The sequence below is a fragment of the Psittacula echo genome (assembly GCF_963264785.1).
Source record: "Psittacula echo genome assembly, chromosome: 4".
Taxonomy (NCBI): domain Eukaryota; kingdom Metazoa; phylum Chordata; class Aves; order Psittaciformes; family Psittacidae; genus Psittacula; species Psittacula echo.
The window spans coordinates 55306188-55450366 of NC_137738.1; the positions used below are offsets into that span (position 1 = coordinate 55306188).

General features: G+C 38.9%; 3 protein-coding genes across 5 annotated transcripts; 2 read left to right on the top strand and 1 right to left on the bottom strand.

Moving 5' to 3' along the window:
* Window positions 1-18653: 18653 nt before the first annotated feature.
* Window positions 18654-60868, top strand: FAM184A (family with sequence similarity 184 member A; the record flags this gene model as incomplete). 3 transcript variants are annotated; one of them, XM_080616240.1, is made up of 17 exons in its annotated part: window positions 18654-19322; window positions 21806-21941; window positions 24167-24348; window positions 24963-25160; window positions 28369-28491; window positions 32356-32517; window positions 34377-34502; window positions 34700-34846; window positions 45930-46142; window positions 47110-47263; window positions 47728-47855; window positions 50074-50258; window positions 50750-50896; window positions 53837-53954; window positions 54646-54750; window positions 58281-58483; window positions 60223-60868. In XM_080616240.1, 17 exons carry the CDS (start codon window positions 18669-18671, stop codon window positions 60302-60304), a joined length of 3063 nt encoding a protein of 1020 aa, XP_080472366.1. In that variant the 3' UTR covers window positions 60305-60868. The 3 variants fall into 3 exon arrangements, with proteins under 3 accessions (XP_080472366.1, XP_080472367.1, XP_080472368.1); XM_080616241.1 differs by lacking the exon at window positions 50750-50896 and having other exon boundaries at window positions 18669-19322; XM_080616242.1 differs by lacking the exons at window positions 50750-50896; window positions 54646-54750 and having other exon boundaries at window positions 18669-19322.
* A 6182-nt stretch (window positions 60869-67050) lies between these two features.
* Window positions 67051-114908, top strand: MCM9 (minichromosome maintenance 9 homologous recombination repair factor; the record flags this gene model as incomplete). Its single annotated transcript, XM_080616109.1, is given in 12 exon segments — window positions 67051-67363; window positions 71462-71778; window positions 73855-73936; window positions 74863-75065; window positions 77589-77709; window positions 78976-79095; window positions 99378-99552; window positions 101756-101958; window positions 102966-103169; window positions 104346-104428; window positions 111450-111595; window positions 113339-114908. Coding segments are annotated over 12 exon segments (3537 nt in total).
* On the bottom strand, window positions 87031-97473 carry ASF1A (anti-silencing function 1A histone chaperone). Its single transcript, XM_080616676.1, has 4 exons — window positions 96669-97473; window positions 92975-93090; window positions 88478-88654; window positions 87031-87413 (listed from the first exon to the last, which is right to left on the bottom strand). The coding sequence occupies exons 1-4, from the start codon at window positions 96775-96777 to the stop codon at window positions 87201-87203; spliced, it is 615 nt and encodes a 204-aa protein (XP_080472802.1). The 5' UTR covers window positions 96778-97473; the 3' UTR covers window positions 87031-87200.
* Window positions 114909-144179: the final 29271 nt, after the last annotated feature.

Here is a 144179-nt window from a genome sequence, read left to right on the forward strand (position 1 = left end):
ATGTCTTTAATACCATCTGATATAGTTCAGAAAAAGTAAATAGAGCTTTCAGGCGCTCAAATCATCTTCAGACCTTAAAGACAATAACTGCTGATTTTATTAATCTGAATACTTGGTAGTTGAAGCACTTAAAATTACTTTAAAGCAGCTGTGGCTTCTAATTTGAACCTGAAGAGGTCTTTCTGATCTTCCATGTTTCATAGGACAAGAATTATGGAATTTTGTGTTATAGTTAATATGCTTTTTGTCTCTGAAAGAAGATGCCAAGGACCTTATAAATAGAAAAAAAAAGTCAACAGTCCTGTTATGAAGCCTGAGAACTCTTGTTTATCACAACTAGTTGAGAAAAGTTAATTGTTTTGATACTTGAAGACCTTAGGACTGTGTATCCCTCAAATGGTTCTTTGATTCATTATCATTGCACATCTGTAATGTGAGACTGCAGGGGTGCTATATGGACCTGATACCGGTATCTTTTAGAGATCAGTGTTGTGATATGTGTGAATTAGGTCAATAACTTTACAGTCTGTTGTCACAAGACATCGAGAAGAAAGAAGTAGGATAAGAATGAAATATTTTTAATATTAAAAAAATTATTCAGATTCCTTTGCTCTCCACCTGCATAGTCTTAATGGTTGACTACAAACTTGGAGTTCTTCTGAGACCACTGACAGCTTAATGTTCTAAAGATATTTTCTGGATATGTGTGTAATTGAAAGTGGGATGTTGTTGAAAAACTATCTGATCACACATTCACATAAACTACTAGTCTAAAATGCCTCTTTAATATGCTTGTGCATATAACGGCTTCTCTGAGACTGCTGGGTGGGTTTTTTTGTGTTTTGCTTGTTATTGGGTTGTTTTTTTTTTTGGTGGAGTGGAGGAAGGTTGTGAGGCACTGGAAGAGGTTCCACAGAGAAGTTGTAGGTGCCCCATTCCTGGCAGTGTTCAAGGCCAGGTTGGACAGGGCTTGGTCTAGTGGAAGATGTCCCTGCCTGTGCAGGGTGGTTGGAACTAGATGATTTTTAAGATGAACCCAAACCATTTTATGATTCTATGAATAATCAAAATGAAGAGACAAATTAGGATAGAGGAGAAATAATACAATGTGGCACTTAGAGACATAGGTTAGTGGTGGACTTGGCAGTGTTAGGTTTATAGTTTGATGGTCATAAGCGTCTTTTCCAACCTAAACAATTCTATGATTCTATATGTATCCTCTTGTTCTATGCTTATAGTTATTTATTGCTATGGTTGAGTAACACATAGTTACAAAGAGCAGGAAAACTGTTGGTATCGCCCCGATATGTACTTCAGCAGTTAAATCTGATATATCAGTGCATTAACGATGTTTAAAGAAAACCTGAAAGACAAGGATTTTAGTACAAAGTTCAATGTTACTGACATGTCAGAATTTAAAAACTAAAGAAGAAAGAACATGCAGGCCATAAGTGAATCCTGGTGTTGTAACATCCATTAAGTTTGAAATCTGTGACTCTAGCTGCTCTTTACATACAGTGATATAGAACCTATGGAAAAAAAATAGAAATAGTTGAAAATTGGTTTGATTTTGTTTGTTTTACTGTTGTTACAGTTTTCAGATAAGTACTGCATTATTAAAGGAAGCTTTTGCTATTATCTTGACTCAGATAAGATCAAGAAAGTGCCAGTTCAGAGGTAAGAATATAATACTGAAATGCTTTCCTCCAGATGTGAAAGTTGTAAACAGGAGAGTCTTCATGTATATTTGAAAGAAAAAGATCAATGGTTGAACTCTATGTGTTTGTACAACGTATTTATAGGTTCATTTTTTTGTGCATTTGTGAATTACTTAAACCACGACACGTGGACAGAGCACTTTGAAGACCTCAGTTCTGCAAGGAATTTTGATTTGTGAAGTCCTATAAAAATGTATCAGCAGAAGACAGTTGGGTTTTTTTGGTATTGAATCCCATGAATGCATGAAGAAATTGTTTTAAAATGATGAGTCTCATCGCTTCTTTAGAAAAAGTTAGATTGCAATTTAATTTTAGTTGTAGTGGTTCCGTACTCTCTTCAAACACTGTAAAGCTGTATTTAGTAACAGTGTTGTGTTTGGATGTTTCTGTATTGTCATGCAACGTATTGGTCACACATACTTTTTTTTTTTTTTTTAATACGTATCTGGAAGTACAGCTAGATGTATACTGCATCCAGTACATGTGTAGAATACATGTTATTTGTCATAAGTCATTGTGTTGGTGCAGTAACTTCCAGCCTTAAATAGCTTCTAATCCCTGAAATTCTTTCAATATCTCATTCTCTAAACTCAGGCTTTGACTTTAATAAAAGCAGTCACTTTGTCAGTGAGCCCAAGGTTTCCCCACCCTTCCTAGTCTCCACTGAAAACTTTGCTCTCCTGTTAACTGTGTGGAGGAGGGGGCCATACCTTGAGTAATTGCTACCTTTTTCTTACTGTTTGAAGGCCAATTGCTAAATAGATCCATCAAATCTCAGCATAACATTATAAAATCAGATGTGCATGTTTTTTGGCTGATACAAATTTGGCAGTAGTAAGCCAGGTTTTTATGTGTTCTTCTAACGACTGATGTCATACCAATAGCCAAAGGCATTGCATTCCGCAGATAACCAGAAGAAACAAAACCAGTCTAAAGCTATTCACCATCTTGTCCTACTTAACGTGTATTACCTGGTTCTGTTTTCTCAGTTGGGCTTTTTTAACTGAATCTAGAAGGCTGCGAGGAAGAGCAACCTTTTGCTGAGGTTGTTAGTTGGCTGGACTCAAAATGACAGCCTTTAAAAGTAGCTACTATTAAAAAGCTCATGAAGTCCTTCCTGTTTACGATGCTCCTGTTAAATGAATGACAACCTTTTAGCTGAAAGAAGTAGTGTGACGTAATCATACAAAATACTTGCTTTCTCTTTTCATTTTTATGACACTACTTTAATCTTTCCAAACAGTTTCCTAAAATTTCATTTCTAGAAACATGACTTGTAATGTGTTTAGAAAACAAGTGTATTATAATCCAGAGATTTTTTACTTTGACAGTGTTTTTGTTCACAATACAACTGAAAGCTATAACTTTTAGTAAAGAGTGTCTGACACTGCCTTCTCAGATCTGGTATTTTGCAGTCTGGGTGCTGATGTGTTTGGATAGGTTGTACTAAAATGTCTTTCAGTAATCTCCTATGACTTTGTCCTTTTAAAATTTGACAAATGAATATAAGGGTGAATTATTTCTGTAATAAAGATTAGGGAAAACGACTTGATTTTTATTTTTTTTTTAATTTATCAGCTTTGTGTAAATACATGTTTCACACTTTATAAAACACAGTGTATTTGTAGCTGCTAGTAATAAATAATCAAGGATGTATTTAAAGATTAAAAGATTTTTTGAAACACCTTGAAAATCTATGTACGTTATTCTTTCCAGCATTAACCTGTATTGCCAACATAGTAATGTATACTGCTTGCATACTTATTTAAAAAAATACTGTTTGTGTTTTGTCACCGAGTGGTAGAACTTACTTCGAAATTTTTGATCCATTGTTTTGGTTGGGTTCTTCACTAACTTTCCATGTTGTATCTAAAATATCATTAACATCTAGTTTGATTCAGTTCCTGTGCCATAAAAATCAGTCCTGCCCTTCTCCCACTCTTCTGCTCCCTTCACTACCCGCCTCTCCCACTCCTGCGTTTTTGTTTGTTTTTTTTTTTTTTCTTTTTAAAAGCACATGGCCATTTGCTTTATGCTGAGATAGAATTTGCAAAAATATGTCCTCAAGCAAAGACTGGACTTTGACATGAAATTAGTTTACATGTTCTTTGAGCTGATCTAGTTATGTTCTGTAACTATTCTTTCTACTCCCCTTATTCTTGTCTTGCCTTTCTATATTTCTGTGCTCTCCTTCACACTTTGCCATGTATCTACAGTGTAGACCATTCACAATTTGGTGTATTTAGTATATTCTGCTTTACCTCCGAATACCAAATGCACAAGATGGTAATTCTTGTAATTTATGTTTGGGCAGGCACTGTCTGACAAAGTGTCTTTGTACCTTCTGTACAAGTGAAGAGCCTGAAGCAAATTTATCTTCTGTTTTCATTGTTTCCCATAGCTAGGTGTTGGTACTCTGCAATAACCCATATTCGAAATCCCAGATTTTTTTTTTTTAATTGATTTATTTTACAAAGCTGTTTATGTGATAGACATTTTCCTCTAATGATAATTGTAAAATGTTTTGAGTGTTTTTGCTGTTGGTGGTTTTGTTGTTGGATAGTTTTTTTTGTTTTGTTTTGTGGGTTTTTTTTGTTGTTTTTGTTTTTCTCTTATAGGCATATGCTCACTGGTCCTGAGGGAAACTGAATTTCCTGCTTTCAGAAAACTGTTAGTTTGGCAAAGTGGGAGAGGAAAGTAACATATCCTCTCAGTGTATGATATCAAAAAAGTTACATGCTGATTATGAACTGTAGCTTCTGTATGTGCCTGTATGAAATTCTGGTAAATGACCCTTGAAGAAAATCTTACTGAAGTCCTGACTGATATGCTATATTTGACTTTAGATTTGCAACTAATGTTGAGCCTCTTCTTTTCTTATATATAGGAAGGGTATTCTTTTAGGTTCTTACAGAAAAAGGAAGATTTTTTTTTTTTTTTTTAATGTGCAAAAAGAAAGAAAACTTTCTCATCTGGGAAGCATGAAAAAATCCCAGTAGTTTGGAGGAAAAAAAAAAAAAAAAGAAAGAAAAAAGGGTAATTTCAAGTTTATCTCAGGACTGATTTTAACGAAGAATGGGATATGTATTTCAGTGAAGTCTGATGCTGTACGTGATTGTCTTGGAAGCCGTGTAAAGAGGAGCCTTGTCTGACGTTCTGCCTGTCGGTTGTGTCAGTTATGAAGTTTTCTCTTGCCCTGTTTTGCTCTGTTGCCGCGGAGGTGGAGAAAGGCGACGGCCTGCCGCTCTCCTTTGTGCTGAACAGAGGTCTTGCCATTTGCCCCCCCCAAAAGGGGCAGCGTTAGTAGCTCTCCGTGGTGCTGAAACTGGGGCCGTCTCGGCTTTTTAGCTTAACTGGCATTGATGTCAAAATCAAGTAAGTTTTACTTTCTGTTATGCAAATAAGTACGTTTCCCTATTAGCAACATCTCTTTAGAGGCCCAATTTACATAGCTACAGTTTCCCAGTCCTTGTATGTAGTCACTGTAGTGAGCTATAACTTTGATTACACTGAACACTATGGAGGCAAGTGCAGTTAATTATTTCTCTGAAAATGTGTGCCATGCCTTTTTGCAGTATCTTCCCAAAAGCCTGACAAAAAGAGCAAGAAGTGAAAATTAAAACAAGCACTAGTATTTTTCAGGGTGTTCTGTCAGTTATCAAATTAAGAAATGCTTGAGAATATTTAAATGTGCAGCAGCACTTTTTCCATATTGTCTGGATTCTAAAAGAGGGGTTCAAGTTTGATTTCCCAAAGCTGATTTAGGGAATATACAATACACAACTTGATGATTTCTTTTAAGATTTATAATTGGTTTAGTTCTGTTCTTAAAAGATAAGAATGCAATTGTTTCAGGGTTTTAAAAAGTAGGAGATGCAGCTGTCTTGTTATAAAATTAATTAAAGGTATGTATTCTGTTTGCAAATGTTGCCCAAAGTATCTGAGATTCAAAAGCCCTTGTAGCCTCAAAAAGAAGAGGAAAATGCAACTTGGGTATTTTATACTACTAAAAAACATCTCTTTTGATGATTAATCAAAAACAGTGATACAGATGTGTGAAATTACTACCTTTTTCACCCTGTTTTTCCACTTAGGTGTTGCTACTTTTTGTTTTGGGAAACTCTGAATGTAATATCACTCTGCTGAGAGAATTTCTTTGTGTATGGAACAATTCTTGTAGAGTGAAGATCTTGCTATTTCATTTGTTTTGCCGAGGGCAAACTGATGTTATTTTCTCAATGCAAAGTCAGTTGCTTGGCTCTGAGAATTTTCCAGTGCATTGTTTCACACCCAGAAACAGGTGCAATACAAACATACTACCTTACATTCCTCTAGGGATCTCAATATTACCTGAAAGACTAAAATTTACAAATATTCAAGAAAAATCTATAAGGAAATAAGCTTGGAAACTAAAACAGAACTTGGAGTAGCCCTTTGGCCTATCCTGTTTTGCTTGCAGCAGTTTAAGGTCTGGTCATATCACACACATATGATACATCATACAGTAGATGTGTCAACTATACTCTAGATAGATGATTAGAGGGTAAATGGGGTTCTTTCTCACCAGGAGGCAGATTTTGTACATCTGTCACTAAATCTTTTTTTTTTTCCCCCACTTTTTTTATTTCCTTCAGTATGCTTCTCAAGGTTTAACTGTCTGAGGAAATTGTCTAAAGCTAACTGTGCTACAGATTTGTAATGATTGTTTCTAACATAACCTGGTTGATAGAGGTTAACATGCCAGAACTGGAAAGGAGTTTTGACTGGGTGTTGGTACTGCCACATCTCTCCCAGCACAAGGGTATTGAGTTGCAGTTACAGGTATATAATAAATCAATCTGTAACAGGAAGAAATAGATGATTCAAGTTGTATGCAGAATGAATACGTGAACTGTTTCTGTTCATTAGAGGGCTGTGAAAGACACTTTCACAGTCTGTTTTTTATTACAGTGAAATTTAATGTTCTTTTTGTCCATTAATGTCCATAACGTCGTATGTCCTTTTTGGTCAACTCTCGTGTTCTTTTCTGTGAAAATAAGCACACTTGAAGTAGTTTGATTGATTTGACTTCCTAATTCAAGTCACCGATTTACTGCATGACAACTCGGAGCTATAATGCATAGCTAGTCTTTTCTTGCATGCTCACGTTTGCCCTTAAAAATGGTGGGTTACCTGCTATCTGAGCATCCCAATAGGCTGTATCAGATGTTGAAACAGATGAGTTTCCTGTTGGTTACACCTACACCTCTGTTTATACCTTTCTTATGCTTGTTTTCTAAAGAAAATAGTTATTTTCAAAGAGAAATCATGTATGGTACATTGCGTGGCTTGTTTTTAAGTATTTTTTTGTCTGTGCTTAGACAGCTGGGCCAAGGTGGAAGCTGAAGCTGCAATGCTGATTTCGGTTCTCAACATGTAGACGATATGACAGTGTGGATTAGAGGGCTTCTGCATTAATGGCTCATTTCATACCTTGTTTTCTGAGATATGGTATAGTATTACCAGACATGAATCTTCTGTATAATGCAGCTGAAGTGCCTTACAAGGCAGCTTGTATCACTTCCCTTGCTGATGTTCACAAAGCATTGAAAACTTTAGTTTTCTTTTTTAATGTGACCTGAAAAGCTCAGATGATCAGGTTTCTTTAACTTGTGTCAGGTTTTTGTTTGTTTGTAGGTTTTTATTTATGTGTTTGTTTTGTTTTTTTGCAATGGAGTAGAAAGTAAGTTTAATTCCTGGTAAGTGCTGGTGTGTGTGTGGTGAGTTTTAGTTGTTTAGTACTTCGGTAATCAGTCCATTACTGGGTTTTGCCTCTCTTTGAAGTATATATGTTCAGGTTGGAGGGGATATTCCTTCTTTATTGTGATTCACTGGTATCATTAGTGTTCCACTTTAAAGACACTTCAGTGAATTTGTTGGAAGCTCTGCATTGAGTTCTAATGTGTTTTATGTCCTGGTTCCATGCCTGAAGACAATCCAAAATATAGGAGGAATATGAAGAACTTAATGAAAACCCAATGGCAAGCTAGCAAGTGCAAGCATTTATTTAACTTTTTATCTGTAAAAGGAAACTTTTCTGAAATATACGTAGCTCTGTTGATACGCATCAAGCTTAATTTTTAATGTTGGGTTTTTTTGTTTGTTTGTTATAAATAACCTTACACTTTCATGGAAAAGATATTGTTTCAGAAGCAGCATTGTACACAGTCTTTTAATCCTTAAACTATAGGTAGAAAGCCATGGAAGTTCTCTTAAAGTATAGATTAGAATTAGGGAGAGGATCTGCTAAAAGTAGAACAGAAAGCTAGGTATCAAAATCTATCCTCTTTATCAGAACCTTTTCTAACCATGAATTACTGATGATACTTGGGCTTATATTTTGTCAAGAGTATTGTTGTTAGAAAACAAACAAACAAAACAAAATAAAAACAAAAGACAAAAAACAAACAAGCAAGCAAAAAAAAAAAACACAAAACCAAAATGAACCACAGCATAAATGCTATTTTGCTTGCTAAATTTGAAATTGAGCTTTGAAAAAATACTTGAAACTTCAGCAGATTTGTTGTCTGCTTATAAATGTTTTAAATTTGCAAAGCAAATTGTTCCATACTGTCTCTTAACAAGTTAAGAGTTCTACAGATGTAAAATTGATGTATTGAAACCTGCATTGTACATACAGTAGTCTTAAAATGTGCCTCAGAAGATTTTCTCAGTATTCTGTTCTGTGAGTGTGTTCTCTGTGTATGAGTTACTCAGATAATTCTTTCATTTTTTTTTTTAGCTAATTATGTATTTTGCAATCTGCCACCAATTTAGCTCTTTCTTTTTTTCTTTTTGTTTTGTTTTGTTTTATTTCCCTTTTCATATAAAAATAGAGTTTTTTACAGTACTAGTTGGAACTAGACATGTTTGTTTGAGAGACTGAATATATAAACTGACATGTGCATGATACAGACCTGTACCTATCTCAAGCCCGGAGGACTTGGACTAATTATTTAATGTGAAGTTGCACAGAAGTGCTCAATATTTAATTTTTTTTCTTGAAAGGCTACTTAAATTTATATGTGTTCCTCAATTTAAGATTGCCACTGCTTTCTGAACTGCTGATTTTTTTGGTATTCTGAAGAAAAGAAGACTTCTTGATTTTCCTTTAATCAGCTTGCTTTATCCATGTTTCATGTTTTTTCATGCTTTTATCATGCTTTCTCATGTTTATCATGTGTCACAGATTTTCATCTTAGGATAGCTCGTCACACAAAACTTGAGGTCTTGATGAAGATCCTTATTTAACTGACTGTATGGGGAATTTTTTTTGGAGGTGAAAAATTCTGAAGAGTCTTACAGGCTTTCATATGATAAATTGCTGGAAGGGTAGGAGCTAATGTCTCCCATTTAATGTGGGGTAAAGTAAATATTCAAAAAGAAGCACATCATTGCAATGTAAATAGTTTTAAAAGAAGCTTCTTGTATTCTAGCTGCCCAATTATGCAGCTGCATGGAACAGCTTTTTAAGAACATTCACTAGTGTAGCTCTCCAGAAGATGAAGTTTAGATCTAGCTAGATAGCCATAATAAAGAAAATACAGATGTTAAACTGGTGATTAAGTGTTCAGGTTGAGAAACCACAGGATTCCATTTACTGTATTTAAAGGGATGGATGGAAAAGAGATGCTTTAGGAAAATGCAATGTAATTGTACATTTCTAATGGAGATACTACATGGAGATTTCCTACTGAAGTATATACAATCTTTTTTTTTATTTATTTTTTTAACTGAATTGTTGAGAAAACTTGTGGTGAAAGGAACTGTACAAACTTTAAGTAATTGGTTTTTTGGGGTTTTTTTGTGAGACTACTTTTAAGGAAATTTAAAACTGATTGCATCTTAGCTGCTGTTTGTCACATGCCTGTGTGTTCTCTCCAGATGTATGCTAGACAAGCAGACATTAAGAAGGACTGAAAACTGGCTGAACTGCTGTGCTTTGCTGTAAAGTGTTGTGGTCAGCAGCACAAAGCACAGATGGAGGCCAGTCACTAATGGTGTACTCTAGAGGCTGATACTGTTAACATCTTTGTCAGCAACCTGGATGATGAGACAGAATGTACACTCAGCAAGGTTGAGATGAGACAATGCAAAACTGGGGCAAGGGGTTGATAAAACAGATGGGTGTGCAGCTATTCAGAGCTGGACAGGTTGGAGAAATGCACCGACAGGAACTTCTAGCATGGTCCTGCATCTGGGGCAACATAACAAATACATTGTTGGAATTGTCTTGCTGGAAAGCAGCTTTGCCAAAAAGGCCCTGGGGTCCAGACAGATAACTAGTTGAACGTGGGCCAGCAATGTACCTTTGGCAAAGAAGGTCAATGGCATACTGGACTGCATTGGAAAGAACATCACAGCAGCTCAAGGGAGGTAATCATTCTCCTCAGCACTGGTGAGACACACCTGGAGTGCTGGGTGCAGTTGTAGGCTCCCCAGCATGAAAGAGAGATGGACATACTGGAGCAAGCCCAACAAACGCCCACTGATACTATTAAAGGAGTGGACCATCTGTCATACTAGCAGAGACAAAGAGCTGGGACTGTTTAGCCTGGTGAAGAGAAGGCTCAGGGGTTCTTATGAGCGTGTGTGTGTGCATACCAGATGGTAAGGAGTAAAGAAGACTGAGCGGGCATATTCTTAGTGGTGCCTCATGAAAAGACAAGGCAATAGGCAAAAACTAAAACAAAAGTGATTCCATTAAATGTAGAAAACCACATCTTTTGCTGTGAGGATTGTTCAGCTACTGGAATAGATTGCCCAGAGAGGTTCAGGAGTCTCCTATCTTGGAGATATTCAAAACTCATTTGAGCAAGGCCCAGTGTAGTCTGTTCTAGCTAACCCTGTTTTGAGCAGGGAATTTGGACTAGATGACCTCCAAAGGGGCCTTCCAACCTCAGCTCTTCTGTACACATGATTCTGTATACATGTTTTTTCTATAATCAGTAAGGTATTGAACCCTTAGGTTGTTGGTGTGAAATGATGAGACTAATAGCCAGTGTTGTGTAAATACTGAGAAGTATCTAGAAATTATAAATATTTTCATTGCATGATAGATACCTGTAGGTTACTAGAAAGTATCCCAGTGGGCCACTGCAAACTTTTCCTAGATTCATCTCAGGGTGAGCTTTGAGAATAAACTTGGACTGTCAAGTGGTTTGATTTGAGCAAAAGTGACTGTGCCACCTTCTTTGCTTACTTTATGGTTTTGCTTTTATAACCTCAAAAAAAATAAGAAAAAAAATTAGAAGCTGAGTTAGTGATCAGTCCTCAGTTTGAACATGAATTTTAATTTTTTTTTTTTTTTTTTAGTTAAAATCTCGATCCTTTTTTTTCCAGAGAAGAGGAAAGAAATTACTTCAAGGTACTATGATATTTCTGGGTAGGTGGCTCAAATCCTTCTACGGTTATTAAAAAATTCCATGAATAGACAAGTTTGGTTTTTTCATTGTGGAAAGCTAGCATTTGCCATTAAACTTCCAGGAGTGATTTGTAGTTAAGGGCTGCCATAAAGTGAAAAATACTGTAGATAAACATACCAAGTCGTGAGTCTTGCAGTGTATGCTTTTCAGTAATATTTATTTCCTGCTTAGCTGCATATTGTTTGGAAGGCTTCATACCTTTCCTTCTCTTAAACAAGCCTGGAAATTAGAGAGACAGTTATGAGCAAGAAATGGACTTGTTTTCCAGCACGCCATTCAAACCACTAGTGAGGAATTCTTTGCTTCACAGAGCATGGTACATTCTTGTCTGACTGGTCTCTTTTGCTGTGAGGAACCACTAAGATACTGGAACTATGTAGAATCTGCAGAAGTTCTTGGGGAAATAGGAATTGAAATACATCAAGCGTTGAGAGGAAAAGACCTGCAGGCAGAGAGAGTGTGAAGATGAACTATGTTTTGATAGAGAAGAGAAACTGGGAAGACTTTTTCTCTGTCTTGTCATACAGTACTGCCATTTCTTTGGGGAGACAGAATACAAGAAACCTTTTGCTAATGTTTCATCAGCTCAGTGCTCGTCAGTAAGAATGAATAGCCTGTATAGGTGGTAATAATGCTGACTATGCCTTGCTTTCAGGTTTAAGCAAACTAGAAGGAAAAGAGATCATCTTTCTTTAGTGTTAGCTTCATTTACAATTTATTCAGAAATACTTGTGATATTTTCTGGTGATGGCACTCAAAAGTATCGCTTTGGATATCCTGTAGAGCAACTTTAGAAATGGAGGTACTTCATTTTACTTTACATTTTCACGGTAGTTGTTCTGTCTCTACCATCCCTGCTTGCCCCCACCTTGCCAAACAGAAGAAAAAACAAATCCCTTAGGTTTCTAAGTCTAGCTTCAATTCCCAGTATTAGTGAATACTTCCACAAAAATTAAATTTAAAGCAAGACAACTTATCTTACATACTCTTAGTTACTTAAAAACTGTGTGTTTCTAGCTAGGCCGTGTATGGAGAAATCCAAAACCAGTCAATGGCCAGACAGCTTTTCATCATATACATCTACTGAAAACCAAATGTTTAAAGCCATGACTCTTCAAATGATAAAAGTTAATAGGAGGGTCGATTTGAAGATGGAATATATTAAGATTTAAGAATAAGCTTTTAGTCTTGAATTATGATGAAAGTCAGCTTTAATGATAAAGCAGGGAAATAGATTTTGAATGAATCAGGACAGTAATTTTTTAGACTTTGAGTCTTAGGACTTATTTTTCTGTCTAGTACAAATAACCACATGACTTAATTATTTCTTTCTGATTAAAATAAAGTTGGTGAAAGTCCAAATGTGATTGTATCAAGAATAAATTAGCCACATCTAATGGAAAAAAAAAAAAAAAAGGAAGACTTAAAATAGCAATTATATTGACATAAATGATCCTGACTGTGTTAGACATTTTTGTAGTGGCCTTTTCAAAAAAAGGATTGATTTTTAGAACAAAATAGAGGAACTTGAGCTTTCCTTTCAGACAGTAAATGAAATCAGCTGACTAATATTACTCCTTCTATATGAATGGGTTTTTTTCACTCTAAATTAAGAATCTCTAAGTGTGATGGATTTGTTGAAATATTTTTGAAGAAAATTTCAATTGTTCATCCTTTTAGACTCTTGTCAGTTCAATATCAGTGAATGTCATCCTTTAAGCCATTTGATCCCACTGAAGAAAACTCACTTTTTAAGTGCCATCTCTCATATATTTTACACCAAAAAGCTGGTTTTCTTTTCTTGCATGGATTGTCTTTCGGGGAGAAATATGAATTGCTTTTTATTAAAAAAAAAAGAAAATTTGTGCAGTGATGAATTAGAAAATATGTTTTCCCTCAAAAAATATACAAATGCAGGGAGGAAGGGAGAGAAATATCTGAATGAGATTAAGTGTGGGAAGAGAATTCCAGCTTCATTAACTGTGGCTTGAATAACCGTTAAGATGTAATTTGATGACAAAATACAGAAACTGAAAAAGGAAAGGAGCAACATACTATGGCTAGCAGGTTATTAAAGCAGGTGGAAATATTGTGTCTGTATTTTCTTCTGAAACAATGCTGATGATATAGAATGAATCAAATAATTTTAAGTCATAGTGTTGAAGTAGTCTGAGAAGCTTTATGAAGAACTACTGTATTTTGATAATGTTTGTATAGAAGAGCTCTCCTTGTCAATTAGGCAAATAAGTGGTTTAGGACTAGCTTGATTAGCTAGTGATTTAGGTTTAGCTTGATTTGCAGGTATTGGCCAAGTTAAAAAGTAAGTACTGATTTCCAAGGAGCCTTTATAAAACACTTAAACTATTTCCTGCTGGTATTTGCTCCCATTCTGATTAACTCTTGAAGCAATTTGCTATGAACTTCCTGAAAACCAAATTAGGATAATTTTCAGGATAATGGGCCTGCATGTTGTATCTAATGCATGTTATGTCTAATATTTAATCTCCCTTTTTCTGTCTTTTTTATCTTCTTGTCTTAGCAGGAATAGCAATTTCACCTGTTCCCCAAACTGACAATCTAAGTTGCATATTGGCAAGTAATTTTTCCTCTTTTTCCCTTCCATCAAACATCAAGTGCCTTCCATAATTACTACCTTGTTTTCTGGAAGAGAAAAGCTAGATCTAGGGGCTCCTATTTTTTATTGTATTTTGCTAAATATTTGTAAGTGATATCTGCCCTTATCTCCTCTCTCTATTCTTCTTCAGAAACCTAGTTACAGTTATCTTATCTGGCATGCCCTAACTCACCACTGTACAAATTCCTTTCCTCTGTTGTAATTTGTTGGGGTGAAGAAAAGACCCCACTTGTCCATTTTCTGCAGCACATCCAAGGATACCCATGTAAGGAAAAAAAAAAAAAAGGAATTTCTATTAACTGTAGCGGGATGCCATCTGTTCTGCAGTTTACCCCACACGTCTAGTCAAAGACTTTGCTCTACTGAATGGAATAAGGTTTCCCCCAAGTATCTATTTCTCATGTATGCACTAATGTCTCTGCCAAATCCACTTTTGCCCCCTAAGGTAATATTTCACTTTTGAGACTCAGCCTTGAAGACACTCCACTGCTAGAGCAGGAGCATTGTAGCCTGATTGCCTCCTCTGCCCATTGTAATGAGTGAAGTGTTTCTCAGTTCACTAGTGATTGCTGAAATGCTTTGGAAGGTACCTGTTGCTGTCCCAGCCCAGAGACTTGAGGTCTAAACCACTCTGGACTCCTAGCAGCAGACTGCATGGCTGCTGAACTTGTGAACTCTGTCTTCCTATTGTTGCTCAGCATGCCGGGCTATAAAGTGTAGTTCAGGTAATGTGCTCCCTTTGTTGAATTTTTGATTGTGGAGTGCTCTACAGCTGTAGATTTACCTGCTGGCATGCTTTTAATTTCTGTTACCTGGTGGGCTTGTTAATGGCTATTTCTGTTCCTGGATTTGGTTGAAGTGCATATTTCCAGGATAGGCTATTGTAACATAAAGGTCATGATTAGTTCCCAGAAAGCCTGTCATCTGTTATCTGGTACAGCTCTAGGAGAAGGGTAAAAGGCAACAATGAGTGACCAAATTGGAAACACTGGCCATTCTCTCCCGGTGCTGAGGCATGCTCTGTATCTGTTCTTCAGGTGAGGAACATGTGTTTAAGAGCATGAGAAAAGTGTCTTTAGGTGTATGTGCCACAGTGAGGCTATATGCCTTATGATATGGTACTTACCATCAAGAAATCTGAAAGTACAAAATAAATATTTTTATTTTCTCCTTTCTAATTATCAGCTTAGCAGTTAGTGAGCAGAGCATGTCCTCTGACTTATAAATACTTCTCTTTTATAGAAAATTAAGCGTAAATGTTTAGCAATAAGTGTGAAAGTGAGAAATAGTTGTCATTTGTTTTCATTCAACAGTTGAATGTTAGGTAGAAGTGGAAATCTGGTAATCTGTTCCTGGAAATAAGCTGTGCTGAAGTTCAACAGCAACAACATAGCATCATTCTGTAAATATATTAGAGAATACTTTGGAAAATTTGTTGCTATAATAAAAGTAATTATTTGTTTTTAGAGTTTCTAAAGGAATAAATTGAGCTAATGCATGAAGACTGTTGAACAGTTAAAGGGTTTTTGTAATAGTAAATTTTCTGTGGAAGTATATTTTTGGTTTTGGAAAAATTCTCAAGTTCTTGCCTTGTGTGGATTTTATCTCAAAGGAAGACTGGTATAGTTAGACCATCTTTTCTGGGGAGATGGTATTGGTGGGAGACACTACTTTTACAGCTGCAGACCATATTTGTCTCACCCCTGCTCATCATGCTGTGCCCCTAATGCACTGACCCAAGAATTTAAGATGACTTGCAGTGAACCAGTTAACCAATCCTGGCCTAAAGTTCTAGGCTTGTTTCTGTTGTGTTGTCAGCAACACAAAGGACTGGATTGACAAAGCACCTGTATTTGCACTATTTTCTGTAAGGGAACAAAAGGTCTCTCTAGGAAAAGGGATTAAAAAAGAAAATCATGATTTTAAAAAGAGACATGAGCATACATAGTTATGGGGTTGAAATTTTTTTTTTTTGTATGCATAATATGTTTTTTTAAAAGGGAGTTTCAGATTTAGCAGTACCTTGGTTTTCCCCATAAATCCTCTGAGTAGAGTTGTCTCTTGATTACAATTTAAGGAGGAAAAAGTTCTATTAAAAAAAATTAAACTTCAGAGATTATTATATGAAAGAAATCTTCAGAACTTACCAAATGATAGTCAGCGTCTGGCTGGCAATGCATGACAAGGAATGAAATGTGATGTTATAATTGGCTGTCTACTTTGTATGTAGTAATGCATTTGTGGGAATTGTAAGAATCATTCTGTGATTGTGGACAGGTTTCTAAAAGACTGTTTTGAATAACTTTGACATTTTTCCTGTATGACTATGTTTCTATAATATAACAAGGAGCAAAATTTGTCCAGTAAAAACAAATGTTTTCTGGAATTTAAATTGGTTGATTTATTTTGTCTGAAATTAACCTTTCATTGATCATAATACATACATTTTAAATGCTTAAATGTAGCATACTTCTCATTATTTGGTCAACAGGAAGAAAAGGTCAAAAATGAATGCAATACCTATTGTAACAGAAAGTGTGATCATTCTGGAGTATAGAAGAGGATACATTTCTACATAAAATTAATTCATAATAATGCCTGGGAGATTATTGATGTTTCTTGTGGATGCTGTAAATTAAACTTTTCCGTTTGCATCCCACTGTGTCTGTGGGATGTGACTTGTCCCTAGAAAAACCCTGTTACAGTTCTTAGCTACCCATAGATAGCAAGGGTAGGTCAGGCTTATTGGTTCATGTGTTCCAAATCATTAACAGATTATGCACGAGTAACTCCTTGTTGGCACTGTAGGTTTTGAGTTCATTAAATAGGTGTGCAGCACTCACATACTCTTAGGATGGCTCTGGAGGCTCTCGTGTTTCAGACTCATGGGTACAGCAGCACCCTAGCAGCACTAGGAACAAGACACTTCACCTGAAGTAGGCTGAATATAGTGCTGTGACCCAGGGTCCCACATGTTAAGTCTAAAATGAAGGTTTACCAGAGACAAAATGTTAATATTTGTGTAAGATAAGTAGTGATGTTGGTTTTTTGTTTTTTTTTTCTTTTTCCCCTCATAGGTATCAGTTCCTGTTTCCATGTAAAATTAGAGAGAATGAATCACACACATTTTTGGAGATATTTTCTGTACTGCAAAATATATTTGGCACCTAATACTAGTATTAAGGCGAATTACACATTTTTAATTAGAAAAGCATTTCATCATGACTAGATTGCTGGCAAGAACAGATCACCGAAGTGCAGCTGACCATGCAAGAGTTGGTCAGCTCTCCAAACTGTAACATCTGATTTGGAGTAAAAACTGTTTCTTGGCCAAATTTGTTGAATGTCTTTCAGCCAAAGTGTTGAACACCAATGCTTTGGTTGTATTCCATGTAGTTCAAGACACCGAAGCTAATGCAGCAGCAGACATGCTTAACCTTACCACATAGAATATAACTAAACACTCTAATAATTATTGGCATAAAAAAAAGGTTATTACCGTTACTGTTACTAACTTACTGTGTTGTACTTCTTCAGACCAAGGCATATAGTATTTTAGTAGATTCTTTTTAATAATTATATCACTGTTTTGCATGAAAAGTATTACGGCCTTTAGCTGGCAATTTCACTATTCTTGGAGGCAATATGGTTCTGTTTTTACCTGGGGAATGATATGCTAACTGAAAATACAGTAAAGCACAATTTAACTTCTTTTTTTCTGTCATCTGATAAGAATTGTGGTGTGTATGATGTATTTAGAGTGGAGCTGGAAAAAAGATGAATTGCTCAAATGGGGAGTTTATGCTTCTGAGAAATATGCAGTTGTACTGGAAAAGCTACTGATACTAAAAGCATTTTAAGAAGCATGTTTAGGTAATGGCTGATCTGCTGGTTTAAAAATAGAGAGTGCAAAACTTATTTTATCTACCTACCTCCAATTTTTGCAACCTTAATGCCTTTCAGTTTTTGGAAACTTACTTGAGCAGGAACTATTTATTTCAACTAGTAGAACTTTAAATGTATTTCAGTTTCTGCTTTAATTTTGCTAAAATGCTGCTAGGCTGATTTTGCTTTAGAACAGGCTTTTTTTTTTTACTATTTCTATGCTAACACAATGCATCAAATTCTCCATCTGATACAGCTATTCTGTTACTTTAAAAATACTGAGATTTATAATAATTTGATAGAGCTGGAATTCAGGCTGCCGAAGAATGTATATTATGGCACCACATTCAGTTGCATGTTCCAATTTAATTTCATGCTGTAGTGTGTACTCGGTGTGTGTTATTCTCCAACAGAAAACCTCTGTTCAGATTTTTTCAGCAATGCTTTTAATTCTTTTAAATAAATGTTTTGGTTTTCAGTGTGTTGAATGTAGTATTTACAGCAGCAACATGCGTATAAAGGCAAAACTTTCATGAGGAAAATCATAGGTTTAAAAAGTGTAGAAAACTATTCTACAAGATATATAAGATTGTCATGACTAATACAGCATTTATGCAGACACATTCATAATAATATTTGTTGACTTATTTGTATTATGAAATCATGCCAGATTGCCAAAGTAACTTTCAGAGTACCTAGGTGATTTTCTTACAATTTAACAGATAACCAGAATGTCTTTAATATAATATTGTTTCATGTTTGTAGGTAATATATGCTTTGAACACTAAAAATGATGAACATGAAGCTGCTATCCAAGCCCTTAAAGATGCTCATGAAGAAGAAATTCAACAAATTCTTGCAGAGACCAGAGAGAAGATCTTGCAGTATAAAAGTAAAGTTGCAGAAGAAATGGATCTCAAGAGAAAGATCCAGGTTTTAGAAGAGTCGCTGGAAGATCATAAAAAGATGAAACATCAGGCCTTGACAGAATTTGAAGCCTATAAGGACAGAGTTGAAGATATGCAGCTGTGTGCAGAAGCTCAGCATGTCCAACGTGTGGTGACCATGTCAAGAGAAGTGGAAGAGATCAGAAAGAAATTTGAGGAAAGGCTACGAAGTTTCATACAGCTGCAGGTGCAGTATGAGAAGGACAAGCGTACAGCTCTGGAAGACTTGAGAGCTGCCCACAGGCTTGAGATTCAAGAACTTCTGAAGACTCAACAGACTCAGAATGCTACTTTAAGTAAGGGTCAAGAAAAACTAGAGGAATTGCATAGACTGGAGCTGGAAGACTTGAATAGTAAAGTTGAAGAATTAAGGCTGGAAAGAAAAAAGCTCATTGAGGACTATGAAGGCAAACTCAGCAAAGCACAGTCCTTCTATGAGCATGAACTTGATTCTTTGAAAAGATCTCAGCTTTTTACAGCAGAAAGTCTACATGCTTGCAAAGAAAAAGAAGTAGAGTTAAGAAAAGAATTTCAAAACCAGGAAAGTATGTTACGGAAGAATCTGGGAAAGCTTAAAACTGAATTGCAAATGGTCCAGGATGAAGCTGCCAGTCTACGGGAAAAATGCCAAAAACTTCAGGTGGCTCTTGGCACAGCAGAAAACAATGTTCAGGTGAGATTGTTGATGCGTTGTTCCCAAGATTGAGTTTTCTGTTTCTATTTATCCTGCATTTCCAAGAGGCTGGTAGTTTGAGGTCATTGGAACATGTAAACTTAATTTTATGTCACTCATACTTGATTATCATAATTTAAATTTTGTTATTTATTTATATTTTGAAGTTATGTGTTTGGTTATGCCGACAAACTGAAATGCTTGAGAGAAAAGTTGAGAAACCACTTTACTACACTGTACAGTTTCTTACAGAAGTGTATTTGACAGGAACATCATGTAACTGACAGTATAAATACAACGAATATTATGTATTCAATGCAGTCTTGTTTGTAGTGTTCGTTAGTGACTAACTTGCTTAAACATGTTGGGTGTTAAGAAAAGGTTTGTAGGAGGTAAGAAAAAAAGATGGCTTTCTGAATGTTTTAACTTTTTTATTTTAACATCTTCAATTATGTTTTTGCAAGCAGTAACAGATACTGCACACATTTTCACTCTGTACTCTTTTGGGGTGGGATAGAATTAATTGCCTTCGTAGCAACTGGTTTGGGGCTATGCTTGTGCTAGAAACAGCGTTGATAACTCAGAGATGTTTTCATTACTGCTGAGCAGTGCTTACACAGAATCAAGACCTTTTCTGCTCTTCACACCACCCCATGAGCAAGTAGACTGGGGGTGCCGAAGAGGTTGGAAGTGGACACAGCTGGGACAACTCACCCCAACTGACCAAAAGGATGTCCCATGGTATATGACATCATGCCCAGCAATAAAAGCTGTGTGAAGAGTGATGGCATTTTTCTTCTCAAGTACCATTACAAGTGATGGAGCTTTGCTTTCCTGGAGATGACTGGGCCTGCCGATGGGAAGGAGTGAATGAATTTCTTGTTTTGCTTTGCTTGCGTGTATGGCTTTTGCTTTACCTGTTAAACTGTCTGTATCTCAACCGACGAGTTTTCTCACTTTTTCGCTTCTTATTCTCTCTCCCTGCTGGCGGGTAGTGAGTGAGCAGCTATGTGATACTTAGCTGCTTACTGAGTTAAACCACAGCACAGTGTTATTTAGAAACTTAAGTTTCTCGTCCCTAAAGAAGGACAAGACATCCTAGAAATACAAAGACTGATTTCTTTTTTTTTTATGGTTAGCAAAAAAAAAAAAAAAAAAAAAAAAGAACTGGGCATGCTGGACTTGAAGGAAAAGATTCTGTGAAATTTTGCTTGGTTTTTGGTAGCTGTTCTGAGGCCTGGAGAACAGTAATTTCTGTGGGTAAGCTTGAGCATCTTGTCTTTTGCATTTGTAGTAACTTGAGTTTCAAAGCCAGAAATACCTTAAATGTGCTGGTTGTAGTAATTTTGGAAGCAACATTGGGTGGAGCTGAGATGGGCCGTGAGTTTTTTCCATTTACAGTCTAATTCTAACGCATCTTTCGGGCTATCCTTCCTTTCTGTGTAAAGGCTACAGTGTATAGTGAAAGAAGACTGCTGCCTTTATCGACATTAAATTCAGAGTACCTTATTCCAGTTTCCCATGGAGCCTTCCAAAAGTTCGTTCCAACTCTGTTCAGTTAACAAAGCAGAACTCTTGCCTTTCAATGGACTGCATCAAGGAGATGAGTTTCTGGAGACCTGCAGTGAAGAGGAAACCCACTGTATGTTGATCATACTGCAATAATGGAGTTCCAAAGAAGAGGAAGAGTTTAGTACAGTATTCGCAGCAGATTTTAAAAGTCAGATCTTACTCTGATCATTATGGATGAGGTGATGAAATGCTTAATCTCACCACTTCCGGTGTCCAGGTTGTATTACACATTCTGTCCAGTGTTTTCCCCAGTTCTGTTAGTTGAAATGACTCTACTATTCCAATGACTTGAATGAAGAGAAATCTAGCTTTCCTTTTAAAGTGGAACCAGATTTTTTTTTTTTCCTTCCTGCATGGCTGAGAACACAGCAGCAGCAGCACACTACCAGAGATAAAATATTGTGAATCAGTATGTCGGAATTAAAACATACAGAAAGTTTGATTTAGCTAATTGCCTAGCTCTCATTTTATGTATATCCATGTACAGCTTAACTTGCGCTAGTAGTAAACATAGTTGCAATGAAGGACACTTTAAACTGCTGTGAACATATAGCATATTCTTCTATGTGAGGAAGTCTCAGATATTAGAAACCAGGTTTCTCACATTGACCCCCAAACTCTGTGGACCATTTTATTGTGGGTTTTGTTTTTTTTTTTTCATGTACCTTTTTGAACATTGTTATATTTTTCTTGTGCATTCTTATCATGCTGTATATCCAGTATCTTATAATGCTTCAACAATATTTTTGGAAAAACATGTAATACCAAATGAATGTTACAAGATTTCATCTTTTGTATGAATAAAACTTGTTTGCTGAAAGGTCTTTTATGTACATTTTGACCTAATGCTCATTTAAATTTACACGATTGTATATATAGTGATAACAGGCATTATACTATGCTTCCTCTAGGTTCTTCAAAAACAGCTAGATGATGTGAAGGAGGAGGAGATGTCATTGTTAAGCAAACACAAAGAAGTGGAAAGTGAGCTAGCAGCTGCTAGAGAGCGCTTACAGCAGCAGGCCGCTGATCTTGTTCTCAAAGCCAGTATGTATGTTAGTAACTTAATCTGGAAATGAAAATCATGTTTTTGTACTTTTTCTGTTAGTCTTGTGCAGGTTTAGAGTGCCTAAAGACTGTTCAGTTGTGGCCATAGAAATTCCTGACAAATTTTGGGGTTAACTGTTTTGATATCGTATGCATTGTACTGAAGACTTCTTTTTTTTTTTTTTTTTTTTTTTGCATATATGTATACTTTTGTCCAAATATTCTACTTTGTATGGCATGCACATACATTCCAGGCCTTGGAATTTCTTAAGTGCATTTGTACATAATGCTTCTGCTGTGTATCTGTTCTCCACATAATCACTGAGACATCCTTCCTGTTCCTCCCTCCTTTTTCAGTTGCCTTGTCTTTTTGCTAAGACTGTGGTACTTTGCTTTACACTTACTGCCAGAACACTTGCAGCTTACTGGATAATAAGTCCTTTAGGGTTTTCCTTATACTGTTTTCTTTGCTTCTGTGTGCTTTTTGGCATATGGAAAGACATAGAAAACAGTTTAAAACTTGGCTATACACATGCAGGTTTTCCCTCATCGGCATTGTGTCTCTTGTAAACTGCTTAGTGGTAGGGCATGGGCCCAGATACTTGAACTAGTATGCTATAGGTAGGATTGCAAGCTAAAAATAAGCCCCTGGCTTATCTTTGGCCTTGTTCAACTACACCAATTGTAGAAATACCTGATTGTTTCCCATACAAATTAACACTAACCCGGGGCTCTTGCCAAAAGTCTGAATAAGATCACCTTGTTTTGAAGGTTGGGATGTTGCCAGACGGAGTTAGTCAGCCTTAGGAACAGACAATACTTTACAGCGTTCACTTGCTAATACTGTAATAGTTTACTATTTATATTATATACTATATGTAATACTATATTTAGTATTACTGTATTAGCTTACTATTAGCTGGCTATACGTGGCCAGTTCACAGATTGGCTATGTGGATGTGGCCTGTATCAAGGCGTTATTTGAGTCCTTCAAATAATGAAGCAGTTCTTACAGATAATTTTCCATATGCCGACAAGCATGGGGAAGTGAAGAAAACAGCTGTAAAGAAAACCCTTAAAGACTTATTAATAAAAAAAATTATTCCAAGTAAACAATATTGTTTATCTGGCTGCTTTCTTAATGTGAAATTGTTAAGGATCTTTGTGTAATCCTTGGAAGTCTGTTTAGTTACCATTTCATTCTATCATATGGTAATTTTTTTAAGGCATATTTCAAATATACAATTTATGAAACAGATACGTCTGGGTCATGCAATTCACGAAAGGGATAGTAACGTTTTTCTATCAAAAGAATCCATTCCAATGGAATGTCAGCCTAGGTATGAATTCATGATGCTTCTACAAAGATGCTAAAATAATGGGAGACTATCCTCTCTTTTGTGTTTTAGTTGAACAAATCTAGGAGCATCTTCTTTTCCAAAATAGTCTTCTATCCCCTCCTAAGGCTTTCCCAGAATAGCTAGAGTTTCACTGCTATAGTCAGTTACCTAGTAGTAGTAGTTTCAATAGTACAGATATAAATTAAGAAGAACAAGGACAAAAATTGCTGAAGTCATAAACCTGTTTCCACTTGTGATGCTAAGGACAGATGTTTATACTGTCTAGCTTTGTAGATTTTTTTTTTTTTTTTTAATATACGTAAAGAAATTAAAAGCAAGCCTCTAACCTGCAAGGCATTAGATCATACTTTAGAGAGAATGAGTTCTGTTACATCTCTTGGTCATATCCCTTTAGCAAAATTAAGTGTAATTCCTTAACTTTTACATAGCTTTAGCTGCTATACCTGGCAAAATTATGAATTTGATAAACCAATAACATCTTTACTATTATATGTCAATGTTTTGCTTTCCATTGTGTAGCTTATACTGGGGAAAAAAAAGATGCTGTTTTAGGTGGGGTAAGTTCTTCAGTGTAGATTGTCCATTGTCAAATTGTTACCTGTGTCTGCTTTCTCTTCGAGTCAGTGTTAAACCTTCAACCAGAAAAATAAACTAAAGGAGCCGCAGCACCAGGCACTCTACTGTTGCTGGGCATTTTACAATAAAATTAAAAAAGGGAGGAGTGGAGGGAAAGGTAGTCATTGCAGTGAAGATGATGGAGTTCCATATGAAAGCTTCCACTAGAGCTGTACTTCTGGAAGTCACTGAAGTATGAATTACATGAAACCAATGCTGTGAGCTTTTAAAGAGCTGTTTTGTTTCTAGGTCACATTGGAATGCTTCAAGCTACTCAAATGACTCAAGAAGTTACAATCAGAGACTTGGAGTCAGAAAAGTCTAGATTAAAGGAAAAACTATCCCAATTGGAAGAGGAAAGAAACTTACTACAAAGCAAAACCCAGAGTCTGGATGAACGACAAAGGCAGCAAATTCTGGCCTTGGAGAAGGTTAAATAGCTTATTTGCTTCAGAAAAAATAATTCCGTTTTAGTTTTTGTTTTATATGACTGGACTAGGACCAGCAGTGTTACGTTCCAAGGATATTTCATGTAGCAACATACAATGACTGTAGATAGAATGTACATAGAATGTAGAGTCTAAAGTGAAAGTAGAAGGAAGTCAGATGTTGCTCAGACTGCTTCAAACATATTTAACAATTTCATTGAAGACTTTGTAGCTGGATGGCTAGTATCTGAAGTAAAGAGAAATATGAAATGGTTAAAGAACAATTTAAAAAGCCATCCTCCAAAAAGGTGCTTAACATGTTTGAAAATATTGAACTGAAATTTTCTACAGACTTGATACCGTATTGCTATTTCCCCAGATTAAATAGAGCAAAAAGTATATTTTAAAAAGGATATATTGCTTTGCAGAGATATATTGAATCTACCCTTTTGGTTACGGAATGATTTAGTCAGTGCTTAGTGTTTGCTCAATTTGTTTTATAGGGAAGTTAATTTTTGTAGATTTCTGCCATCAGTAATGTTTTGTATTTTTTTTATTGCTACTGTTCTGAATTTTTACCATTTCATAGAACTTATTTAATTTTTGTTTTTTTACAGAAAGTAAATGAAGCAAGAGAGTCACAACGTGAATATTATGAGAAGGAGCTGGTAAAATTGCAAGCAAGATTGGAAGGAGAGGCTGCACAGTTAAAAGAGGCTCATTCCAAGACTTTAGAAGAGTTGGCATGGAAACACCATACTGCGATTGAGGCTGCGCACACTAATGCTAATAAGGATAAGAAAAAACTGCAGATGGTAGGTTTGTGTTTCCTTAGTAATAAAACATACTGCAAAAAGCAGATGTTAGAGTTTGAACCTTGGACTTCATGGTTTTGTTGCATGGCCAGTTTTATTTGGAGTTACCTGCAGATCTGCTGGGCCTCACTGAAGAAACTTCTCAGCCTTTATTAAAATAACATGTATCTTGCAGAAAATGAAGAGCATTTGTACTGTCATTTGTCTGCATACAGAAAGGAAATTCTCAGATTACAGAACTTTCTTTTTCAGTAGAGTAGGTTGTGTTTTCCCAGGTTTTGTGACCCATATTCAGAAGCCTTGGTATATCACTTCTGAAGGAGGTGAAAGATTATGTTACTCTGATACTTAATTTTTTAATAAACAGAAATACGAAAAGTTATTATATTTGTACTTGGCCACATTATACTCAGATGACAACAGCTGTTCCTAATTTACCTCATTACATAAATTATGCTTATTGTGTATCGACTATTTATTTACCTTTGACTGGAATCCTGCAACTAAAAGGTTTTCTTTGTTTCACAAAATTGGCCTCTTTTTGTTGGGATAAATGGGAAGACCAGTTTTGAATTTGTACTTCCTAATCTGATTGCATGTACCTGACTGCATGTACCTGAGACACAATTTTTGCCTTATACAGTAAATACAGGCTAAAATCTAATTGTTTAATTTAAGGGTTTGTTATGCTCCTCTGGTGTGTTCAGAGGAAATTATACCAAGAAACACAGCTGTAGTTAGAGGTGTGCATCTTAGACTGATTTTGGTTATTTTTTTTTTTAATTACTTTACTAGTTTGTTGCTTCTTATTTTATTTTTTGAGTAAATCCCAAAGAGTTTTTTCATGTCTCCCAGTAATGGAAGTAGTTCTCTGAGACATACATGCATCTGATCTTTCAGGTCTACTTTTGTTGTAACTTTAAACATACCAGTCATTAAAAAAAATGTCTCTTAAGGGTTTCTGGGAATATTTTTCTTTATTCTTTTGTTATTAAGTTAATATGGAGAATAAACCAAAGGATATCACAAAATGTTTGTTCTTAATTAAATCAGTTAAAATAGGGAATACTTCTATAAACGTGAGACATGTGAAACTTGATTTTAGCGAGGGAAAAATCAGCTATGAAAAGATGTCAGGGCCAAGATAACAGTAAATCTTCATCAGTGTACTGTCTCTTTTTGTCAAACCTATCTATCTCGCTAAACACATTTTGTGTTATTTGAGTAATTCAAGGAAGAAACAGTCAGTCTCAAATGTAGAGAAGAATTGAGTTTAATATGAGGAAGAAGCATGGTACAAGGAGCCTTGGGATAAAGAACATGAGGATTTATTGGGACTGTAAGACTGGGAAAGGCATCTGGGGTTTGGAAAGGTTTTAAAAAATAGAATTCTAAAGAATAAGAAAAAGACTCAATAAATGGCATAAATATATCTCTTTGCTTCAATTCTTCCATCTATAAAATGAGCTGTAAAAATGGCATCAGTTCATAGGATTATGAAAATAGAGCTGCTAATAATTTTGCAGTACTGCACAGCTGTACTGACAAGTATCATAAAAGAACTAATTACTCAGTTATCAGAATAAGGTCTGAATAGCACTAGTGAAATTCTGCAGACAGCAGATTTCACAGTGCGAACAAGAAAAATTGAGGAAGTTGCATTAAGCAAGTATCATTTGTCTCAGGTGGTGGTCTGGGTTTGGGAAAAACCATGTACTTGTTGAGTTACATTGTATAGCAGTGTATAACTGAAAGTTAGTACAGTAACCCTCTGTTTTGTCACTCTGATCAACTTCTACCATGAACAAAGATTATTCAAGCAGTTTGTACACATATTATTTATTGGCTATTACACACCCTAATGGAGTGCTAGAACAAGGTACTAAGCTTAATATGCTTACCACCCCCAGCAAAACACTTGAGGAGTCTCTTGTTTTGGTTGAGGAAGTGTTGGCCTCCGTTGTTTCTTGGATTGTATGTTGACATCAAGTTGCTGTCTTGCAGCTCCCCAGTTTTCCTGAGAGTTTTACACTTTTTCATACAGTCTTTTTCCTCTTGACTTCCTGAGCCCTTAACTCTCCCCCTGTCTGCAACCTCAGTAATGCCTGTAGTTGTACTTTTTGTTCCATGTGTGGCTCTGGTCTCTATTTTCATAGCTGCTTCTGAGAGATTACTGATATTTCAGATATTTATGCTCAGGGCTACACAGAGGCACTGAATCGATGCTAAGCCTTAGGAAGGAGTTAATAAAGAAACCTCTGTAGCTTCACAGAAAATCCTGTTGTATTACCTGGCTCTGGAGCACCTTACTTAGCAGCCTTAATCTTCTTGAAGAAGACTTTGTCGTATAATAAGTTGTGTAGTATATTCCACTGAAATATGTGATAATGCCTTTAAAGTTTCATGTTAAGTCTTTTGTGACAGAAATTGTTATCCTGAAAATATATTCTGAATATTAGTAAAGCTGAAGCATGAATTTACAGTTTTCCTTAAAAAAAATTTCTAACAAATGCATGTGCAACATAGGCTCATGTAAGAGAAATATAATTCATCCAAAAGAGCTACTTTCAGAATTATGTTGGTATTCCACAGAGATTGAACCAAAACAGAGGTGATATTTAATTCTTTGTATGTAGTTGAACTTGAAGACTATTGGTTAATTTATTTTGGTTCTGCATACATTTTATAGATATGGTATGGGACTTTCTTTCCTTTGTTGTAACAGCTTGAAAAACTTCCCAAAGCTCAGTCTGAATTTTTAGGATTTACTGTTTTCTGTGGGAATTATGTGTAGGAGATGGATGAGTAAAGGCTTAAGGATAAGCATATCGTCAGTTTAATTCTATGAAAAGCGGAAACTTCTGCATTCTTTCAACTCAGATTGAAAAACTGATATAGTTTTAATAATTTTGGTAAGTACAAAGTGAGACTAGTAATTGAGACTGTTTGTCTTTACTTTGTGATTAATCAAGGCTGTTAGATTAGAAATTAATCAAGGAATAGAGTAGAAAATAAACTGAAAAGAATATAACCACCACTGTGGAAGGAAATAAATGCTCATGTTCTAACACTTTAAAGAAAGGACAATTCTTAGTTGAGATAAGGAATGTTTATGCCAGGAGGAATGATTTTCATGTAGTACACCTGTACTTTGTGATGACTGTATGACAAGAATTTAATATTTCATCCATACTTTTTGTTTCTGAAGGAGCTGGAGCAGCAGTTTGAGAAAGAGAAACTACATTTGGAAGACGATAAGAATCAGCTCCGACAGCAGCTGGAAAACCTGAAGGAAGAGCTGACAACAAAACTGACTTCTGCCAATCAGGAGGCAAGGGTTAACTTAATTGTATCAGCTAACAGTCCTGTGTACTAGACCACATTTTACCAATAATGATCTTATGCTTAAAGTGGGGTATTCTTCATACATGATGTTACTTGACTGCTTCTGGGCAATGATTTTGTTGTCCTTTGCAAAATTAACAAAGCAAAAGAGATTGAGGTACAAAACAGTTGATGTAAACAGCTTTTCTTGTGCTTATCTACTCATTATGTACCCAGACCTCTACACAAAATATATCAGGAGACAGAGGGAAAATTAACTATACTTAAACCCATATTTGGTTACAGTTAGCATATTGTAAATTCTGGTCAGCTTCCTGACTTGTAGATGATCTTCATATATTTCTATTAAAAGATGACTTGAAATACTTATTTCTAGTAAGACCCAAATTATTTACAATGTTTTGATACATGCAGTCAATGTTAAATGTATCATATCTCAATACAGTTTTAATTTCTTGATTTTGAAATCACCACCTTTTCATAATGTAGTATTTTTAAAGTAGAAATACATCCGTTCATCAAACCATCAATCTATTCTTGCCTGGAACTTTTGCTTTCTTTCAAGAAAATAGTTCATCAGCCTCTTTATTCAACAGGTCAGACATATGATTTCTGTGTGAGCTTTAGACGGACTCAAGCATTAAGTGCTTTTTTGCAGCGGTACTTTTAATTGCCATTTTCTGTACTGTACAAGTTCTGGAGATGGTGGCTGTTTGTTGAATTCTGGTGCCTTGCAAATTGCACAAATGTTAAACTTGCTTTGGAATAAAACTTCCTTTTTTTAGTAAATGGGAAAGGTTGTCCTTCTGAAAGTATACATTGAATTATTACTATATTAAAGTATATATTATGTTATTATATATTGATATATCATTAGTATATCAATACATTACTATATTAATATATATATGAAGGTATTGAAATATATTAGAATATGTGTTCTTAAAGTATGTATTAATATAGTTTCAGTATATTAATATATACTGCAAGAGTAGTTGAATCTATGATCTTTAGAGCTCAGTGGCACTGCTGATTCGTCAGTCATGGGTACCTGTGAAACAGGAGACCGTCCTTCCTTCTGGTAGTTATGAGTGCATTTGCTGGTACTTGGAGATGGTGCAAAGTGAAGCTGGAACTGCTGTTGCTCTTTAACACTATGCTTGATGAAAATATATTTGTTATGTATGTTAACTAAATCATACACAGGTTTATTTTTCATTTCAAAATTACAGAGTTTAGTTATTTCTTTTTAGCTTTCTCTGTTGTATGTTAACTTTCTTTGTTGCTAGAGAGATCTGAGGAGAACACTATTGTCATTCAACACTGTAGGCTTTATTTAGTTTTACTAAATAATATTTTAGTTTTACTAAAAAATAAATAGTTTACTAAATAAAGTTTTAAATTTAAATTTAGTTTTAACTTCTCTTGGGCTCATGAGTAATAAACTTGTCGCAGAATGGACTCAGTTGGAGATCAATGTGATCAGACAAAAGCCATTTATTATAGAAAAATAACTCTTTATATACTGTTGCTTAAAGTTGCTTACAATAACTTGGCACATTGTGATTGGATACATAGCTTTAAGGCCCTTAACAACTAACATAATTGGTTAAGCACAGGTGTGAGAACCTGACCTTCAAAGCTTGCCCGCAGTCCACAATTTAGCAACTCAGTAAATTCCAGCTCCTTCTTACTTTGCTGGGATTTTTACTCCCAGTGCCTCACTCCCATCCTCCTTCACCTTTAGTTGTCCCTTGATTCATGTCAAACTCCACGTAAGCACTTGCTGTTCTGGGTATGTGGCCGTTCTTTGCCAGAAAATCATCCACATCAACTTGTTCTTTCTTTGAAGGTAATCAAATATTTTAAGAATGAATTGTCATTATCTAACTGCTATCAAGTTCTGGTGTGGAAAATTCATCAGCACACTAAATTAAGAAAACGGGCATATATAAGGAATGTATAACTGCAAAAAACTAAAATAGGGAATTAGGGCCAGGTGCTATTTGGTATTTGAGCTTGTATACATTCTTAGGTCAGGATAAATGTATTACAGTGTATTTTGTATATTGAGAGAATGAGAGAAAGCATTCAGGTGATAAATTTAGGGTGTACTGTAAATCCACTCCATGTAGTGCAGAGGAGATATGCTTTGTTTTATTACTATATTTATCTAAATCACATGAGAGAACTGCTTCATTTGCAATCATGGCTTACCATTTGAATCCCTATTGACAAGTGACAACAGTTTCTCAATGCCTTCATTGACCTGGCAGAAACTTCCCTGTGAAATATCTGACACATCTTTAGCTTAGCTCTTACGTTTTCACTGCTGCTTCTTTTTCTGTTTGTTTTGTTTAAAGTTACAGGTGTCATTTAACAGTAGGCATATATTTATTACTTTCTGCAGATGTTAGCTTAGTTCTAACTTCTCTGCTGAGAAAGCTGCTTTTGAACACATTCTATCCTCTTTTTGACAGACTTTTTTAACAGCAATTATCTTAGCATAAGGATGAGGAAGATTCAAGCCTCATTTGGCTTTTCCTAGTACAAAGCTATTTAAGAACAGTGTGATCTTAATTACTTGCCAGAGACTTTTTTTGAGAGTTCAGGTTAAGTCAAGATACTTTCTCACATGTATCTCAGGATGAGACTGGCTGTTTACTCTCTAGATTTGCTTCCTTTCACTGTAGACCAGCCAAGACCTTTTAGAAAGACTCCATGTCACCTGACAGAGTAGTCTAAAGGCTGGCTATCTCCATGCAAAGCATTTCCAATTATATAACTAAGGATCATTTTAAACAGCCTCCAGCATTGCTTTGTCATCAGCAGAATAGACCTAAAACCTGTGAGAGGCATTCCTGTATGTTTTGTATCCTTCAGATCTACAGGACTGCTGTTTATGTTCCATGCAATAGTGCGCTGCAGCCAAATGCACAGATTCTCCTTCAGGTAATTGTGTTTTGTAGGGAATTACTAGTTGTCTGCATATAGAATCATAGAATAGAATAGTTAGAGTTGGAAAGGACCATAAGATCATCTAGGTCCAACCCCCCTGCCAGGGGCAGGAACACCTCACACTAAATCGTGTCACCCAAGGCTCTGTCCAGCCTGGCCTTGAATTCCGCAGGGATGGACCATTCACAACTTCCCTGGGCAACCCATTCCAGTGCCTCACGACCCTTACAGTAAAGAATTTCCTCCTTATATCCAATCTAAACTTACCCTGTTCTCAAGATTACATTAAGTTTCTCTGCAGTCTGTCTTCCAAAGAAATTTGGAATTCCTTACTGAGATGTAAAGATTTTTTTTTTTTTGTAAACACTTTATGGGTTGCATACAGAGGGGGAGAGTTCTGGGAGAGCATGTGTGTGTGCCTGTGTATGTTGTAAACAGTGTTTGCATATAATTATGCTAATAAACAGAAGGAGTAGTTCATACCTGCAAACCAAGGTTAGTCTTTTCTTGCAATGAATAAATTCAGTGTGAACGAATTTATCTCAACATACAAAGGCAGTGTCATAGACCGCTACTAATGCCTGAAAAACTTCATCTCTCCTTAGCTATTGTCCTTTGGTCCCCCCTACCTCCAGTTACTCTGTTTTTACCAGCCTATGTATTTTAAAAGTTTTTCACCTATAGCTGGTGAACAGTGCTCAATCTCTACTATTTTTACTTGAAGGAAAAAAATACAGTATCATTATTTTATAGATGGGGAGCTGAAGCACAAACAGGTAGAAAAAAGTGTATTGTTGTACAATACACTGGAAGAAAATGAAGCCAGGATGACTTGGCTGCCATTATTAATAAGTATGGAAATCACAATTTTTTATTTTTTTTAATGTCATAGGTGTCTCGTCTGCAAGACCTAGTACGAAAAAGTGAGCAAGGCCTTGGTACTGCAGAAGGGCATATCTCCAGTCTTCAGGAAGCTCAGGAGATACTCCAGAAAGAACTAGAATTAACTAGAGCAAGACTGCGAGAGACCACAGATTCATTGTATAGTGTTGAGGTAACCATAATGTTGGAGAATAAATTGTGCAAAGTACAGTCATGGTGATTTTGGTCTTGTTTTTAGAATGACAAGAAGTATTATAGTGTACACATTATTGAAGGAACTTCATATGGCTTTGTTAAAAAAGAGATTTCTCTTTGTTTTAAGCAGAGAGAAAAAAAAAATGGAAAATTAAGATGGGTTGGTTTGGGGTTTGGTTTTTGTGTTGGTTTGGAGTGGGTGGTTTTTGGGTTTTGTTTGTTTTCAGAACACTTCTAGTATTTAATGGGTATTGCTGCAAGCACATCTTTCTGTGGTTAATATAAATTGTGCTAAAGGGTGTCCACACAAAATAAATCCAGAGGTGGATTTTTCAGAGGCTTAACAGAATTTCCTGAGAATGTAAAAAAGATCTCTGTTAGACCAGTGCTATTCCAGACAGTTTTGTGGTTTTGTGCAAAGCAAGATCCAGAGCTCGCTAGCTCTAGATTCATTTTTATGCACCATGTTTTCCTCAAGTACTGAGCGTAGTCTTCATTTCAGGCTCAAATCTAGAATTTCAGAAGATGCTTAAGAATACTTTAAAAATATATATTATGATATCTTGAAAGATAGCAGACTATCATCCAGAAAATATGACCACTTTATACAACTGAAGCTATTAATTTGTTTAAGCCAAATATACTGCTGTTTCAGTTAGCCTAGATGGAACTGGAACTGTCAGTTAATCTGTCAGTAGCTCATTCGATTTAAGTATAACCTTTCCTTTTTCTTTCCTCAGTAAACAACGTACATTTACAAGATCACAGCAATGTTTGAAGTAGAGCAGCAAATATTAAAAGAAATAATAATAGTAAATCCCTGGATCTGTTTTCATATTGGTGTTATTTTCTTAACAAAACCAACCTGAAACAGAATATTTTTGGGTTTGATTGTTTGGGATTTTTTGGTTGTGGGTTTTTTATTATTATTTCTTTCTTTGGCTGTGGTCAGTAGATGGGCACCCTATTGCAGTTTGTATTTCCTCTGTATTTTTTATAATTTCTCTAAGTGTATAACCTAATGAGTTCTTCTCTCTTCATCTATTATAACATTTAAATTTCATATATAGCAGGTTACAGGCAATAACATTTATTTTAACAGATTTTAAAATACATACATGAAAAAATCCTACAAAAAAATTCACTTTGAAAAGCCTTAATTAAATTTAGATGGTTGTGTTTGCTTCTCATGGATGAAGCAAGCACTGCTGAGAAACATTCATGTAAGTATGGTTTCTAGGTAGTACCTAATACTGTTCTAGTAAAATTTGGACAGAAATTGACAGGAATATTGTATCTTTTTTTCTGTGTTCTGACTATGAAACCGTGTTTCTAGCAGGTTTGCCCAGTCAAGAAACATAAAGAAGGTACATGAACTTTATATCAAATCCAGGTGGCCCAAGGTCTGAAATTCAAATACTGAATATTTGCTGCTTTAAAAGAAAAAATAATTCAAATCATGCTTGACAAAGAAGCTGAGCAATTCTGAAGTTAGTCCTGCAGTGAACAGGACTTAATGACCTTTTGAGGTTCCTTCCAACACACATTATTCTGTGATTCAGTGTAACAGTATTTGAAAAGATTAATTCCAGAATGACTTATTGGAAAATTGCTTGTTATAGCTTTTTATAGGAATGCAGAATTCTGTTCTACAAGCAAGAAATATCAGCAGATGTATAGGCATTGATTGTGTGTGTAATTAGGAATCACACACTGAAAAAGTTCAAGTTTTACAAGCCAGTTGTAACTGACATTTTTATTATAAATACACTTATTTAAGGTTTGAAATACCTTTTTGCTGCTGATCAGTCTCTATTGTGAAGTTTGTGTTTTCAGGGAGAACTAGATCAGGAGAGACAACAGCACGAGGCAATGATTGCTACCATGAGAGAAGAAGAAAAGTTCAAAGTTGACAGAATGGCTCGTGACTTGGAAGTAAAATGGACAGAAAATCTTCGGCAAGTATTGATTTTTTTTATTTTATTCTTTAATAAGAAATGAAGTATGTATTGCATGCAAATGTAATAGCAAATGAAACATAAAGGAAGGGCTTCTGTTATTACCTAAACTTTTCCAATTATTACAGAGTTCTTAATTCTCCCTCATTTCTTGTACAAGTTCCACTGCATTTTAGTTATTTCACCTTTGCTTTTAGACAGGAATGTAATAAGCTTCGTGAAGAGCTGAGGCTGCAGCATGAAGAGGATAAGAAGGCAGCCATGACTCAGCTGCTGCAGCTGAAAGAACGTGAAAAAAAAGCAGCAAGGGATGGATGGCAAAAAAAGGTTGAAGATCTTCTAGACCAGGTAACTATGATCTCTTTGAGAATTAGAAGTTACAGTTTAGTTGCTGGTGCTTTATTACCAATTAACAACATGAATTGGCTGTGACATCTGTCTTTGAAATTTAATTTGTTAGCATAATGCTTTTTAAACCTAATAATTATCAAACTTTTAAAGTAATATAGCAGGTTGCCTTAAAATTATATGAATGCCCTTTCTTTACACTAAACGTGAATAGAACCTTTTACAGTTTTGTTTGGGGGAGTGGGAGGGTGTTGGCAGTCTCACCTCTTCACTGATAAGATTTGTTTTATTTGGTTATTTGTTTTATTCTTTGTCTGCTTACCTATTCTATTGTAAATATTCACCAATTCTAATTGTTTGCACTTAGAGGTATCCCTTATCTTTGCAATAAAAACACTGCACAAGTCACTGAAAAGTCAAAATATCCCTCAGTTTCTACATGTTTATTACAGCTATGTCTTCTCTTATGTGATTTTGAACATTATTTTGGGTTAATGTTTTGTAAGTACTGAGTTTGTTAATTGCAACTCATAAACACAGTTATGTTAGATAATTCACAGAAAATACTTGCTTTGTACTTTTTCCGAACCATAAATGCTATAGAACTGGTTTCATTGACTACAATTTGAAAGAATAGTTGACAATGAGCAAATACATTTTAAAGTAAGAGAAACAGATTTTGAAACTCTTTAAATGACTGCAATTTCAGGGTGTTATTGTGGGATGGCTTTTAATTTGCTGTCTAATTTGAGAAGTCTAATAACAGAACATGCGCTTGATTATACAGTTTCTTACAGCAACATAACAATTTATTTTGTTGACAAGGGAATTTAAGCTTGTAAAATCTTGTGGCTTAGGCTCATAAAAGCTGAAGGCTTTCAAAGTTCTTGGTCTGTTACTTTTTACAACATGTTTGCAGTAAGACTTTGACTCGTTTGATTTTGCGTTTCTGTTACTGCCTTTACTCAAGCTTCATTTACTCTATTTAAGTGTACCTATAAATATAATTTTCTCCATGAAAGTACAATTTGAAAGGGATGTGTTAAGCTTTCTGTGGTTTTAAACTTTTAAAATACTTATGGTAGCCTCTGAGAGCTGCACTGACGTGAATTATAGAGTCAATGACTGACTTATTTTGGAAAATAGCTCAGGAGGTCATCTAGTACAACCTCCTGTTCAAATCAGTCAACACTGATTTTAAACAAGGTTGCTTACGGCTTTGTCCAGTCAGGTCTTGAATAACCTCCAAGAATAAAGATTCCACAGCCTCTCTGAATAATCTCTTTGAGTGCTTATTATCTTCATAGTGAGTTTTTTATTTATATTTAGACAGAACCTCTTCTGTTTTCATTTATGGTCATTGTCTCTCATTATCCTTTTGTGCATCACTGTGATAAGGCTGGGTCACTTCCTCTGTAACCACTGCATAGGTACTGGAAAGCTATTAAGTGCCAGAAAACCTTCTCCTCTTTAGACTAAACAAACCTGATTCCATCAGAAGGATATATGTTCCAGCCTCAGCGATCTTGGTGGTAGTTCTCCACTGGACAAGTTCAAGCTTATCAATGTTTGTCTCGTACTGGGGCAACCAAAGCTGAATGGACTGGAGGAGGAGACGGAATGTGCTCCCCCTAAGGTGATGTGCAACAAGTGCCAAGTCAAAGGAACTGCTCCCTTCCCTCAAGATACTGGCTGTTGCTACAGCCTAGTATACTGCCAGACCACCCTGCAGATTCATGTTTAGCCTACCATTAACTAGGTTATGCAAAGCAGATCTTTAACTCAGTATGAGCTAGTGCAGGGGTTTAGTACATCGCATGCAAAGGACTTTGCATTTGTCCTTGTTGATTTTTGTGGTAAAAATTTTTAAAAAATAAAAATGCTAAAATCAGAAAATTTATGCCTATAAAGTGTACTAAAAACTGGCTTGTTTTTTTAAATTCTGTTATAGTAATCTGCAAATTTCTGCCCTCTAGTTGCTGCACATTTGGTAGGTGAGATCTAGCTTTTGCATAACAAGGAAATGTTTTTACTGTTGTACCAGTTATGCTAAGTGGCCCCTCATATTATGCATGTAGGATTATTGTTATTCTAACAGTATAGCTTTATTATGAGTAAAATAATTCTCTTGAGAGAAAATGCTATTCGGCTGATTCAATGCTTAAACACATTCTTACTGGTTGCAAAGCATCACTTACTATCTACAGTTAAAATGTGGTTGGTAGGTTAACTAGATCAGTATCTAGAGACCAAGTGTGTAGTTTTTATCCCTGATAGGAGAAATTATTCTAGAAGACATAAAAAGAAAGTGCTTTTCCATTTTTTCCTGTAAATTGTACTAAGTACTTCTACATCAATCCATGTGAGAGTTTCTTCATGAAATATGAATTCAGGTGAGCTAGCTCTTCTCCATTTCTTTTAGCTGTGTAATGGGTTTTTAACGCTTTTCCTAAAAACATTTTACTGCTGAAAGGGCTTCAGCCGTGGACAATATAGCAGGAATCTTCTTTTTTAAAGCAGCTTGTCTGTGTTGCACAACTGAAACGTATTCTTCTTATCTGTTTCTAGTTTCAGTTAGTGCTCTGTCTATGCCTATATGGAGGTGCTTATTGCAGAGCTGACACGCATCCACATTTGCAGAACTGGGAAACGCTACTTTCCTTCCTCAGCACAAGGATTACTAGCCTGTTCCACAGCCTGTGTAATCCTTGCTTTAGAAGATTTGCTGTCAAATGGTTGCTCGAAATTTCTATGAGAAGTAACTTGCACATACCCTAGATCAGTTTCCTGAAAGAAGATTAACTTTCAGCACAGAATCATTTTACTCTGCCTCCTGTCACTTTATATTGTCCTGAACACACTGTCTAAAGGTTTGTCTGTCAGAAAGAGAGAGGAGGTAAATTTCAAGTATTTGAAAATTCTCTTTCATTATTCTTGTATTGAACAATACTGGTAACGCTGTTGTGACATCTAGTGGATGGTAAGGGATTTTGGGCAAGATTTAAAAAGCACTTTGAAATCTAAAATGCTGAAATGAGAAAGAATGAAAAGAAAAATCATATACCAAAGAGGAAGCAAAGAAGAGAGACCTTGAATGCAGCTGAGGATAAGGTTTTATGCTTCTTTCATCTGTAGATATTTGTCGCTTTTCCAAAGGAGCACAAATTTCTGCAGCTCTTGGAAACTTTCAGAAGTGACTACAGTTCTCAAAACTGTGCTGTTAATGGGACTATGCTGTAGCTCCTGGAGGCCTCACAGAGAACTGGGGAGCTTTGGGAGTTTCTGCCTAGATCCACTGTCCACACTTATCCTGCCACTCACCACTGATTTAAAAGAATCAGTACTCCTGTATTCCAATGGGGAAACCTATGCTTTAAGCAAGCCAAAAACTATTATATATGAGCATGTGAATAATCATGTAGTCCAGAGTCACTGCAGCCCTCAGAGGGCCAACTACTGAGGGTGCTTCACCCTGTTTCATGACTGTCTGTAGTTCTTAATAAAGAATCCCCCTTGTTCTGGGTTCCCTTGTCTATGCAGAGATGTGATCCTGAAGATTTGTTCTATCTACATTGGTCATTGTAGTTTTGTCTGACGCTTGAGCATGAAAACAAATGCCTAACATTCAGCTGTACTATCTCTTTTTCTGAGCTTTTAGTTATGGTGAGCCCATTCAGCCCGTACTGCGCTCTGTTCATCATGTTACTCTTTGTTTAGAATATTCTGAATGTAATGGAGGAAATTCATTAAAGACCATTTACAATTAAGAGTTACTCAGCAATTCAGACAAACAAAAGCAACCAAATCCTTCTGTAGGATACATTAAAAATATAAACAAATATTAGCTTTGTTCTTTTTAATTTTTCTGTTAGTTTCTTCATTTAATTTTTTTCTCTTATGGTGTTGTGTTTAATTAAATTTAAAAATACATCTAGACTGATGTTTGACATTACAGTGTCTTCATATCCAAAGAACTTGTCTCTCTGATTATAAACTTCTAATTGGAATTTAATATTACCAGGTTTTGTTTGGCAGTGTTTCAGTTAGTAAATCTGGGTAAGGCTGAAAGACTTTTTCATTCTACTTGTCAATGGGTGGAAAAGAACATTAAATTCTTGGTACAGCATGTAATTAATGATGCGTGAGTCAGAAAAGAGTTTAATTTGATATTTGGAGTTAAGTTTACACTTCCAAAAATGGTAAATAGAAACCTAAGCCAAATCCAACAGTTACACCGTTGCCCAAATAAAATTCTGTTCCTGTATCAGTATGTTTTCCCCTTAAATGTAAGGTAAAAAACTCTGGCAAGAATCTAGTTTTAAAACATTACCCTTAGTCTCTTTGCTATGGCAGATAGTTGCTCAAGTAGCTTTGGCATAGGTCCAAAACAAATGATAACAGTGGACCCTGGAAGGAGTGAGACATAGCTCAATAAAGTGGGGCAAAATTTGTTTGAGATTCAGCAGATCAATAAAATTCTAGATTAAGGGCACTTCCTGACAGATGCCTCTCTGCACCAGGAGGGATTAGCCAAGATAAATAATCTTTAAAGTCCTGACAGCATTATGACAAATAAGTAAAATTAAATGGAGCTTTAGTACCATTCCAGAAACTTTAAAAAATATTGGGAGATTCAAATGATAGTCTCCTCCCCAACCATTGAACCTGAAGTTTGTCAGATTAAAAGCATATAATCCAAAACCCAAATAGGTAAAATGTCAGAATACATAAGCATTTTGCCTAGCAGTTTGATAGACTTCTACAACTGAAAAAGAACTCATCTTTTTAAAGCAACAGGGTAAGTACCCCACCCTATGATAGCCTGGACACAGCACCTTTACTCAGGGTTGCTACAAAACCAGCAGGAAATCAGGACCAATTAGATTCCAGAGATGGTTGAACATTTCAGAACACCTGATATATAATTAATCTTCCTCAGTAGAAAACTGCTGGGTTTTGAGAGAAAGGGAAGGGGCTCTAAGTGCTGCTTTTCCTTACCAGAGAGGGCAAACTTTGATGCAGCTCTTCTATTCCAAGCCTCAAGCCAAGTACAAAACATTGTAGTGGGAAACAGCTGCTTTCCAATCTCTGCAGGGTCATCTGTCACGTAAGCTCTGTGCAGCCAGAGACAGTACATCTGCTGACAAATCAGTCTTTCTCTTCAAAACAAAGACATACCTTCAGGGAGAGTTTTGGGGAAGTTGTTGTTGTTAGCTGGATATAATGGACTTATGCCAAAGGTCCTCCAGCTTCTTCAGTCAGCATCTTGGAAACTTTCTTATACTAGCATGTGATGGATGCACATAGGTTTTCTTCTTCAGAAAGGTTAGCAGTCTTTGCTGGAGATCATTCTTAAAATGAGGCAAAGACGGGATAGTGATCTAGATCTGCTTTGATACAACAGATAAAGCTGGACTTTCCCCATTTAGGGTCTAGGGTATTAAACAAGAACACAATTCCTGTTAGCCAGCAGTAACTTGAAAATTCATTAAACTGTATACTGAAGTCAGATCTTGATACAATCAATCTTTTGAATAGTGAGATGATATTTAGACTTCGAAGTACTTGTATTTCAAGTCTTGTTAAAAATCAATAAGCTGTATTTACTGTATGTTCAACATTTCTGTGTGTGGTTTTAGAACACAATGGAATGTCAAATATGTAAGTCCAACTTTATTGAAAAATAACCTTTTTTCTTTTTGTCAATAAGATCTGAGCATTTAATAGTTATTTTTTTTTTGCACAAGATAATTACTGTTCTCTCACAATCAGGAAATGTGGATTGCAGAAAGATTGCTCTGAGTGAAGTAGCCTAAGAAATCAGTAACAAACTGAATACTGAACTGAACTGGAGGGTTTTAGTGCAGGACCTTAATTGAAAAGATTAAGATTCTATCTGTTTTTCATATCTCTGGAAAGCTTTTAAGTTTGGTGAAATCACATGCATTAAAATGATTACCCCACCTTGGTACTTTTAATTATTAGATCAGTTTGTTTCTTGATGAAAGCCATCTGTTATTCTGCAATTAGCATGGGGCAATTCTCACTTTCATAAATGACCTTTGTAATAGGGTAGACTTCGGAATCTAGTTTCCAAAAAGTATTTTTACTTGGAATTTCTTTTAAGTGTAGAACACTACTAACCTTACTCCTTCAATTGTAAAATCTAAATATTTCTTAGTTGTACTATAGTGGTGCCTAGATACGTCTGTCAACATTAAATTCCACAAGTTCTTGAAACTGAACGTTTAATTAGCAAGAGATCATTTCTGCATTTAACATCTCCCCACTTAAACAAACCAGACAGATGGGAACGGAAGCACATTAGCAAACAGGTGGATTTGTTCAGATTGGCGATGTTGAAATCTGGTGTTGAAATCAGAGCTGTTAGATGCTAGTGTGTTGTCTTGTCCGGTGGAGTAGGGTGCCTCCTAGTGTTACGCCCTTGCGTAGAAAATTGTTGCTTGGTTCACTTTCGATGTTAACAACAGACCTTTGGATATACCACAGTAATGTATTTTTGTGTTATGCCTTCTTGTAGATTCAGAAGAATGAATTGTAATTTCCATTTGTTTTTTGACAAAGTATTATCTAAAAGTTCCTAACTATAGGATTCCAAGCTGATGCCAAAATACCTGCTGTCTCCTGGAGAAGGCCGTCTTCTTGACTGACCTGTGACAAAAGGGGAAATTGATCATGCTGGATTTGAAATTGCTCTCACTTCGTTTCTGATGACTCTATTCTGTGCATGTATGATTTGTATGATGAATAATATTTCATATGGAACATTTACTTGGAAATATGTTTTTATATTTTGCTTTTCATTACTAATCAACTATAGTATAAGTAGTACATGAAGTTTTTTTGCTGGAGACTTTCAAGAAGAGTCTTTTATATACCCAACTCATTCTGAATTTTAAGAAAAGTAAATGAAATATTTTAATATAACTCTATCTTCACTAGAGACTAAACTTGTTTTCTGCCTATCAGCAGTGAAATATAATCTCTAATATGTGTCTAATATGCTTGTGATATTTCAAAGACACAACTGACTGATATAGTCCTTACATGAGATCTTTTCTAATAGTAATGCAAATGGGTGTACTGAATGATTTCTTCCTAAAATTATCTGTCATAAAAGAGAAGAGGAAACAGTTGGGTAATTTAAAAACGTTTCAGCTGCATAATATATGAGTAAAGAGTAACATTATGTTGAAGAGATAATGCTGTCTTGGATGTTTTCAAACCATGACATAGGAAAACACATAATTCTGTTGTGTGTTCAATAGTGTATATATATACTAAACCAAAGCAACATATTTGTATTTTTTCCAGATAGTTTTCAACTTATTTTTCCCTGATGAAATTATAATTAATGTTCTATGTTTTACTCTCCCTTCCTTATCCTTTTTTCTTTTACTTAGTTGATTTCTGAATGTTTCCCTTTATTCCTGTGATCTTTTCTTCATAGCGGCACTGTCTCGGTGAAGCTTTGCATAAATCTATCAGCAATGTAAGTGATTTGCACTTACAGCTTGTGAACAGGGCATGTTTGCACTAATAAACCTGCATATCCTATAGTACTGCTTTAAAGCTTTAGCCTATGAAACAGAATACATAATAATACTTGAGAGGAGAACGTTTGCCACTAGTTATAAAAAGCTTGTGTACCGCATTCATTCATCTATGTCAATGTGTATATATCCCTGGACATCAAACACTATGTACATGGTCATAATATAAGCAGCATTTTTATGTCATTGTTTAAGCAAGCAAGCTTGTGGGCAGTGCAAATGTGTATTGCAGAGCTTTCCTTAAAGCATGAGGTTGATGTTGTATTATAATTTGCATTTTTGCAGTGCAAGCCATAATTGTAGCCAAAATATTCTTTCTTTCTATACTTTTTATTTATTTATTTATTTTTTAAATTCTTACCAATGTTTTTAGTGTGCTGAAAACCTTGGATAAAAACATCGACATTTCAGAGAATAATGAATGTTTAGAGCTGTTTTCTTTTGAGTCCTAAGTACAGGACTATATATAAGGGATGAGCCAAAGACATGCAAAGGGAGGCACTAATGTTTTCAAAATTGTGCCTTTAAGAATATCAGTTTATGTACTGAATAATGAGAATAATGTTGAAAATTATGTACTCTTCTAAAAATAACTCAGATTTTTAATAGTTGATGTACTTTCAACCAAAAAGCCCCAAACAAACCCACATATTATAAGGGTAGACTAATCTGACTTGCTTGCTAGAATCACTCAATTCTTATTGTCCTTTATTTTCTGTACAGTCTATTGATGCAAATAGGCATCTCCAGACATTGACTCACTTCAGGCTCTGGTTTTGCAGCCACTTTAATCTGGTGGAAATGTGAACTGCTCTTGGGAAGGGTATTCCTGATCTCTTCTAAGATGGCTTCCTGGCCAGATGTCAGACTTATCTTGATCATCTCAGTTAAAATGTTTTCTGCATTTCCAAGAAAGAAATTAAAATTGTTTTGCCCTTGGCCCATGCTAAAAACGTTTATAAATTTTATAGTGAGAACTGTCAGAATTTGGAGCAGGACTTTACGTGAGAGACAGATCATAGAATCATGGAATCATAGAATAGTTAGGGTTGGAAAGGACCTTAAGATCATCTAGTTCCAACCCCCCTGCCATGGGCAGGAACGTTTCCCACTAAACCATGCCACCCAAGGCTCTGTCCAACCTGGCCTTGAACACCACCAGGAATGGAGCATTCACAACTTCCCTGGGCAAAAAAAGATATAACTTCAAGCAAAAATACATTTTTCCATGTAATCGTAATAGAAAATTGGCTAAGATTCCATGATTGACTCCATTTGAATGTTATTATTGAAAGGCTTTTTAGAGTATAATGTTTAAATTACCTGAGATTTTGCAGGACTGAACAGGGCTTTCTTCCAGATTGTACGGAGAAGTTCTGGGGCTTCTGAGGAAAGAAGAACTTCACAGTATGAGAGGAAAGTTTTTGTATAAGTAACTGGCTGAAAAATAGCTATTAAATACAGTGTTACCAGTGTGCAGGTAGATTATCGATGGAGTTATACTGATGTTCAGCATATTTTCTTTTTGCAAGCTGCTTATGAATAAGTAAGGCAGGAAAGTTTGCAGCTTATAAAAAGTTATTTAGAGTGGAAAGGACAAAGACAGTCTGGAGAGTTACAGAATAGGTGTAAGAAGTCAAGGGACTGAGCAGTAAGAAAAGGGAACTGCTTTTGACTCCTTTCCATTACAGGTATTAGAGATCATCATGTCCAAGTGGTACATCTATATGAAACTTGCCACAGGACACTGGATACTAAAAGCTTTTATAGGTTCACATAATGGTTGTATTTAATTAATGTTTCCATGAATTTACCCCAAAATACCCCTTCTGATGTAAAAAAGATTTCTGGATGCTCGATAACTTCAAAGTCAAGATCCCTACATTTATACCTTGGTTTTGTTTTCCCTGGGTAACCCGGGTTGGCCATTTCTGGAGGCAGAACCAGAGATCAGACAAACCTTTGTTCTGACACTGTACAATTTGTGTGTGATGTTTATATTTAATGTACTTAGTAAAAGATTTTACATTAATAGTTCAGATTACAGAAGGTAGTATAGGCCTTCACTATACTCCTTCAATTGTAACTAATGTTTCAAAGGTACCTAAAGTAAAATACTGTTGATACAGTACGCTTAGAAGGCAGAGTATAAATGCCCAGACACAAAGACCTGGTGAATTTGAAATGCAATGAGCCATGCTCATTTCATTCAAATTAATTTGCTTATTGTGTTTTAGTGCTAATTTTCTTTTGTGTAGCTTTTTTTCTTTCAAATCTGCTTAAGCTGTGCCCTTCTGAAAAAGAAAAGCCATATGTTCGACAGTAATGTTCATGCTGCAAGTTGTCCTCGGTATGCTGCTATTAATTTTTTGTTAAGTGGTGGGTGTTAATGTTCTGTAAATCAATAAATTGATGTGCAATGTAGTTATTAATTTGTAATAATTAATTTTAAGATATGCTGAATCAAATGACACTATCAGACTGTCATTTATGTAATTCAATTATATGTAATGCTCTGAGGCTTGAAAAAGTATCCTTAAGGACTCAAATTCTTCATTTCATGGCAATTTTATTTTTCCTTCTTTTGAGTCACTGTAGCAAAATTCTCTTTGGTTAAATCTTGTTTTCAAAATTGGAGGGTGTATCTCTGGTGTTTGGCTCAAAAGGGAATACTGGTTTAGTATTTTCAGTCTGAAAAGACGCTGAAAAGATGCAAAAAAGATTTGAAGAAAAAATATTATTAATACAATAAAATTAGTATAAAATGTGACTTTTTCAAGGAGTACAGAGCATTCTATTGTATTGAAATGCTTGTCGGGTGAAAAACATAATTTTTAAAATCACATATTTCTAAGAAAATAAGTATTTGTGGCTCAGATTACTTAGATCTTGAAAACCAGTAGAGAAATCACTCTCATAGTATTACTGAGCTAAGAAAAAATGTGCGTGTGTGGAAATCCACCAAGTGTAACGTTTTATTTGTGATGTAGAGTGGTATGCTACCATTTCTTTTTAAATAAAAAAACCTACCAGTAATATAGTACCATATCGTATCAAAAGATATAAAAATCCATCAATCTGAATGTCACAGTCTGTCCTTCCCTGTCAGCTGCAGGATTTTCCTTACTGAACTGATGTGATATTCCCCTGAAAATAGTCTAACAATCAAGTGTTTGATTTCAGACCTTGATAGTGTCATTTTTATTGAACTTCATGCAAAACCTAGAAATAAATTTTGATTATTGAGCCATGAAAAATTGTTATAGGTAGTGCTATAGTGCAAACTGACAGATACAATAACCCTTACAAAACTATTTAAAGCTAATTATTATATCTCTGAGATATAATATTAACCACAAGTTCAGTAGGTGGATGGCATTGCTTGTCTGTCTTTTAGTAAATGTTCTGGCTTTAAAATTTCAAGTGTTTTCTTCTTTTGAATGGTTTTTCTTTGGAGTTGATGTTAGTATGAATGAGTAATGGATATTTGCTGTTCTGTTGTGTGTTAGATCTCCTTACTGAAGCAGAATCTGGAGATGCAGCTTTCTCAGTCACAGAGCTCTTTGCAACAGCTACAAGCACAGTTCAGTCAGGAGCGACAGAGGCTGACTCAGGAGATCCAGGAATTAGAAGAGGAGCATCAGCAAAGGCATAAATCACTTCAGGAAGCCCATATCCTTGCCTTTCAAAACATGGAAGAAACAAAAGAGCAAGAACAAAAGGCATGTTTATCTGAACAAATGGCCATTTTAGCAATTTGTGTAAAGTATCTGCATAACTACTAAGTTTCCTTTCAGCTGATGTCCAACAGTAGCATTTTTGTTCAGCTAAAACTGATTAAGACATTTTGAAAAGCATCTCTAATACTGGCATTGTTTCGTGTCTTGCTTTAAACTCTACCAGTATATGCATATATATATATATACACACACATATATATGTGTAAAATTATCAACACATGTTGCTTTACAATAGTTTGACATCGTTATCCATAACATGATATTCTAGTTATGATTTGCAATAGGTTTCTCTGTATTTTCCATTATAGTTAACTAATTTCACATTTGTTTTCTGGTATTTCCCATCAATTTACTCCTTTTATAATATATTTTCATTATGTTAAAAATTGTGTAAACTATGTTCTGCAACTTGCAGGGTAATGTTCATGTCCAGAACAATGTCACACCCAAGATATTTTTTTAAAACCTTGCTTAAACCGAAATTTTGGCAATGTGTAGTACTTAATATGGTGTGTATCTTATGCTTTTTTTTAAAATTCAGATCTAGAGTGTACCTTCACAATCAGTTTTCCCATTGCCCCCACTTAATGGGGACAAAAGTCCCCAAATGCATATTGTGTGCACTCTAAACCCATCTATGATTTGTACCCATTACTTTGCTTGCTATTGTAAATGTATCAATAGATTGTTGCGTTTTTTTTCTCTTTTCCAACTGTGAGCAGAACGAGGGTTTGTGCGCAGGTAATCTTGATAACCATCAGCCACTACAAAGAAAAAGCATAGTAGGATAACTTAACTAAAAGAAGAAAATACGAGCAATACTTGTGCATTTTTAACAATTTTTGGAGTATGCCAATGCCTGCTTTTTGTTGCTAGTTCTTTATTGTTTAATATTTTATAAATTCCCTAAGCTGTTATAGGATACATTTTTTCAAATTTGATCTCATAGGAATTAGAAGAACGTTTGCAACAGAAGCACTTGGAAGAACTTCAGGCACTGAAAGAAACACATAAGCAAGCCATGGAAGGTTTCAAATTGGAGATGGAACAGGAACTTCAGACTTTACGATTTGAGCTGGAGGATGAAGGAAAAGCTATGTTAGGTATACTATTTTCAAATTACAAGCAGGTCCAAACCCATTATTTCTACTCATACAAACATACATGCACATGCACGTATATACATGTGTGTGTATTGTAACACTGTAGTGTATCTCTGAGTCATACAGTTTTGACCTAACTGTTCCTCTTAAAATCAGTATATGCCTTAACAAGTAAGCCCACATTGTTCACTTCTGAAAAATCTTACCCTTCAGTTTTTGGGGGTTTGGGGGGTTTTTTGGGGGTTGAGTTGTTTTTTTGGTTTTTTTTTTGGAAGGACTAAGCAACCAAGGCTCATGATGGAGAATGTTTCAGAAAGCAGCAGGAATAGAATGACAGCACAGTTGCTTGCCTGATGTAAACTGTGTATGTTTCCTCAGCGGCAGTATTTGAGGGAGCTGGACTGTTATTGTTAATCAATGTAAACTTTTGCAAATCAGCTGTTCTTTCTGTTCACCGTAACTAGCTTCCTTGCGCTCAGAGCTAAATCATCAACATGCAGCAGCAATTGACCAGCTAAGGCACAACCATCAGCAAGAACTGGTAGCTGCCAAAATGGAGCTTGAAAGAAGTATAGAGCTTGGCAGGCGACAGGTAGGTGGCATTGCTTGCAACTGACTGTAAAACTGCATAATCAGTATTCACTCTCTCTTAGCTGGAGGCAGCAGCCCTTGTGAACAATCAACAAACCAGCACCAGCAGATAATGCATCCCTACCTGTTCACCTAAACTTCCTTGCTTAGCTTTTTCTTCCTTCAACAAACTTCATTCAAGCCTAGTAATGGCTCCCATATCAAGCAGCTTCCTCTCAGAATTGTGTGGTCATCTGAGAGCAGCTAGATTGTGTAAAGTGTCTATTCTCACAAAGTCCTACTTGTCCTCAGCTGCCCTCAGGACTTACAAAGGAAAAAGCTGTTTATCTCTGAAGCCTAAGTGATACAGCTGACAAGTGGTTGCTTAAAACCAAATCATTCTTCAAACTCAGGAGATACCCAAGTTGGTGGGGTTTTTTTGTGGGTTGGTTTTTTTTTTAGGAGGCAAATTGGAAAAGATAAATTAACATCTCAATAAAGCGAAGGTGATTTAACATCTTGCAACTGCTTCATATAAAAAACACACTCAAAGCCCAAAACAAGCCCCCAAATCCCAAAGCCAGTATGAACTTCCTTTGCTTTCAGCAGCAAACTGATTCATTCACTTTTATCTTTCATTTTTCACTTCATACATAATCAGTTTTTCCAGTAGTAACTAAAAATTCAAAGCTTGTTCTCTATTGAAAGGAAGCTAGATTCTTGGAAATAAGAGGATCAGGAAATTACTTCTTTATTTGCCTATACAATAAATAGGCTTTTTAGGATTAATTTACTGATAGATAGCCCAGCACCAGGGAGGTAGAACAGTTTTAGAAGTATATTAACAGAGGAAACAGAGGAAACAAGTTTAGTTGGATATGGCCTTTACACAAATAGTCAACGATGAGCCCTTCTTTTTCTCTTCCCTGCTGGGTTAAAAGTGGCTAGAGGCAGAAATGTGGTGCTCACAGCAGGGAGTGAAAGCATTCAGGATCTGGGAGGATACAGATAGTTTCAGTTGTGTGTGCTTAAGCCTAGAGTGACACACCTAAAGGAGATGTCAGAAAAAGAAGTTTAAGTTACAAGACTGAGTCTTTGATCCAGCCACAAATGGCATGTAGTTTTGGCCTCTGTACAATGATCTGCTAAGCATAAGCTTTAGTTGTACTGAGGGCAAAGCAATTAATTGTGTTTTCCTGTGTTTGAATGCTCATTGGTTCACAGGGTCAGAGCTGAACTGGATACAGCAAGTTCTGAGCAGGATGATTATATTTGCTACTTCGAAAAATATTTGAATATGTGGGTATAAATTTTCCACTGGTTTTCTTACAACTTTAATATAGTCTTCCTATAGGGAGGTAGAGTTATTTTTAAAGGTCTATTCTTAAAGATGTCCTATGAAAATTGTACCTTAGTGTATATTTATATTTCCTGGGTGCCTGAAGGCACAAAACACAATTACACATAAAACTGCTTTGAAATATCTGCTGATTTTCTATCTGTGCAAACTATATGGTCATCAATTATTGAGAAACTCTAAGAAGTGGAATAGATGGAAATGGAAAACTGAAAAAAGGTTGATTTTATTACAGTCTTTTTCTAAACTGAGGAGATTCATTAATAAAACCATTGGGATGAGTTACAGATAAATTTCCCAGATACTTGGAATTATGCAAAAAGAGCGACTTTTATTGATTTGTTGGACACAACAGAAATATTATATGAACTATTGTCTACATATTCTGCTATGAGATATTTATGACACATATATACCTAAAATAGGAGCCTTCTCAAGCACTTGTTTGTGCGGGGCATATATCTTGAGTTATTTTGTCCTATTGTAGGGGCTTGCAAAGGGGAAAACAGTTTCTCTAACTGTTGAAGAGGTAGAAAGACCTGAATGACCTGGTTATTAGTGATATCTGTTTTTTTGTTGTATGTGTCATCAAAAGGAAAATGTGATGAGCTATAGAAACTTTTAATAGGCAATGACAGGTTTTAAATGTTCTCATAAATGGAAGTTGCTTACAAAATTAAGATTTCTTCTTTATTTGTACTTGTACATAATAAAAAACCCCCCTCAGTTTTAATTATAACTTGTGTCAGCATCAAAAACTGAAAAAAAAATTGTCTATTGAGTGGAAAATTCTGCTCAGCTGTTACCTTCCAAAAGCAAGTATTGTGCTTTTGAGAGACAAGTCTATTTAAAATACTTTTTGCTACTGCTACTTATATCATAGGAGAAAGAATTTTTATGCCGAATATCAGATCTACAAGATGAACTGAGACACCGAGACCATCATATAGCTGAACTGGACAAAGAGATTCTGCATCTTCATGAAAATATAAGTGCATTGACCAAGGAATTAGAGTTTAAAGGGAAAGAAGTTCTCAGAATACGCAGTGAATCCAACCAACAGATCAGGTGTGAATTTTTCCGCTCTGAACAAAAATGTGCATTATTTCGTGTACTGTTTTACTTAAGAAATTTTGCCATTTTTGGCTTTTAATTTATCCTCTTAATCAAGTGATGTTATAGATCATGTAGTCATCTTTAGAAAATTCTATGTCCGTTACTAGTAAAGTTAGTGAATATTACCATACAGTGAAGCTGTACCTCAGTGATACATTTTGGCATATTTTAGTAACAGTGTTGTGTTTTGCTTTTTGGTTTTGTTTTGGCTTTTTTTTAATTCATTGTTTCTTTATTTAAAAAAGCATTAAAGGAGATGCGTTTTCCATGAAAGAAGCTAGAAGGTTGAAGGACACTAAGTAGTGGAGTTCGATGAATCAGTAAATCCTTCTGTGTTGTTTGATACTGTGTAAAAGCTGTTAGAAGCATGGCAGAAAATCGTGATGAGCAAACAAGTCTGATTTTAGAATAACTTTCTTTTTAACAAAAAATAAATTAAACAGGATGCATGAGCAAGATTTAAGCAAGAAACATGAGAAAGAGCTGGATGTCTTGACAGCAGATCACATCAGAGAGAAACAAAGCATGCTGGCAGATTTTAATAAGACCCAAGAGCTGCTCAAGGAAATTAATTCAGCTTTACAAATTTCGTAAGTTTTGTTGCATTAAAAAAATTGTGTGTAGCTGCCTTTGAGTGAATAATCCATTCTGGTGACCATAAGTTTCTGAAGGTATTGCAGAGGTGCAGATGTGCAAAAATCTCAGTCAAGTATGGGGCCTAATCTTGCATTCTTTAGGCAACAGAATTCTATGGGCTTTAGGAGAATTTAGTAAGTTACACTGTTAAGGATTTGAGACCAAAAAAATGCAAGTAGGAAAGATACTAAATCTGTGCAGTTCTTAGGAAATTGGAGAAAACATTATTTCAAGTGCTTTTTCTCAAACTTTAATACATCTTTCTTGAGAACACAAGAGTTTCTTCAACAAATTTATGAGCAATATTTGCTATTAAGAGGTCTGATTATAGCACGAGTGATGCAAACATTTTCAGGTTTGCTAGCATAAGGAAAATTAGTGTCTGAAATGGATTATGTGAGCATAATTATAACGGAATACTTAGAGTGTTTCTCAGTGAAAATGCTACCTGGGGTTAGACCACCTCTGGGCAAAAATGATATAGTAGTGTGTCATCTAGCCAGTGTTTTTCTGTCTTCCACATCTTTACCTCTTCTCTGTGATGTACCATTTTTGGTCAGGGTTTCTGGCTGAGGTTCATTGAATGAGCACATTGAAGGCTTCCTGACACAAAGGTGTCACTGAAGGATTTCTATTTGCAGTACAAAAGATGTATGGCAGAGAAAATAATTGGTCTTAAGTGTATGATAGAAATCTTTTACAGTTAAATATCAATTTAAAGTAGACAATAAAGCCCAAATGGATCTAATTCTTTCTTGATAATGAGCACTCAGAAATTGTCTTCAGATAAGATGGGTATAAAATTCTAGTTCTTACTCCCTTGTAATCATCCAGATGCACACTCTTGTGCCCTGATAAATGTGAAACTTGCCCTTTGGTAAATTAGGCATACCTCCTGACTGCTGCATTCATCTTGTACAAGAAACATGCCTGCAGGCTGCCACCAGAACTAGGTTTTGGGACTGTTTACCCCAACTTTTTCTCCCATGAAGTTGTTTGGTTTTCAGTGTCCTGAAATTCTCTGAATTTAGTTATTTTTCCCAACTCCTGGTTCTTGCTCAACTTAGGGCTATGAGGAAGCAGCCACTGGCCTAAAGAGAGCAAATGTTATGCCCTGCCTTTCAGTGTGTTCTCTCTCTCTACTTAAACTAACGCAGGGTGCTGCCAAAACAGGAAACTATGTTAAAAAACCCTCACAAACTAGTTTTATGCAGCCATTCCTTAAGTGACTGTTTCTCCAGGTTCAGCCTTACCTAAAGCATAGACTTGTGAACATTTATGAAATGGAGAATCTATCTTACAGTAGTTGAGAGTGGGTATCATTAATCAGGCTCTACAACCAGAGTCTTGAAATTACATATTATCTCCTTGAAACATTAAAACCCCACAATTCTCGAAATATCTGCAAATAAAATGACAGCTGTGTGTAACCATGCACTATACTCTGGGGATCTGTACACAATAGCTTAAGCCAGCAGAAAATGTATACACAAAATTAACCCAGCTGAGCGTATTTCTGTTCTGCTGAGTCAGATGCCTTTTCTGCAAATAAAGCCATGTTGTTCATGTTGATGTTTTATGTAAATACATTATATAATCTACTCAGGTTACATGCAGGTTAGTTGAAGATTATAAATGTAATTCAATGTGAACTGTTTTTTCAGATGCAACTCAGTAAAAATCACATAGCTGCTTCTGAAGGGAAAACGTTTACCAGAAGTAAGAAAATATGTCTACTTCTGAGTGTCTGGTGGAATTAAGTTTGAGGTGACTTAGACACCTTAAATTCATAGATTTTTTTGAGGGTTTGGGACTTTTTTTTTTTTTAATAATTTCTTTTTTCATTGTATTTATGAAATTTCCTGAATTTATTCTGAAACTTGGTTCACGAATCCATGCGAGAGCTGAATATGTGAGAAAAGTATTTTAGTAGTTTTCTTTTGAACATTGTTTAGCATCATAAGCATTATGTTTGTGTTGTAAGGAGACCCAATCCTGTTTTCAAAAGTTGTTCTTTCCAGAAGAAACAAGGGCATTTATGCAGTTACTTGTACAATTCCTCTCTCAGTTGGCTTATTTCACTTCTCTCCTTTAATGCTTTTCCACCAGGCGTTTAAAATTTCCTCATATTTTTTCAAATGTTATCAATTGTTAAAAGTTACATTTCTCTTAATCCAGATATCCCAATATCCAAGTGTTACTGCTTTTCTTTTGCTCATTCCTTTATTTCATCTCTAGGGTACTAAGTTGCTTTTGTGGAGAGGAATTATTTACCTATTAGTCTTCACTGTTCTTGGATATCTTTGTTCCAGTACTTTCCACATAAACTGAGGAAGACTGTGCCAGCCTTGGCTGTCTATCCAATTTCTCCAGTCTCACAAGCATGCATTAAGAATAGTCATCTATTACAAAATATATATACTGTTTGTTTTCTTCATTAAGAAAGCAAATGGCCAGCTTTCAAGATTTTTGTCAACAGTAAATATAAGACAATGTAGTTCCTATATTTTACATAAGAATCCACCTTAGCTATATCACCTGTAATTCTCCTATCTGTATGATGGTATTGAGCACCTAATTTTCAGTCTGACTTCCAAGAGGCCTTTTTTCAAACCTATAATACTGCATGACCAAGAAGAATGTTAAGTTTTCAGACTTTTGCTGAGGTTATTGGTTACTTGAACAAAAGTTATGGTTAGTGTTGAATTTGGTTTTTTTTTTAATAACTAGCTAAAGCTGAATGATAACGTAGAAATTGATTTACTTCAAGGTGATAAGAAAAACACCTTCTGTTTTTACTCCTTGAACAATTTTGTACTAATCAAAGATGTGACTATTCACTCATCATTTTACACTGGATCAGGCTAAAGGGGGTATTCTTCTCTCCTATAAAGTTTAGAAGAAATGGAAGAAAAATACAAAAACAGAGAATCAAGACCAGAAGACTTGCAGCTTATTTCAGAACTGAAAGACCTAATTGCAGAGCGGGACCAACTCATAAAGAAATTGATTGTAAGACTTTTGTGCTCTCTTGGTTTAATATCTCAACATATACAAAAGTTAATCTAATTCGAAGTGTTTGAAATGTATTTAAAGAGCTAGTCCTGCTAGCATGTTATTCATATTCTTTATCACGTTACTCCTGTGGTTCTAATAACTCATAATGGTTAAACTAATTAGATACCTAGAGGTTTACACAGTCAAGCATGATATCTTATTACAAAAACATATTTCAGTATGACCTTGATCAGACGTCTCACATCTCCAATCCTGGATTAAGCGAGCCATGTAAGCCATATAAGAAATAGTTTCTTCTGTGAGGTTTCTAAGCTTCCCAAATTCAGAGCACAGCACAACAATCATATGAATCTGATTAGATCCTGATTCAAAAGCAAGAAGGAATGAGAAAATCAGAATTAATTAGAGATCAGAAGTCAGCCATACTGAGTCTTTCCCAGTGCATAATCCATTAGGCTAAGGTCACTTTCAGGAGCATATAACTGCAACAGAACTGCATAAATAGAAATTATTTAGACTATTGCATATAATAATATCTATAACATTAAGTATAAAATGGAAGTTTTAGAGTTACCAGTTTATTTTAAAATGTAAACATAAATTTATTTGGGATCACTTGTAGGCAGATTTGGCCACTAACATTGAAAATGCATAAAAAGAAGTTTCTATTTTTTCTTCTTTTTAGGAAGACAAAAAGTTCTATCAGCTGGAGCTAGTTAACAGGGAGACTAACTACAACAAAATGTTTAATGCAAGCCCTAATGTTGGTGTTATTAATCCATTGGTAAAGGTATGTTCCATGGACTTCATTGCTAAAGTGAAGAAAAAGAAATCTAAACTTAGGATATAGTAAAAGAAGAAATATAGGGGTGTGTGTCTGCGTGTATACATATATCACTCTTAAAAGACATGTTCAAAACAAGGAACATAGTTTTCCATTTGTCTCTGTTTTTGTGTAGGTTTATTTTGTGTTGTTGAGAGATCCATTGATACTGTTGCCCTGGCTTGCTAGACATGTATGACATAAACCAGTTCCTTCTCACAAAACTGCAAAATCAAAATGGAAAAGTGACTGAAAGGCAAGAGAGGGCTGGACTGTAGTGTATAGTGAAAAACAGTGATATCTGCGATCAATGGTAGATTCCTAATTTTTCTTGGCTATTTTGGAAGGTGCAAGGGCAATTTCACTTTGCAGGTGGTGCTTGGGATGGAAAAGCATTAGAAAGGTAGAGGGAGAGGGGACACTAAAGGAAGAGAATAAAGGTAAAAAGGGGAAAGAGAAGAGTATGAGAAGGGCATGGAATGAGTCTGAATGGAGAAAGACACAGTAATTCTGGAGAACTGAAGTGATAAAACAGGCATGAACTGTGGGGACAGCAGGAGATAGAAGTCAGTCTCTAGTCTTCTCAGTTACTGTTACCGTCTATACAAGTGACAACACTTCAGCAGCAGCCTTTTCCAGTTCTCTCATCCTGCTGAGTAGCAGCCAGTGAAGGCTACTGTACATGCAGGCATAGTGCCTCTCTGTCACTTCAAAAGCCAGCATCATTTCTCCATGAGGAACATGAATAGACTGCAGTAGGGTACCGTAATTTTATGTCTTTTCACCACTTCAGGAGTAAGATTGAGTCCTCTGACATTTCCTTCCTCCTTGTGATAACCCATAGGTTGTTTCACCTGCATGGAAAGGGAAGAGATTTGTCCCAGCTGTAGAGGCAGAAGAACTCAGGAAGGTTCTGAAGCAAAGGGTAACCCAAGGGCCACAACACGAGCAGCTCAGATGCCCAAGAGCTCCAGTGATCAAGGTCCAGGCTCTGTTGTCTGAGATCAGGCTGCTATTTAGCTAAACCTCATTGTAGTTTCACATCAGATGAGTGTACTTCCCACTTCTGCACAAACTCTGCTGCAAATTGTCAATATTCTGCTGTGCTTTTCAGGAGCCCAGCAGCTATCACAAGCTTATATGCGGCTGCCTGACTTTTATGCGTAACTGCATATGCTTGGGCCCAGTAGAGACAATACCAAGATGGCCGGATACAATTTGAATGCTTTGTTTTTATATGATAAAGGTTGCTGGAAAATTCTGAAAGTTTGTCTGAACCACTCATTTATAAAGATGTGAAATGTAACCATTAAGTATACACACCTGTGTTTTGTGTGAAATCTGAAGCAATTGGGAAAAGTACATCATCAGATTTCCATGGTGATATTTCATATATTTTTATAATATGCTCCCATCACTTAAAACTGTTTGGACTTTAAAACTGTCTTGTATGCCAGAACATTTTAATCTCTCATTTCATGAGTTGTGGACTATGTTACTTTATTTTGTCAGAGCACATACTGTGTTACTGGAGAATGAATTACAAAGAAACTGAAAAACTCATTCTCTTTTTTGTGATGAAAAGACAGAATATGAGTTACTACAGGCTTTGCATATTAATGCAAAATTACACCCATTGCAGTATCCATTACGGCTTCTCTAATTTGTGCAATGGATCTGTTTAGTATTACGTTGTTACATCTGAAGTTTCTTAATACTTTGCATGAATTTCATGGAATTATACACATAATTTTGTCTCTCCAGATTTGACTGCTTCAGAAGCATAGATTGTTTTACAGAGAATAAGATAGAAACTGTAGGGTTTTTCTAAGCACTTCTGTGGCTAATACACATTTTCCAAAAACGAGCTGCCTGTGAGGCAGAGAGATTTAACTACAGTGTGTTTAACACACCATGTTAATTACAGTGTATATTACCTTGAAGATGTAAAAAGATGTTTCTACATAGTTGGTTATTTTACCAAATTATTTTTTTCCACCATATTGTTATTTCTTGCTTCTTCAGCTCCTACAGAAGAAGTGAAGTGTATGGGGCAGTCTTAGTTTTAACCCTTAGCTTGATGATCTTTCACTGTAATGCTTAAAAGACATTTTTTCTATTATAGCTTTCTCTTAAATCCACAAGTGCTGCGCCAATTAGTAGCATTCACATCTGCAAACCCCAGAAAGCTCAAGCAATGAAACCAAAGCTAGAAGAGAGAGCTAGAGAAGAAAGTATAAACAAACAACAGGACTCATGTCTGTCTCTGTTTGAACTCATGCCCACCCTTGAATAGAGCAGCTCTCCTGTTTCAAGTGGAATTCTGGTGAAAAATGCTCTAGCAAAACAACATGAGATTCCACTTATTTTTCACTTTATTTAGTTCAAATTTGTGTAGTCCACAAGCCCTTGAGAGGTTTTTTTCCAAGTTGCTTTGTTAGGGTTGCATATATGTAATTGAATGAAAGTATTTATTATATATTCTAATAATGCATTATTCAAGAGAACAAGTGAATCCATTAATTCAAAAATCCTATTTTTGGAAATAAGGTTTTTAAAATATTAATATTTTATTGTGGACGTGGAATATTTGATAGAAGGCAGAAAGTACACACAGCTGTTTTTAAAAAGCTATCAAATTATTTGAAGCATCCTTCTACATTGGAATATCTAGAAGAGCAGAGAGAGTAAACACTGATTCCTTTGTATGATGTGTTATGGAGGGTGAAATGGTGATATAAAATTCTTCAGTATTTGGAGTCGCTTGGAGTACTGGCAGGAGCGTATCCAGAAAAGAAAAATGCTCAGTTGTGCCATCTGGTGCCTAGAAGTGGTAGCTGGATTAGCCTCAGAAGACTGCTAAGAGGCCTTTTCCTTGTGCAAGAAAATGAACTCCTGTACAGTACTCTTTTTATCTTTAGCAGTATTACTATAACACTTGCTAACTATGAGGGCTTAATTGCTGTAAAAGAGATGTAGCTGCTTTTCTAGCTTCCACGTTCCAGTTACCAAAACGTGCCTCAGTGATGGGAGGAAACCTATTGGAGAGATTCACTTTTTTTTCTCATTGAAATTTGCTGCTATTATGGTTGACAGCAGACCTGTGTCACTGGTACCGAGAAACGATTTAAGTACAAATGAAAAATTGAACAGATTAATTGACAATTTAATTAAAAACTTCTTATCTCCAGTGCCTTAAACAGAGCAAAATGTTACACTGGAAGATCTCATAAAATATACAGATTGATTATTAAACTAAGTCTTAATTACTTAATCATCTTGGTCAGAAATTTGACTTTTCTGCAAAAATTCATGGTGTTCAGGTCTGGTCAAAGCAATCAGTAAAACTACAACTGGAAAAAAGAGCCTGATCCATCCCTATTGCTCTCCTTCATAAAACCCCCAAACCAGCCATCAGGTAAAACTTTTACATTTGCAAATGTCCTCATCTGTCCTGGTGCCAGATGCCTTCCTTACATTTGTTATTTTTAATGCAGCAAAAGAAGAAGAATGATAAATCAGCAAACAGGTTTGTGAGTGTCCCCAATCTAAGTGCTCTGGAATCTAGCGGAGTGGTGGGCAATGGACATCCTAACCGCCTGGAGCCCATTCCTAACTCACCCATCCACGATATTGAGTTCAACAGCAGCAAACCACTACCACAGCCAGTGCCACCCAAAGAGCCCAAGACGTTTTTGAGGTGAGCACTGCCTCACCAGTCTTTTTTTTTTTTCTTCTTTTTGTTTTTGCTTATGTCAGGAAAATTTTGCATTCCCATTGAGCTGAACCTCACTTGCTTTATGAACCTTTCAGAGGTACAAGTACTCTGACGGCATTTTTAATTTTTACATTACATTTGTAACCTCTTTATAGTATTCCTTTTTATTGCAGACCTGCTTGAAATGTGAAGTATTCTTTCACTTTTTCATAAGTCTTGAACTTGGAAAACCTCTTTAGAGCCTTTAACAGAATTCGTGTGCTTCCAGTTGTATACATATATGAACAATTGTTTTAAATGTTTGTGTTACTTACTGATTGTCATTCAGGAATTGCACAGAATTTCTGTTATTCAGTATTATGTGATAATGGTTTTTATGTAAGAAAACTATTTTCTGTGCTATGTGAATGTTTTACGTTTCCCCTTTCCTCACCTATATCAGATTGTTTCATAGGAGTAACCTTACTACAGCAACAGGAAACTTCCATTCTTGGGTGCTTAATGCTGAGACTCTAGCAATGAAAAATAGCATTAAAGTCTCAAGTAATTCTCTCACAAAATAATATAGTGAACTGAATAAATTAAAAATGGAATTTTGGATCCAGGATTTTAATCTTTTGGCTTTATGGGCACGCATATTAGATGCACTGAAGTGCTGCACTCTTATTTAGTGGGTACTGAACTCTTACCTCTAAGTTGGCAACAAAGCAATGTGTAATTATCAGTTCCACATATGGTTATTTACTCTCTCCTTTGGTTTAATGCGAAAAGCCACATGCCTAGCACTTACATTAGTAAAATGAAACAAAGAATCTAAAACAGATAAGGGAAAGCAATCTATTTCAGGAAAATAATCTTAAAAAGAAAACCAAACAAGTACTGTTGCTTGTTTTTTTTCCTGAGCATGTGATGTGCATGAGTGTGCTCAGATATCTCTTTAACATATGCATGTGCATGGACTTGTGGACTGTGATGCCAGAGTTTCCATTCCAAATAGTTTTGTGCTCTGTTACTATCCAGTAATACAGTAGGAATTATTTTATTACTGATTTTTATTGATAAAGGAACTTAGCTGTGTAATTGAATTTAAATTATTCTCTCTTGCTCATTTTGTGAGACTTTTAAGTGTTCAAGGGGGAACCAAATCTTGTTTTGCAGTGTGGCAGTTTCTCTTTTCCTGGTATTTTAAACGTGTGCATGAACAACGACACAAGTGATATCTGTGATCAATGTTAAGTATTAAAACTGTGTATTTCTGTTCAGTTGCCAACCAGTCTTTGTGAGCACATGTCTACAAATATGATGCTCGCATCATATTTCTGAAAATGAACTTTACCACAGGAAAAGGATGCTAAAAGAGGACTTTCTGCAGTCACGCTTTTCCAAGAAAATCCTTTTTATTCTTTCTGAAGCCTACAGCTATTGATGAGATTTTAAATTGTTTTCCAAAACATTCATTTCTCACCCTGTTAATGTGGCTTCCAAACTGACTTGTCCGTGCTGCTGATGCTCTCCAATGGAGTGGATGATCACAGATTCTATAGGGAGACTTTCAATCATGTCCTGAGGCACACTGATAATTAATCCATGGAAAAACAGACTGTGTTCCTTACTGCATATTCTCTGTGATTTGGGTTTTTTTCTCCCAACGTTTGTACTTTGTGTTTAGTTGTGGGATAATTGTGTTGTGTTTTTTTTTTTTTTCCTTTCTGTGACTTTAGCCCTCCTCAGACTGATGCTTCACCAGTGGCTTCACCAGATCCCCAGCGCCAGGAGTGGCTTGCCCGGTACTTCACGTTCTGAGAGATGATTTGTTTTTGTGGCACAGCGTGATGTGGACTGTTTATAAGAGCATGACCTTAAGTAAACCCCCATGTGAACAAGCTTTCCTGTAATTTGTCAAACACTGTGAATGAGAAAGTATTTGTCTTTCTGATTTGAAACTGCACTGTATTTCATGTTATATTTGTTGGAATCACTTGACATGGTACTATATAATGTGTGTAATTATAACTATTATTTTTATTTAAAATGGAAGAATCTTTAAACTTTGTAATTACTACATAATAAATTTTGGTAGAACAAACATAATGCTTTCCCCCTTTTTCCTATAAATGTGTTTTCTTTGATTTCAGGTAAGGCTTTTCCCCCAAAAAATAACGTAATTGCATGGTTACTATAAATACAATTTAAATTGTTAAAGAAAAGTGTATCTCTCACTCTTTCCCAGTTTGGGCAGGATGTGTTTAATGCATCCCATTTCTATTCTGTTACTTTGTAGCAGTTTAAAAACTGTCTCTTTTTAACACCTAAGAGGAATGTGAAGTAAAACCAGGTAGCTGCTAGCTTTCAGAGCAGACGGATTTTGAGGAGAGATGAAGACAGCCACAACGCAGAAGCTGTTCATTGGGGTGGGAGGTTGACTCCTTAATCTGCTGCTCATGAGACTTTGCCATCTAGTTATAATCAAACATTTTATAGTGAAACTTAAGCAGAAACTGTTCCTACAAGTTATGTATTTCTTTTATGAATATTAACAAAAACAAATGCCTGACATATTTAGAATACTGTACTAAGTATCTCTGCATAAACTGAAAATCTACATTTTGAGCAGATAGTCCTGCTTTGGATAAAATTCATGTCTGAAATGAAAGGGAAAAAAAACTCCAAACCAAACAAAAAACCACCCAACTTTTTCCTATTTATACATGCTACAGTTACAGAGCTTTCATTAAAACTTAATTACCTTCCCTTGTCTATATTAAAGTTTTTTCTTCTTCTGAAATTGATATATGGCAATGTTTTTTTCAGCTAGTGAGCATGATTCTCCAATCTACACCTTTTATGGTGCCAGTTTTACTCAAGAAATGTGCTGCAGCATATAGAAAACTAGAACTCACTGTCTTTTTTAATATAATTTTTTCATTCAAAGATTACACAAAATAACTCACACTGGCAGTCTCAGGGAGAAAACTGTCTCTTTGTTTTATGAATGTATTTTTAAGCTGAATCTCTTCATCTTTTAAAAGCCGGAAAAAATGTTCAAGTTATTTGAATAAGATTTTAGTTAGCATATACAAAGGTCTGAACTTTAATATTTCATCTGAAGCCCTAACTACATTCTTTTTTTGCTATATGCACAAAGGTATATACCCAAATTAAGATACTTGCTAATTACAAGGAGTTTTATATGTAGTATATGTATAAATGAAAAATTTGTATGTTTTCATATAAACAATATAAAATCTTCTAAATGAACATTTTTAAACTTACTATTTTAAAACTTTATCTTCTAATTCAGCTTGAAAACGCCACTGAAAGCTGTACTCTGGTGATGCTGCCATGGATTAAAGATGTATACAGCATAATTTCTGTAGCTTGTGGACTCAACTGGAGGTATATGCAACTTTTTAATTTTAGAAGAAAGCCATATTGGGCAAAATGTCATATTTCTTGGCTGTTACCCAAAATAAAATACACTAGCTCATTTTGTTATAATGTTCTGGAGTCAGTGTTGTGTATTTTTTCTTGCATGCTTTGCAAGGGCTCAGCCTTTTTCTCTCATCCTCCATGTCATTTGTACATTTTTACATATGGAATTAATAACAGTAATGTGAAGATGATAATATCTGCATTTACTTATTCAGTAAAAGGTATGCCCCTTGGTTTTTTACTAGTAAGTACCTGCCTTTCTGAAGCAACTCAGTCACTGTGTCTGCCACAGTCAGCAGCTGTTTCATTAGTGAATCAGGCTCTAAAAACCAACCAAACAAAAGAAGTCCCAAACCAACCAGAAGTAACTAGGAAAAAACCGTTGATTTTCTCACAAATGTTATGGAAAACTCTGTAAAATGTATTCCAAAAAAAAAAGTTAGTATCCGGCATTTGAGATTAACACAGGAACTGGCATTATTGCAATACCATGGTGTTCCTGGTATTTGCAGTATCTGGTATTCTGGAAAACTAAAAGTGCACATATGCACAAGCCCAGTTGTGCAGAGTTCTGCAGAGCCTCTGTTCACCGATGCATTTACTCTTTCCTGGGTCAACAGACAACTGAGTAAGGAGGTAAAGAATTATCCTGAAGATGCATAGTATTATTTACAATGGTGGGAAAATCTTTTGGCTTTCAGGAGCTCCCTCTCTGCACTCTGACACACTAGATCTCATTATCAGCACTTGAAGTAACTAATTCCTTTGATTCTTTACATTTATTCAAAAAAAACAATAAAAGGTCAAAGAGCAAATAATAAAGAAAAAAAATATTTGAACCTTTACCATGTTTTCCTGTGGAAGAAGGAAGTAACAGGCTATATGCAACACAGGGCAGAGAAACAGGTTGCACAGAGAAGCTGTGGCTGCCCCATCCCTGGCTGAGCTCAAGGCAAGGTTGGACAGGGCTTTGAACAGCCTGGTCTAGTGGAAGGTGTCCCTGCCCAGGGCAGGGGGGGTTGGAACCAGGTGATTTTTAAGGTCAGTTCCAACCCAAACCAGCCTGTGATTCTATGAAAATGCAGAAGAATCCTTCATTTCAGAAGAACATCATTGTAATAATCAGTCTGTACTTCAGCATATGTGTACTATATTTACCTGAGGCTGCAAGGAAAACACTAGTCCTATGAGAAGTACTGGCAATAAATTACATGGGTCAGTATTATGGAATTTTTAGCATTCTAATTTAGTCTAAATAATTTTTCACTTCTGCTTTTCTCATGATCTGTTATTTTGGAAGAATAAACTTGGATTATTTTCTAATTGGTTCGAGTAGTTCTACATTTAAAATATCTAAACTAAAATTAAATGTCTTAGATTTGTAAACTTTGATCACTTTAGAGTAAGAATACAGATGTATTATAAAACTGAAGTAAATAGAATAGTTTTTTTCTTAGGATATACTTATCACCTTTTCTTCCTAAATGTTTCTATAATGCTGCAAGAATTTTGTTTTCATTCTTAAATCAGATTATAATTTTTTCACTCTTGATGTAGGTGGTCTCTGGACTTTATTGCTTTTCGAGACTAGAAAACTCTTTCCAACAAAGAACCTTTTTGATGAGTTGTACTTCAAAACTGAAAGCAGCAATTTCTTAGGGAAAAAAATGCTTCTATTCCTATAACTGATCATGGAGGGATTTTGAGCAACAGCCCATGTTGCAGCACTTGCCTTTCTGGTGTTGCAGCTGAAGAAAATGGGGTTCTTTTCTATAAATTGTTAACAAATACACTGTCTCACTAACCATAGCTAGAAAGTCACAATGGTAATTTTGAATTAATGGTCATTCACATTTTTCAAGTTCTAGTCTTACTCTGAAACTCTATTTAAAAACTATAGGACATAAGGAATTCCTAATGAGCATCAGGAGACTTCACTCTTAATATTAGAAGTCAGAACTGATCGTGATGTCAGAGCAACCCCCTGCTTGTTTAAGGTTTTAGTTATATGTGAATTTTGTCACACGATCCCAGTGCTATCTACAGGTAAATGTCACTATTTCTGCATTGAGAAAATGAGACCCCAAGTTTTTCTCCTTTGTTGTAATTTACTTCCTTTAGAGAGAATGGCTGAGTCACATCACTTAAGAAAATAGGGATCTTCAACCTCCTCTGCAGTCAGTAGGCAGCTGCATCAGACTGCTTCTCTCTTGATTGCATAAAGACTTCAAGTAGCAAAAAATTAAGTGCCTTGGTTGCCTAAATGTAGGTGTGAGGAACCCAGCCTGGAATTTAATTTTTATTATTTTTATTATTTTTATTAACCAACATTTGCAAAAATATATCAGCTTTGAAAGATACAACTGACTTTCCTTACAGGAGCTGTGTTGTTTTTTTCCTGGTATTTTCAGTGTAGTCCACTACTGTTACTATTCTTCATAGGCAAATGCTAAACCTTTTTTTTTTTTACTATAATGAAGGCAAACCTCTAATTCATAGTACTGTTGCTCAGCTGATTTTGGGTGTTGGGCGTTGTATCAGTTTTACTTATGTATACATTCCTTGGCAAAAAGCTTTAAATGGAAATATGACTTATTTCCATGTACAGTTACATAGAGAAATCAGCTTGCAGTCCTAAAACTAATTTACTTTGCAGTGCATTTTGGTCATATAAACACACATCCATTTCTTTACATGTGCTACAGTCATTGGAAGTACCTGTGGGAACCCATAACAAAACCAGGCAGCCAAACTGAACCAGAACTTTTCAGCATGACAGGCCACTGAACTCTATTTCTCTTAATGTACCAGCCACCCTTACCACAGCATTAGCAGGCAGTTCTCATACTCTTCTAGGACCCTGACAAGTGTATAAACTGGGGGGAGTCACCCAGAAGGCCCAGATTGCTGCTTGGGTCAGGCTGGGTATCGGTCAGAGGGCGGTGAGCAATTGCACTGTGCACCACTGTTTGTGGGGCTGTTTTCTGGTTTATACATTTTCTTTAATTTCCTTTTTCATTATTATTAGTAGTAGTAGCAGCACGGGTAATATTATACCTGATTGTAATTATTAAACTGTTCTTATCTCAGCCACGGGGTTTACTATTTTTCTGATTCTCCTCCCCATCCCAGTGTGTGAGGGAAGTGAGTGTGAGTGGCTCCCATGGTATTTAGTTGCCAGCAGGCGTTAAACCATGACAGAGGACATTTGGTTATTCTCTGTGACATCACAGCACTCAAATGGATATATGAAAAATGTATTCAAATATATTATCAGAGGTACTGAGAAAATACATGTAGTAATCCAGAAGACAGCTTATTTACACTGAACTCAGTGGGGGCAAAATTCACACATCCAGCACTTATTAGAAGAGCACACACATGCTGCAAAGTAACCAAAGAGAAAAGCAGCAGGCATACTTCTGGAGCCACTGGAATCCAGGTTCACTCCGTTTGCATGGAACTCAATTTTGAAACAGAATTAATTATTTAAAAGATAAAATATTTCACATAGTTAAAGCACATCACTGGGTTGTAATACGTGCTCTGAGAAAACATACAAACGTGAAACTATTCAAAACACCACCACTGTAAATTCCAGACAAAAGCAAAAGCCTCCAGCAAACCCTGTTCTCTGGCTACATTAGAAATAAAAATCCCCATACTCCCCAAGACTTTGCTATGATGTATCCTTATGGAGAAGATGGAATTGACTGCTTTGTTAGGCAGCTCGCTTTAAAGAGGCCAAATTTAGATTTAATGTGATTTGTAAACTGCGCAGGGGTTGGTTGCAGGAAGCATCAACAAATACGAGCTTCAGATACCTTGGGGCTACCCAGCTGGACAGCACCCGTCTTTCCCAACACCTGCAATCCTGCCGTGTTGCACACGGGAGCAGGGTCCCTTTGTAACGGGGGACGGAAACAGAGACATTTCGGCAACAAACACCGTGCAGCACCATTGAAACTAGAACCTGTTCGCGAGCAGCAGAGCACCCTACTCTCCCCGCAGGGCGCAGCGCGGCTCGGCGGGTAGCCAAGCCCGTCGCCCGTCACCTGCTCCTGGGAGTCCGGCCCTCCGCGGCAGCCCGGCGGAAGGGGCCGCCAAGGCGCTGGAGGCAAGCGCCGCAGCTGCCCCACTGTGCTCGGGCCCGGCCCCGCAGACACGCGGCTCCGCTGCCGCTCCTCCCTCCACTGCCCTGCTCAGGGACCGCCGGGCCCAGGCCTGAAGCGGCGCTGAGGGGGCGGGGACCGAGTCTCTTCTGCTGGGTGAGGGAGCTACAGCGGGAGCCCGGCTTGGAGGAGCGGCATTGGCCCGTGTTGCAGGTACAGAGCGAGAGCAGGACGGCCGCAGAGCGCTGCCCGCGTTGCCCTGGGGGAGACACGGCCGCCGGTGCAGGCGCTTGGAGCGCAGCCGCATCCTGCGCTACCCAGAAGCGGGCCGGGACACGCCTGGAGCAGCGCTCCGCGGGCGGGCGAGGCAGCGCAATGCCGGCTCGGCCCCACCTCCCGAGCAGCGCGGGGTTTTGCCGTTCAAACCTTGCCGTGCTGGTGGCGGCTTGAGCGGGAGGCCTGGCTACGCGCTGCAGAACCCCGCGCCTGCTGCCGCTTGAGGCCGACTGAACTAAGCTACTGCTGCTGCCCCCTAAATCCGCCGCCGAGCGGTTTCACTTTCTGGCCTGAGGGCAGGGGAGATCCCCCCCGGTGACCCCCGGCGGGCGAGCTTGGGAGGCGCGTCACCGGCGCCGGGACTGACTGACTAACGGGGTCAGTCGGCGGGGCGGTGGGGGTGACTGACAGGAGGCGGGCGGAGCTGATTGGCTGGCTGGGACAGACCGGGGCGGAGCGATTGGTTGGCGGGAGCTGTCTGAGAGCGGCAGCGGCGGCGGCGGCGTGTGGCGGCGCGCGCCCGGCGGCCTCTGCGGTCCCGCCGCGCACCCGCCAGCAGAGCGTGAGCGGGCGGCAACGAGGGGCCGCGGGGCGCGCTCGCGCCAAGGCCAGGCTCGCGCCAGCCCCGCCCCGCTCTGGGCTTCTCCCGGGCGGGACAAACGCGAGTTTCCCGTTGGGCACGTGACCTCACCGGGAGCACCGGTGCCCACCGTGTCTCGCAGGCAGACCATGGTGCTGGGCGCGGATCAGGTGAACCTCATTGGTCAGGTGTTCGAGTCCTACGTGCTGGAGCACCACAAGGAGGACATCCTGGGCATCCTGAGGGAGGCCGATGATGAGGCGCACTACCCCGTGGTCGTCGATGCCTTGACGCTCTTTGAGACCAACATGGAGATCGGGGAGTATTTCAACGCCTTCCCCAGCGAGGTACTCACGGTTTTCGACAGTGCGCTGCGCCGGGCAGCCCTGGCAGCGCTGCAGGATGCTGCTGCGGGCTCTCCACAGCTCAGCCTGAAGCAGAACCTCCATGCCAGGGTGTCTGGTGAGTGGCCATAGCTGCTGAATGTCCATACTCTGTAAAAAAAATATGAGGATGTCATGGGAAGGAGCAAGTTTCATTCAAGGCCAGGCAGGATGGGGCTTTGAGCAGCCTGGTGTAGTGGAAGGTGTCTCTGCGTATGGCAGAGGGATCAAGAACTAGGTAATCTTAAGGTCCCAACCAAAACCATTCTATGAGTCTATGATTCTAATGTTTGTGGTTTGGTGGGGAATTCATAGTGTTTATTAAACAGAAAAGAACACATGCAAACACACAAAGTTGTGCAGACCAACCTGGGAAAAGTCTGTGGCCGTCCCCAGTGGCATGTGTGCAATGGTTGGCGTTGGATCAGTACTCATACCAGAGCCTGCCCATGGCATAAAGACTCCTCAAATCAGTGTCTGGTCTCACATGATTTCTCTTCTAGACGGAAGGTCTAAAGAAAAAAAAGTTTTAGTCAAAGATACGTAGTTCATGGATCTTCCTGCAGGTTGACTTCTTTACTGTGTTGCTTGGTTCATGGTCCTTACTGGCTCCAGCCATCTCCCGGAAGAAGCAAAGTCTGAATTCTTGTCTTGTAACAATTCCATCTGAAATTGTCAAATTTTATGCTTAACTAATTGTTCTAAAATTATTTGTTATAAAATTGGGATGAACTGTTGAAACAATTGATCTTTATTAGAGGATTTTGTCCTTTTTTTTCACTACAAGTTGATATGCCATTATTCTTTATTATTAGGAAACCTTTAGTAGCTTTGAGGTATAGTAAGTATGGGGTGCAGGTTCTGGGGTAAAAATGCCTGTTTTGCCTGTTGTGGCACAGTGGTGGCACTGCTGACCTTACCAGTCACTTCTGGTTATAGCTATTTGAAGCAATAATCTGCAAAGTTATGAGCTGGCAACTTGTGTTTCCTTCCTCTGCCCTGTGTTGGAGTGGTTAACGATCATTCAGTCTCTTGACAGCTTGAACTTGGATGAATCACAGTTGTTAAATAGGCCTGGGTTCCATCCAAGTAAGTTTATTAAAAATATTGCCATTAAAACACATCAGAAATTTAATCAGCCTACATCTCTCATAGTGCTACCTTCTCCAGGGTTTTAGGGAAAGACTTGCTACCAATTCAAGTGTTGCTTGTACAAGTATGTGGTGTACAAGGATGGCTTCTTTGTTGTACTAGCAGTTGAAATGTTGGGCATCAACCTGTACCTACAAAAGTAGGAGTGAATTAAAACTTTCTCCCTAGTGTTCTAGGATGCATTTTCATCATTCAGGGCTTCAGCATGAAACCCGAGTTATTTCTATTCAAACTATGATTAGTTCATAAGCTACCAGGAAGTATTAAAAGGGAGTACAACAAGGGGAAGACAATCACTGCATGAGTAGTGGTGGCTTTAAGACATTCCTGCTCCTCTTATCAACCTGCTACTGGAGCTGACCGTTCCTTGCAGCGTGATGTTTTGTCTGAATATTCCCTAATCTACCTCAGGCAAAATTAGCCATGTTTGGTCAAATAGTTTTAAGAACTGATAAAAGCAATTCTGACTAGTGATTGATGAAAGAAGTTAATCAGCAGACTCACACATTACTCCACCACTAAACTGATGAAGAACAGAGGGTGGTTATCTTTGTGTAGTCCTGCTGGATCAAAGTGACATCTGTCCCTGTAGTTTGGTTTGTGTTCCATACCACTGGAAGACCGGCTGCTGAAGAAACAAAGGCAGTAAGATGGATGATCTCTAGGCTTTTTTTTCTGCCCAAATTTTCCCATGCTGCCGTTATCTTTTAAGTGGATGTGGGGTTCTGATTACCTTCCCGATTCTCATCTTGGAGTGCCACTTCCCACTCCCACGTCCAACAGGAATGAGGAGAAGGTGATGCATTTTTCTCACTGAAAGAAGCAGGCAACTACCTGGAGTGGGGTGAGGGTGTCTGCGTGTCAGGCTTGGACTGAAATGAGGAAAAGTGGTTTTTCTTGTGCAAGGTGTAAGAGTGGATTCTGAGCATGTTCATGCCAATATGGACAGGGCACCTGGGAGTTCAAGGAAGGATTTGGGGAGTCTGAATATGCAGTGATTAATAATGGATGATTTCCCCAGGTTTGCTGAAGAAAGCAAAAGATGAAGTTCTTTGCCTGAATTAGCGCTGTAGGAGTTTGACTGTACAAGTTCTCCTTTTGCTACAAATCTATTAAAGGATTTTTCCTTACCATTAGCCTGAGCACTGCTGTATCTGTTACTGATGACCAAGCTTCTTCTAATAGTTATTTGTTGTTATTAATACAATAAAGCTAATGCAAAGAGGCACATACTCAGTTAAAGAATTTGTCAAACAGTCTAATATGACCGGAATTAAGGCTGTTTCTTTCCCACCCAGACTCTGGTCTCTTCAGTAGTCACAGAGATGATGTAACCTGTGTCCTGAGAACAGTGCTGCAGCTCTCTCTAGTGTGAGATGTGTTGTATTTTGCAAAGGTTGTTGAGCTGAGCCAATACTGAACTAGGAAAAAAAGATACCAAAAATGGTTGGAAAAATAATGGATTTTGTCCTTCTTTTTTTTTTTTTTTTTTTTTTTGTCCTGAATGCAAACCTGTGGGAGAAAAAGAATTTTCAGCAGGTTTGGTAAAATATGTAACCAGCTTTGTCACAATCAACCAGAAAAATCTGTTTGCAGTTCTACATAATACCTGATTTCTTTTCCAGAATATTTCATTCCTTTCCACTTTTCTGTTTCTTTTTTTTACTTTATTCTTTTACCTTTTAAAATTAGCTGAATATTTTAAAAAATTTTTTTAAACAAAAGTAAAAGGTCAAACACTTGGCTTAAAAGAATCAAAACAAAATGTTTCAGCATGCCTGAAATCATATAGAAATAGAAGCATAGAATGGTTAGGGTTGGAAAGGACCTTAAGATCATCTAGTTCCCACCCCTCTGACACCTCACACTAAACCATGTCACCAAAGGCTCTGTCCAACCTGGCCTTGAACACCGCCAGGGATAGAGCATTCACAACTTCTTTGGGCAGCTTGTGCCAGTGCATCACCACCCTTATAAAATATTTGGTTTTGAAAACACTAAGATAATTACATGTTGTCCATTTTTTGGCAGCCAAGGCTACTGAGATTTGACTTAAATGCACAAATAGTTTTGGTCCCATTAGAAACATTATTTTGGAAGTAAAGCTAAGAAATTATTTGAAGAGCAGGCAGTATCTTTTTAGGTTGATAATCTTTAGTATCTTGTAGCTCATATACTAACTTATGAAGAGGCAATATTTTGATGCTATCCGCAGGTGTGCATTTCAGAGACCATTTATTTTCATAAAGACTTTGTAGGCTGTTGAGGTGGATGAACCTTCCTGAGGATTTCAGTTGCTGTGGTGGCCACACGGGTGAATGCTGGAGCGGAATGGGTACACTATAAAGCTGACTGCTGAGGTGGAATTAAAGGAGAACAAGTGGAAAGTGTTCTGTCACTGTTCATTTGATCGTAAAGTGCATTTGCTTTCATTGCATTCATAACCTCTTTATATTCTTTTTATGCTATCTTCCTTGTGCTTGAGGTTTACTGATACGCAGGGTCCCTTCAAACCCAAACCATTCTATGATTTAAGGTCAGATGCTCATAGACTAGGAATTTTAAATTTGCTTAGGCCTGAGAATTCACACACTTGTTTAACTGCGGGAATAACACTGAGCCACAATTAAGTACCATAACTGAAATGTTGCAATGCAGATAAACCGGTTGCAGAATAAATGGCATTTGTCTAAATATCATTTAAATTAATTAATAGATCTGAGAACATCAGGATCTCTTTCCATGACTGGAAACTGTTCATGACTATTCAGCCCTTGGCAAGAGTAGGAGAGTAAAATGGCAACATTTTCTGTTAGTGCTCTGTGCCTGATGATTTTCACTAAATGAGGCCAGTGAATCAGATTAATGGTACAACAGATGAATTGTTGAAACACATTTATGAAACAGTAATAACAATGTCTACTGTTAATATGTGCGGCTTTTTTTCTAGTCTTTCTGTTTAACTGCATTATAACTCCATGTTTTATAAGCGTAGCCTTATGGTGCACTTATTTTTATTTAACAGGTTTGCCTGTTTGCCCAGAGCTGACTCGAGAGCACATTCCTAAAGCCAGGGATGTGGGTCACTTTCTGTCTGTTACTGGGACTGTCATACGTACCAGTTTGGTGAAAGTTTTGGAGTTTGAACGGAGTTATATCTGCAATAAGTGCAAGCATGTGTTTGCTGTCAAGGCTGACTTTGAGCAGTACTACACATTTTGTCGTCCATCAGCCTGTCTGAATGAAGAAGGCTGCAACTCAACCAAGTTCACCTGTCTCTCTGGAACAACCTCTTCTCCTACTTGCTGCAGAGACTATCAAGAAATCAAAATTCAGGAACAGGTTAAAAAAAAAAAAAAAGGAAGGGGGGAAAGAGGAGGGTATTAAGGTATAGGTGTTCTAAGTACAAAGAGAATTAACTGAGGAAGGCATTTGAGGGCTTAGTTTCCTGCTGGAATAAGGTAACTCAGTATTTTAGTGATGCTGTTGGTGCTTATGTCAGAATTAAGTTTATCCCATTTCCACTGGTAAGTTTTACATGCTAAGATAAGTAGAAAAATTTTACAGGTTCTGTTGCTGTTTAAAACAAATGCCTGAGAAAACTGAGAGAAGCCAGACAGCCTGATCAGAGATCTCCAGTCAGAGAGCTGAAAATGTAGGCACATGTTAACTAGACTTGCATTATTAGGTAACTTCATTCAATACTGTATGAAACACCCAGGGTCAGTGCTTAGATGAAATTTCCATGTCAAATCCTTACAACACCAAGTGCGCATTGTTTCTCTAAGTGTTTATAATATATGATGCTGATGTTCAACCCTGCTTTTAAGGACTAAAGCTAGCCCAGTGGTAGCCAAGGCAAGCTGTGGTGCAGTATGGTCAATACATGGTATCTGCAAATGTCTGTTCCCTTCAGCCACTACTGAGTTCAACAATTATTGAATATGTGAACCTTACAGACTTTGTATTGATTTTTCTGAAGGTAGCCCTGGGTGAAAGTACAACTAAGCTGGAGGAGGAAGAAACAATTGGGCCTCTTTTTACAGTAGTGCATAAGTAAGACAAAAGTGGCACATGAAAATCTACACTGTATGAATATTGAGAATAAGCAGGGTATATTGCAGGCAATGTTTCTGGTTTTAATGTGCTCAGTGTCTTTTTCATAAACCTTTTCTAAGATATTTTCAGTTTTTTCAGGGTTTGGTTTCATAGATTAAGAGGATAGTGATGCCAATCTGCATGCAATGTATGTGTGAGAACAGAAATGTATGAAATTAGAAATGAAGCTCTTAAAAGTTCAGAATAGCAAAAAAAATAAGGGAATAAAACTAGTAAGCAAGCCCCATGTTACATGTTCATATAATGATTTTTTCTGACATATGGTTTCTAGACCATTTCTTTTTTGGTTTTCTGTGTGACACACAGATCTCTATGATGGGAAGGATTTTCAGCAGCTTGGGCTTATTAAGCACAGTAAAGTTAAACCAGGAATGAATTTCACTTGTGTCTCCTGTTGAGCTCTGCAAGTACCTGTGTATATGCCACCAGTACTGACAGTGATGTGAACTATTTGTGGCCATTTAGATAATATACAAGGGGGAATTAACTTTCCTAGGCACTAGGGAGTGAATAAATCTAGAATTCTAGCATGTATGACCATGTGCTGCAGCATGAAAAAGTACTTCTTATTGTTGTGATTGTGCAGTGGATATTCTAAAAACTATTGCAGCCTTTAAGTGTAAATGGAAAGATTGCTAGCTGGAAATAGACAGTGACAAGACTGTATAGATTTTGCCCAGAAGAAAAGAAAGAGAATTACAGGTCTTACTGGCACATTTGTCAATACACATTTTTCTGGTTGTGTGTGATTTTCCTTTTCTATTGTTGATTTAATCCTTGACACCCAGGTGTAAACTTACATCTCAGCCTGTCAAATTATGGTTAAGCACCAGAAAAATACACAGAATAATCTTTCAGCATATACTTCAGTGAAAGGTTATCTAACCCATGGAGGTGCTTCAGCACCCAAAGTAAACTTTGCATATTGAATAGGTACCTAAAAATATCTCAAATTATTAAAAAAGACCAAAACAAAACCAAAACCCGCCCTCTTTCAAATGAGTTTGTTTAGTGAGCTTTCTTCAGCAAGATACTGAAATCACACAGCACCTTCCAGGTTTAAGCACCTTCAACTAATTTAATACCTAATCCTGTTCTCATTAACATAAGCATTAAGCTTCCGTCAGTAAGTTCATGGCAGCAGTGGCATGTATACTGTGCATATTGTGTAAGTTTTGTGAGAAAAACAAGGCCTGACCTCAGTTCCAGGAAAGGAATGTAGGTCCTGAAGCCAGAGCAGCTATAAATGGCTTTTGAAAAGTGCTATTCTTAAAAAGTGCTTTTCCTTCGGTCTTCTAGGTTCAAAGACTGTCTGTTGGAAGCATCCCTCGTTGCATGGTGGTTGTTCTAGAAGATGACCTAGTGGACAGTTGCAAGTCTGGTGAGGATACAGCATATATCTCATATTTTCATACTATACACATTTTTGTTTTTATGTTTGAGGTGAATCTTTGCCAAGTAGGCTGTCAGTGGTGAGGGCTTCTTGTGTGAGCTGTGTTCATTTCTCACATTGCTGTTTCAGCTTGGATGTTAGCATGGCAGTTGATTAGTACTACAGAAAATGTCATACATCCCCATGTTACATCTTGACTGTTTGACAGACTAGTTTCAGTAAGTAATGTGTTGTGACATACAGAAACTATATTAAATCTTGTTAGTGTGGGAACACCAAACCTCTTGAGATTGGTCCACATTGTCACACAGCATGTGGTGTGTCTCTGTAGGCTGGAGAGCTCGGTAACCTGACCTCCTATCTAAGGAGTGCTGCAGGTGAAGAAAGCTGCTTGGCATTCAAAAAGGAAGCTAATTGTCAGGAGGATGTATGAAGAAGTGACAAAAACCTCTCAGATAGGCACATCCTCACAAGAAGTTAATTTCTGGTTGTGCTTTCTCAGAAGAACACTGTGGCCAGAATGTTAATGGGTGATTCTGGAATTCATTACTGAAGTTACCAGAAGTCAAATAAGTTTTGATTAAAATTTTTTATAATAAATCTAATTGAAAGAAGAGCTTCTACAGCTTACCATGAATTCCTCTTTTCTAAAAGAAGAAACAAGCAGAGCTACACCTTTAAGTATTCACCTCCCTTAAACAGAAGTAGAAAGACATAGCAACTTCCTACCGTAGACACAAGCAAGCTGCTTAATGTTTTAGACTTGCAGTAACTGCAGGTTTGCTTTTTCTTGATCTTTTTAATCTTATTAACTGTAACAAGAGGATCTCAATTGCATTGTTGTGCATTACAGCTCATACACCTATATACCTCAAGTCAGGTGTTATTTTACTAATCTCTGTTATTGCTTCCAGGAGATGACATCACAGTGTATGGAGTGGTAATGCAGAGGTGGAAACCTTTCCACGAGGGTGCACGCTGTGACTTGGAGCTTGTTTTGAAAGCCAACTATGTTAAAGTAAACAATGAGCAGCTGGCAGGGGTTGTAATAGATGAAGAAGCCCGCAAGGAATTTGAAGACTTCTGGGAAAGGCATAGGAATGATCCCTTAGCAGGTTAGTAGTTGAAAGCCTTTAAGTAGGACACATGATCAGATAGAGATTAAATCAGGAGTGAAAATACAGAAACGAAACTCATTTTCCCCCCATTATTATATCCCACCACTCGTTCATCCAGTAATATATTTTTCCTCATATGGGAATATGAAATTCTTACTTTAATATTACTGGAAAAAAAGTACCAAACACACTGCATTGATCTTCCAGCTTTTGAGACTTCTAGTCAGGTGTTTTGTGAAACATTTATTAACAAGAAATGAGAAATAATAAGTTGATCAGGAAAAAAAGGAAAGTGTTTTTTAATCAAGAAAGAAGCAGCATGCCTTTTAGAAGAAATAGTGTGGACTGGATCTGCTTTTAGTCAGCATAGCTGTCGACTCTGGGGCGAGAGATCTGACTCACTGTCTCTGCATCCCAAATTAAGCAGTGAATCTTCACCAGAGAGCTTAGTGCATCTCATCTTTAGCCTAACTCTTGGATGCCTAGACCTTTGACTTAAGTGTTGCAGAACCCCCTATCAAATACAGAGAAAGTCTTCCAATTCACAATGGGTTCCAGAACATCCAGAGTGTTTAGTGTGCCGGCTCCTAAACTTACCATGGTCTGCAGTTAAACACCTAGGAGTTAGTATGAGTTGTGCCTGAAACTCTGTCCCTCTCCATAATCTGAGTGCTTCCTCCTGAACAGCATGGAAGTTCAACGGATTCTTGGGTTTTTGCCACTAACCTGTCTCAGGCTAACACTGTCTTTTAAAATCCTAAAAAGGGCTTAGTCTTCCTTCTTAAAAGACAAACAGGAGGAAAAGTAGGTGAGAATGTTCCCCATGTCAGCTTAAAAATTAGCGTACTCACATAAGAAATTGGAGATCTTGTCAATGACAAAGATTCTTTCCTGGAAATGCAGCTTAATTTCCTGGAAAGCAATTTAATTGCTAGCTTCCTGCTCTTTGGAACAAGAACATTTCTTGTTCCTGCTGCTTGGAATGAGAACAATTCTTATCACCATGGGTAGAACTGTTCAGAAAGTAGATCAGGATCCTCTTCGAAGGTCCTATGTAATCTTCAATTCTCAGGACAATTTTTGGAAGCCTGCAGGGAGCAATGTGGTTTTAGGCAATATTGCCCATAAATAAATTAATATGAGGTGGCTACCAGAAAATTGAGGTGGAAATTGGAAAGACCATAGGTGCCCAAGATGTCTGTTTAAGGCTCTTTGTCTGAATTTATGTTAAAACTGAGGGTGAGATCAAGTTTGACTAAAGAGTCAAGGTATAGGCCATTTCACAACAGGATGTGTGTACATTTACTGTTTTTCAAGAGATAATGGTAGCTACTACTGCATTTTGTGTCAATCAGTTCATGATGCTGTGTATTCAATGTCCTGAAAAAGACTTCTATGGCAGCCCTCTGAGAGAACTTATGCAAGTGACTATTTTTCCTGCATACTCTCTAGGAAGAAGCAGATAAGCTGCTCAGCAATCATAAGGCAAATGTATCTGAAGTAAAACAGAGGCAACTGGGGAGTTAAATCTCAAGTTACACTGTGGCTGACTGAAGTTTTTTAAATCTCGTTTTTGGACAAAGATGTTAATTCCTTCAGAAGATCTCCACAATAAATACATATGCCTCAAGTCATCGTTTAGGTGCCTATGTATTTTGCCAGTACCATGTACTTGCATCTAAATTTAAAACATGAAGTTAACAACTCAAAAGTGGTCACTCTGTTTATTCCCTAGCAATGGGAGTTATGTATAGCGTTAAATCTGTGATTCCTTACTGTGCTGTTAGTGTCAAAATCTCAAAAGGACTCAAAATCCCAGATAGACTTTGTTAGACTCAAAATCTCAAAATTCTGTGACAGACCTTCCAAGTCAACATCATTATGGTAGAAGACTGAAATACTGTGTTGCTGGGAAGAGACACAGAAGGGTGGGAAAAAGGAACATTTGACACAGAAGAGACAAAGAAGGAAATTCAAGACGATGAGAAAATGAGCTATGCTATGGGTATACAGGTTTAGGGCAAAGCTCTTCAAGTGTTAGAAGGTTTCTTAGTTTTCTTGAATGCACCAAACACTGGTATTCAAGGAGATATTTTGAAGTCTGGAAGCTTTTATGTTTTGTTCTTTATAAACCCTACACTTGATCTGTGAAACAAAAGAATTTGCATGGTGGCATTTTGTTAGTGCCTTTCCTTATGTTATTTAGACCATAGATTCCTTAAATTGTGATAGGATTGGCTTTGCTGCTTGTGACTGTGGAAGACTTAACTCTGATATAATGAAGGAAGTTTGGATCAAACAGCTGCTTTGGGTCCAGTTTCAGAAAAAAAACAACCAAATCCCAAAATCTCCTCTCTGCCCTGTTGCCCTTGATTCAGGAAGCAGGAAGCGGACCCAAATTATTTCTGAGCATACACAGAACTGTGGACACAGGGCAGTTATTTGATAGTGTTCATAGAAGAAACTGAATTTTACTCTTAGGGCAGTGCTGAGTGCCATTTTTTGTTACTGTTTTAGGGAGAAATGAAATTTTGGCTAGCTTGTGTCCTCAAGTTTTTGGATTGTACCTGGTGAAGTTGGCTGTAGCCATGGTGCTTGCTGGTGGTGTGCAGAGGACCGATGCTACTGGAACTCGAATCAGAGGTTAGTATTGTTTCCAATAGTACCATTTTCCTTTCTAACAGTTGTTTCCATCACTGCCTTCTCCCACATGCCTACCTCCCTCCAAAATCAAACCAGTGGGGTTTGGAGCATGATCATCCCGTTTACTTGAGTGAGAGCAATTTTTGATTAATGCTGAGTATTCTTCCAGAATCTCAGCGAAATCAAGTGGGTGTCTAGACTTCCTCTTTTTATTTTAATTTTTCCCAACTGAAAGTAGGCATTCAGGGTTCCATTAAGTAGAATATTAAAGGCAGTTGTTTTAGATAAAACATAAACTCACTTTTTATTGTATAAGTAACGTCTTGAAATGATTTCTAGTAGAATATTCCCAGCAGTATTTGGCACCAAAGGATAGCATATTAATGTTTCCTTAGTGTGGATCACTGTACTATATTGAAAGGAAAAATTAAAGGATTCATTTTACTTCCTAATGCCAGACTTTTCCGTCTGTGATTGTCAGCACATCTCACTTAGCTCTGTTACTCTAAGTTATCTGCCTGCTGATTCTCCTTCTGTTGTTATTAGATGGCAAATATGCCATGTGCCAGGTGGTGTGCAGGTTGTAATCTATATAGGTCATAATGATTCTAAAACAGTATGTCAGTATACACAGATACAGGATTTTCTGAATGCTCCAGCAGCTTTATATCTGAATATATAGACTTTATATCTGAATTGAAATTGTATTAATATTTTGTAGAAGACAATGAAATCATTTTAGAGCACTTCAGTGAGATTGTAGCCAAATTACTTCTGTAATTTCATTGTTTTGAAATTACTGAGTTGTGTAACCATTGGCAGTGTAACAGAACTAGTTAAGAAAAACAACCTGCTGTTTTTATTAGTCCTTTTTGCAATAATTCAAGTAGCTGAATAGTGGAACGATAACTGAAACCTGGTACCCTTTTGTTTCGTGTTCAAGAGTAAGTTGAGTCTGAGAAATGTGTACTCTAACATGTAAGAACTGACATTACAGATGTACATCAAATTCCTGCTGCTACTTTTAAAATATTTCACTGTAAATATTTGGTTTGGATGCAGCAATATGACTACATCCTTTTATTAAACAATATATTTATCACACCAAATAAATAGTGCAGTCTTAAACAGGATTACATATTGTAATGCGTATGTAGTGCTAAATGTTAGGTGAACAATGAAAAGTATTATTTGATTCTGAGCATTTTGTGTATATCTTTCTCTGTATTTGAACTGTCTACTCCTACATCAACATTTTCCCCCAAGGTGAATCGCATCTTCTGTTGGTTGGAGACCCAGGTACAGGGAAATCTCAGTTTCTCAAGTATGCAGTAAAGATCACGCCACGCTCTGTGCTTACTGCAGGAATTGGATCTACAAGTGCAGGTATGTGCCTCTTCAGCTGAAACGTTTTTTTCCACTCTAGTACGTTTATACAGAGGTCTTCTAAATACATGCACATATGTGCTCAGGTTGTATGAGCACAGCTGAAGCAACAAATTGGTGTGGAGGCATATGAAGCCTGATACGATTCTATGCAGAAGGGCAGTCCTGCCCCATCTTCTGTATCGGTAGAGCATTGTGATGAGCTTCTAATAGGGAACCTTAAAAGCCTCATCCAGAGGCACCTCACACTGCTTTGCTAGCAGAGGGTATTCTGGACCTGTATTTTTAGTGTTCTTCCCAGTTATGACAAATATGACATCTTTTCAGAGCTCATACTGTGATGGGCTAGCATCATTTGGTTTCTCCTGAACAGATACTTTACTTTCTTCTGTTCTTTTATATGTTCTGGTCAGGTGCCAGTTTGATTTCTGCTCACTTTCTGGAAATTCACTCCCATGCTGAGGAATTATTTCTGGCTTATAAAGGTGGTTTCAAGATGATTTCAGACAGCAAGCTTTTTGTTTGTTTGTTTGTTTAATGTAAGCATGTCCCAGCTGGCTCTGAATACCAGGTATCTTTACAAACTCTTCTGGGGACAATGTGCAAGTTGTCCCCAGATTACACCTGCAAATGACTTTATTTGAGCGAATGACTATATTACTAGTACATTCAAAATCACAAACTAATTAGGGACAGACCCCAGTGTCTCAGCTAGCATGTGTACCTTGAATGTTTCTCGCATAGCGAGTGCTGCTTTTCATTTTATGTCTGGAAAGCAGCATTATTTGTACATGGGAACAGCAGAGGATAAATCCTTCCCAGTTCTGTAGCTATGTGTACATGTGTGTAACTGGGTCTTTTGTAGCTGCAGAATTGGAACGTGATGTTGAACATGTACTCCTACGTGCAGGTAACTTGTTAAAAAACAAGTTTGATTTTCCATTCAAACTGTTGACAAATAGGTCTGGAGGGAAGCCAGAGAGAGCATTTTAGCTCAACATAACTTTTTTGTTCTGTGTAAGAACACAAGTTTTGCTAGGGAGCTGACAGTTTTCTGGAGTGAAATTCTGCCATGCATTTCAATGTAACTTTGCCCACTTTTGTCAGTAGTAACCTCCCTGTGTCAGCTGCTCTTGGCCTCTGATATTGCTGTTGTCTTCTTCACTTCATCTCCCTCCTGTGCTTCATTGTCCATGTGATCTGGTTTCCAGCTCAGCCATGATAGCCATATTCAAAGACATTTCCCTCCCTGAAAACCAATACTGCAGTTTACAAGCTTACTGGGTCTTCAGATCATCTGCATTTCACTTAAATATTCCTTACATTTAAAAGGCCTTTTGCTTCCCTCTCTTCTCCCTTCCCTCCAGATCTGACAGCAGGTGCATCAAATTTCCACCTTAAAATTCTTTAGGACCTTTGTCACAAGTGAAACTTGAGTCTCTAGCAAGAAATCTTATTAACCCTAATTTAATTTCAGGGAGTCTTTCCATGGAACTTTTCCATTAGAACTGCTGGACTAAAGCATTAATTTCTAGCCCAGTTTTGATGTAGTTAGAATTATTTTCTTTGCCTTCTTCCCTGTGCAAGAAGTGTCTTATGAATATGTATCTAACATTGATTTTGTCAACTTGTTCTTTGTGCAGAAGTTCTAAGTGATGAATTTAGAGAACTATTAAATTGCTTTTCTTTCCTTGTCATAATTGTACACTTGAATGTACACTTGAATTGTACACTTGAATTACCTGTTTCTGCTTTCTCATGAGAGGAGAGTCCTAATGCACATTTTTCCTTCCAGTCTACAAAGACTAAACCTGTAAGTTCCACTTTCAACTAGTTCCTTACTTTGTATAGAAAGCAGTCTGCATTGCAGTTTACTTGCTGGCTCTGGGATTACAGTCCACATAGGACCAAAAGCACACTCGAGATTTGGTAGGCCCTGGAGAAGTGCTAAAAGCTGTCTTACATCTGGATTCCTCTTTCAGAGAAAACTGCCAATATCTAACCAAGCTTTGGTAAGATTTTGTGCATTAACAAGTCCTTACCCTTTACCCATCCAGTACTGGTTTAGGACACAAGTTATTTATCAACCATAGAATTACAATTCTGCTTCCAAAACCGTCTATCATCATGTCAGTTTTCCCCGGTTTTCTGTAAAAGTGTTGTTTGTACCAGGACAGTGTATCAGACCCTTAGCATTCTCCTTGTGCCAAAATTCCCTTTCCTGCTCTGCCTTAGGTATCATGTGCTTTGATATCCACTATGATCCTTTGGGGCCCTGTGGTGTCATGTGCCTGCTGCAGACCGTGACTCCAACCAGACCTAACAGGAATTGCCTCCCAGAATTTCAGAAAAGAGTGACTTAACTCTGCAGCTTGATTTGCTGTTGGGCCTCTGCTCTTCCCAACAGGCTCCTGCCTGCCCCAAGGCTGCGTAAACACAGTCTGTGCTTCATCAGATGTGTTTTGCCTGATTCAGAAAGTATGACCCGGGCTTTCATGTTCTCTGTATGGAAGACCTTCATCTTTCTTATCTTACCAAAAGGTCCAAGTTGCCTGCTTGCTGCAGATAGCCCTTACAAAGGACCAATAATCTATTCTCTGGTTTGGAAAAACAGAACTTTACCTCCACTCCCTGGATAGCTTTCCTGAATTTCCTTGGTTTATTAGGCTGCCTTTCTTGCAAACAGCAGAAATTTTCTGTTAGGAGTTCTCTGCAAGTTTAGGACTTCTATGATGATTTGTTCCTCCCACATCTCTTTAATGAAAGTTGGCAGCCACAAGACCAGCCCACATTCAACAACTCATTTGACCACTATAGGACTGTTTTGTAAATAGAAGATGGGGGAACCATCTGTCCCATTGTCTGGTTCTGTCTACACAGTGTTCAGTTATTTTAAAGGCCTGGTTCATTCTCCCCCAGTAGTCTCTCAACCGAGAATCACAGGGAGTCACTTGAGTACACTGACTTTATAGAAGTTGATACAGGGTTTTCCAGAAAGGTAGAGACTTAGTGAGGTTTAACAAAATCTCTCTGTGGGTTCCCACCTTCCTCGTGAATTTAACCTTTTCTTAACTGTTCTGCAGTCCTCAGAGCCATAGTGCTGCTTGTGTGTATTTGGATGAGGTAATCACTAGTAAGAAAGTATTTAATTTACCCCTGGAGCTTGAGATCTGCAGTGATCAGTTGAGTGGTGTGTTTGACTTCATAAGGATGGGAACCAACACATGCGTGCTGCCGACACTTGTGGACATCTGGGCCAGAAGAGTCATTCTGCTGCTTGCTGGTGCACGTTTGGCTGTTCACATTTCTGCAAAGTTGTGTTTGGTGCTGTGTCCCTCCACAGATGGACTGCTTAAAGAATTTTCTGAACTGCATTTACAACAACTTGTCTAAAAATCTGGGAGATGATCAGCTGTTTCTCCAGCTCTCCAGTTCTGTACAATATGCCTTCCTGAGGTGTATGAAATGCAGCCTTCTGGCCCCTCCATAGACATCTTCTATTACAGAGCCTTGAGGGTTGGCTGTTCCTTAAACAGTTGGGCCTCAAGTTGAAGATGCCTTAACTCTGTAGAAACTGTGTTAGACTCCTTGAAGGAATGAATTTTGAAGCTGTGATCAAACCTCTTCAGAGATATGTGACATCTGTAACAATCTTGTCTCTTGTAGATACTTGAGTTCTCCCTTAATTTCCTCTCAGTAATGCTGTTCCAAGATGGCTTTGTCCTGAGACGTAGCTTACCATAAGTACCTGCATGCAACAGATTATATAGTCAAGTAGATACCTATCTTTAGAAATGTTGCTCTGTTCTTTCATCTATATTTGAAGACCTGTAGTTAGGATGGACAAGAAATTCTGCAGGAGCATAATCTTTGCAATGTTGATTGGAGGTTTTAGGTCTTGCGCACATGTGGCATGATACATCCAGGCAGACCTTCATCAGACGTTTTTATCCTGCTGCTGAAATGGCAGGCATTTCAAGCAGCGGATTTCTGGATAGGTATCACGTTTTCAGAATTCCTTTTACCATATCATAAAGCCCCTGCTTCTTCCCAGGTCATATCAGTGCAGGTCTGCCACACCTTTCTAGTGAGATAGGAAAAAAAGGAGGACCCTCTTATGCTGAAAATTAGGCCTCTTCATCTCATGGTCCGGTCCAGGGGTGGTAAAAAAGTTCCTGACATTTCAGCCAGTTCATAATGCTGCTGGTAACACATAGCTGTCATCTATTATATCTGGTATAGCCCTTCTGCAGCAAACACACCTCCTTCCTCCGATTTTCTGTCTTCAGGAAAGCCAGTCACATCTCTCAAGCCGTGGACAATGAGTACGCAGCCATGCCTCCAAATTAGCATAAACAGAAGTTGGAAATGTTGAGGTATATCCTCACTCCATCCCCTCCTGAGGGCCTCTGCTTTCGAAATTCCAGATAGAAACCTGGGGTTTGCCTTTAACAAAGCCTCCCTAGCGACTTCAGCTCTAATATCACACACTGCAAAACCAGCTCTTAAGAAGCGGAACTTTAACTGGAAACATAAATACAACGGGATGGCCTAGTATGAAGAGTCCCACATACACTGCCAGCCCTTACATACAGTTGTCAGTTTTGTTGCATCTTCCCTGTTGGCACTGAGTAGAACTCCCCAGCTAGCAACAACAGCCCCAATTAACCCATCATCTCTGGACCAATATTCTGTGGCTCTCACAAAAATGAGAGACTCTGCAGGCTTGCAGACCATTTTCAGATGGCAGTGGCCACTCTTTTTCTAGCTGCAAGTGGCCAGCCTCCAACCTGAGCCAACTTCCAGAAAATCAGCAGTTGAGTCCCTACAAAGAAAATAACAGACTGTCAGATCATCAGACTTGTCTTTGTGACTTTGTCACTCAGATCTCAGATTTCCTGCTGAGCTATAAACTCATATACTGTGGTTATTGTGGAAAAGCTGAGTTGCTGCAGCCTTGAAGATTGGTGGCAAGGATTGGCTTGTTCAGTGCATTTTTGTAGAGCCACTGAAAAGGTTAAATTTTGCTGGCCTCCATTACGATGGCGTTGGAGCCTTTTTAGTTCCTTCAAACTCAGAACATCGTAGTAATTCAAACCAAAGGTGATGCATGAACAAATCACAATGACTGTAGAAGGGACAAATTTGTTTTCAAGCTAGATATAAAAAAATCCCACCTGTTTTTCATCCATAAATGTTACCTTGACCAAGCTGTCCACTTCTTTATACAATAATCTGAAAAGTGTTATGACAATCTTCTAATGGAACTGAGTCTATCTGGTGTAAAAATACAGTGAGATGCATCATCAGTCCTGCCAACAGGAGTTGTAGCACTCCCCTGTGTCTCGGTGGTCTCTGCAAGTGAAGGTTCGTGGGAAGGTGAACTCATCTTTGAAACTGTAATGCTGTGGCTGTCTGCACCAGCTGCCTGTATGTCATGTGTACAGTCCCATTTCAAAACTTTCAAGACATCAGGGACAAGTCTCTACAGAGATGCCTTATATGCGCTGTGTCTTTTAATACCACTAAGTCTGTCCTGTGATGTTGCCTGCTGATCAGACCTGAAGCCTCTGGAGTACTAGAATTTGATTTGTCTAATTCCATGTCTTGGAATGTGATTTTGCCAGGAAATGTGATATTCAGAAGACACTGTGTATGGCCTGCTAAGACTTCAGAGGCATCCAGTCTTTCAAAAAGCAAAGACAGACCATTTCTGTTGCAAAGATCATGAGGTGTTCTCCTGAGGTACAGGTGTTCTCCAGTTTCACCAAGCACAACAGGGCTATTCTTTTTCCTGTAATTAGTGGGCCAACTGTATCTAGGATGTGTTAGCATTAACAGGTGATGCGGTGCCCAATGCTACTGCAGCCTCATGCACAGGTGACTTTTTTCCTCATAAACAGAAGAACAGATCTTCACTTTCTGATTAATTGGTACGCTGGGTGACAGTTATGCTGACTCTATTTTGTAGTTGACCCTACAATAGCAGTAATAGCAGTAATGGAAGCAGTTTACTTTCATCACTTTGTGGCATACGCTTTTAAGAAACCTTCATGCTACTGATGCATGAATTCTGGTTAAAGCGTGTACTTGCTTCATGTTTTCATTTGAATCTTCAATAGGTGCATGGGTTTGAAATACTACTACAACAGCCTCAGCTCAAGGCACACTTCATTAGCCTGCCAAACTTTAGGCAGATAACCAAATTATTTACATGCTTACATTTAAGAGATATCTTAGATTTACAAATAGAACAATAAAGTGCATGAAAAAATCTCAAAAAAGTCACTTTACACCTTAAAGTTGCAATATAACTGAAAATCAAAAGATCTTTCTTAAAAGTCCACATAATTTTAGCCCTCAAGTGAAGCAACTGCTGTTTTGCAGGACCAGTTCTTTGTGTTAAGTTATACAGATATTGGAGTGTTAATATTTCTGAATTGCTAATCATCACTTTAAACAATTAGGGAGATTTGTAAGAGCACACATTAGAACTAGGGTTCCAAATATTAATGGGTTTCATTCAGTCAGCTACCATAGGTACTGCTGGCTTTCCAAAGAAGAAACATGTGCATGTACATGTATACTCAGATCAGGTCATTCCTTTCCAATTTAAAAAATATAGATGTTAGAAATTAAGACAATTTCAGTAATGACATGGAAAGACAGAAGTGATAACTGCTTGGAATGTCTCCATCCCCTATTAGAGAAGGCAGAAAGAGAAGTGAAAGGGTTCTGTTCACAGCTATACTGTCAGTCATCATGAAATCTACCTTATTTTTTTTAAGGGTCTGGAACCTCCAAGGGTTCACAGTTTGGGTGGTTACTAGTAACTAGCAGAACTATATTCCTGTATCTGCCATGACAGATCACAATTTTAAATGCACAGTCACAGTAAATGCATAAGGCTAAGGAGGACTGGAATGAATAACTAAATTCTTAATGTCATAATTATGTCTGAAGTCTTTACAATTTACTGCTTAGCTCTTTTTATCTTCAAGGATGCTTCAGGTACTAGGGTGTCTCTGCAAGAACTTGAGGGCAGGCAACGTAATCTAGAGAATGTGTCATGCCTGCCACAACAGAGTTTACATTTTGATTTTTACCAATGCATAGGACTGCCTTAAAGGGTAGAGAAAAACCAGAAAAGCATTAAACTCCAGATGTTTCAAAAAACCAGAAAGCAAGCATCTAACTTCCTTATTACTGAAAAAAACTACAGGAATAAAGCATACCTGAAAATAAATTTACCAATCTGCAGTCACACACAGTCTTACAGAAGAGCATTTTTTTTCTTTTTTTCACTCGTGCTATTCCTTTATGCTGCTTCAATTTTCCAGTAATTGCTTGAACCCTTTCACCAAATGGTGTGTGGCATTAGGGTGGCTGAAAAGGGTTCTTTCCTGAGATACTTGCCCAAATCCATGTGAAACACTGTCCTTAATGAACCACAGTTTGACTAAGCAGCAGCAGGATATATCCAAGATAGCAGATGGTAAATCTCAACTTGCATGCTTTAAGTAACAAGTATGTGCCTTGAAAGAAGAAGCTTGCACCTAAAATTACACTGTGCTGTCTGCTTTCACAGCAAAAAGACATTTTTGGATTTTTTTTTTTAATGAAATACTTTTTTCTTTGAGCTTCATCTAATGACAGTTTTGTTCTTAAGCTGCTATTAAACAGCACTTTATATTTGGCAATCTGTATATCAGGGATGAGGACATAGCATTATTCCTTCATTTTGCCTGAATGCTTTAACTTCCAGGTTTTTCTAGCCTTTAACAGTGCTTACAAAGTAAAGGGGGAGGGAGGACAATATGTATACTTTAATCAGGTTTGGTTTAGACCACATAAAATAACACATTAGAGAAAAAAGGCAATTATTTAAAAATAGTTGTATTTATATTCCACAATTTGTTCAAATACTTTGTTTGGTTTCTTTTTTTTTTTTTTTTTTTTTTTTTTTAATATAAACTTTCTACAGGATGTTTTAAAACAAGTTCTTCACATTGCTTGTCAACTATGTACTTATGGAATTTGAGGGAAATAGTTCTGGTTGTTTTTACAGTTTAACACATGTACAGTACCAAAATGATGGTGGTTAGTCACATGCAGTCCATATGAGACTCTAACATAACATTTAATGAATTTTCTGATGTTGACCAGCCCTTTGATGCTGAAGGTAATGCATCTGTAGAAAGCAGCGACTGTAGATTTGGGTTACTGCTCTCTGCATCTTCCAGTTTTTCAGAGTTGTCCTCCCAATTAATGTGGAATCTCGTGACTCTGGGATTAGATGCCAAAATATTCCTTTGAAGCTGGGAGAGAAGAAAATATATGGATTATGTAATGTGTACATCTCAAAATGAAGTTCATAAGCATATAGATTTTTTTCCTTTTACTCTCTCCATAGCCTTGTTTGTGTAAAAAGAAAAGGTAATTCAAGTAAATGTGAATCTACAGCTACTATCCATGGATCAGAAACATTCTTACAGAAACACATCACTTGTTCATTTACTCTAACATCCTACTCAGAAAAATAACTGCTTTCTTGAGAGGATATTTTAACTGTTCAGTGAGTTCAAGGCTGTATGACAGCTCTGCAAGTAAAGTGCAAGTGTTTATTTTTTTTAGCCATCTTTTAGTAAAGAAAATTACCCCCACAAAGATTTTGCAACCACAGTACTGCACAAAATTTCACATTGACTTTATGGTGCTTGCAATAATTGTACCAATTCCACCAGCAGGCTGTCATCATTTAGGATCACAACCCCTCCTTATATGAAGTTATCGTACCATGCTTTATATTATGTGATTGAATTTTAATTTGTCTACTAAAGTTTTAAAGTAAAAACAGTACCTAGATTTGGAAGATATTTATACTGTGGCAGTGGACAGGCCTAGACATTAGTCACACTTTATTATCATGGCTGGCCTTCCTTCTTTGAAAACGTGTTGTGTTTATGTATGCAGCAAAAAGGAAAACATTCACTTTCTCTTAATCTTTCACCATTTTCAAGATAATACATAGCTAACTGGAGGATGGCACCTTATCACCATTATGAAAGTTAAGACTGATCACAGGAAAAGTTTGCTTTGGTAGTAATGCTGATTTTGTCGTCCAAGGAAGCACACTCTCAGTAAATATTTCCCAATCACTTATGCAAACTAACAAGTCCAGCCAAGGCTTCGAGACAGTGGAAGCTGTTGCAGGTTTCAAGATGTTCTGCATGTCACCTGTAGTTTGTTCTCCCAGTCTTTTCCATTATTTGATCCCTCATTTCATGCACTTTACGGGATCACTGGGATTTGGCTTCATTTCTTAAAACCCTCTTTCTGTAAGCATACCTTCGATGTATTACTCAAACAAAACATTCCTTACCTTAGAAAAGTCTGGCTTTACTGGTGGGTTCTCTCTCAGTTCTGTTTCAGTATATTCATTGTTTACATAGTAGCCGACTCTGATAAATTCTTGACCTCGATAGGTGCATGTAATTAGCACAACTGTTACACCTACTGCATCTGCATCTGGAATAAGCCCTGGGTTAGGTGCATCAGCCTGGATGTGAAAGGGGAAGATGGATTAAAATAAAATTGATACCACATACCCATCTAGCAGGTGAATCTTAAGTACTTAACAGCTGAGTAAGGACTGTATTCAGAATTATTCTTCAAGTTAACCAGACAATATAACTGCTCTCACAACATTAACCCTGAATTTAGGACACTATACTCCAGAGACAGAATTACTTGGTATACAGTAAGTGTGCTGACATTTCTCCTATGTGATTAGACAGTTTTGATACAAGCCTGCTTTTAAATACATCATCAGTTGAACTGTTGTTTGCGCAAGTGTACTAATTCATTGTTCTCCAGCCTGTCTTGTAATTTAGTAAAGTAAGATTTATTTTTTTTTGGTTGAATACGTCTGCATATGTTTTTAGACTAAAGACTAAACCCTTCAAAATACAGAATGTAACTTACACTTCAGTAAGAAAAGCAGAGGCAGGCTATGATGAGGCTTGAGCTATCTCAGAGAGTTCTAGGAAAGGAATAAACTACTCTCACCTCCTTCCACTTGCCTACATTTATTAAAATGTATGCAGTTAAATGCATCATCACAGAGACATCTGACATTTTCAGTCAGGATGCAATACTAATCAATAGACAACTTTTATAATCTTCCTCAGTTACTTACCATGGCTCTGCAGTTACTAATAATGAAAACTGCCTTGAAAACGTGGCTCACATCAGTCCCTTAAAATACTTCCTAACTACACATTTTTGATAAAATGTGATGCCTCATTCTGCTATAGGATTTAAAGTAGCAGCAATCTAAGCATAAATGAAAGAGCATGTTTACAATTTTACATGAAGCTATGAAACCAACAATGAACACCTGTGTTGCAAGTACAAGTTGGTATTAACCATGTATGTTAGAGTAGTTTGAGTGTAACAAATCTTAGCTAAGGAGAGAAGACAAATAGGATTGATTCCTGCTGCCCCTCTCATTCGTAGTTTTCTGTGGTATTTATATGCTCCAGCACCGTAACTAGTGGTCATGCAGCACTGCCTTCTGCTCATTACTACTTCAATTCTAAGCCTCCAAACCAATCTAGCTTTTGATAAGAAGCTGTAGGCACTTTGCAGAATTAGATGACTCAAACCTCTTAAACCAGTGGGAGAAGCAACCAGGAAATCAGGTAGAACACAACTTCCTACACCCCAAAGGGAACAGTAAATGACCAAATGGCTTTACCACTCACATAGGGGAATAGAAAAGATGAACAAGGAACAGGGCAAATATAGAAGCTTGAAGAAATCACAAGAACTGCCAATCCAGATTAAATCACTATTTTAATTAAGTAGTCTTGTTCTAACAGTGCCCAGGACCATTTGATTACCTTAAATTCCACAGTGGGCAGTTACAGACTAATATAAAAGGATACTGTTCCATTTAACCCCTCCTGGAACTCAACTCATTCCCTAATGGCAACTGTAGTTCTTCCAGGTTCCCAGTGGCATCAATTCTATGATACACTAGTGAACCCAAGGAAACACTCTGTTTTAATTCTACTTAACTCCCAAGAATTGTCTTGCTGAGTGGAAAAGACACTGAACACTATTTGAAACTGTTTTCTCAAATTCTGAACTTCCTGCCTTGGATGTCAAACTTCTTAACTGAATAGGTAACAAATGATCATATACAGGTGGCAGAAAAGTAAGATGACCTTGATATGGTCAAGTGGTAAGTCAGCAGTTGCAAACTTCTTGGTAGGCAAAAAGTCAGTAGATTAACTTTTGCATAAAAATCCTGTCTTAATGTCATTCTTATTCTACAAATTACTTAGGAATTTTATGAAATCACTCAATATATATTTGTCTTGAATTCTCTCGCTTTTCCACATGATACAATTATTCACATAGCTATTACTGCAGGGTAGGTAGCTAACGTCATATTCCCACTTAAAGATAGTAAGTTATTTATATGCTTATATGCTCAAAGAGAAGTTTCTGTGAAAATCCTCAAGTGCAAGAAGAATGAGGCTTCACTACTGAAAACTATTTGGAAACAAAATTTTCACTATTTAGAAACAAAAAGTCCAAGCTCTAGGCCGTTAATTGAACCTTTTTTTTTTTAATATTTAAAAATATGATTGTTTAAGTCTGAAAGTACAATAATTTTCCATCTTTCTGTATGTAAGGCTGACTTCCCAACCTGATGCACAGCTTCTTTTCAAAAGAGACAGTTTTATCATCCCTGGGAATTTATCTGTGTGAAACTCCGTTTTACTTGCCATTTCAGCCGTCTTCCTATTTAGAAAAATCTACCGTGCACATATTAGCTGGAAACCTTATACATTTCTGCAAGGATCCTTTTCTTGTGCTGTCCCTAGTGAGCACAATCTCTTTATATTATATGTCTCCTGCAGTTCTGTGCTTTGCCCCATTCTGCCTTCCCTTGCTAGTTCTCTCCATCTCCCAGGCCGCTTCAGTTTGGTGAATAAAACAGCTTCAGTCATCAGCAAAGGCTTATTCCAGCACTGTGTTTTGGTGGTCTCCTGTGTACATATTAGCAGAGTCCTACCCTCATCTAAAATCCACTGCTCCTGAAGCCTAGGATACTCAGACCAACAGTACTTCCGCAAGAAATAAAAGGGATACTTTATTAATATAACACAGGAGTACTGACTCTCTTATAGGACTTATTCAAATCTAAGCAAAAAGTCTTCATGTCTACTCTCAATTTAGGTGTAGTGTCATCTATAACAGGGATACAATTGATAAATCTATCCTACATGCCTTTTTAGGCACCTGCCTCCTCCTCTTTCCCATCACCATCAATGAGTCCTCATAACTTTGAGAACAGTGTATCTTTTAAGTCAGAAATGTAAACGCCAGCCGATTTTTCTGGATTTAGTGCTACAAGACAGCCTGTCTGAGGGCAAGAGAAGATCACCTATTTCTGACCAATTAATGCCGTAAGATATAACAGCTTGATAATGGAAGAACTATTAATAAATGATGCATTTGTTACACATCTGCTTTACTTGCAGTGTGGAAAAATTTGGCCCAGCTCCAAGCCTAGACAGAAGTGTTTCAAGACCAATTTGCGCACATGTGTTTGACAAATGTAACCTCCAGCTTAATCCTGTTCCTTTAGCCTGTCCTCTAAGGAAAAAAAAAACAAAAACCAACAAACCATTTCCTGGAATTTACAGGATTAATCAAGATAGCTCAAAAAACACTGATACTGTTTTAAAATTGTTACAGTAACTGAGAAATAAGAAAGTGTATTCATTAGCACTTTTTAATGCTCATACTCCTTCATGCATTTACCATTATAGTTAAGTGAATTTATAGCATTTAGGTAGTAGAGTGGTTCTTATACAATAAGCCATACTCAAGTTTCAATCTGATTTTTCTGCTGATAGATTTTGCTCTCAGTTTACAAGACAAATACTAGTATTTGATAAATAGAGAAAAAAAGTGAGCTAAATCATAATTTTGGTTAAAAAAAAAAAAAAAAAGCAAACCCAAACAAACAACAAAAGACCCACTTCTGTAAGAATTTAGGCAGGTCTATTTCAGTTCCCCCCTCGGCCCTGACTCTAAAATGGAAGCCAGAATAGGCTAGTAAGCCACCTTAGTACTGCTCTTTTCCTGTTCTCCTTCCTCCTTCCCTTCATTATTTCTTCTTAGTAATGTTTAGCTTTAACAGCAGTATTTCATAGGACTGTCATATGCTCCAGAGTTTGTTGGACAGTCTTGATCTACACACTTGTGTCCCAAATGCCTGCTACCTACTGTTGGCATTCTGGTTTATCTTACAAATTGCTGTATTTTTATGTAATTTAGCACGCTTAGCCAAATATAATGGTTGAGCATTTACCCCACCAAACAGGAATGAACTCTTTACTGTTCTAGTTGAGTTTTACAATTAGTTTGTTGGCCTGATCTTCTAAAGGTGGTGTCTACCTTAACATAGTGCTCCTGATTTGTCTCAAAACTGCCACCAGCTGCAGTAGAGTTAAGCCTGACGGTGCTGGTGTAAAACAGGTAACAAGTGCTCTTGATTACAGAGTGATCTAGAATACACTTATAAACCAGACCGGCCAAAGTTACCAGTAGCTATAGGAGCACTACTTATACCGCTGTCTCTAATTATTGATGCCACAAGTGAAAGTATTACCATGGAAATACCAGGAGCAAGAAATAGCAGCTCATGAACAGATACTAAAGGAACGTATATCATACCTGAAGAGCCGCCTGAAATATTCTTCCAGCTTACCCTTATTTTTCAAGTGCCTCTGAATTTGATAGTCATCTTTAACCAAATTAATACAACCATTTTAGGAAAGAGTTAAACTAAACTTACCTGAAATACAAACATGTGTCTGCCCGCAGGAACAGGTCCTACTAAAACAGAGTCTAACACCTGATCATACTCTTCACTTTCAGCTGAACCCACATAAATTATTTTCCATTCCAAATCTAGAACAAAACAAACAAAACCAAAACCTATCATTATTTATCATTACAGTCAAGGGTATTCCATTCTTCCCTATCTACAGTGTTGCATAACCTAAAATCGATTCTTTGGCAATAGGCCTAAAACAACAAGGACCTGTCTTCACTGGGGAAATTTATCAGTGCCTGCCCCATTCCTCATGGACCATCCCACCATCTCTCAGCAGGCAGTCAGTACTGCAGGAATCCCTCCATTTTCATAGGTTAATTTTCAAGAGGACAGGGCCCATTTACTTGTTGGGAGCTGTGTTCAGCATCTTCTCAAAATCTGCAATGGAATGGCTGCAATACAGCAATGATGCCTCTATACGCCTGTAACACACCGCACGCCTTGAACACCGACTCACCTCCCCAGAAGAAATTCTCACCTTCCATGTATACACCTCACAGCTTAAGGTAGTAAACAGAATAAGAAAACTCACTGTGTAAGCACCAGGCATACTAACTGTATGCCCCCATTCCTTCACATGTAACCTGCATAACCTCAGAAGTATGTAAAATTGTGATAGCATGATTAGATCATATTCTCAAAGATATTGGTGCTTGGATTTTACCCACATCCTGAAATAGATTTACAGGGGGGGAAAAAAAAAGAAGTAGCCTTTTGCTTCTTAAAATAATGCATCAAAATCAAACATTTCTTACAATTCAGGGGTTTTTTTGTAACTCACCCTCTCCGCCACAAGTGTTTGAAAGCTGAAACTACAAATGAGCATACACTAGCCCCCTCTGGGCCAGCTTTTCCCTTTCACTTTTTGATTAAAAATCACAAGTATAAATACATACAGAAATCTAATCTTAAATACAGATTTTTGTGTTTTGGGTTTTTTTAAAGCAGAGAAAGGGAAGATCACCATTACAGAAAACTATAACTGACTTCTTTTATTTTTTTTTAATTGCTGCTTCAAAACTGTATCTTAAGTAACTTACATGGTATATTTCTCCCCCCCCCCCCCCCCCCCCCCCCCCCCCATGACCAATGCCCTGATTGTCTATGCAAAAGCCCAGACCTGGATCTTACTACATCTACTTTATTACTATGCTCTGCAAAATCCAGAAGTCTGCATTATGGTTTCTTGACACAGAAAAGGAACTTAAGCATAGAAAAAAAAATGCACTTTAACAGAACTTGAATTCTTCTTGCTTATCATCAATGCAGGTTTGGGGGTCTAACTAATGTAATTAACAGGGCTTGGGAGGAGATCTTACTCCTCTATACAGCACAGCACAATTGGTCAGGTACTGTATCAGAGGTTTTATTTACCTTTTAAGCATGTAGCACTAGCTATTGCAAGTACTGCAGGCCACTCCTCCAGGACAATTAAGGACCTCTTTTGTCAACGTCTGCGAGTAAGTTAGTACTTACAAGAAGTGAAGACTTTTACGCTAAACTGTTTTAAGATTATCACACCATCCTGTGCCATTAATCTAGAATAATGTAAGTTCATTATAAACCAGTAGTATTTAGTACTAAAAATGGACTTTCTAAAAATAAGTTTTAAACTATACATTTAATATCGTTTAGGTACCTTGATAGTGAACAACAACTTGTTTTTTTAAAAAAAAAAAAACAATATGGCTGGAGTTCAGTAATTTAGGGTCCGTGGTGCACAGGACTGGCTGAAGAGAAAACAGCACAGTAAACAAATGAAAGCTACGGCAATGACAGCAAATTTTGCATGGAGTATACACAGGCAACGTTTAATCTTATTTTTAAATGCGCAAGATAGCAGTGCTCGGCCTGAATTTATCCTGTAGTCTAACCTGCTTTTAGGTGGGGGCAGGAAACTGAGAATTTTGCATTAGACCATCTATAATTCTTCTCATCCCGATTGTCCCGGATTAACTCTAACATAAATCCAGAGAGTGAGAGGCACGTCACATACAGCTGTGCACAACTGGAAAAAAAGGCATAACGCCTTGTGCGGAGCCTCTGTGACAAGCTCGGTCGCTTTCCACAGCGGTTACCATCGAGGGGTCTGATACCGTATCTTAGATGAGGCCAGACTGACTAGAGAAATCCAGTCAGCTACCTAGAGATGGGCACAAAGCACACCCTGCTACAGGCAGCTCCGACTAACGTCTCGACCGGTTGTAAAGGGGCATGAGACTAGCGGCAGAGGCCTAGAGGAAATCCCAGGCTCAGACGAGACTTCCTCTGAAGTTCCCGCCAGCGCGACTGTCCCTCCCAAAGGCGGTGGAATAGAGCAAGCCAAGCCGTTCCACCGAGCGCGCTGTCACAGGCCGCCGGCACCCACAATTATAAACTGCTACAGAGGCAGGCAGGGTGAAGCAAGTTTAACCACAACGCCAGACAGCCTGCTAGGTGTTATCACTCGCCAACTCCTCTTTTCTCTTTGCCTCCCCTCGCCTCTCAGGCCGCTGGGGCTGGCCGGCGAGCAGGCGGCGCTGGTCTCCGCCGGGGACCAGGCGGCTGCCCTCTTCCGCTCGCAAGCAGCCCCAGCAGAGCGGCCTCAGCTGCCAGGAGCGCCCGGCTTACTCTCCCGGGCCGCCGCCGCTTTCCTCACCCCGAGCCGCGGCGTTCAAAACTCCCGCCCGAGGAGCGACGCGCGGCCTCTCGGGGCGACTCTCGCGCAGAGCCGCGGCGCGGCCTACCGACGGCCCGGAGGCGGCGCTGCCGAGCGCCGCCGAGACGAAGGCGGTTTGCGGCCCGCCCGGCTGAGGGGAACCCGCCGGCGGCGTGGCGCGCCCTTCGGCTGGGAGCAGAACCGGCGCCCCGAACACCGGAGGGGGGTCCCCGCCAGGCGGCTGCGGGGCGGCACCGCCGGGGCCACCCCCTTCTCCGGCGGCTGCCAGTAACTTTCGAGTGACTTCCAAAAATAGTGGCTGGCAGCCGGCCCCCTCCCCCACCGGCAGGGCTCCCGCAGGCAACGTGCCGTGCCATACAGTACCGCGCCGTGCCACCGGTCCCCCGCACCTACCGCGCCGCACCCCGCCGCGGCAGGCAGCTGCCGGCACCCGGGCGCGAGCCCGACCGCCCATGCCTCCCACAGCCGTAAAAAAAATTTAAAATAATTAAGTATTAAAATGGAGAGTGAGGCAAACGAACCGCTGTCCGCGGAGCGTCTTCCGCGCTCTTGAGTAGCGTAGGGGCGCCGGCCGCGGAGCAGCCCCTCTCCCCGCGGGCGCGGGGACGCGCGGCGGCCGAGCCCGGTTAACCCTCTCCCTGTCGCGCTCCCCCCCACGCACACACAAAGCTGGCAACATGGCTACCACCACTCAAACAAGTTCCTCGCAACTTGAGGCTCGGCTTGCCGATGGCGCGGCGGGGAGAGGAGAGCCGGCCCCGAGTCGGCGGCTAAGGCGGGCGAACGCCGCCAACTTTCCCCGTCGGGCTCGCCGAGAGCGGTTTTCCGGCGGTGGCTCGGGCGAGCACATCCATCCCTTCGCCTCGGCACGGCGATGCGGCGAAAGAGAAACTGGTAAATTGTAGGAGCAGGCCTGCGCAAAGTTTAAGCCTTAAAACCCCTGAAACGCAGACCCCGGGGTTACAAAATCCGTATCGGGAAAAACGTACTCACCTTCAGACAGGTCCTCTATGCACTCAAATGTGATTTCGAATTGGAAAGGATTGTAGAAAGGAGAAGGATTATCCAACACCACTACATTGTTCACCTGAACCTTTGCCATATTTTGAAAAAACCACAAACAATAGGAAGAGCGTGCTAACGCAGCACAATAAAGTCCAGTGTGTTGGGCTTTTGCGACGCACAGCCCCCACGCCGGAGCCCGAGCGAGGCTGCAGAGCTGCGACTTGCAGAAACTTTTCTTTTCCCCCTTTTATTTACACCGGGAGCACTCCACACTGTTTGCAGCTTTCCTATTTCACTAAACTACAGCCCATTCTGCCCTGCTCGCCGCCAGCGCCCGCCCGGATTGGCCGCACGTCGGCCTAGGGCCCTCCTCCCCGAGCGCGGCCGACGAGCGGCAGCAAGATGGGCCTCGCCGCTCCCGCTCCGACCGCGCCTCCTCGCCGCGGCGCCCCCGCCCGGCGCGAGGCGGAAACGGCCTTACAACGGCCGCGCCGGGCGGGCGGGGCTGTGCCAGGCCGGCCGAGCCCAGCCAGGCGGAGCCGGGGCGGGCTGCAGTGTCGCCGCGGCCCTCGACTCTCCGCGGTCGTGGGAGCTGCGCCGTGTGCGGTGGGGTTGTTGCGAGGGGTGGTGTTTCTTTAAGACTTTTATCCCCCCCCCCCCCCCCCATTTTTTTTTTCTTTTCCCATTTTCTGTTCCCAGAGGTGGCCCAGGTTTCACTCTGTGGCAGGGTGTTGAAGGGGCTCTAGGCTCTCTAGGGATGTTCATCTCACAAGAGCCCAAACCCGCAGGGGAGCTGCACTGTCCTGGTCAGCACCGTGGCACCCAGCTCTTGTCCGAAGGCAGTGTGCCCAGAGGCAGTGCAACAGCACTTTGCTCGCTGGGATGCACCCCAAATAAAGGGTCTGCTAATAGGGTGCCTGGCTCCCTGCATGGGCCACAGTTCTGCTATGAATGCACCTCGCTGCTGCTCCAGAGGCCACGCACAGAGGGGCTGTGTAGGGACCAGAGCGTGTCTTTTACACAGCTGTGCTGTCAAGAAGCCATCCCATTCATGTATTTGCAAAGAAAGGCTTAGCTTAATAAACTACGAAAGAACACGTATTCGCGTGCAGCAGGAGGCCCAGTGGGAAGACCACCCTGTGCAGCAGCATGTGGGCCATAGAGGAGGCCATCTTGTGTGGCAGCAGGAGGCCCTTGGAAGAGGCCATCTTGTGGCTGCCATGCGTAAGGGATAGGGAGGAGTGACAGCACTGTATAGCACCGGTTTTCATTCCCCATGTTTCTGTAGGGGAAGAGCAGAAGGTGCTCGGTACTCATGGGGTGTGGGTTGTGTACCGTCACCACAAGAGAAGATTCTGTGTGGAAATACACACACAGCTAGGCACCAGTACTGGCTGCAAGGGAGCCCTTGATTGCAGTGAAATATGCACTGCAGGAAGGCATGTAGGAGCCATCTTTCCACCTGTGTGGAAAGGCAGAGCCCTGCTGGCGGGAGCAGACTGCTGCCAGCTCTGCAGCGAGAGCACAGGTCTGAGGCACGGGGGCCTTTGGCCTTCAGCAAATGCCATGCAAGGTTTGGAAAGGCGATGACGCTCTTGGTTATTTACAGAGAAATGTCATTGTCAGATACTTGCCTGATCTCTTGCTTGCTGTGCTTTTTAACAGCATTCTCCACATCTGGCACAAGGCTAGAGGTTATTTTTAATTTTTATAATTATGTCATATGACTGACTGCCCAAGTTGTTCAGTGCAGAGGCCAGGAAGCCAAGAAAGATTGGATGCAGTGGAGTAGATTCCTCACAACAATCTAAAGTACGTGTTGTGTTATCAGGAAGCATGTATTTCAAATAACTTTTTGCTGGCCATTTGTGTACAAGAGGCTACTCTGGTGGGCTGCACAGTGATGAGAAGGCTTCTGCAGACTGTCCTCCCCGAAATGAACAAAGCTGGCGGGCGGGGGGAGTATTCTTGGGCAGGTTTTACTGTAGCATTCAAGGAGATTTTTGGCTGGTTGCAGCCTGTCAACTACTAGGATATTTTCATCTGAACACTGGAGTGAAAAAGAAGGGCTAAAGATAGAGAAGAAGCTGGGAAATAGGAAATAGTTTGAAAGGATCTGCACATCCTTAATAATGAGTGGCCATTCTCATAGTTGTGCAAAGTCTTTGACCTGCCATGCTCCCAGAGTTGTGTATCATGTATAGATTTACTGGGATTAAAAGTGAGACTTTGTCTTGCGCTTCCTGGGGCCAGGTGTTAAAAGACACTCAAAATATTTTATTTTTTTTTCCCAAAAAATTTTGTTTTGCAACTCCAGAATTTTGGTCTGTTTTAGTAGTTGGTGGGGAGGAGTTGCTAAATGACATTTGCCCTAATTTTCAGTTGTATCTGGTAGGTTTAGTCTTCTTACCCTAATCTCTTTTGCTCAATTAGCAAAGTCCTAAAACAAGTCACTATCGAACATGGGAAGCTTAACAGAGTCTGCTCCACAGGTCCGGGCTAACCTGCCAGACACTAGTGGGATTTCTTACTCATAGGTGTAAGGTGAGTTGCATGGTAGAGGTGTGTGGTGCAGTTAACCTGCTGTTTTGCCATCTGGCCATGGCACAAGCCAGTGGACTGGGCCCGTTTCTTTCACTCAAGTACCTTCCTGCGTTTTAAGGAAAAGACTGACTGAAGAAGTACTTGATCCTTCAGGTCTGACAGTGACTGCTGTGAAGGACTTTGGAGAGTGGAACTTGGAAGCTGGAGCACTGGTACTTGCAGATGGAGGCCTTTGTTGCATTGATGAGTTCAATAGTATCAAAGAACATGACAGAACCAGTATCCATGAAGCAATGGAGCAACAAACCATCAGTGTTGCAAAGGCAGGGTAAGTCGGATGTTAACATGTGATAAAAATGTAAGATGTTTCTCTTGTATTTACAAATTGGAGGGAGGTTTGTCATGCTGATTAAATATGTCTGTTTTCTTTGTTGTACTTAGTAGTTTTGTTCTTAGCAGTATTATTAAACTAGATGAGTCAACATTTCAAAGAATACTAGACCAGAGATTGCAAGTGATCAGAATGAATACATACCTGTTTCACTGTTCGGTTTTCAACCTACCACTGTAGGCCGGGGCACGTTCCTAAGAAGGCTTGGTGTTCTTTTTGTTGTACTTTGCTGCAAGTGCTCGTAAGAATCGTATGTGAAATGAGGAACTCTGTGAATTTTTTATTGGAACTTGGAAAGTGGGACTTAATTTCTCTAAAATCCAGTAATATTGCATGGTAACAAAAGAAGACCAACAGATTTCCAGGCTGCTGAATTTTCTATGTTGGGCATGACATAAACTCCTGGTTACTTTAAGTTCTTTGCTTTCTTTTTCAAAGTAGTGTGTGTTCAAGTCTGCTATTTCCTTCCCTGCCACTTTGATTTCATACCTTATTCTGTCGGTCATACACAGCTCTTGTCCAGGGCCATATCATTTCCTGGTTAGTATTGCTGAAATTGCTGCTCAAACAGCATCATTCCTTCCATATTCCACCTTGTCACCTTCAACTCAGTTCTTACTCCAGTCACATCTTCCTGGTTTCTGTAACTGATCATGTCCTTCCTCTATTCTGAGCATATCCACTGGAGCTCTCTTTACCCTCTTTGGCAGACAGTAGACAAGTCATGTCTCACTCACCTGAGTGATTATTAGCCCAGTAATGCAGCTGGGGACAAATACTTGAAATCAGCATGGTCCTATCTACTTAGTAAGATGGTGATGTATTTTAGCTGTGTTCTTTGTTGCAGTTGGCTTGGTTTCATAGACCCCAAATCACAGTTTGCTAACTTGCACATGTAGCCTCAGTTGCTCACTTTTAAGGACTACATATGTTGAGGATTTTTTTAGTAGTAACTTTGCACAGACAGGTTAAGCACTTTGTTGATTTTGATCTTATTTTGATGCATAGGAGATAAGATAGGGTTTTTTTTTCCCACTGTATAATAGAAGATCCGTAGTCCTTCCTTGTAGTTTCTCGCTACTCGTGTGGTGAGGAACGGAAGCACTAGTTCCCTCCGAACTAGGGCTGAGACATAGAGCATTCACGGAATGCGGGTCAACAACGATTTATCGCGCAGTTAGAATTCCTTATATCTGCCGCCTAAGCACCTCCCCAGGGTCAGCTGGTTCCTGTCCCTCCTGGCAACCTCCCGTCCGTGCACCAATCCCTCCACTTCCTCTCAGTTATAGAAGAATATAGGATGTGAGGCAGCAGTTACTCAGGAGCTGACTAGAAATAGCTCAGTGACAAACCAAAGTTAGAATACCTCTGCTGCTGCCTTAACCAAAAAGATTACATTTGGACTACTGGAATAAAAATAACCTCTCCCCACATCTAGAAATACATGCCAGGATAGCATGGTTAAGAGGAAAATGGCTGTTTCCCTGGAGGAACAGTTGATACGGCTGCCATCATCTGGTTTGGTTCATATTCATAACATGTTTACATACAGGAATAAACATAGTTTATATTACACTTTATTTTGCTTCCTTAAAATATAAGTCAAGGTAAAATGTTGCTTTCCAGCATTAAAATGTGTTTCTATAGTGTATAAATAAGCAAAGTAATACTTATTTCTGAAAGGTTATGTTAGATTTTACTATATAAGGACCAGGGAAGTTGTGAATGCTCCATCCCTGGCGGTGTTCAAGGCCAGGTTGGACAGAGCCTTGGGTGACACGATCTAGTGGGAGGTGTCCCTGCCCAGTGCAGGGGGATTGGAACTTAGATGATCTTAAGGTCCTTTCCAGCCCTAACTATTCTATGATTCTATGATAGCTGTGTTTAGAGATTACTCATGGCAATATTGCCCAGTTACTTTTGGTATCCTGATCATTGTCTTTCTGTATAGTTTCTATTGTCTGAGGAATGCTGTATATGTTATATATTAATACAATAATTGTGTATATTGTTTAGCTCTTATGATCTTTAAGGTAATATGTGCTCTTTATAACATAAAAATGTGATCCTTTTTAACACTTTAGAATCATTCTCCTACCCAATTTAATTCAGCCATAACGTTCACCGTACTTTTCTCTAGCTTGGTGTGCAAGCTTAATACAAGGACAACTATCCTGGCAGCAACAAACCCAAAAGGCCATTATGACTCTAATGAGTCTGTGTCTGTCAACATAGCTCTTGGCAGTCCCCTGTTGAGCAGATTTGACCTGGTCTTAGTATTGTTAGACACAAAGAACGAAGAATGGGACCGCATCATTTCATCCTTCATTTTGCAGAATAAAGGTAAAAATAGTCCTTTTAAATTATAACTAGTTAGGGGAGTGGAGTGGTTTGGTGGGGGTGTGCTTTTTTTTTTTTTTTTTTTTTTTTTTAAAATAACTTTCCCCATTTTTCTGTTTAGTTGGTTGTTCTTGAGTCTTTCATATTAATCAGTGCCTAACATTTTTGCTATGGTAGTTGCTTGTGGTATGGTTGTTTTTCAAGTAGGAATAAGATAGATACCACTAATTAATTAACAGCAGTGAGCTGAGAACACTTTATGATCATTTACAAGAGATTTTGGCCTGGACTGCTCAGTAAGTAGATAGTTGCCATCTTGCACTTTTACATTGCTTCATGTGCAGATCCTACACGCCATGCAATTGTACAAGCTGTTAATAGAAAACTTAATTCAGACAGAACAAATCTGAGCTGCATGTGCTTCATGGCTCAAAGAACGAACAGTAGTGTTCCCTACATAGAGCTCTGTGCTTTGGAATTAGGGAAGGCAGTGTGATACAATTTTAACCAGCTCCTTCTCCATCCACTTCCACAACGTAGCCTTGATCTGTGTTTGGGAAGCAGTAGTTAGAGGAAACTTCTTCAGCTAGCTTCCTTTGCTTCCCAAATGTTTCCCTACAAAAATGTTCAGAATATGGCAGGTAGCTTTTGGCTCCTACAAAGTAAGTAGAACACCCAGAGGAGATACATGCATTCAGTGTAGCATTTTACATTTTAAGAAATACTGGAGCACTTAGTACTGATTGTACCATCTGGTGGGCAGTAGGTCTGACAGCAGTTCTGTTGAAATTACTGGAAGCTTTACTGTAGATTTTGATAGGAGAGGGATTGGATGCTGTGTAAAATTCCACACTGGAATTTGACCAATTCCTTGAAGGCAAGTGTACAGACAACTCAGTATGCCCCAGAAATACGGTCTTTTATAGTCACCTGTCCATTTAACATGAATTCTTAGGAAAAAGCTTGATGTCTGTTGTTACAGAATTACTGACTAGACAGTTGTAACACAGGTTGCCCAAGCAAATCTGAAAAGCTGTGGAGCATGGAAAAGATGAAAACCTACTTCTGCCTTATCAAAAATATACAGCCAAAATTGTCTGGTGAGAGCAACCTGATCCTTGTACGCTACTATCAAATGCAGCGTCAGAGTGACTGCAGAAATGCTGCCCGAACTACCATTCGCTTGCTAGAGAGTTTGATCCGCCTTGCAGAAGGTAAAGTGGTGACAGTTTTATTTTTAGGGAAACAACCTTCATAAAAGAATAGATGTGGAGTATAATTACAGCCGGTAAGCAGAGTAGCAGCTTTTTCATGGAGGTAGGGATAGGTGAGTTTTTTATTGTTTTATTGTTTTATCTTTCTAATGTAAAGAGACTTGGGGAAGGGTGTTACATTTAGATTATCAAAATCAGTTTTAATTTTGCTGTTCTCACACCAATAGTAAAAACCTAAAACCACTGGAAGAAATCGTATTTGAGAGAAAAATCTTAGAAGTTATTTGTATTGATGAAAAGCAATCTCTGGATTTAGTTTACTTCATTTGAGCCAAGTATTTGCTTCTATCCTCAAATTGATAAAACATCAAAAAGAACATGTTTTTTTTTCCTTAAGTGTCAATAATCAAGTCTGTATTTTGCAGTGACTTAAGCGTTTCCAACTCTGAGTTCAAATCGTATTTCAGTTATATGAACAAAAACAAAGGAAGCAGTAGGTCTGTGTCTTAACATGACTTTGTTTCATGAAATGGCATGTAAACTATTTTCAGGATGAATTGAAAAGAATGTACTGTATTTTTGTATAGCAAACATAAACAGTCTTTATGCTTTTACATGCCATTCAGCAGTGTGGTGCTTCCTGCATCAGATATTTACGTTTTGTTCTCCATCTGGGGAGAGAAATTATTTAAGCAACATTCCTAACTTCTAGGGATTCACATGCTGTTTTCACATTCAGTGTTTCTTCCATTCTTATGTGTTCACATGATTGGGGCTTTTAGTGGCATTTAGTTCTTTCAAAGTATTATATAGATAGTATTAACTAACCTGCCTTTCTCTTACTGATAAAGAACTGTGTGTGTTTCTATAGCTACTTAGGAGGAAAGCCTCATAGAGTAAATTCTTTGCATTATATCCATTTACAAAAATCTGTTTTGTTTTGCTGACTTAAGGAAGGAAGAAGAAATAAAGTTATTGTAGGGAAAACATTTTAATACAAAATATATAATATTTAATATAATATGAAATTTGTGACTCAGACCAGTTAGAGGAAATCAGATTTTTTCTGACCTGTGATGAAAATTAGACTGTATTTTTTACTTTATAGTGATGGTACGTACCTATGTAGATAGAGATGTTTTATATCACACTCTCTGTGTCATTTATTTTTGATAGCTCATGCCCGGCTGATGTTTAGGGATACTGTGACTGTGGAAGATGCTGTAACTGTGGTATCAGTGATGGAATCTTCTATGCAGGTAAGGTTTCTTGCAGACATTGCCATTGCTGCAATACCACATTTATACAATTCAGTTTATCATGTAGGTATATGCCAGTCCTCTTTTTCTCTCATGGAAAGTAGGTCATCAGAGACCTTGACAAGTCATTTTTATTCCATCTTAATTACTAAAATTCTTAAACTGAAAAATCTGGATTGATGATAAAGGACTGGTACCTTTTTTTTAATAGACTGCAGTCTAAGTGAAGTTTTGGCATACTATTGACTTTTGTTAATTTACATTTTTAAGACCTTTAGAGGCAGAAATTGTGTCTATGTCGCTGTGTTTAATAGCCTTTTATGGGCTTTTCTTCCATGATTTTATCTTGTCACTCATTAACTAGGTATGAGAGAACCAAATCATTTTTTGGAGCATGTTTCAAACAGTTGCCAGGATCATTTTAAAATATGCCAGTGGTGATACTAAAACTCAGAAATTTTAGAAAACTATTTTACTCTGAGAAACCTTAAAATTCCACAACTTTGGTTGCACTGAAAGTTGTGCATTCCAGTTATCACATGGATTTGTGTAGTGTTTCTGTGTAAAAAGGCATTGAAAAAATGTGGAAGGTTAGATTTTAGTTTAACATTATTAGAATCATAGAATGGTTAGGGTTGGAAAGGACCTTGAGATCATCTAGTTCCAACCCCCCTGCCGTAGGCAGGGACACCTCACACTAAACCATGCTACCCAAGGCCTCATCCAACCTGGCCTTGAACACCGCCAAGGATGGAGCATTCACAACCTCCCTGGGCAACCCATTCCAGTGCCTCACCACCCTCACAGTAAAGAATTTCTTCCTTCTATCCAATCTAAACTTCCCCTGTTTAAGTTTGAACCCGTTACCCCTTGTCCTGTCACTACAGTCCCTGATGAATAGTCCCTCCCCAGCATCCTTGTAGGCCCCCTTCAGATACTGGAAGGCTGCTATGAGGTCTCCACGCAGCCTTCTCTTCTCCAGGCTGAACAGCCCCAACTTTCTCAGCCTCTCTTCATAGGGGAGGTGCTCCAGTCCCCTGATCATCCTCATGGCCCTCCTCTGGACTTGTTCCAGCAGTTCCATGTCCTTTTTATGTTGAGGACACCAGAACTGCACACAATACTCCAAGTGAGGTGTCATGAGGGCAGAGTAGATGGGCAGGATCACCTCCTTCGACCTGCTGGTCACACTCCTTTTGATGCAGCCCAGGATACGGTTGGCTTTCTGGGCTGCGAACGCACACTGAAGCCGGCTCATGTTCATTTTCTCATCGACCAACACCCCCAAGTCCTTCTCTGCAGGGCTGCTCTGAATCTCTTCTCTGCCCAACCTGTAGCTGTGCCTGGGATTGCTCCGACCCAGGTGTAGGACCTTGCACTTGGCATGGTTAAACTTCATAAGGTTGGCATCAGCCCACCTTACAAGCATGTCAAGGTCCCTCTGGATGGCATCCCTTCCCTCCGGCGTATCAACCGAACCACACAGCTTGGTGTCATCAGCCAACTTGGTGAAGGCGCACTCAATCCCGCTGTCCATGTCACCGACAAAGATGTTGAACAAGACCGGTCCCAACACCGATCCCTGAGGGACACCACTCGTTACCAGTCTCCAGCCGGACATCGAGCCATTGACCACAACTCTTTGCGTGCGGCCATCCAGCCAGCTCGTTATCCACCCAGTGGTCCACCCATCAAATTGATGTCTCTCCAGTTTAGAGACAAGGATGTCGTGTGGGACAGTGTTGAACACTTTGCACAAGTCCAGGTAGACGACATCAGCTGCTCTGCCCCTGTCCATCAGTTCTGTAGCCCCATCATAGAAGGTCACCAAATTGGTCAGGGAGGATTTCCCCTTAGTGAAGCCATGCTGGCTGTCACCAAGCATCTTGTTGTTTTTCATTTGCCTTAGCATGCCTTCCAGGAGAATCTGCTCCAAGAGTTTGCCAGGCACAGAGGTGAGACTAACTGGTCTGTAGTTCCCTGGGTCTTCCATTTTCCCGTTCTTGAAAATGGGGGTTATATTACCCTTCTTCCAGTCGTCGGGAACTTCACCTGACTGCCATGATTTCTCAAATATGATGGCCAGTGGCTTAGCAACTTCATTCGCCAGCTCCTTCAGGACCTGCGGATGGATTTCATCAGGTCCCGTGGACTTGTGTACGTTCAGGTTCTTAAGATGGTCTCGAACCAGATCCTCTCCTACGGTGGGCCTAGGGTCTTCATTCTCACAGTCCCTGCCTCCACCTTCCAAGACTTGGGTGGTGCAGTCAGAGCTTTTGCCAGTGAAGACTGAGGCAAAGAAGTCAGTAAGAACCTCAGCCTTCTCCAAATCCTGAGTAGCCAGTTCTCCTGATGTCTTCCAGAGGGGGCCTACGTTGTCCCTAGTCTGTCTTTTATTCGCTACATACCTATAGAATCCCTTCCTGTTATCCTTAACATCCCTAGCCAAGTTTAATTCTAACTGGGCCTTAGCCTTCCTCACCTGGTCCCTAGCTTCCCGGACAACATCCCTGTATTCTTCCCAGGCCGCCTCTCCTTGCTTCCACCTTTTATAAGCCTCTTTTTTCCTTTGAATTTTCCTGAGCAGCTCCTTATCCATCCAAGGAGGTCTCCTGGCCCTCCTGCTGCACTTCCTTCTAGTTGGGATGCAACACTCCTGAGCTTGGAGCAAGTGATCCTTGAATAACAACCAAGAGTCTTGGGCCCCCCTGCCCTCTAGGGCTGTATCCCATGGAACCTTACTAAGCAGGTTCCTGAAGAGGCCAAAGTCTGCTCTCTTGAAGTCCAGGGCAGTGAGCTTGCTGCACGCTCTTCTCACTGTCCTGAGGATCTCGAATTCGACCATCTCGTGGTCACTGCAACCAAGGCTGCCCTGGAGCGTCGCATTTCCAATGAGCCCTTCCCTGTTGGTGAGCATGAGGTCAAGCATGGCACCTCTCCTTGTCAGTTCCTCTATTACTTGCAGAAGGAAGTTGTCTTCCACACAATCGAGGAACCTCCTGGATTGCTTGTGCCTGGCCGTACTGTCGCATCCAACAGATATTAGGATGTTGAATATAAAGAAAAAGCAACACATTAATAAAAGAAATGAAAATCCAGTGGATGCTATTTTTAATGAAAATGCAGAAAATAATACAGACACTAATACTTCAGATAGAATATTTTTAAGGGAAATAAATCTTCATGCTTTGGAACTGAAGAAAAAAAATTACCTTGAGCAGATTATCCAAAGTTTTGGATGAGGTTTTCTAGTATGTCTGAAGTATTTGGTTTTGGCTCTGTCAGAGATGGTGTACTCTACTCCACACATGACTGGTCTGATCCAAAATGGTATTTCCTATGTTTCTGTGTAGGTTGATATGAATATATTAAAATTAAAACAATTTTATATAGCACCTGTTAGCTCAGTGGACCTGAAAGACCTTTGCAGGAGTAGATATGACAAAGTCACATGGTGGGTAGGCACTTGTGATCTCCCTTGTTCTTTCAATGAGAGTTGAGAGACTAATTGCAGTTCGTGCCATAGGTAATGTACTGCACAGTATTGCAAATGGAATTTGTCTCAAAAATTCTACAGGGCCTCACCTTATTAAGTAGCAAAAGATTATTTCACTGCTGCAGTTCGTCTTGCACTGTTTTGAAGAGCTCAGCTTCTCAATGACAGCACTGCATCTAGGTTAAAGTAAGAAGCAGTGCTAATATATCCAGTTGAAACAGCAGAAGATATCACATAAGAGTTCATTAACTGTAGTTAAAACTGACATTAGCTAGATGGGAATTTGATGGGACAGTGGTTTCAAAGCAATATGGTTTTGGATGTAAGAAATCTGTTTCATAACAGATCAAAAAGTGGAATGTATGTATATAATAATTATGAATATGTATTGTCATCTGTGTATCTCTCTACCTCATCAGCACGAATAAATGTAAAAGAATTGGCTTAACTGTGGGTCACTTTTTCATATTTATGCAGCTGTGCCCTGAAGGGCTGCAGTTTGCATAACAAGCATCAATCTAATAAGAGTCAGTGAGAAATCTCCCTGAATTATGACTGCGGAAGACTATCTGAGAGTAGTTGGTATAAACAAAACACCAAAACAATAGAAGTAAGATGCAAAAATTTATTTTCAGAAGTTGATTCCTTCTCTAGAAGAAAAAAAACAACCCAAGACTTTATATAATAATTATTATTATTGTAAGAATTTATTTATATATTATATACATCCTGTGTTTCTGGTCTAATTGTCAGTCTGTAGAATGAGGTTGTGAATGGGGAAGTATCAGTGCCATTCTTGAAGGACCGGCTGCTAAGTAAACCCTCTCTTCAACATGTCTTTTCAACTTCTACAAAATGTCATATTCTTGCCAATAGAGAATAAAAGTTTGCAGTTGTCAGGTCAGGTATTTCTTGTGAGCTCCCTTGGGAGGAAATACTATTGCATTTTCACCAGCCTAGGTCATTGGGAGGGTTTGTTTCATCCTCTAATTCACTCTTATTTTTCTCTTTCCTAATTTGTCTTTGTGAGTATAGTCTGTTTCCCCCTGGCTTGATCTTTTATTTCCCTCATTTCCTTTTTGTAGACATTGTCTCCCTCCTTCTCTTGGTCATATTTTGATCCTTGTTTTATTCCGTTTCCAATCCCTCTCCTTTTATTCCCATTTTACATTTTACTGGAACAAGTTGCCCAGAGAGGTGGTGGATGTGCTATCTTTGGAGACACTCAAGGCCAGACTGGATGTGGTTCTGGAAAACCTGCTCTAGTTGAAGATGTCCCTGCTCATTGCAGGGGGGTTGGATTAGATGACATTTGAAGGTCCCTTCCAAGCCAAATTATTCTATGATTTTGTTTTTCCATCCTTAGGCACTTTTACACCCTTACTTTCTGGTAACTGTCACTGTAATACTTTATTCTGTGTCTCTGTTATAGATCCTCTGCCCTCAGTTCCATAGCATGTGGACTTGTCATACGGCTGCCTTCCTCTACTCAAAATGGTATTTCAGAGGGGCGGATATCTTAGAGACATAATCACCAGCATAGAAATGAAACTTTACAGATATCTTAGTCCCATCCCACTTAGAATTTCACACACACACACAAGAATATATAAAAGAAACTCATTGTGATGGCCAAGTAAAGAGATGAAAAGGCAGTGATGGCGAGATGTAATTGTACCCTTCAGGTGCATATCTCAAGGTATATAATCATGTATGCCTTTTTTTTTTTTCATTGGATCCTTAGGTCACAGATTGACAGTACTCTAGCCAAATGCAACTATCCTATGTTAGTATTTTGTTCAATGTTTTGTTTATTATCTGCTATCGTAAAGGTGGAATTCTCAATTTCTTCACGTGTTTTTTCTGTGGAATTCATCTCCGGTGTACTTGAGTATTTCAGAAGTATCAATTCACTTATCTTCATGCAGTCCTTGAGAAGTGGTGGAACGGTGCTACTCCTGTTCTAAAATCTGGAGCTGAATTATTTCTTATCCAGAACAAATTGTCTGCTGGAGCATACCCCATGAGAGATTGTCATGGTTTAAGCTTAAACCACGACAGAGATGGTTAGGGCCCCAGTTTCAGAGTAATAGTAGCTCTTGGAGTATTTGAGCACATTTCCTGTTGACTGCAGTTTTCTTCTTTGCACACACCGCATCAGGATTCCAGTTACAGCTTTATTGCCTTTCAAAACCTTTGCTTAACTGGCTCATTCTGAATCACAAGAACTAGAACTTAGTGTCAGAGAGAGAATCTAGTTCTCCTTGGCTGTTTTCAGGTGTCCTAACCAAGAGACTGGACTTTCTGCATCTGTCTAGTGATTCAGTCTATCACTAACTGTGAATCTTCTGGTCCTAAAAACAAATATGACAGAGAGGTTCTACAACAACCTTTTCCGTGGCTACAGACTAATGTTTCTATGTGGAGCAGATCTTTCATGTTCCTGAAGGGATACGAGGAAAAAAAACCAAACCAACAGAAACTTCAATGGATGCATTAATGGTTGCATGGACAGCCTTAGTTTTAGCACTGTGTAGTTTTAGAGGGCTTTCATTAGCCACCAGAATAATGTTTATTCAATGTTGGGTTGATTATTTTTTTTTTTTAATTCAAAATTTTAAAATTTCAAAATGGAAGAACCAGAAATTGCCATAAATGAAAGCTTGTGGTCTGTGTGACTCCATATGTAGCAATTTCTGGTTCTAGAGACTCTGCTGACTTTTGCTATTGCTCTCATGGCACTTGATTTGCATCCTGTTTGTTAGTTGTGTTGAGCCTTATGGATTAGACAGGAGTGGTAAAGGCTAGCCAGTCTGTGGCAAAATAGAGGGTTTGTGCTGTGGGTGTTCTTTTTCCAAAGAGCGATTATCTGCAGTACTATTCTAGATTATTTATTGTAGAATAAATCATTTTGTGCAGATGCTCTGATCAAAATACTTAATTTTCACAAGACACAGCAAATTTGTCCCCGATTAAAATCATTTGCTTTCTATAATTATTCCTGAACAGGTAGTTACCCTGAAAGAGCTATTCAGAAATATTTTTGCTGGTCTATTTACCCTGTGCTGACAAGCCTTAATACCCAGGTCTTTCCATATAAATAATTAGACAAAGCTAATGAAGACTTTCAGCAGTCAGAACTTCTTCAGTTATAAAAGTTGCTCATGTGGCAGAATTTTGACAAGGTATTTGGAAAATTAATTCAATACTAATTTCCATTTTTAGTCATGATGTTCGCAAGCCTTAGGTGGATTTTCCATTTTTTGTATGAATAAAAATAAACCAGTGCTTGTAAATGGCAGATTTGATAATATAATTAATTGCTTTATACATACAACTACCTTTGCCTGTGTGAGCAGCCCTAAGAGTGTGAATATAGTGACTCAGTAAATACTTGATCATTTAAGCTTTAAAAAATCCAGGGAAGAATTTTGTGTGAAATGGCCTCTGCTGTTAAAATTTGGTGCTGATTTATAAGGATAGCTTCTTTTTATTTTTTTTTTTTTAATCTTTTTGGTGACATAGGGTTGTGCGCTTCTTGGAGGCATCAATGCTTTACACACCTCATTCCCTGAAGATCCAATGGCTCAGTACCGTACACAATGTGAACTCATATTGGAGCGATTGGAGCTGCAGGATCTTCTGCACAAAGAGCTACAAAGACTTGACAGGTATAATGTGCAAAGCAATGAAATAATTCAATAGCAAAAAATAATTGTTTGGCAATGGTATCTGGAGAGGGTCTAAAAGTAGAATCTGACATTGGGAAGGGACTTGTTCTTTAAAGGACATGGATAAGCAGGGAGAGTGTTTTAAAGTAGCACTCCAAGATCATCACAGGATCATTTCTCCTTCTAGGTTATGGAATTCATAAAGAATTTAAGAATGTTTCAGTCAGTTTCCAATTCATACCTCAATTCTGTGCTCAGATAAATTTCAGCGGAACTCCTTAGGGTCAAAATGACAGATTCCGTAGCTGAGCAAATAATTTTATATAACCTTTTGTTACCTGCTTGATAAAATACAACAGATCTGCTTCATATTTTTTAAGCTGCCTTCCGTGTTGGGCTCGTCAGGCTGCTTCCCTTTCTGTTAGTGGAAAATATCAGCCTGAATCAAAGTTCGCTTCTTTTGATCTTCCCTTTCTAATACGCTGGAAGTTTCACTGTCTGCTCCTTAGTTTTCAGGTCACAGCAATAATCTTTAGAAAGTCTATTTGCTGTTATTAATAGGAAACTTTTAGCATACTGGGGCTGAGAGGAAAACACTAGGATTGCAAAGGAAATAAAATACAAAAATATATCATTTGTTTCGTGAAATGAGATTAGACTGTGAAGAAACTCATACTTCTCGTTGTTAAAGGAAGAGAAAAGATGAATATTATGGAAGCTAATGGGAACAGCTGGGAAAGTACGCTTTTTCTTTAAATATTTTTCAGACTTATTTTGTAACTCATTATAAGAACATTTTAAATAACCACAGAGGCAGTAAAAACAGATCAAAGCGGGTTATCTCCAACAGGCAGACAAAAGCTGGTTTTAGTAAAAACAGAGGTGTTCCTAAGAGATCATAGACATGTAGGATGGTATGGGGATCATATAGCAGAGGAACTGTTTATAGTGCATGGGAATCATTTCACCTACACTAATGCAGTCACTTTTGGAATGGAATGTGACTGTTCTTCACTCATGGATAGAATCACTGTTTAGCAAGAAGTAAAATGCTATCTTCCTTGGAAATTATATGTTTAGGTACAATAGACAGAATATCAGCTATACTGAGACTGGAGAACCCTCATTCTAGCACCTCTGTTGTTTTGGAGGGCCCTGAGGACATTAATAGCCACAGGCAGTGAAAATTAAGTTTTGTAGGTAATCTGTGATGTTTTTCCTCTTATCATGTGGAGGTTTAGATATGTTGAGTCCATAATGATTATGAGAGAAAACCACCAGCAACCACAATTCCAAGTAATACCTAGGTTTTCCATTCTGATAACTCATTTAAGGCTTTGCCTTGCTCAGGGTAAAATCTAATGAGGTTCTTGTTTTAGAAGATGTGCTTACAGAATGTGTAATCCCTAAGGGACTCTAGCAATGGCTGTAAGTAGTGCAAAGCTGTTAGTTTGTTTTTCTGTTTATCTCTCAAGGAAATGAAGTTTATGTGGTTGTTTTCTCTGACCACCTGCCTGTTGTCTACTGGGGGCACTAAATTCTGCTGCTTACTGTAGAAGGTGCTGAAAGATCACAGACTGCAACACCAGCTTTTGGAGCTATATGTGAAACTTAATAATGCACTTTTGTGGCCTACATTATTTGTAGCTCTTCACCATTCATACATACTAAACATCACTAGTGCAATAAAGAAAAAAAAAAGAGAAAAATATCTATTGCTTATTTTTTGTTTTCAATCCATAGATTACAAAAGAAAAACCCATGCCAGCTGCAGCTTGAACAGACAGGTTTCAATACTATTACAAGATGCTTGAACAAGGATACATTTGGGCAGTCAAAGCAACTCCCTCAGACAGAACCTTCAAATCAACAAGAGAATAACTCCAGGCCAAAGCCTTCTTTGCCTGAAGACAACTGTGAAGGGAATATACATCTAGAACCCTTGTGCAGCCCAGCCTATGGTAGTAACAAGAATGCAAACCACCTGATCAAACATAGTAAGAGAGGTGATGAAGGCAGCTTGGCATGGTTTGACAGCCTGGAAGAGAGCAACACTGATGCTGAAGAAACTTTTCAGAAAAAGTCTCCAATGCTCAAGATATCTCCAAATACCTTGACTTCAAAAGCCCTGTGTAAAACATCCTGTTCTGAAAAAAGAAGTGCTTCAATACCAAAAAAGGAAAATGGAATGAAAGAATCACTAGCAACTGTGAATCTACATTCTCCTTTGGAACAAGACAAAGTTTCCAAGATAAGCAGGACAAGGACTGAAGAACACAACTGTTCTTCTTCAGAAGCAAATATTGAAGACCCAGCATCACCAAGTGCTAGCACGCAGGATTCAGTTATTACACAACGGGTTTCAAAAAGCTGTCAGAGACTGCACACTGAGAAATCACATGGATTCTTTACAAGTACACAGGACCCTGAGGCAAAGGCCCTTCCTTCAGTGTTACCTGTGTCTGGCCTGTCAGATTTTTCAAGTGATGGAGATTCTGTGTTACTGGAGGAGAAGAACAATATACCTGTAGGAGCAAAACCAGCAACTGTTTCCATGAGAAAGAGAAGTAAAGGTCAAATAGTGAAGGAAACAAATGTAGCAGGTTCCCATGAGCCAGAAATCCTTGACAGTGAAAGTCCTCCAGCGGCTAAACTAGCTAAATTTACTTTCAGAGCAAGGACAAAACTTAATCATTCTTCAGAGAAGAAAAATGAAGACTTTTCTCTTTTTCAGAGTGAAACTATTTTTAAGCCTGGAGAGCAGCTCCAGGGAGAGCAGCTGCTAGAAGAATGCTGCCCCCCTGAGAAATGCAAGACGACATTGGGTCGCTTAGGAAAAACTCGTGTGGAAAAACGATCAATTGATAATAAAGGGAGAGAAGAGCAACAGAATCAGGCCTTAGGGAAAGAGATCAGAGGAAATGGAACAGTACGCTCTCATGTCAGGTTTGATGCTGTGTCATCTCCACCCACTGAAAAGAAAAAGGAGGGAGAGGAGAAGCTGCGTGGCCCAAGCACAGGGAAGGTGCGCTCCAGCACATTAGCCAAACTGTCAACATTCTCCTTTGCACCACATCCTGAGTCACAATTGGCAACCTCATCTACCATTAAGGTTGATACTAACAAGGGAAGCCATAGCCACTTGCTGAAGGTGCACATGAGTAATCCTAGCAGAAGGAAGAGTTTTACATTGGAAAATGCTAGTAAAGCCAGTGTGGTCACACAAAAATCTCTCTTCTCGATAGCAGAACTAGATGATGCTACCTTAGATTTTGATTGGGATGAAGAGGTTAGGAAAGATCCAAGCACATAACATATATATCCTCCAAATTACTTAGTGTGCAGTTCTCCTGAATCTCCATCCTTCCATCAATTGTATCCATAATTTACAAAGTATTTAAAACCAATCATCCTGGACGTCTGTTGATACCAATGAACATACTTCCTTTATGCTGTATACTCTACATCAGACTGTGTATACTGCAGGACTGATGTGTCTTTCAGTTCCCAAGACTCCATATATGTTGACTCCTTTGATTGACCTGATGTTACTTGAAGACTTGTATGTTCATACACCTGGAGTATGCTGAATCTCACAGAAGATCAGGCTTAATTGACTGTTATCCTTTAGTTCCTGTAGCAGTTAGAACTCTGCATGATTCAGATTGTCCTTCCAAATGACTGTGCCGCTTTAGAAAAATGATAATGCTAAAGCTATGTCATTATATTTTGCTTTTGTATATATACTTTTGTCTCAGTGTGGTTAGCAATATCATGATTTATCATCATGCTATGGTAAGTATTTCTGTATTACTGTCATCGTGACAATTTTGCTGTATCTCTGGTTACTGTGCTGGTTACAATTGTCACACTGCTGATGTTGAAGACATGGATCAAGAGCTTTTTGTTTCTGGAGTTTTTTTGTTTGTTTGGGGATTTTTTTATTTTAAACACACTGGTTCAGATCCGTGTCTGTATTCTGGGTCATTTTATCAAAACCCAACTCTGTAATAAACATACAGTTCTCCACTGCAGAGACACAAAATTCAAGTGATTGAATGGGAGTCCTTAGTAACTTAACTTTCATGCATATAAGCTACACTTCAAATCTAGCAGCATGGTGAAAAGCTACCCTAGTATAGCTTGGCTCTGACTCAGATCATGTTTACTTGACTATTTTAATTGTGATTAGGGTTCTGCCATATCAGATATGTAGTTCATCTTCTGTAGCATGCTGCATCCTATGTCATTCATTTGCTAAAGGAAAATAAATTTGCTAATGCATTACATGTTTACAGAGAAAGGTAAGCCTTAAATTTCTTCCAGTGACTTGCCTGGTTATGTTTCTTCTGTATTTGAATTCTCCACAGAATATTGTTGTTTTTACCTGCAAGGTAAACAGAGAATGAAGTGATTGCTTGCAGCACAGTAAATCCTTTGAGAGGCTTGCTAGCACAAAGAACATTTGATTCTCTTTCGATTTGCATGAATTTAGAAGTAGGTCCATTGAAACCAGGTGAGTTGAAATACTGCAAAATTTCAGAGAATGAGGGAGTTTGAGGCCCAAGTACTTCATTGTGATACAGTGAAATCATGAGAACAGTGATTCTAGTAGTTGGCTTCCTATGGAGAGTTTGGGAAAATGGCAGAAACATTACTGTCCAGACTGTGTGGTGGTTCCTCCACTGAAAACATGACATCGATCAAAAGAAGTGGAATTTATCCACCTCTCTCCCAGAGCACAGAGACATCCCATTCTGTTCCTTTCTCACAAAGACCTATGTAAGGGTTACGGTGACCTGCACTCATGATCCTACTGCCTGTGAAAATCAGAAGTTCTCTACAGGATGCTGTGTCTATGCTGAAACTGGAGAAAGGTCAAGAATCCTGGAGCTATTGAAATTTATTATGATCTTCAGACTTGAATTTTCACAGAACAGAACAGTTTTCATCACTACTGGAGCTGCATCAGCCCCTTACAGGGTCTCATTTACAGTCAAAAATCCTCCTCACTAGCTGTTTGGTTTGATGGCTGTTACTAGCTGGCCAGTGCAAAGCCAGAACATAGCTTCTGGAACCCCATAGTCCAGCATCGCAATCTTTTTTTTACCACGTAAAATGATATGAAAAATCACTTGAGAAATTTCATCCACCTCTGCTGGAAATGTTTTATTTCTCACTTCCTTATAAGATCAGTAGCTAGGGTTCTCATCTAATGCAGTTTGCTATGTAAAGTTATGTGACGAGATGCTCCCAAGAGCTGTGGGATCTTTTCCTTTATACTCTTTTGTGGGAGGCTGGTTGATTTTCTTCCCTCTATCCAGTGGAAATTAAAACTCTCTTGAAATCAGTGGAGTCAAAATGGCACAAAATTGGGGTGAAAGTCAAGCTCAAAATTTCCTTCTTATTCGCCCTGCTTATGCTGTGTTTGAGAAGGTTCTGGTTTTGTTATATTCTGCTTGTTTCAAAGTTGTTGCCCTGTAAGATCTGTGTAAGGGCTGGGGAAACTACACAGTGAAGTGGAGCAGCTGTATTACAGGAAAACTGAAATGCCAGGTAGTGCAGCCAGCTGTCCTCCTTACTAATGAAACATCCAGTCTCATGAAGCAAGGGAATCCCCGGTTAGCACCAACTGAGAGAACTGGGCACTCACAGTCGTGTGGTGTCCTTAAACCTGTGTGTAGACTGTTGCAGCTGAGTAAATAGAAGACAATTAAACCAAGTTTTATTTTTTCATAGATGAAGTGTTTCCTCTGATCCAGCAGTAAAACTCAGCCTAGAATACTGAGGTACTGTATGTCCCACAGCTTTTCCAGTCATAAAATACTAATCACATTTGCATTCCTGTGCAGCAGCAAGTGTGGCTGATAAAATACTGCTAGATCCCTAATTTTTTTGTTTTTAATTCATCTGTTTTGAGTTGAAAGCTGCAGTTTATCTGTTCTTTTAGAGCACAGTCAGAGCAAGCTGGCAACTTGCTGGAGACCGGATCTCTTAGGATAGGCTCCCTGATGTGCCTTAGTGCCTGGTGGGCTCTACCAGCTCAGTATACTGCCAGACCTTTGGGATACATTCTTTCTCTGCCTTAGAACAGTATGGCCAAGCAAGGTATGTATATTGACATACCTGAACTTAGAGGAGGCTAAATGTGTGAGCTATTCTTACAGGCTTGCTGAAATGCCCCAACAGCAAGAGGAAAGTTGCAGCAGCTTCTGTTACAACATGCCTAGAAAGGACCTTCAATGCTTAGCAGAGAACAGAACCAGGAAGGATAAAGAAATACCATGGCATCTGAGCTCCTGCTTGACATGGGCAGATTAGCCCACTTAAACCAAGGTTTTCAGTAGCAAGTGCAAACTTTGTACATTCAGTCTTTAATGCTCGCCATTTCAAGGCTTGATTTGCAGATATTCTGAGTATTTAACAGCTGCAACTTGAATCAATGAGACGCATAAGGTGCAGTGTAATTATAATTTTGCTCTTCTGACTTAATTTCTCTCATATTCTTGGTTGTGAAATGGCCCCTTCAAGAAGCAATGGTAGTGGGTGGTCTCACTTAAGACACCCTGTGTTCTGGGGGTGGAGAAAACAAGAAAGTGATACAGGTTTGTCGTGGTTTAAGCCCCGGCTGTAAATTAGAACCACGCAGTCTACTTCCCCCCCCACCCCCCCAGAGGGATGGGGAGGAGAATCGAAAGAATGTAACTCCCACGGGTTGAGATAAAAACAGTCCAGTAACTAAGGTATAACACAAATCACTACTGCTGCTACCACCAATAATAATAATGATAAGAGAAATAACAAGGGAAGAAAATATGATACCGCTCGCCGGAAAAGAGCCCGACAGAAAAGAGGACGTGCCCTTCCGGGTAGCTCCCAGTTACATCCCCCGGCATGATGTGCTGTGGTATGGAATACCTCTTTGGCTAGTTTGGGTCAGGTGTCCTGTCCCTGCTTCCTCCCGGCTTCTCCTCCTCCCTGGCAGAGCATGAGACTCACAAAGTCCTTGGTCAGTCTAAACATCAGTGTTATCAGCTCTGTTCTCAGGCCGAAAGTCAAAAACACAGTGCTGCAACAGCTACTAAGAAGGAGGAAAACTGACTGCTACTGCTGAACCCAGGACAAGGTTCAAGCCTGTTCTTGCTGAGAACATCTGAGAACTGAAGACCTCCCACATTCTAGCACCTCTCTTTACTGAATTGCAAGTCAATCTTGCACCCTTCAAAACAATACCTTTGAGCTCATCCAGACAAGTTTGATAATGCCAAGGAGACTTTTCCAAATCAGCGAAGGAGTTTTGTCTGCAGATCTTTGCAGCCCTGGAAAGAGCATGGCTGGGTTGCTATCTGCCACTTCGATATGTTTTAGGTATCATTAACAGGAAAAAAGAAAAAAGCACTGTTGTCCTTTCAAATTGCCTGCAAAGAGGTCCTGGTGACCTGAGTGTGTTAAGTAAGCAACCAAAGAATAAATTTAGAAGAGCAGATACTGCTGGGATCTTTTTTTACCAGACCAGTTGAAATACTACTGTTGTGGTATTGGTATTGCTTCTGATTCATAGCATGAATTCGGAAGCACACAGTAATAAGAAAATTACACCTGCTGCTGATTTACTCTCTCCCTCACCGTTGCCATTGCTACAGAACCCACTTTTCAGTGCCTTGGCAGGAAACGCTGCTAACTTCTTTTGCTTTTTAAACCAACTGCCTCCACAAATAATCACATGGTTTAATGTTTTTGGAGTGCTAGAATAGCCCAATGATAGGAGGATTGAATCCATTCTGGCAGTGAGAGTCTTCTGGGCTAACCAACAGATTAATTTCCTCTGCAGATGATTTGTGCAGTCAATGAGCAGTTAAGTCACTTCCTGCCAGCCTGCCTTCCTGGCCAGGCACAGAGCCATTATTTCCTTTAATACTTGCCTCTCTTGAATTTATGATCTTATAAAAACCCATCCAATGTGTCTTCTTAGGGTGACTATATCCAAATATGTATCAAGCCAATTATTACTGTTGAATACACTATTTTGTTAAGCTTTTATCTTTATGAGTGTCATTCATTAAAGGTGAATATAAATGTTACTGTCTGAAAACCCAATTGAACTAAACCTTGAAGCCACTGGTTCAAGCAGCATGTTCATCAGGTCCTTCTTTGTGAGCACAATGTTGTTAGATGTTCAGTGGCCAGACTCCACTGCCTTGGTTGAAACCAGATTTCGTCAGTTCATCATGGGACAAGATCACGGTTTTGCTGGCACTGTCCCATAGTAGTGTTCTACTGGATGGCCCATGCAGACATGCTGATGAGTCAAAGGGAGGTGGAAAGCAAGAAACCAAATGATTTCATTATATTTTTATATCATTTAATTATATTTTTCTGTAAGAAATAATGCTTCATCGTAATTCTTTTAATCCTCCTGAATGGCATTTTTGCTGGAGAAGGCACACCCTTGGCTGAAATGAAACCAGACTTAAGCGAGACTCGCGCTCCTCTGAATTAGGAACCCAGGTAAGATATTCTAGACAGTCATGATGTAGCACTGCTCAGTGCCTGCATCACTCCCTGTTTGCCAGTACTTGGGAAGGAGGAGCTGTGAGTAATTGTTCTCTGTGGTTACGTACATCACTGGTTGTTTTATAGAACTCTCTGATGGCCTGTCTTCTCACTTCTTTCATAGCTGAAAAGTCCTGCTGGAGAGGCTCCTTGGGAATCTTCCTCTCTACTTCCCATTTACAGAAACAGGCTATTGGCCATGCTCAGGGCTCATTTTCCAAGTTGGATGCTGTGGACAGCAGTCTTTGTAAGCTGAAGACAAATTAAAAAGCTGTTCCTGGTTATACAGCCACAGGCTATTTCCAGATCTCTATTGGGGTCTTTACCTGTTGGTTTGTTTTGGGGTTTTTTATTGTTATTACTATTGATTTATTTTAAAATTCCTTTATTTTAAAAAATCTTTTTAGTAGTTTTTTATTTTCACCTTAATTCATCTCTCACTTGCAGATGAGTCTCAGCATGCTACATACAGCAATCTACTATTTGTCACCTGTTCATTGTAGGCATCACTGCAAAAGTGACATTTAAGACAGACAGTGCAATTCATAGACATTTATGTGAAACTTCCCTGAAATTAAAAGCAGTAGAAAGAAAGGCTGGTTTTCTATCCAGAGTTCTTATAATGTTCTTGACCTCTTTGACTTAAACAGCTACACTACTAAGTTACACTTAATGATAATTTCCTGTCCTTCAGGATCACTTGAAATGCTTCCTAAAGACTGCAGGATGTGGGAGTATTTGTTACTTTTCAGGATCTTACAGCACTTACAAGTACAAAACTGCAGTTTGCAACCTTCTTCCAGTCCAGTCTTGCTGGGAAACATTGGCCATGCTTTATCAAACATGGCCTGCAACTGCTGCCATTGCTTCCTTACCCTCCCTTTGATGTGCTGACTCACCTCCTCCCCTTCCTCCCAGACCTTTGTTGCCTTCTTTTTCGGCAACTCTGGTCTGTTATTTACATATATTTATATAAATAAATATTATCTTATTTAAGGCACTTCTGGGATACCTAGCTCTTAATCTTGTTAAACAACCTGTAATAGGAATCACTTGCCATGTAAACACCTTACAAAACCAGCCTCCAGTTCTTCCCAGCAATAGGAAAAGTTTCGATATGACACAAAATATGGCAGAAGACGGACTGTAAAAGGGAGTACATGCCCTGCGTATGAGCTGCTCTGCTAACACATCCTTGTGCTCACTGCCAGCTAGTCTTACTCCAGTTTATATGCTACATTTCATTCTAAATAACTAGTAAGCAGAGAAAAACACCTAAATAGCTGAATTTGCTTGTTGCTCCTATTATTCTCTGGACAGTAGTTTGTATGTCATGATTCTTGTCAGATATGAACATTAATGTGTTAAATATCGTACTGTGATGTGCACTAGGATTACGGACCCAAGTAAACTAAAGCCAAAGGCAAGGCAAAGTCAATGTAAACCTAACTGAAACTTCTAATTAGTGGATGCCATGTGAAGAGATCTCCCAGGTGAGAGATGTAACATCACATTCTAGAGGGAATGTATTTATTGATGAGAAGATGAGGTAAACAGAGTATTAAGTGCTCTGTATTTCATGAGAATGAGGCAATAGCTTCATTAATAATGAATGCTAATTATATCATCTCCCTTAGGTATCTGGTATGCCTTTGCTTATCAATACTTTCCTTCCTGTTAGACACAAGAATGTTAATAGTTCCAAGGAATAACATTGTCCTTTACTGAGTAAAGAGCACAGCTGTTTCAAAAAATAACTGAAAAAATGTTTCTTATGAAGTTTGATTATTCTGAGCAAATATGTGTAATTATGATTGCACCCATAAGAACTATATGTACAATTGTATAACTGTATATACACCATAATATATGCATAACAAATGCATATTGCGTAATCAAATACTATTTTACAAATAAAATGGATGATTGCAATGCCACTTAAGAAGAGATAGCTTTTGAAGCAAGGAAGCAATGTGGTCATGAGATGGAATAAGGTTATATAAAAAGGCAAGGAAAGAAGTGTATGTGTCACCAAAGTCACTGGAAAAGCTCATACAAGTAAAGCCTACATGACTGTGATCACTCACAAGGTGTCTGACATCTTCTGAAGAGCAGATACAGTGTTCTAAATCCCCTTGATGCTACTGTCAACATTATTATAATTCTGTACTCCCTGTCAACTGAAAGCAGGGGTGAAGAACAGTGGGAGCTGCAAGTTCCCAGAGGTAGTTGTCTTCCATGTTCAGCAGCACGCTTATATTGTTCATTTTCAGTGCCAAATACTAGGTGAGCACACCACTTATTTCCAGAAATGTTACTTGCCTTTGTTCTGAAGCGTTTTCCTTCTCCATTCAAGGCACCTCCTTGCCACAAGGCATCGTTCATCTGTCAGAGCAAAACATCCCACAGAAGAGAAGCAACACCTGCAGACCTTCAGCGTGAGAGAGACAGCAATTTGAGCAGCTGCACCTGCAGCTGTGCTTCTAGCCCGTAGCAGTAGTCTGGAAGCAATGATTAAGTTCAAGGAAGCATGCAGCTTCACTCCCGCTCTGCCCTACTAGTAGGACAGCAGCTTTACTCAATTCCCTGTTTCATGGAGATGTGGAGGTGTAAAAATATCCATCTTTGATAGCGAAGGTGTCTGTGCACTTGAACAATCATTTTTTAAGAGGTCTGTCAGGTTACAGATTGATCTCAGAAACAGAAAGCTGTTAGGAGACAGCAGTACCCACTAACGGCTCTAAAATTCATCAGGGTGAGCATCCCACAGTGGAGAGGAGCCCAAAGCGGTAGGGGATGCCAGCTGACATAGTCACTCACACATCAGCAGAAGCAGTAAGTCATGTGCTTCAGCCCAGCCCATGGATTTGGACCCGCCTTGTGCTGTCAAGTAAGCAGGTGTGGACAGATGGGTGCTGAGGACTATAACAATGCACCCTTGCTGCAGCTGGCAGTATTTTCTCACAGGTACTATACTTAGGCAAGCAGCCTTGGCTTTCATCTTGGCAACACCTAGAGCTAGTTATGACCATGGGAAACTTCAGAAATGTTAACGTGAGAGCTAAAACTACAGGAAAAGCTGAAGGAGTCTGCTTTTGTATACAGAGGTAGGATAAACCCCCACTCAACTATGGCAACTTAACTTTTTTCTTAAAAGAATGCTTTTTATGGTGTCTGATTTACACTTTCTGAATACTTGTGACTGTCAGCTGTGCCTCACTAGATCAACAGCATCACTGAAAGATCTTTGCCTTGTTTAAATAAATAACAAAGACCCAAGCCAAAATAATTTTAAATATACCACAAAATACTAGGAAGATTGAAAATTTTAAAACCACTAGTAGGTCATTCCAGTTTCTGCAATAATCAGAAGGCATATTTCCAGTGACTTCAGTGGATAATTTTCTAATCACCTTTACAAGATTGAGCTCAGCAGCATATATTTATGGGTCCATTATCCTGCTATCAATATTCAGAACTAAGTAGCCCTCTAATCTTTTCAAAGAAACCTTTTCTTGAAGGAAATGGAACTAAAAATATGCTGTTCTCTCAGTGAACACAGAAAATAGAAGTGGGGTTTTTTTCCCTATATTAGTGATTTAAAAATGTAAATTAAATTGTTCAAAAGTTGAAAGTTAAAGGTCCATATCTAATCACCTCTCAGTGGTGTCACTGGAATGATGATATAATCTAATGTAATCATTAGATTTGAAATGATGTTCTCCTGTTAAGTGCTATCTTGATTTAATCAGCTGTTCCTGTAATTACATCATGGCTCTCCCATTAGTATTTTGATAGCCTCATTGAGGGGCTGTATACCTCGCCTGTTAAATTTTTTTTATAGGCTACAATTTAATGTGCAGTCCTCAGGTTAGTTGGAATTTACTGCTGCTTAACTGCAACAACAGTAGGTTAACTATAAGAAAACAAGAAAAGTTCTATAATCTATTCTCAGACCCTTTGCATCCATTCAGAAAATACTAGAGCATAATGAAATTTTATCCTTTAAAACTATTTCGTATTAATTACAAAAAAAAAAAAAAAAAAAGTCAGAGTAGAAAACTGATTTTTGCAGGAAGGGTTGTTGCATGCAGAGCAAAAGTATGTCCCAGAAGGGCTTGAGTCTCAGATTTGATCCCATACACTTTGGAGCTATTCTGCAAACTCACCTGTGGATAGCATGCCTCGTGCAAGGCAGCAGGTGATAAACTGCTGCCTATCAAAATGGAGAGGTTCGTTTTAATCTCTCATAATTTGGATTAACAGCCCTAAAGTTATAAACCAAGTGAGAATATTGATATCACCCCCCTCCCCAACCCCAACCCCTGAGCTCCCTTTGAAGGTAATGAAGACAAAGACGCCTGAGCAGTACCTTGGACACACACTGTTTCTGATGTCTGACTGTGTTTTCTCTCATTTGTTTGGTTGGGTTTTTTAACACATGCACCTGAAGTACCCGTGTGATTTTGTTGTGTGGCACATTGAGCCTGGTTACACCTTAGTGTAGCCAACTCTGAAACTCTGTAGTGCCATTTACATACATGGCAAGAAGGAAATACTTTGAATGAAAGTGAGGGAAGTTTCAGACCACATAATACTTAATTAAATAAACTGTATAAAGGTGTATAAAACCTAGTTTCTTGGTGGTGTGTGCTTGCACTATTTCATGCAGCATTTTCACAGTGTCTTCTCCTTGGTTTACTTTGTCTATACTTAGTAAGGCAGACTGACAGGTACATTAAAGTAGTCACAGAACATGAGTGCACACCTATTAGGAGTTCAGGGAAGAAAGGAGCAACAGGGGCATATGCTTCCTTTAAATGCTTCCATGCATGCACTACGCATGAAACTAAATTTAGAAGAGGAACCATTTTCTGTCCTGGTTAGAGAAATGCCAGATTTTTCTCCAATGTAATATCAATTATCGCAGACACATGCTCTGATAAGCAATGTAACATCTTTTATGTACAACATCACGTTAAATGAATTGTTTAAGTGACAATGAGCAGTCGGAGAGAAGAGAAAGCAGTTGTGAGGGAAACCTGATGTAGAACCAGCAGAGGGAGCTCCAAAATCCAGCTTCTTTTTTTCTGCAGAGAGAAACGTTCTTGCGAAAAACCTCATCAGTTAGCATGAGCATTAAGCTGATTAACCTTAGCTTAATTGGTAGCAAACCAGGTTTGAGCTGAACACTCTTGAAAACTCTTTCTTGAGTATCATTGTGAGAGACATTTTCTCTCTGTGAAACAGGCAAAAGCGTTTTATTCTCATGCTCTTTTACTGACAGCAACACACCAATCTTCCTGAACTGTAAACAAGGGAACAGCTTTGACCAGTACTGTAATACCAGTAATTACAAGTATCTGCTAGAAAGACTTTTTGGAGATTTCTCTCTCTTCTGTTTCTCTGATCGTTTGAGTGGTACTGCTAACTCCCCTGTATCACATACATTTACTAACCCCTTCCAAATTCAGACAATAGTAACATGCTTTCTGTAACTGGTGAAATCTGCATTTCTTTCCTCCTGGTTTCTGATGAAGTATATACCATTGCACAGCTTTTTCCAGTGGTCCTTAAATGTTTTGGCTAAAGAGACTGATCTTTAACCCTAATACCTCCATGCCTATCAAACGTTTGGTGGGTGGTTAAAACTTTGCAGAATTCAGTTTCTTAATCAGTAGGCCTTCACAGTTTTGTTTGCAGTCTCTCCCAGCAATAAGTCCCTCTACCTTGTTGGTTGAGCCTGGGCCTCAGGCTGTGCTGGCGGCCAGCTGCGCCTGCTGTTTATGATGCTCTGAGATCAAGTTGCAAGCAGGAGCAGGCCCTGACCAACACTTCAGCATGGGTTCCAGACAGCTTGACATTACATCCAGGAGCAAGCCTGGGGATACTGCAGACCTGCCCATCAGCAGGCACCTTAGCAAAGCTTGGTGCAGGTGCACTGAGCCCAGAGTGCAGCAGTTAGTGACCACGAAGAGACTAGAAGCTTCGGCACTGAAGGTCTTAAAGGCGAATTAAACAAACATAATTAAACATTAACCTGTCCTGGGACAGAACAGTGCATCACTGGGGTCACTCCTGACATTCCCTTCCTCTGGCACTATGATGAGGGCAAAAAGGACACATGTCACAGGTGTCCATAGACACAGAGGTAAGCCAGTGCTGATATAACTACAGGTCTTGTGTCTCACTGTGCTGTGTATTTGCCAGCTGTGTGCCTCGTATAAAGTAAAGGCACACAAGTTGCAGGTTTTAAACAGTTCGTTATCCACTCACTGAACAATTCTGTGTCAAGGAACTCTGTTTTCGCTCACTGTTCAGGACTCAAGATAGCATGGTTTCTTTTGTGAACATAAGTAAAATGAAGTGCTTTATAAATTCCCCATATATCTAAGTTAAAATTATGTTTCCAAAGCGCTTTGTTATTCGAAGTTGATAAATGATGGATACGTTAACTTCAGATCTCTAACTAATTTTAGAAGATGAATTCTATGAAACATCGTATTTAGTATATTAAGAAACTTGAAGCCTTTAAACATCATACAACTGTTAAAAAACAAAACCACAAAAACCAAAGAAAACCAGAGGATTGTTACTTTTACTCCTACCATGCTAAACTTGTATCAGTTAACCTAAACTAGGTAAAGACATTTGCTTCATGAAATCAGGTTCCTAAATTTCTATTGCTGATAGACCTTTAGTCCAATTTAATTTTACTTCTTCATCTGGACTGCCATTGTTGAAGTCTCTTAACTGTCCTATTCGAGATGCTTAAAACAATACAAGAAATGTCTGGTTCTTATTAGTGCCACAGAACTGCCATCCTCCTTAGGCTGAGAGTGTTTTGATGCCAAAAAGCTAATTAGGTCAGTGTGTCAGTTTAAATTATACAGAAGATGAGCATTAAATGTTTACTAAATGTAACTGTTTCTGGATCTGGAATGTCTGTTTGCAAGGACAAAGCAGGAGCAGAGACACTGGGCTTTAAATTAATCAAAATCAGTGTACTGAAAAGCATGCAGAAAATGAAGTGGCAGACAGAATTACAGTATTTATTGTATTATCTAAATTATAAGGCTAAGTAAAAGCTGAAGAAAGGGATGGCTTCCAGAGTGGATATTCTGCAGGCATTTAAATGGCTTGTTCAGCAACTGCCTGGATAAGTCATCAAATAAGTAATGTGAAGGAACATTTTTGAAGTGCATGCAACATGAATTTGCACACACTAGGTACCTTCAGCTGTGTCTAAATTATATGTGGAAGCACTTCCTAGGTCCTGAGTCTAGGCACATGTCTCAAAGGCATCCCATCTTTGTCCTGTTTAGACTTTTAACACACGCCATCCCATTTCTCTAGGCCATGTGCTTACTTCCATGGAAAAAGTCTGGGTGCACACCCCAAAAGGGAGCACTGCAAGCTTCTGGCAGGAACTCAGCTGTGAAATCAGGAGTGCTGTAGAATGTACCTGGCCCAGAGTCTAAACACATCCTCTTTGCAACTGGGATATGCAGCCTGAAGTGTGTCTTTAGGCTTTGAGGTTATCAATATGTGCACAGTGCACCAACTCACCTTTCTTCCAAAAGAAGTTGTTATGCACCCCTCTTGCAACATAGGGATTAGAGCACTCCCTCATAAAGTGACATCTTGATTACATATGCTAATCTTTAAGATTACTCCTATTCTTATGCAATCGCTGACACGTCCACCATTACTTTTTGCTTTTGGGAGAGATGAGTTTGACACTTAACAGTGACTTGCTTTTCCTCCCCAGTATGCCTGAAGTCTGGTAACCCAGTGACTCCACTAGGAACCTTCTGGCTCATAATATTGTAAGGGAAGGTCACAGGCAACCTGTTTCTTTCACTTCAGCCCATAATACCTTGGGATGTGGAAAGGTTATGCTTTCACTTTTGGTTAAGTTTGCAAAACATTCTGGTGATAAAGCTGGTGATCTTCTGGGGAGAGAACAGAGGAGAACTTGTGAGAAAAAGACTGGAAAGGAAAAGTACCTCAAAACCAGCTAAATTTAGTTTTATTCTTACTGGTGGGATCAGTAAGAATAGCAGTTGATGTGCTTTTCCTGCACTAAATAGATGGATTTATTTCTTGATAGTAAAAAGTGTCTATGGGCTTATTTTTAGATGACATTGTAAAGTTTATGCTCACTCAAACAATAGGCACTCGAAAGTCGATGTAAAAATATGGTTGGTGTAAAAATAAATGGTTTTCTCTATATGCTTCCAGCTTCTTGGAACTGGGTGTTTCTTAAAGTGCTGGTGTGAAAGCAAACACTGCCAAAATGAAGAAAACAGCAGATACCATCTCCATTCCATGTAAGTTAATAACCTGCCTAAGGTGGACTCTCTGTTATGTTTTCTTCCAATGTATGTTGCATACAGTGTAGTTTCTCAAGACTTGTAATCAAACAGAAGCTGCTGAAATATCAGCATCCAATATCAACTTCCTTAAAGAGCTGTTGTCACACATATAGTCACACTCTTTCAAGTATAATCCTTATTTTCATCAGTTAATACCTAGTGATCAAGTAGGTGCCCTTTTCTTCCAGGTGTCTACAAAACAGAGAGGGAACTGATGGTAAGAAAGAAATCAACTTTAGCTGTTGTTGTTTAATATGACTACCAGGAATGTACCCCCAGACATGATAACAACAGCATCTGCCATTGAACTGTGCAAGACCTATTCGCCTCCTGGCGCATTTCAGATATAAACAGTGAGAGCCTCAGCTGATCTCTTAGGAGTTTGCACAGCTAACAGCAGCAGCAGAGCTTGAAAATAATGCATCCTCCCTATACCATGGCCTCTCTGAAGAACATCCCTCTCCTCCCCAAAAAAATTAAAAAAGAAAGGTTGGATCAGCAAAGGAGGAGAATACAGATGCAAGCACAGACACCTGGATGGGTTTAAAGGCAGGGCCATCAATTAAAGCTCTAGATCATTTCCTGTGCTGTCCCACCCACAGGTTCGATGGAACAGGGCAAAGTAGTTACTACTACTTCAGTAGTTACTACTGAAGCAAGGTGTGATGGAAACGGTCATGCAACAAAGGAAGTGGCAGCAACAGCAAAAAATATACTTTCCAAGCAAAACTCTCTGAGCCAAGCTTGTATGTTGGAAACACAACTTGGGGACAGGAGGTTAGATAAAAGCACACTTGTTTGAGAACAGCAGCCCTCTGTTCCGCAGGGCTTGCTCCTGGCCTTGCTGTGGTGCTCAAGCCACAGCCTGCTCAGGCAGCTGCTGGCAGCTGCAGCCACCAGCTGTATCCAAGGGGATCTCAAGGACAGACCCAATTCAGCAGCCATGAAAATAGTACCCTGAAGACATGAAGCAATTGTTGATCTGCATGCCATCAAGCTCCAGTACTGAATAAAGAGAAGAATAATCTCTTCTCTTTTGATTCACTTTATCTATCCTGTTCTCCTTATTAGATCTCTACTTTTCCTTGTGATTAATTCTCAACCTGGTATTTTTAATAGCTGTATATTTTGTTTGCATTTGATACTTAAAGAGGGAGGAAGAATAAAAGGATGAAACTCCTAGAATTAATGCACACCAATCCCTAACCTTAAACATTGGTATTATCCTTCTGTAAGTCTATCTTCTGTCAAGTAACTGTACCCAGGAAATAAATATTAGTCTCTTAACAGCTGTCCTGGAGACTACATCCCTAATATGACTCTTCTTGAACAGAGTAAACTAAATAAAGTTAAATAAAGTTATCAGACATGATCTCATATTCAAAGAGCCAATGTCACTAAAATAACATTCTAAATTCAACAGTCTAATGTAATTACTAAAGTGGAATGTGGTCTGTTTAGTACTGTATTGATTTAAGCTGCTCTCTCTTAATTCGTAGCAGCCGTGCCACTGCTGGCATTGAGTTAGCCCTGCTGGTAACACTTACATCTTGGACAATATTTACAATATAATATCTTGAATAATATTCACAATATAGCAGTGGATAATGTCAATGACCAAAATTTATTATATACAGCTCAAGATTTTCAGTGAAGTATTTAAACCAAATGTTAAAAGGGGAAGGCTTGTGCTTATAGGAATAAAAGATGAGAAATAACAAGAAGTTATAAAGCATCAGACACTTCTTTTGCCTGTCTGGAAAAAGAAATTAAAGTGACTTCTCATCTTCCTTTCTGTGTTGGTTGATGCGGACGGGTGAAGGGGGAGTTCTCAGAGAAAGGATTGTGAGATGTGGTAGCGCTCTTCCTTTGTCCCTACAATGGTGTCCTTCTCCCCAGCCTGTGATGTTAAGCCTTTCTGCCTTCTTTGCTCTCCCACCTTTTATTCCTTTCCAGTGGCCCCATTCTCATTTTTAACTTTTTTCAGTGCTGACCTCACAACCTCCATCACTTGTTTTTACGTAGCTCTTTTCACTGCCATATCTCAGCCTTCTGAAAGCACAGACACACGTATCCCCAGGAGTGGTCTTTCACTTCTACTGTGAGTTTGTAGCCCTATATATGAATGGAATGCCTACATATATATGTATATAAATGTCTATATACAACTTGTGAGTGCTGGATCTGGGACAATAAACATATCTCTTTTTTCAAGTATGCCTGTGAAGTCCTGTGTGTCCAGGCTTGCCAACAAGCTGTGCCAAGTATGTTACACACTAGCCTGGTTAGGCAGTCACTGAACTAAATGATTGTACTATAGCAGAGCAGCTGATACACTGGAGTAGCTGAAGCCAGAGGCCTTGCCTGTCTGCAGACAAAAGGCTGGAAGAATAAAGGAACAGAGGTGATAAAAACTGACAAAAGACCCTTTTGAGGAAGGCATTTAAATGCATTTTACGGTCGGTAAAGAAAGCCATCTCCTTCCACAGCATGCTTTGTCCCATCCTAAGATGGCTGTTTAAAACGGCACCCTGCCTGAGCTGACACACTTATGACATGCTCCAAGCTCCCATCCCAAAATGTCAGTCTTGCCAGGCACCAGGAACTAAACCAGACATTTGGGGCGCTGCCCAACTACACTTACAGATACATTTTTAGATGTGAATATATCATAACTGTGTCAGCTTTGCTGCATGTGTGTCATGAGTAATAGCGCTGCCTCTAAGGCTTGTTCCTGCTGCAGTGTTATTGAGAATGCCCTCTTTTATTTTTTTAAACAGTGATTTATGGATTCCCCGTTGATTTGGTAGCAAGAAAAAAAGAGAACAAAGGGCAGGAGAAGCTTTGTTAAGTGTGAATTCCCTGCTCAAAAAAGAGAGGAAAAAAGCAAAAGAAATCCCACTGGTAGCACAGTCAACCTTCAAATCCCACTTGTGATTTTTTTCCCAGTTGTGGAGCAAGCAGTACTGGTTTACATGCATTTTCTTTTCTTATTTAGAGAAAATAAAAATCTCTTCTTCCTTGGTATCACTTGTTCAAGGGAAATGTGCAGTTTATTGCTGAAAAGGTGGTTGTTTTTTGGAAGTTTCTGTGCGAGATGCGCGGAGGAAAAGCAAACCCAAAGTAACTGCGTCCAGCAGAGGGAGCTCCAAAATCTGGTTTTCTCTCTGGGGTGACAGATGGTGCTTTTCTTTGAAATAGATGATCTCTGGTAGAATCGTGTTTTCGTTCCCTTCTGTTAGGAATCCCTGTCTTTCTCTCTCACAACTCCCTAGCAGTCTAAAATAATTTTTATATGTTTAATTTCAAATTACATTTTAATGCAGCAGTTGGCATACTTTTGCATAACATTTATTTAAAATGCTTCTCTTCAGCTTTTCCAGAAAAAAAAAAAAAAAAAAAAAGGAATTATTGCACGTGTATCTTCCCAAATTTCCACACGCAAACTCTTTCAGCAGCTCAGCAAACGAGCAAAGCTTTTTCCATTATATAAAACCTACACCTATAAATGGCCATATGTCTCAACTTCTGGTCAAGTCAAGTCAGCCAGCCCCAAATGAAGGTTATATGAGTTCTAAGCCATCACCTCTACCAGCAGCACCTGCTCTTCCCTCACTGTTCAAATTCATTAACGAATGGCTGCAGATCCTGGTGCCACTTTGTTGCTTCTGATAATATTCAAGTGCTAATCTAACTGGTATTCATCTAATTTGAGGTGTGAAGGGTGACATGTATATGCTATTGCCCTCACAAGTGACATCTACCAAGTATGCTTTATTTTGGTTAACATGGGAAAAATAATCCCTGTCTATCTCTTGTTCACAGTACTTAAACCTTTGCCTCTGTGGAGGAGCGGATTCCAGCCTTCAGGGGCCCAGTGGCAGAAATGCTGAGCAAGTGAAGTGTGGAAAGCAAAACCATGCCTAGCTCTCCCTTTTGGCTTTATTTTATATATTTATTTAATTAACTTCCTGAAGCTCAAAAGCCTCAGAAACATGTAACAAGCCATGTCTGCTGCCTTCAACATTTATTCTTACAATGAAGACAGAAAATGTATGGCATTTAGCTCCTGGTCATGTCATACCACTAAAATATCCAGTTTACTGGGGATTTTTCTCTGTCTTGGAGGTGAAAGAGACATAATAGGAGCAAGCTTCATAGGAAAAGGAACTGCTGTGCAGTCTTTTAGCAGCTGCTCTGTGTGCACAAGGGTCCAGATAGTTGTGTGTGGGATGAATGCCCTTCTGAAACAGTGTGGCATTGCCCTTGATATAACTTCTTGTTCTGCCAAAGAATTACTGTCATGATGTACTCCTTCACATCTCTGCTCCTGCTGCAGCAGCCCCCAGATGCAGAAGAATGTGTCATCATTCATTTTGCAGCCAAGAAGGCAGTAAATGTTTGTTTGCTGCTGGCTGCTTGATTTCTGCATTCTCTGCTCTACAGACAAGAGAGCTGGAAGCCATTTGTGCATTTTGGAGCTTCCCATCACCAAATACTGGGTGTGTTGTGGCTGTGCTGGGTTCAAGTAATCAGAAAGCAGGATCTGGCTCCACAATCTGTTGTGATCCTTTCTTCCCCTCCTCTTTTTTGATCTGCTTCCAAGAGCTTCCTCTGGAGTCAGTGATGATGGCTGGGCACCTTGGATATCTGAAAAGCAAGACACTGATGTAGGTGCAAAAATAATGCTTTAGGCTTATTTTTTGAGAAGTTTACTGATGCCTGGGTATGCAAATATTGAAACATTATTTGTCACACTGTGAAGAATAGTTACTAAACAGTTAGATTCAGATTTATTTGTGCATTTTAAATGTGTTCAAGTTGTATCACAAACTATTGCTTATACAAATGGTGCTTTCCCAAGTCTCACAGGGGACAGAGAAGCAAAACCTCCATCTGAGTTTAAAGCTCACCTCCGAGCTCCTCTCCTTCTGACATGGTGCCAAGCAGAGATGGGAGATCAGATTAATTCCTAGAAGTCCTTGTGCTCTCAAACCACAGCTGAATTTCCTCTTCAAGTACTTTGCAGCAAGCCTGGTTTCAGGGATCTGTTCCTCAAATTCACTCTCTCATGTCATGCCTGCCCAAAGGAATATTCTCTTCCTTAAAAATCAAGGTGTTCTTACCATAAGGCTTTTTTCTGTAACTTTCCCCTCTTTCCTGCTTTCACCATTCAGAGACTAACTTAAGTGTTTAAAAGGTAAATCAGAGCTTCATGCCTGATTCTTATTTAATTTGCAGCTGCGTAATCTCCAGTACTCCTATTCTGCAGCACGCTCTGTCTGACATATTCTCCAAAAGCTGAGATCTGAGAGAGAAACAAACAGCAGAAACCCCGCTTTTGATCTGGTTCCACTTCTTTTACATTCCCACAGCCTGACCTCAGCATGTGACAAATGCGGGCTTCACGCTCAGCCCACGCACACACACACAGAGAGAATGAGAGCCCCTTGTCTCTAAATGCATCTCTGCGCACACCCCCGGCTCACTTTCTGGCCCACAGTGTCCCCAGCCCTGCTGGCTTCTGCTGCCTGGCTGAGGTGCTGCCATCACACCCGCCTCAGCCTGGTCGGGGTAAATGAGGCAATGGCTGAAGCTAGGGAAACACTGGGAGATGGGGGCCCAGTTTCCTCCACAAAGGAGAGTGCCTCCATTATTTTAAACAAGTCATCTCACTTGTCTTTGGTTCCCTTTCTTATAGTTGGCCCTCTGGGTTTCAACCTGTGAGGAGGACAGAAGGGTGTGTGGCCATTTGCCCAGTTCCCATGAGACAAAATGGCCACCATCTTAGGCCAACACCTGTGGAGCTGGTACTCACAAAATGGCTGCCCCAGGGTTCTGCAGTGCATGGCCATGAGTCTTCTCCTCACAAAAGTGGCTGCCATCTCCCAGTGGTGAGGTTGTGTGTGCCTGTGTACCGGCTGGCAGCTGAAGGGCTGCTTGGGATGTGGAGTGCAAGGAGCAGAGAAAACCCAACACAAGGCAAGGAGGAGGACCAAATTTGCAGGGCACAAATGGGAAGGCTGAGAGGCTGTGGAGGTATGTGTTGGCTTTTGTTAGTGGGCAGAGATCCCTGTGGCATGAACCACTATCTGTAGGATATCAGGGCAGCAGGAAGTTTAATTCAGATTGAAGCTGGTGTTCCATATACTTCAGATAGAGTATTTTCTGGTTTTTACTTTTCTTTTTTTTTTTTTTCCCCCCAGTGCATACCCTCTTAGTCTGGAAACATGTAATTTAAAAGCTTTCAGCAACCCATAAACCATTGCGCTAATGTGCATCAGGCCTTTCAGTGGAGAAGGGATTGCTCTTCCTGAGGGGATATGGGTTGTGCCTGTGGCATCGGTGCTGGTATCATCAAATCCTAATTGAATTGTGCAGCTTTTTCCAACTGAAATCAAAAGGTAGATTCAAAACCGAGCTGACCCTTAATAAGTGCAATTACGCACATAGTTTCTCTATTATTGTTCTCACCATTTTTAAGCACTAAGTCAAAGAAGCCTAAAGCTCATATATGTTGAGGTTTTCAAAATGTGCATGTCATTACTAAGGACACTGAGGCCATTTTCTTTGTGTTGAATCTCTTTTTAAATTCAGTGAGTGTTGGATCCAGTCTGCAAGGCGTATGTTAGCAATAAAACTAGGAGAATGAGAGGACTGTATTTTATTCATACTTATTTCTGGTCTGGAGAATCACAGAAAGCTGAAAATTCAGAAATATTTCAGATTTTCATTTGTTTTGTACATAATTTTTTATAGTTTATAGGACTATGCTATTGCAAATGATGATAAAAACATACACACAACAACTTTAGTGTGTTTTTCCAAAACCAACATTGCCTAATATCACAGGGAAGGAATGTGCCTTTGTTAAACACGGCTGGGTTTAACAAACCAGCTGGGGAGGCCCCTGCCATATCCCTGGAAGGAATGGGTGAATGGGGGATGTCTCTGATGGAGCTCATCATTATGACAGGACATCCTGTCCTGATTTCAGCTGGGATAGAGTTAATTTTCTTCCTAGTAGCTGGTGCAGTGCTGTGTTTTGGCTTTAGTCTGAGAACAGTGCTGATAACACACAGATGTTTTACTTGTTGCTCAGTAGTGCTTGCCTTGGCCAAGGACTGCTCAGTCTTATGCTCTGCCAGTGAGGAGGAGCACAAGAAGCTGGTAGGGAGCAGAGACAGGACACCTGATTCAAACTGGCCAAAGGGGTATTTCCATACCACAGCACATCATGCTCGATATAGGAACTGGTGAGAATTGGCCAAGAGCTGCCAATCGCTGCTCGGGGATTGGCCGAGCACCAGTCAGTGGGTGGTAAGCAATTGTATTGTACATCCCTTAGCGTTTTTGCAGGAATTTTTTGGTTTATTGTTTTTCCACCCCTCCTCCTTTCCTTTTATTATTGTAGTTGTTCTTCTTCTTATTATTATTTTACTTTATTTCAATTATTAAACTATTCTTTTCACAACCCACAGGTTGTAACTTTTTTCTGATTCTCCTCATCTCACTAGAGGCAGGGGGAGTGAGTGAGCAGCTGCGGAGTATTTAGTTGCCTGGTGGAATTAAACCACAACACATCCTCACCCCAGGATCCACTGGGGACTTTTCCCCATAGTTGTCCCATTTACCTCTCCCAGTTCCTTCTCATTTCCAAATCCTGACACAAATTAGGCAGCCACGGTTATTAGTTTAGTTTTGTTTTCTAATATAGTTCTTTGGTTGTTTGACATGGCTAATGTGTCATGTGTTACGTTAGAAATGTTCATTGCTCAATGTTTCCAAGCTAAGAAGCCTTTTACCTATTTGTAAATGAGGTGCAGAGCAGTGCTGTTTTTCTCTGGCAAGGCCTGAGGATGCACTGGGGTAAGCAACTGAAATGGATCAGCTGGAGTGGCCCCAGAGAGCCTTTTAAAAGGCTTTAGAAGGCCATTACCCATAGTCTATGTCTATACTAGAAAGCAGAACAGGACCAGGGCGCTGGCCTGCAATCATGCGTCTTGTTAAATTGTTACAATGCTCCATGGCACAGATTTTGTGCATGCCAGCTACCAGTATTGGAAGAAAGAAAAAGGATTGGAAGCCACAGACCTTTCCTAATGGGTGGTTCAGATAAGACCATCATGTCTGGAGACAAAAGAGAACAGCTTAGCTTTATCTACATGTGCCAGGTCATGTTGCATTGCTTCAGGCTACAGAAAAGTGTCTAGCCTGTTTTATTTACTCGTAAAGATAGCCTAACAGTTTCATCCTTAGTGCTGTCACTGATTTTAGAGAATAGAATCAGTGTGGGGCTTTGCACAACTGTGATGCTGACCCTAGCCTGCTGGCAACTTTTAATGCTAGGTTAGATATATCTGCAGAAGATACAGTCACAGCAATGCTTGTGGTGTGGATTTAGCCTGGGGGCAATCTTGAAAAAGTCACTTAATTTTTTTTTATGCCTTTGGGGAAAAAAAAAAAAAAAAAAAAAAGACCCAATAGAAAACAAAAAAACCAGCCCTTCGCAGAACTGTGAATACCATGGTAGTGCTGTACTGTAATTCAGTCAGGCTGGTGAAGAGATTGTCTAGGTAGGAACAGCGGGTCTGCAGGCAACAGTGCAGCATCCACCTGTTGTTCCAGACAGACCTGCCAGAAATCAGTCAGTTTGTTCTTGTTTCTTCCTGTAGCTTTACCAAAAATCAGGGAAATATGTTAATAGTTTATACTAGTAAAACATTAACTACTCACTTGTCTTTTCACTAGTAGTGAAGAAAATATACCTTTCCTAACTGAGCCGCATTATAATCCCATCAGAGGCTCCTTGGTTAGCAGTACTGAGATTTCAGAGGCTCCCTGGTTAACAGTACTGAGATTTCAGGTTTGTGAAATAGGTTAACATGCAACTTTATTCTCCTTTCAGGGGCTTATAGAAAAAGTTTCAGAAACTGTTGTATCAGTGTTATTGTGAAAAACATTTTATTTTATGCCTAAGAAGAACAAAGATGGTTGACTTTATATGAGCAGGTCATGAATCTCTTAGACCTTGTGGACTGGTGGTTTGCTCCTTGTGAGAGAGATGTCAGAGCAGACTTTGGCAGCACGGTGTTTCCCTGCAGAGTTCTGGCTCCACCTCCTGCAATGCCACTGCATTCAGGGCTGCCGATCACATGGGCATGGCCCTTGTTGGAGTCCTCAGCAGTGATAAAAGAGGTTTAAGAGGGAGGTTTCTGGTCTTGCCCAGCCATGCTTCTTGGCACATATCTCTTCCTCCTGCAGAAGGGCAGCCAACTGGATCCCCAACAAAAGCACTGCTTCCAGAGGGGGTTATAGGAGTGCTGAGGAGAAAGTTAACTTTTAGCAGATGTGCTATGAGGCATCAAAGAAAACAAACACCAGAATTTCTATACACTTACTTGTTTTAACTTCTTGCAACTATGCAGGTTTCGGAGGAAAAGATGAAGGAACATGGAAGGGTCAGGACAGACACATGTTAAAGCTGTAATAGAGAGTCTGACTGAAGGCCTATCTAGCCGATGTTTTGTGTATCACTGAGCTGAGCCAGGACATTACAGAATGAGTAATGCTGAAGGAAACTGGAAGGGAAAGTGTTGTGAGACATCAACAAGAACAACAAGGTCCTGAGGCAGTAGTGAGAGATCCCAGTTGCACTGAGTGCTTACTTCAGCATGTAGGGACAGAGGCTAAGATGCTATGGAAAGACTGGAAAAGGCAGGACCCCAAAATGGATGCTCCTTAGTCCAGAAAAGAGTCCTGCTGTGACAGTAAGCAAATGAACTGGAGGTAGTCCTCTGGAGAGAAGCAGATGAAAGGTTCTTGAGTTCTCAAACATGGACCAGAACAAGCGTGAGTCCTGGAACAAGACTAATGGAGAAATGCAGCAGAAGGTCAGAGAGCAAGCGCCAAGCATCCCTGGTGTGGTGATGGCCAGCTTCAGGGTGCTCCAAGGCAATCAGAATTATCAGGAACTAAAGCCTGCTGTGTGAAGGAGTCCATGGCAGGTGCAGAGTCCTACTAGTTGTGTAACTATTTATTTAGTAAAGATAGCTTGGAGTAAAAGGAAGATGTAGCTGCTGATGGAAGACCATAGCAGCAAGTCAAATGTCTATGATACTTCTCCCTAGCTGCTCCCCAGCCTTTTCACATATTTGATAATGTTTTGTGGATTTCCCATTGACTAATTTGTCCTTGAACACATGTAGACACAAAAACAGAGAAGGGCACACAACTATAATGTGGAACTGGCTGCATGAGGAGTTAGGGGTGGCTACAGGAGTGGGAGAAGCAGGATGTAAAGGTGATTAAGATGATGAGATTTGAATACCTGAGACCCTTGGTCACCAGCAGCAATAGTCAGAGTACATCATGTGCCAGTTGAGGGGATCCATCAATCAGATCTTTGATTCCTGTGAGAGATGCATGTGCATAAGAAAACAGGTATTGTAACTGTATTGCATGCACATGCGTCTGTGCTGTGCAGGTGAGGAAGTTCTAACACTAGATAGCATATCAAGCACATAAACCTACTTGGCTTAGGCTTAAATGCCATCATTTGATGCTTACCTCACTGCTTTGGAGGTGTGGGCCTGGCTCATACCAGCAATAGTCTGCTGCAAAGTCCGAGTAGAGTAGAAGTGAGACTGCACTTACTCCTGCCCAAGTAAAGTGATGTGAGAATGATTATGGTGAGGTGGAGGTGGGAAGCAGGACTTCCAGCCCCCTACTCTTGTGGTGTTGATAGGAATTAACAATTAGATAATATTAATTATAAAACCATAGACCTGCTTTTGACAATAATATATTTGACAGTATTTTTAGATACAGACTCTGTGTTGGCCTTGTTAATCACCATCTTTGAGAAATACATTGCATTTGGAATCTCTGCGATCTCTGAGTTTGCGTGGCAACATTTTGGTAGTGGGGGAGCTACAGGGTGGCTTCTATGGGAAGCTGCTGGAGGCCTCCCCCATGCCCATCAGGCCCAATGCCAGACTGTTCTAAGAAGGATCCACTGCTGACCAAGGCCAAGCCCATCAGCAGTGGTGGTAGCACCTGTGGGATAACGTATTTAAGAAGGAAGAAAACTTACTGTAAAACAGTAGCTGCAGCCAAATAAAGGAGTGAGAATGTGTGAGAGAAACAACCCTGCAGATAGGAGGGTCAGTGCAGGAAGGGAAAAGGTGCTTCAGGTGCAGGAGCAGAGATTCCCATGGAGGATCAGGTGCCAGAGCAAGGGGATGCCTGAAGGAGGCTGTGACCCCATGGAAGCTGTGGAGAGAGGGGCCCATGGTGGAGCAGGTTTGCTGCGGGACTTGTGACCCTTTAATCTTGAGATTAAAAGAAACTTTAGACCACGGATAAGAAGCATGATATGTGGAAAAAAATTCTACCTAATATTTTTTGGCATTTATTTGTAATGGCATAATGACTATCTGCTTCCCAAAACCTGTACACAAGATTTCTGTGCACCTGTTTTTATTACAATTAATGTCTGTATGTTGTATCTCCTATTATGACAGCATCAGGCTCTATTATCTATTATTACTGCAAACTGATTTGTTCCTAATAATAGAAAATAGGTTAAAACGAATGTCCTAGATTTTTGGTGAATTGGGGCCCCAGAAAGTGGAGCAGATTTAAAGATACTTCTGAGGTTTAGATACTGCAGGGAAAGGTGATGATTATTATTTTTCAGACCAAAGCCTTCTTAAAGTGCTTGTTAGACTGTGTAATGTTTCAGTGCTACTAATAATTTTCTTTCCCTTTGCTCAAAGTAAGGAAATAAAGAAAAAAGTGATCCAGCTTTTAGGCTGGTTGCACAGCTGCAGTCACCAGGATGTCAGCAAGGCTTTACTTATTTCACAGCCATCAGGACCTATCACACAGCAAAGTAGCAGCCTCTGAAGCCCAGTCAAATTGAATTTTTGCACATGAAGAAGCACTAAATTGTTCAAGATTTCACTGTCTCTCATTACTGACTCCAGATTGACATGAAATAGCAGCCAGCTGCTCATCAAAGGTTTTGTTATCGTAGTTTTCAATAAAGTGGAAATCTACTCTTTAGAAAATCAATAGTGGTAATTTTCAAGTGGCCACCCCAGCATTTCAGGCTCTCCTTCTCCTGTGCTGATTCAGAGGCAAGGAAAGTAACAGTCAACGTGCAGCAGATGAAGCCCAGTCAAAGTGAGTATTTGTACCTGGAGAAGTATAACTGTTCAGTGAAAAAAATGTTTGTTTCCCCCTTTGTTTAAAATCACAAAACATTTCTGTTTCTCCACAGTTTGATGGAGATGGCTGTGAAGAGCCAGGAGCCTGCTGGAGTGCAGCACAGTGTTGAAGTTCAGCATGAGGAACTTGCTGGTTTGGTACAGTCACTTTGAAAAGGAATCTGGGATGAATGGTTTTCTTTTCACAAGCCCCTTTCCCTGCCCATATTTCACAGGCAGGATTTTCAAGCCGTTTGTGTTACTCTGAAGCTGTTTTCCTCCTTCTTGGTTTCCTTCCAAGTATGATTGTCTGAAAGCTCTTCACTTGTTAGCATTTGTAGGCTGTGAAATGCATGGTAGGTAGCAGGGAAAACAGGAAGTTTCAATGTTAATTCCCAAAGGTTATGTGTGGGATTTAAACCAAAAACTGGTTTATGTTTGGTTTGGCCCACATTGCTGGAACCTAGCACTGTGGAGTTATTAATGTTCAGCAAAACATTCCAGTGGGTATGTACCCATGAACCTGCTGACTTCTTGTTACTGTATTTAAAGAGATGCTGTAGAAAATAAAACCTAGTTTATCTGGTGAACTTTAACAGCACTGCATCTGTTCAGATGACGTGGTTTCTAAGAATATGCCTTTTTTAGAGCTCCTGTTACTTTTTTAATCACTCCCTGGGCCAGGACACAAAAGCCTTCATTCAAATACAGTCTGTTTTGTGCATTCCCTGTGGCTTATTTATCTGAGAGGAGGAAAAGGAAGAGAAGCAACTCTGTGAATTCACCTTCCTCAGTACACTGAAGATTTTTCTCTGTGGAGCTCTTAATGGAGTTACTTCCTGCAGTGTGGCATGTGTGGCTCTCCAGGACAGGTGGAAGTTTTTGTATGCTCCTTCATCCACTTTGAGCTTCCCTTTGCAAATGCTTATCACTGACCCACCTTCTCTTGACCTATATACTAAACTTCTGGCTTTGGTTTTACACCACAAAATGGAGTCAGTATCATGCATATGTTCAGTGATCAACTCTGTGACCAGCATGAATAAAACAAGATGGGGGGGGGGGGAGGAGTGGACAGAAATAGTGCATTAGCCAAGAACAAAACCAAAACTCATTCTGATCTGTAATGAAATAATCTCTAGAAGTTATCTCCATCCCCAGAATTAGAGGCTGGACTGTGTTCTAAAGCATGAGGAGACCAAGGTATTATCCTGTAATTGTTATGATGCTGTTGTGATTTAGGGTCTGCCTGGAACTGCACAGTATGTTTCTTTGCTGTCCTGGGAGAGTAGCAATGTTTTGTGCCTGTCAATTGGAACTTCTGGTACTAAGGCCTCATACGGGATTTAACTAACACTTTCAATGGCCTACAACAGCTTCTCAGAAAGTTCTCGTGTGGGTCTTCTAATTATATCTCAGGGTATCTGTAAACACCCCATGCTGTGGAATGCTACTATTGCATAGCTTAACAGTTTGTTCTTTTGACTCCAGTATGTCTTTCTCTCCTAACACAAGAGAAATTTAATGATAACATAAAGAAAATATTGTTGAAGCAAGATTTCCGGTAAGGTTATTGGATTGGAATCAAGCATCTACAAGACAGATAGAAAAATCAATCCTTGTCTGCTTTAGCAACTAAATATTGTTCAGTTGCTTAGCTTCTCAAATTATTTTATCATTTATGAATGCATGTTTTCTGTTTCACATGCTGCCCCTCTGTACAATGCAACAAGAGAAATAAACTGACTTTTGTAACAGCCCCCATCATCCCGTCTAACAATTTTTTTCAGTGATAATCACATGAAACTGTACCCATTATGTATAACTTGCGTTCATTTTGCTACCCTCTCATGTATTTAGAGCTAGAAACCCATACTAGAACTTACCAGCTCACTTAGAAATGACAGCAACACATTATGGAACGGCACATTTTCATGTTTCTTTCCCCCAGTTCAGCTCTATGGTAACACGTTGGGAAAGTTTGGGAGATAATTGGTTTTTGGTAGGTGGTGGCTAGAAATTGTCTTGTGTGTGTGGGTTCTTTCATCTTCATTGTACACTGAACAGCTATAGATAGTAATTTGTATGAGTAGTTCAGACTGAAAAAAGATATGCCCTACCACAGCTTACCTTAAGGTTTTTACCCTACTAATTGAAATTTATCTTCTACTTAACTGCTGTTCAAAGTCATTAGCATTGCTCAGCTGGAGAAAATGTAACTGAGACTGGTGGACATAACAGCAAACGCAAGAAGCAATCAAGCTCTTTTTAGTAACTTTTTAGGCATGTAGCAAAGTTTAAATATGTGCTGGGCTATGCTGCCCAATAATGGGCAGGAAACAAAGCTTTTTTCTGTAGCCTGGTTCTATCCAATTGGCCTTGTCCTCATTGAAGGTTTGTCTGAGTAACCTCAATTCTTGTCCTTGTTAGGTATTTCCTCATAGTTGGTGTCACCTGTTTCAACTCAGGGCATAGTCACAGGGGAAACCTCAGTGAAGACAGAATGTGGGTGACTGCTGACATGTTACGTACAGGCTCATTTATCCATGTTCCAAGACTATTAGCCAGTACTTCTGCCACAGCTCTCACCAATGGATCTGAAAAGTAACATGGACTTATATCACTGGCATGTAGTTTCTGTGGTGGCTATACCTCCCTCTTCTCCTTTCTTTCTTATTCATATTCAAATAAACCCTTTCATTTGTTCACACTTTTTTACTTGTTTCAAGTATGCCAGAGCAGTAATGATCTAAATAAAGGAGTTTTCAGAGTGTGAGCTCTCCAGATGTGACAGTTGTTAGTGACATGTCCTCTTAAAAATCCATCCTTCTATCTGTAAGAAATAAAAACCAAATGCTGGAAAGTTTTGCTGCAACATGCATGTTTCAGTGAGACCTATCTGGGAGTTCTGTAACCAAAATGCATGGGTTATTAAAACACCCTACTCAGTTTCCTGCATTTTACCTGTAGATCTTGCACTATTATAGCATCTTTTCTCCTTTCCAACAATTTTTCCCTATGTTTAGGATGATGGCTAGCAGTGAACTGTGCTTCACTGATGAGTTGGAGGAGAAAATTAAAGAACAGGAGTGATTTCTGTGGGATCCTATTACCTGCAGCACTTGCCTTGAATAATCTGAGCTCAGAAATGCTTTCAGTGTAACCCTTGTTGCTCTGTCTCATTAAACTGAAGAGCAGAAAAAAATTCAGCTTCATAATGTAATTGTCAATATGTGGTTGCATCATTAAAGGATTAAAGTTGCAATACATGTTATATCACTCTCATCTTTTTATCTGAGGAACAGAGTGTATTTATACAGCCTCATTTATAAAACCTGCTTATCCCTATACAGGAAAAAAAATTAACTGCTTTTCATTACTATGGATTGTAGTAAATGGTGCTCATAAAGGAACTTTAAAACTCTACTCCAAATTCAGCTC

Excerpts from the sequence above, each read along its gene's own strand:
- ASF1A (XM_080616676.1), bottom strand. The coding sequence starts at position 96,777 with ATGGCAAAGGTTCAGGTGAACAATGTAGTGGTGTTGGATAATCCTTCT. Across the intron at positions 93,091-96,668 it reads CATAGAGGACCTGTCTGAAG|ATTTGGAATGGAAAATAATT; the intron begins GTGAGTACGTTT and ends GTTTTGTTCTAG. Across the intron at positions 88,655-92,974 it reads GACACATGTTTGTATTTCAG|GCTGATGCACCTAACCCAGG; the intron begins GTAAGTTTAGTT and ends TTTCACATCCAG.